This window comes from Physcomitrium patens, chromosome 1 (assembly GCF_059467195.1).
Source record: "Physcomitrium patens ecotype Gransden chromosome 1, ASM5946719v1, whole genome shotgun sequence".
Lineage (NCBI taxonomy): Eukaryota > Viridiplantae > Streptophyta > Bryopsida > Funariales > Funariaceae > Physcomitrium > Physcomitrium patens.
Window position 1 is genome coordinate 583,276 of NC_143410.1, and position 144,179 is coordinate 727,454.

General features: G+C 34.3%; 5 protein-coding genes, 3 long non-coding RNA genes and 1 pseudogene across 11 annotated transcripts; all 9 read right to left on the reverse strand.

Moving 5' to 3' along the window:
* Positions 1–30,585: 30,585 nt before the first annotated feature.
* On the reverse strand, positions 30,586–50,003 carry LOC112285931 (uncharacterized). Of its 3 annotated transcripts, none has more exons than XM_090251584.1 (15): positions 49,635–50,003; positions 46,650–47,217; positions 46,105–46,210; positions 45,164–45,818; positions 44,119–44,947; positions 42,208–43,648; positions 41,375–41,709; positions 40,246–41,118; positions 39,373–39,711; positions 38,719–39,033; positions 38,437–38,535; positions 37,074–37,712; positions 35,590–36,910; positions 31,382–34,980; positions 30,586–31,153 (listed from the first exon to the last, which is right to left on the reverse strand). In XM_090251584.1, the coding sequence occupies exons 2-15, from the start codon at positions 47,076–47,078 to the stop codon at positions 30,851–30,853; spliced, it is 11,283 nt and encodes a 3,760-aa protein (XP_090107710.1). In that variant the 5' UTR covers positions 47,079–47,217; positions 49,635–50,003; the 3' UTR covers positions 30,586–30,850. The 3 variants fall into 3 exon arrangements, with proteins under 3 accessions (XP_090107710.1, XP_024383114.1, XP_090107711.1); XM_024527346.3 differs by lacking the exon at positions 49,635–50,003 and adding an exon at positions 48,511–49,201; XM_090251585.1 differs by lacking the exon at positions 49,635–50,003 and adding an exon at positions 48,033–48,444.
* Positions 48,645–49,200, reverse strand: LOC149989812 (uncharacterized). The gene is made up of 2 exons (XR_016503914.1): positions 49,027–49,200; positions 48,645–48,730 (listed from the first exon to the last, which is right to left on the reverse strand). It is a non-coding gene; the product is annotated as an uncharacterized LOC149989812 (long non-coding RNA).
* Positions 50,004–58,127: 8,124 nt separating the features above from the next.
* Positions 58,128–59,094, reverse strand: LOC149989813 (uncharacterized). Its single transcript, XR_016504050.1, has 2 exons — positions 58,897–59,094; positions 58,128–58,726 (listed from the first exon to the last, which is right to left on the reverse strand). It is a non-coding gene; the product is annotated as an uncharacterized LOC149989813 (long non-coding RNA).
* A 602-nt stretch (positions 59,095–59,696) lies between these two features.
* LOC112285436 (uncharacterized) lies at positions 59,697–62,427 on the reverse strand. Its single transcript, XM_024526269.3, has 4 exons — positions 61,581–62,427; positions 60,920–61,329; positions 60,607–60,798; positions 59,697–60,164 (listed from the first exon to the last, which is right to left on the reverse strand). The coding sequence occupies exons 1-4, from the start codon at positions 61,979–61,981 to the stop codon at positions 59,908–59,910; spliced, it is 1,260 nt and encodes a 419-aa protein (XP_024382037.1). The 5' UTR covers positions 61,982–62,427; the 3' UTR covers positions 59,697–59,907.
* A 562-nt stretch (positions 62,428–62,989) lies between these two features.
* Positions 62,990–69,047, reverse strand: LOC112285429 (T-complex protein 1 subunit alpha). The gene is made up of 17 exons (XM_024526259.3): positions 68,805–69,047; positions 68,506–68,570; positions 68,129–68,218; positions 67,623–67,709; positions 67,332–67,391; positions 67,080–67,130; positions 66,784–66,879; positions 66,486–66,551; positions 66,102–66,319; positions 65,784–65,880; positions 65,511–65,597; positions 64,986–65,120; positions 64,712–64,816; positions 64,397–64,525; positions 63,994–64,097; positions 63,647–63,737; positions 62,990–63,480 (listed from the first exon to the last, which is right to left on the reverse strand). Exons 1-17 carry the CDS (start codon positions 68,866–68,868, stop codon positions 63,400–63,402), a joined length of 1,626 nt encoding a protein of 541 aa, XP_024382027.1. The 5' UTR covers positions 68,869–69,047; the 3' UTR covers positions 62,990–63,399.
* A 32,886-nt stretch (positions 69,048–101,933) lies between these two features.
* On the reverse strand, positions 101,934–105,279 carry LOC112290217 (zinc finger protein CONSTANS-LIKE 16). 2 transcript variants are annotated; one of them, XR_002972078.3, is made up of 4 exons: positions 103,577–104,650; positions 103,128–103,414; positions 102,674–102,969; positions 101,934–102,575 (listed from the first exon to the last, which is right to left on the reverse strand). XR_002972078.3 is itself a non-coding variant. In XM_024536301.3 (4 exons), exons 1-4 carry the CDS (start codon positions 104,511–104,513, stop codon positions 102,543–102,545), a joined length of 1,425 nt encoding a protein of 474 aa, XP_024392069.1. In that variant the 5' UTR covers positions 104,514–105,279; the 3' UTR covers positions 101,934–102,542. The 2 variants fall into 2 exon arrangements, 1 of the variants encoding a protein (XP_024392069.1); XM_024536301.3 differs by having other exon boundaries at positions 102,802–102,969; positions 103,577–105,279.
* An 11,129-nt stretch (positions 105,280–116,408) lies between these two features.
* On the reverse strand, positions 116,409–119,565 carry LOC112292107 (PLASTID TRANSCRIPTIONALLY ACTIVE protein 6, chloroplastic). Its single transcript, XM_024540264.3, has 7 exons — positions 119,047–119,565; positions 118,073–118,462; positions 117,852–117,920; positions 117,648–117,752; positions 117,327–117,446; positions 116,956–117,045; positions 116,409–116,755 (listed from the first exon to the last, which is right to left on the reverse strand). The coding sequence occupies exons 1-7, from the start codon at positions 119,317–119,319 to the stop codon at positions 116,639–116,641; spliced, it is 1,164 nt and encodes a 387-aa protein (XP_024396032.1). The 5' UTR covers positions 119,320–119,565; the 3' UTR covers positions 116,409–116,638.
* A 5,867-nt stretch (positions 119,566–125,432) lies between these two features.
* LOC112286492 (L-gulonolactone oxidase 3-like) lies at positions 125,433–127,877 on the reverse strand (annotated as a pseudogene).
* A 1,809-nt stretch (positions 127,878–129,686) lies between these two features.
* LOC149989814 (uncharacterized) lies at positions 129,687–130,656 on the reverse strand. The gene is made up of 2 exons (XR_016504117.1): positions 130,357–130,656; positions 129,687–130,210 (listed from the first exon to the last, which is right to left on the reverse strand). It is a non-coding gene; the product is annotated as an uncharacterized LOC149989814 (long non-coding RNA).
* Positions 130,657–144,179: the final 13,523 nt, after the last annotated feature.

Below are 144,179 nucleotides of genomic sequence, written 5' to 3' on the forward strand. Positions count from 1 at the left end.
AAATACAGACTTGAAATCTAACAAGAAATTCAAGAAGAAGTGGCAAAACTAGATTAAACAGATGAGTATAAGAACAACACCAGAAAGGTGAGCTAGAACTCCAAGAGATGTGTTGTCGAGACTGAAGAACTCTTCAGCCTCGATCTCTATATATACTCCTACTTAGGAAGCTTCTCGAGCTACTTCTATTAACTAGGAAGCTTCTAGAAGGATCCAGAGGCTTCCTTTTTAGAAGGTTCTAGAAACTTCTCGAGCTACTTCTATTAACTAGGAAGCTTCTAAAAAATTCCAGGGGATTCCTTTCTAGAAGCTTCTAGAAACTTCTCTTTTAGAAGGTTCCAGAGACTTCTTTTCTAGAAGCTTCTAGAAACTTCTCTCAAAAAGGTTCCAGAGGCTTCTCTTCTAGAAGGTTCCAGAGGCTTGTTTTCTAGAAGGTTCTAGAAACTTCTCTCTAGAAAGTTCTAAGGAATATGTTCCTAACATCACCCCCTCCTTTAGCTTCAAGGTCTCTGAGAAGCAATGTTGTTAATCAGTACCAATGCAAAAAAATGAAGATCTGTCGCATAACTTCTGCTATGAACTCCAACTGTTGTTCATAAGGCAAGTGGTTCATCGACCCTTGAAGCCAACGGTAGTAGCCCATGCCTTCGACTTCTGACCAAGTATGAACTTCTGTGTCCTCATTGTAAAATTGTCTTGCAAACACGCCTTCTGGTTGACCATCGTAAGCAGGCTCGATCTCAAATACGATCACCAGTGATCGGTTACTCGGTATCCTCCATCGTCGTCGTGGTACATGTAGTTCTTCATCTTGGGATCGCCTTCGTGAGCTACTCGGTTGCGATACTCTGACTGGCATAGTATCTATCTCTTGACTATCCATATCAAAAGACCAAACTACGATCTATCTTGGAGAAAATAACTACATCAACTATGAATTTTGCTGGCGCTCTCCCCTTTTCTTATATTGTTGGAAGAACAAGCTTCAGAAAGAAGCTATCATCGAATTGATTTAGGTTTATCGAGATGTCGTTGATGAAACTCCTGTACCTTTTGTAGCGCATTCGCAAGATTTTCACCTGGCTCCGACGTTCGCTCATTAATGTCATAGCCGCACCAATGAACAAGATATTCTAACTTTTCCCACCTTCACCGTGAATCCAATACCTTTTCAACCTCGTATTCTTTGTGGTTCTCGATTTTAATACTAGGTGGCGGACATTGCACTCTTCCAGGAAAAGATGACTCTCGATAAGGTTCCAACAGAGAAACATGAAAGACTAGATGTACCTTCATAGAAGCCGGTAACTCCAGCCGGTATGCCACTGGATTAATTTGCTTCTGGATGATAAATGGTCCCAATCTTTGATAGTCCAACTTATCACATGGTCGCTTGGTCTTGATATTTCATCGAAAAAGCCAGGCTTTGTCTCCAACTTTGAAAGTAGGTGCTGGATTCCGAAATCTATCTGCAGACATCTTATAGGATTCTTGAGCGGATTGTAATTGAAGCTTCAACATAGTTTGAAGCTGTGATAGTTGCTTCGCAAATCTTTCAGCTGCTAGATTGTTATTTGTTGACAGACTCAATAAATCAAGCTTCGGATGATACCCATAGTTGGAAAAGAATGGTGTTTGTTGAGTCAACGCATGGAGGGTGTTGTTATATGTAAACTCGGCTAGCGGTAGATATGCAGTCCAATCGTCTTGCTGATAGTTGATGCTGCATCGTAAGTATTGCTCCAAGACTTGGTTCATCCGTTCCGTTTGGCCATCAGTTTGAAGATGAAAAGCTGAAGAAAGCTTGATATCCACCTTCAATATCCCAAAGAGAGATCTCCAAAACTTTGACACGAACTGGGTACCTCGATCTGATATGATATCATCTGGTAGTCCATGATATCGATACACATTATCGAGAAAGAGTCTTGCTAAGACTTCATTGGACGATGCCTTCTTACAAGGAACAAAGTGTGCCATCTTCGTAAGCCGATCTACCACGACAAAGATGCTGTCAAATGAGTTTGATGATGGCAAGTCCGTGATGAAGTCCATAGAAATTGAAGACCATGGTCGACGTGGAATTGGGAATGGCTGTAGAAGTCCATAAGGGCAATGCCGAGGATTCTTAGATCTTGAACAGATGTCACAAGAGAAGACAAAATCTTTCACATCCTTCCACATTTGGGGCCACCAAAAATCTCGGGAAATAAGCTCCAAGGTCTTGTTGAATCCAAAATATCCCACAGCTGGAAAATCATGGCGAGATTGAAGAACTCAGAGTCGTGCTAGTCCTTTTGGAATGTACAATCGCTCTTCAAAGTATAAAAGATTTCCCTCCACCTTGAACTTGTCGTCATTGGTACATTGCTTGATATCAATGGCTACTGAATCTTTAATGGTCATAGCACGTACCTGGTTTAGGAAGACAGCATCAAATGATACAATAGTAGCACAAAGTTGAAATCTCTCTAGCTTCAATAACGTTGTACATTGTTGATCAAACGCTGCTTCTCCAGCCTTTGGTGCAAGATATCTCCTTGATAAAGCATCGGATAGTCCTTGTTGTCTTCCAGGTCGATAAGTGATAACAAAATTGAATCTAGATAGCGACATATTCCACCGAGATTGACGCCGATTTAAAACTCGAGTCGTCATGAAATACTCGAAATTCTTGTGATCCGTATATACGGTTACTAGATGTGCAGCTCTTTCAAGAAAGTGATGCCATTCTTTGAAAGAATCCACTATAGCAAGAAGTTCCTTATCGTGGATCTCATAATTGATTTCAGCAACAGAGAACTTCCGAGAATAGAATGCAACTGGATGGAGCTTCTTATCTTCACTCATTTAAGAAAGCACAGCTTCCAAAACAAAATCTGAAGCATCAGTTTCTAAATAGAAGGCCTTTATAAAGTCTGGATGTACCAAAATTGGAGCTGTAGTAAATGCTGTCTTCAAATCTTGAAACGCCTTCTCCGCCAAAGGTCCCTATTCCAACTTATCATTGCATGTTAATCGAGTGAGAGGAGCAGCAACTTCAGAATAATTCTTGATGAAGATCCGATAGAAGTTAGCAAAACCAAGAAAGCATTCTATATCTCTAACCGTCTTCGAAACCTCCCAAGACATGATTGCTTCTACTTTCTTGGGGTCCATCTTTAAACCTTCTGTAGTCGCAATGAACTCCAAAAATTCCATCTCCGTCTGGTGAAATAAACACTTTTCTAATTTGGCATATAGTCCTCGCTTGCGTAGTTTCTCCAAGACCAAACGAACATGCTCCTTATGCTCTTCCTCGTTTTTAGAGAATATTAGAATATCGTCCAAGTAGATGACAACAAAATTGTCGAGGTGTTCTTGAAAGATGTCATTCATCATATGTTGAAAAACTGCTAGAGCATTGGTAAGACCAAAAGGCATGACATTATATTTGAAATGACCATACCTTGTACGGAATGCTGTCTTCCACTCATCTCTTTCCTTGATTCGTACGAGATTATAAGCTCTCCTTAGATCAATTTTTGTAAAGATCTTGGCACGTCCAAGTTGTTCTAAGAAACTAGAAATCAAAGGTAATGGGTAACGATTTTTCTTTGTTACCTTGTTGAGGCTTCGATAGTCCACACACATCCGTAATGATCCATCTTTCTTCTTCACAAATAAGATGGGTGCTCCAGCTGATGATTTTGAATGACAAATGAAGTTCTTGGCTAGATTCTCGTCAATGTACTTTCGTAACTCTACCAACTCCGTTTGTGATAGATTGTAGATTGGGCCAAAAGGTGGTTGTGCTCCTCTTGCAAGTCTATGGCACAATCATATGGTCGGTGTTCTGGTAGTATATCGGCGTTCTTCTTTTGAAACACGTCTTCAAAATCTTTATATTGCTCCGGTATACTTGCTGTTGAGATCTTCTCCTCAGTAGTTGGAGCCGCATAAATGACAAATGGAGTGCCTTCCTTAGATGATCTTATAAATGCTCTTGCTCCAATGAATAAGGATTTCTTTTTTCGAGTTTTTTTACTAGGTTTTTTTTTGGGTGGTTTTGTGGGAAAAGTCATCTTCCGCAACCTCCAATCTATCAATGGATTATGTTTTTCCAACCAAGAAAGACCAAGAATAATAGGATTTGATGGGGTTCTAATAATATTAAAAATAATATGACTACTATGGTCTTTAAACGTTACTTCTATAGGTTTTGATTCATGGGTGATGCTACCAGATAATAAAGGTCGTCCATCTATGACCTCAACATGAACAGGTTTTGATTTTTGTACTAAAGGGATCTTATGACGCTTTGCAAATTCTTCGTCTAAAAAACAAGCAGATGCTCCTGAGTCTAGTAGTGCTAAGGTTCTCAGTTTTTGAGGGCCGATAAACAGAAGGATTGTAAAACAAAGTGTAGGTTGGGCAGAAAGAAAGGAACCTGATTGTTGTTGGGATATTTCATTGTCCAGCCGCACGGTTCCTACTGTGGCTGGGCATCCTCGTTTTCCTGAATAAATACTCCCTTAGTCTTGACTATGCCTCGATTTTGCTTTTTGGGGCAGTTTCTGACTTTGTGGCCTTCTCCACCGCAATACAAGCATAAATTTTCCTCCATACGTCACTTTTTTTCTTCTATAGTAAGAGATTTGATACGTACCGCATCAATTTGCATGTCTTCCACCTCTGAATGCAAATTCACACCGCTTGCCGACATAGTTGGAGCATGGCGAATTGTATGTTGTCTTGAGCGTTACTCTTGGCGACGTTGGAATAGGCGATTATCGCACTTCACAGCTTGGCTAATGGCTTCATTGAGCGTTCGTGGATCAGGAAGAGTTAACAGCAAATCCTTCACATCATCTCTTAAACCCCAATAGAATTGACTCATCAACGCTTCTTCATCCCAATTGATGTCGCATACTAATTGCCTGAAATCCGAAGCATAGACTGATGTAGAACGCATCCCTTGTCGTAGCGACCGGATCTTTGTTGTAGCCCATCGAACCTTATCGTGTTCACCAAATGCTTCCGTAAATGCTTCCAAAAAGGTTTCGAAGTTGTTTATTATGGATGATCGTTTCTCAAACAAAGGAGCAAACCATGATAGAGCTTATCCCATAAGTAAGGTTCCAACAAGCCCAACACGTGACTCCTCCGTTGGATATCGTTCGGGCTGTAATACTGTTATCAACTTGATTTGATTGACGAATCCTCGAAACTTAGAATGTGTTCCATCAAACTTATCTAGAAGGCTAACTCGAGGCTCCTTATGTTGTAGAACTAGTGGTTTTTGTCGAACCTAAGATAAAGTTGTTTCTCCAAGTGCCAAAATTTGAGGCTGGTATCATTTAGATTGTGCTATCCCAGATACTCCATCATTATGAAGCCTTGCCACCACTCTTTCAATCTCTGCAGTTCTTTGTGATAACGTAGCAAGGGCATTCATAATAGCATCTAACTTAGACTCTGAACTTTCTGTCATACTAATGACTTGACCTCCGGCCATTCTAAAAGAAGGACAAAAATGACCCTATAAGAGGCAATATTGGTTTATAGGAGGGTAATCCACAACCTATAAAATGCCTTAAGAATTTCAAGAAGAGGGGTAATCCTTTCTCTCCAAGAAGAATAAGACTCCAATATTGTAACAGAAGAAGTATCAGTTTAGAGGAGGGTAATCCGCAACCTCTAAAAAATGCTAGTATACCTTCAAGTAGAGGGGTAATCCACACTCTACTAAGAAAGAACTAGCTCTGATATCTCAAGTTAGTGCAGTCTCGACAAATTGTCACGGACACAAAATACAGACTTGAAATCTAACAAGAAGTTCAAGAAGAAGTGGCAGAACTAGATAAAACAGATGAGTATAAGAACAACATCAGAAAGGTGAGCTAGAACTCCAAGAGATGTATTGTCGAGACTGAAGAACTCTTCAGCCTCGATCCCTATATATACTCCTACTTAGGAAGCTTCTCGAGCTACTTCTATTAACTAGGAAGCTTCTAGAAGGTTCCAGAGGCTTTCTTTCTAGAAGGTTTTAGAAACTTCTCGAGCTACTTCTATTAACTAGGAAGCTTCTAGAAAGTTCCAGGGGATTCCTTTCTAGAAGCTTCTAGAAACTTCTCTCTAAAAGGTTTTAGAGGCTTCTCTTCTAGAAGGTTCCAAAGGCTTGTTTTCTAGAAGGTTCTAGAAACTTCTCTCTAGAAAGTTCTAAGGAATATGTCCCTAACAGATATTCTAGCTTCAAAAAAATTATTCATTATTAATCAAAAGAAGCATTTCCTTCTTTTGATGCAAGATAAGATTATCTAAAAATTATATTTGACAAATAATATTATTTTTTTAATCAATAAGTTATTTTGAATTTGAATCTTGACAAAGACATGCTCTAGCAAGCTTGGTGACAATTCAAAATGCATATTGACATAAAAAAATTCAATATTCTTGTGATTCATATACATAATAACTAAATTAGTAACACCTTTTAGATAATGATGTCATTTTTTTAAACAAATCTATAATTGCAAGAAGTTCTTTGTTGTAGATCTTATAATTAATCTCTACTACTAAAATTTTTTTGGAATAAAAAGCTAATTAGTGAAGTTTATTGTATATTCTCATTTTTAACAATATGACATCTAAAGCAAATTTTTATGCATCTCTTTCTATAAAAAATGGCTTAGAAAAGTTGATTCTATACAATATTGGTACAAAAAAAAAAACTATCTTCAAAGCTTCAAATGTTATTTTTGCTTCTTGATTCTATTGAAGTTTTCTTTTATAAATCAAATATGTAAATAGAGTTGCAAATTAAAAGAATTCTTTGATGAAGATCTAATAGTAGTTGGCAAATCTCAAAAAATATTAGACATCTCTTATTATTTTTGATATCTTCCAATATATAATAGTTTAAACTTTTTTAAGATCTATTATAAGTCCATCATTTGAAATGATATATTCTTAAAAATTGACTTGAATAGTATGAAATATACACTTTTTTATCTTGATACAGAATCTTACATCTCTTAATTTTGTAATACACAACTTACATAAAGTTCATGTTCTTATGTATTTTTAAAATAGATTAAGATGTCATTTAGATAACACACAATAAAATCATCTACAAACTTCCAAAAGATATCATTCATAAGATGTTGAAAATCTACTAGTATATTTGTAAGTCCAAAAAGCAAGACATTATATTCAAAATGTTTGTATTTGATTCAAAATAAAGTCTTTTACTCATTTTCTTATTTGATACATATCAAATTATATGTTCCTTGTAGATCTATTTCTGTATAGATCTTAACTTCATTCAACTAATTAAAAAGTCTAAATATGAAAGATAGTGAATACTTATTCTTGATGGTTATCTTATTGAGTCTTTAATGATTGACACACATTTATAATGACCCATCTTTTTCTTCACAAATAAAATTGGAGCTCTTTTTAGAGATTTGGAATTATGTATGAAGTTCTTAACTAGATTCTCTTCAATATAGTCTTTAAATTTAGCTAATTTATTTTGTAATAAATTATAGATTGGCCAAATGGTAGTTGAGTTCTTTCTTGAAGGTCAATTGAGAAGTCATAGGAATGTTGTTATGGAAGAATATCTACATTCTTCTTTTCAAATACATCTTAAAAATCTTGATATTGGCTAGGAATGTTATTTGAAGACTTTCTACTATTAAAAATATATATGAAATAAATGACACAAGATGATCTTTTTTTTTGTGGCCTACAAAAAAGTTTTTACACCTATAAATATAGATTTGATTTTACTAGACTTATGACTTTCTACTTGATCAATTATACTCTTAGTCATATTTTCAAAAAAATCAAGATTATAAGAAATCCAATCTATTCAAAGATTATATTTTTTTAACCATAATAAACCTAAAATGATTGAATTAGTATTAAATCTAATGATGTGAAATACCACAAAGCTCCTATGACCATTATTTATTATTTATAAAAGAAATATTTCATAAATAATATCTTTAGGGAATAATGAACAATCATTTATAATTTCTACATGAACAGGTTTTATTTTCTTTAATAAAGGTATGTTATGTCTTTTAATAAATTCTTCATTTAAAAAGTAATTTGAGGCTCTTGAATCTAATAAGACAAAGGCTTTGTAATGTTTAGGATTTAAACTAAAGTCTATTATAAAACAAGGAGAAGACTCTAAGATAAGAATAGAATCTTCATTAGATGTTGTATAAGTTTCTAATTGCATAGTTTCTATTGTAGCTAGACAAATAACTTTTCTAACATATTATCTTCTTTGACAATTGTACTTCTTATTTTATGATTTTTTTTTTGAATAATATTAAGTAGAGTACTTTGATTTTCTATAATATAAACATAATATTTTTTGATAATGATGAGTCTTTTCTTGCATAGTAAGAGGTTTGAAATATGCTATACCAATTTTTATATCTTCTAATTTCAAAGATGTGTGTTGAGAAGACATTGGTATTGCCATTGAGTTCTAATAAAAAAATTGTGACAATTAATTTTTGTTCAAAATCAATTTTGTTCAAAATCAATTTTTTGACTCAATGTTAAAAGATCACATAAAATAAGCATCAATTTCTTTATATTGTATTGTAATCTATAAAAAAATTGACTAATGAGTACAACATCATCCCACTTAATATCAATGAAAAGTTGTCTAAATTGTGAAGCATATAATATTATATGTTGATTTTTTTGTCACAAAATATAGATCTTGTTTATTACAATATGAACTACATCATTTTTTCTATACATAGATTAAAAATCCATCAAAAAAGCTTCTATATTATCCAATATTAAGTCATGTCATTCAAAAAAAGATGAAAACCATGATAATCCAAAATTAGAAAGTAGAGTTCTAATAAAATTCACTTGTGATCCTAGAATTGGATAGCTTCAGAAATGAAGTTCAATTATCAATTGTACTTTATTGATGAATTTTTGAAACTTTGATCTTATACCATCAAACTTCTCAAGTAAGGCAATTCTTGATTTTCTAACACTTGAATAGTGGTCTATCATAAGAAAAGAGACATGATTTGGTGCAAATATTGAAGCAACTTCAATCATCTATACATCTCCATTTTTTTGTCATTTTTGTTCTTCCTTACAATGGTAAATTGAATTGATACATTGCAAGTATTAACTCTCTTAACTATTCTTGCATTTGTGCCATTGCACTTATCATTTTGACAAGCTTTGCCATGATAATACTTAGAAGAAAAAAGATCTTCAGTATTGCTTAAGACAAGTAAAAGAAAGAACTTGAAATATATATTGATATCAATTTAAAAGAGGGTAATCCACAACTTCTAATATATTTATGTCTTATTAAGAAAAAGAGATAATCCACTCCAAATAAAAAAAAAAGACAAAACTTTGATATTATAAATGTATCTTTCTTAATCTATCAAAGATAATAACTAAATAAAAATAAATAAATTAGTGAAACCTTCTTAAAAAAATAAAAAAAATAAAAAAATAATAATAATAATAATAATAATAATAATAATAATGTTTACTAAAAAAGGACTGAAATGGCTATTATCAAAAGATAAGAAAATTAGAATCTTCTTGAAACTACATAAGAAGAAAGAAAGAAATTGATAAGAATGAAGAAGGCTTCATTCTTGCCTCTATATATACTATCTAGCTAGATACTATGTAGTGTAAAGTACACAAATTAGAAGAAGATACATAAACTCGTGGAATCTATGTCAAAAGAAAAGTAACAAAATAGAAGAAAATATGTATATTCAAGGAAGAATTCGAATGGCTATTGCCAAAGACTAGAAAACATAAGGTTCTTGAAACTAGAATAAAAACAAGAAAAGAATTGACAAAAGTGAAGAAGGCCTCATTTTTGCCTCTATATATACTACTTAATTAAGAATTATGTAGCAACATGCTATAGGACCTCCAATACATTTTCAACTTGCAGGATACATGTCTAATTTATAAGGCAAGTTTCCTAGGTGTGTGCCATATGTCCAACTTGTACTACAAGTATTCAACATGTCAATACATGGCCTCCTTGTTGGCCAAGTTTTCAACCTACTAATCACCTATAGACATGTATAAAGGTAAAGCAGCATCGATAAAGCTTCTAAGAAGCTTTCTACAAGATATTATTATATTTATCTATTTTGACTTACTTCTACTTATTCTCATTATCTAGTTAATTATCAAGATAAATATGTATGTCTGTAATATTATCTCCCCTTCTAGAGACGAGTTCTACAAGGAGCGATGATTACATGTTGATGAAGTCTAAGATGGGCCAAACTATATTATCTACATACTCTAATCTTTATTTCTTTTGAAGGTAGTTGATAGGTCCTTTCAACCATTGATAATGTCTCATACCATGATAGGAAGACTGTCCTGATATTTGATCATTATTGAGGCCTTCATAACTTCCTTGAAATAAAACATTAGTAATACCATCAAAAGTGGTCCTAGCTCCAAAAGTATCACTAAACACCAGAATTCTCTTCTAAGATCATAGTCCCAAAAATATTGTATCTTGCCATCTATTTGAAGAAGAACATGTCATTCTTGAAGATCTTCATTTCAATTTTGGCATTTCAAAGGTTGTGATAGTCACAATGTTTTGTTTGGTAGCTCAACAAATGATAGTTCTTGAATCGAATCTATTGGTTGTTGATTCTTCATCTCCAAAGCATTAAAGAATCCAAAGAAATAATGATACAAGATAGAATGAAATTTCAATTAGTCTTATTTTGCTTTACAACAAAGAATTTTTTAACTCTTCATCTTAGTTTTGATGGATGTCATTGATGAAAAGCTTTAACTTTGGCTGATGCATTTATTAGATTTCTAGATGGCTCCCATGTACATTCATTAATATCATATCCATACCAATATACTAGATATTCTAACTTATTTTGGTACCATCTTGAATCTAAAACTTCTTCCACCTTAAATTCTTCATTATTGTCTACTTCTATAGGATGTAGTGGCATTTGTCTCCTTCCTTGTATATCCATTATCTTGTATGGCTCAAGTAAAAATACATGGAACACAAGATGGATTTTCATAGACTCTAGCAGGTATAATCAATAAGTAATTAGATTGTTCTATTTATAAATAGAAAAGAGTTTAAGCCTACGATAATCCAACTTATCTTAAGGACAAAGAGTTTTAATATTATGACAAAGTAACCATACCTTATCTCTCACATAGAATTGAGGTTGTTCTTTCCAATAGACATCTACATTGGCTTTTTGTGATTCTTGAGCTTCTTTTAATTGTACCTTCATTATTGCATGTAACTGTGACAAATAATTTGCCACATTTTTTGCCGTAGGATTATCAACTTTTGAAAAGTCAAAAGTGTCAAATTGTGGATGATAACCGTAATTGGCAAAGATAGGTGTTTGTTGAATAGAAGAATGTATGGAATTATTATAAGCAAACTCTACCAATGTCAAAAGTATTGTATTATGTGCTAACTTGCTTGAGAATACACCGCGCATCTGGCTGTGAAAGATAAAACAATGTTTTGCAAGTATCCAAGTAGTCTAGTGGGTTTCAACCATCTAAATACAAACTATTTTGGATTTCAATGTAAAAGCTTAATTCCAATATAAAGTGCTTAGAAACACTATTTTTAATAACTTCAAGCTATTATAAGCACAAATTCTTTTGTTACTTTGTTAATTTTATTTTATATTTTTTATTAGTATTATTTTTATTTTTTTTTAATTTTTAATTTTTTTAATTTTTAAACTCTAACCCTAGACAATGAGCTTCAATAAGCTGCAATTCTCAATCTGATCATTGTTGTAATATGTGAAGTCTTGCTTGAGAATGCTCCAAGCACTTGGCTGTGGAAAGAAGAATGGAAATTGTAATAACAAAATCCTAATTCTAATAGAATACTAACAATGCTCTAATTAGACCATAATAATGGTAAGCAAGCTTAATCAAATTCAAAGAAACCTCAGAGAAATTTCAAACAAATAATAAGAATTCTTAAAGAAATATTAGAAGTATCACAAATATCACTCAAATATATCTCAATTCAATCATAATTTAATTCTAATTAAAATCCTATTGAACTTCATTCAAACTTTAGGCCACATTAATTGAATCTTAAATCCTAATAGAATCCTAAATCCTAAATCAAATCCTAAAAAAACCTTAAACCAAATCCCAACCAAATCCTAACCAAATCCTAAACCAAATCCTAAACCAAATCCTAAACCAAACTCTAAACCCTAAATCAAATCCTAGCCAAACTTTAATCCAAATTCTAAATTCTAAACCAAATCTTAATCCAAATTCTAAACCCTAAACTAAATCCTAACTAAATCCTAAACCCTAGATCAAATCTTAATCAAACCTTAATCCAAACCCTAAATCCTAAACCAAATCCTAACTAAATCCTAAATCCTAACCAAATCCTAAATCTTAAATAAATCCTAATTAAATCTTAACTAAATCTTAATCCAAATCTTAAATCAAATCTTAAACTAAACCTAACCAAACTCTAAATCCTAAATCAAATCCTAAATCAGATCCTAAATCAAATCCTAAATCCTAAATCAAACCCTAAATCAAATCCTAAATCCTAAACCAATCCCTAATCAAATCCTAATAATTCCTACAACAGATTTAAATCTCAATAATTAATGAATGAATTATTGATCTTAACTCAAATTTTGCATACTTCTTAAAAACTAAATTGAAAACAATCACAAAATTTTTGAAAAGGATCGAAATTACCAAATAGATAATAATCTCAAAAACGTGCTTGTATATTGGTTGGCCTCCTTCTCCAACCTTGATGCTAATCTTCTAGAGCCAATATCTCTCCTTTGCATTGTTTGATTGATCTCAAAAATCTCATATACATTGAAAAACAAGTCTAATATCCTCTCACACAAGTTTCACTCCAATCCAACTAGTAGATTGCACGAAATCTTAAAAACCCTCACTGGACCTAAAATTCTACTTTCTGAGATCATGACCCACTTAAACCTCAATATCTCTCAATTCAACCATTATATCGAGCTCAAATTCATGAAATTTCATCCGTAGATCTATTACAAAACTCTTGAAATCATCCAAAATATAAACCCTATTTTATTTCATAAAATCCAAGTTATCCGAAACAAACCTTGACTTTGCAAAGCTCTTACAAAGTCATATCAACTCCAAATCATCCAAAATCAATGCCTATAGAAACCTTATCCAATCTTCTATCAAACCCCACTCTTTGATTTGCCAAAGAGTCCCGAAGTCATTGTCTAGACTCGGTTTTGTGCCCCAGGGTCTGATTTCGACCATGGTTCATAACCGGCCCTCTCCGGGTATCAATATCTAGTTTTTCTAAGTAATTTTTACTAAAATTTACTCTTAACTTCTTCTTAAAAATGTCTATATTATTTATTTTTTCAATCTACCTTGTTTTGCCTTATTTATGGCCCTACAAAGTCAGTAGAAGTCACCTATCTAAAAAGGCATCATTGCTACTAAAAGTTTTACTACCTTCCTATCTTTTATCCATATTTTTCTACTTTTTCTTTTAATTTGGCTCTTCTATAATAAGATCTATGTTATCATCTTTTACTATATAGGCGTGATACAACATGACACTGTCCGATTGTTGTAAAACTTCTACCACTAGTGTCTTTGTAAATCTTCTAAATGCTCAAGAAGTTTCAATCCAATTCAACTTACAGATTGCAAGAAAATGCCGTAAATCCACATTGATGTCCCTTGACTACCGCTTAGAAAGTTGGTGACAAACTTTGAATTATAATTTCTCCTTCTCCAATCATTAATTCTCATTCAAACTTTGTGTGCAGCTCCACCTTTAAGTCCTCGATTTACCACACTAAAATTCACCTTATTCCAACTGATAGATCTCCAGATATTACAGAAATCTTTTAGAAGGAGCTTGAAGCTAGCTCTCCGACCCCAAATCCCGATCTCTGAATGCCTCTCTACTTTGTCCTAAGTGGCTATTTTAGTAGCTAGAGGACTGGTTTCAACTCCGACCTACAAACGGTCATCTCTCGGATATCAATCCTACTTATCCTAGAGGTTTTTTAGCACTTCCTTATCCTTAACTTTACTTTATTATCTACCATATCATTTTTTTACTTCATCTACCTTATTTTTACTAATTTATGGCCTTTTTAAAGTTATAAAATAGTTTTTACAATCTAGAAAGAAAATTTAATGACAAGCTTTTATCTACTAACTATCAAAACAAGAAAATACTCTAAAAGCTTTTATAAAGCCTTCTTAAATTGTCTTGAGCTCTTATCAACCAAGATGACTAAATATTAATAAAATCTTTTTCATTTATATTTTCACCATATAGTTGTGTTACAACACAATATCCACCCCTTCTGAACAAGTGCATTCTTTGGTATGCATTAAATAACTCAGTTGTTGTTTGATTCATAATATGTTCTCGAAGTCTTCATCCAAATCCTCATCATTTTTGCCATCTAAGTCAAATTCATCTTCCTGTTGAAGAATAACTATGTCTTCATCAAGGTCTTCTATGTTTATTTCTATGTATCTTTGTTTAAATATTTTTACTCGCTTCTCTATAATTGGTATTTTTAACCTTGTTCCATCTAACTCTCGCAATGAGTAAGTTACATTATCATGAACAATTGTTATCACATACGGTCCAAACCATCATTTAGAAAACTTCCTTAAAGTACTATGTTGATTGTCCAAGCTACTATCATAGACCAAAATCCAATCACCTTCTTCAATTGCTTTAGGCCTCAATCAATGTTGCTTATCAAATTGTGTCTTGTTTTGTACGCTCGCTCTTTTTAACCTTTCTAATGCTATTTGCACATCTTCCGATCTTTGCTCTAATTGTTGAATTCTAATAGTTAGAAGTTCTTTTCTTATCAATCCATCTTTCCAAGGTAGCATACTCCAAGTAGGTACTTTTTCTTCAATTGGCATAGTTGATTTTTGACCTGTCATAAGCTCAATAGGCATATATCCCATTACTAAGCTATGAGTTGATCGATCAGCTTATAATGCAAATACCAAAAGTCGTGGCCATTCTCTAACCTTCCCATTACGAGCTTTAATTAATACTTTCACAATCGGTGGGTGAGCACGTTCACTTTTTACATTTCCTTCAGGATTATAAGCAATAGTCAATGATAGTTTAATTCGACATCTTTCAAAGAATTCACGAGCTTCTTATGCATTTAATTCTCCATGATCTGCAATGATTTTTCCTACACATTCGTAAAGATAAATAACATCTTTAAGCAAAAATCTACAAATTTCTTCTGTAGATTTTATTCTCAATGCTTTTCCTTCTACTTGATTTGATAAATCTTTACGAGCTAAGACCAAATATCACAATTACCATAATCCGATTGGCATAATAACCAAATCAACAATCCATTTAAAATAAATAGCTAGATGATATGTAGGATGAAGACCATCTCAATGTCGTATATTAGAATACGCTTAATAAATTTTACATGACTCTATAAATAAGAGCACATCTTGATACATATTTCTCCACCAATATCATTCCTTAAGTTTAGCAAAAGTAGCCCAAATTCCTCTATGTCCTACTGATAAACTATCATGAAACTCTTTTAATAATTTTTGTTTCTCTTCCTTATTGCCTATCACTCTATGTGCCATTCCAATTCCTTTCTTTGGTCTCTTCCATAAGAATCCTTCTTGAAGTAAAAATCCATATGTCTTTCTTTTATTTGTTTAAATTTTTCTGTAGACCAATTTTCTTGTTTAGTCAAGGTATTCAAGTAATGACCAATATCCAATAATTCTCCTTCATAAAATTCTTCAAGAAATAGCTTGTCTTTTTTGTTAAGATTTGATACTAAATAGAATTTTGATCCAACATCATCAATGTCTTCAACCATTTCGTCTTTTCTTTCATATCTTCTTCGAGATAGCATATCTGCTACTAAATTGCCTTTTTTAGTAATATGCTTAAATTTCGGATTTAATGACTTAATATAAGCAATCCATCTTAACATTGCAATATCCGATGTTGAACAATTAGTAATCATTCCAAGCAATGGCAAGCAATCTATTTCAATTACTACTACTGTACCAATCAAATAATCCCTTTCAGCTTTCATAGCCGAAACAACTCCCCAAATTTCTCTTTTGACTTAAGAATATACACGTTGACGAGTACTCAAAACTTTAGCTCCAAATTGAATTACAAATCTATTTCCACTTGAATCTTCTTGATCCACAATCCATCCAATAGCAATAGGATTAGTATCCACAGTAAAAATTACTTGTCTATTACAGTCATAATCAATTCTTCTTAAAATTGGAGGAGTCATCAATAACACCTTAGCTTCTACATTGCTTCAGTATGCTTTCTTTTCCATTTAAATCGATAATCCTTACATAATAATTCATACAATAGATCTGCTATATGAGCATAATAAAGAATCCATATATGATAAAATACACAAGTCCCTAAAAACTTGCATACTTTTGTTAAAGAGTTTTTATGAATCTTTCATCCTTCCAATTGCATCAACTTTCCTTGGATCTGGCTTTCTCTCATAAAATCCACACAAATGCCCAAAAATAAGAACTTCTTACATTCCAAATTTAGATTTTGCTCCTGAAAGTATAAAATGAACCTCTTCAAGTCGAGTTAAAATCTTTTCACAATATTTTATATGATCAACAATATATTTGTGACACCCTCTCTCATCTAAAGTTTCATCTTTTTTTCCTTCTTTACATCCTTTGATAGGAATATCATCTAAAAAAGGTATAGTTTTTTCAAGAATGAAGTTTCTTAATACCTTGTTCATCCCATTCATCATATGTGCAACTGAGTTAGTAACACCTTGTAGGAGAGTATACAATTTAAATAATCCAAGTAGAGTTCTCATTGTTGTTAGATCTCTACTTCCATGTGCAAGTTGAAATTGATCATAATCCGAATATAAATCACCTATTGAATAAATTGCCCTTCCCGCAAATGCTTTTGTAAACTCATCTACTAAAGGTCCTATACATGCATTTCTTATAGTTACTGCATTTATTAGCTGCATATCTTGAATAAAACATAACGATCCATTTTTCTTAGGCACTGTTAACCAACAACTAGAATATAGAGCAAAAAAAGGCTCCAAAATTTTCATTCGCATCTTTTCTTTCAATAATTCCATCAATTTAGATAAATGTGCCCTCGGCACAGGAATTGGCCTTAAGTTCCAAGGTATATGAGGTACTATAAAGATAACCATAGGAGCAACAATATTAGGATCTACACATCCTATTTCACAAGATCCAAAAGTAAATGGTTTACCTCGTTTAGCAAGTATTTTTTTAAAATATTCAATTTCTATTGGAAATAAAGAACCATCACATCCAATCTTCAATTCTTCAAAAGTCTCCTTTGTGAACTGATATCCAATATTCTTTGGATCTCTTAAACTCTCTTCTTTTGATGCTTCTTCCATTCGTTCCTTAGAATCTTTTGGTAAAGGTCCGGCAACAGGTTTTACCTTTTTATCTACTGTTTTATTTTTGTCTCTACAATAACTTCTAGTGCTTGAAAATATTCAAGTATAATATAAATCTCCCTCGAATGAATTTCCACAATCTTATCATTATCCCTTAATCCAATAGTTGCAATTAATTCCAAATAATCCTCTAATCTATTTTCTTCATAAATACCTAAAATCCTCTCATCATCTCCTAATGTTCCTAACTTGCGTAATTCCCTTTCAATACTATATAAACTTTTTTTTTTACTTTTAAAATCATCAACTTTCTTATACATAATATTTCTATTTTCAAAAATATCAATAAAACTTTCATCAAAAGTATCTACATCTCGCAAGAGTACCTCCTCTTTTGTACATCCATAATCTTGCTTTATAATAGTACTTCTCCAAAATCCTTAAATTCTTCAACAATCCTTGGCAATGGTTTCCCCTTCAATCTATTTCGATTTTGTTCATGATTAGGAAGTACTATTAGAAATTATATAGCTTTCCTTCCATCTTCACTACGTATCCTTGCATAAGCAGAACCATCGTCAAGTACTTTTGTTTCCATCTGTGTTGCCGTAATATAAGGTTGTCCTAAAATCAATGGATGAGACGTTATATCTTGATCAATGAAATGTTGTTTTGTCGCAATATCTCCAATCCAAATTTTGACATCTGGACAAGTTCCATATACTTCACCTCGTGTGTTATTAGTTGCTCGTATGTAGAGCTTGTCTATAAAATTTGCCTCGTGTATTATTAACTGCTCATATTGCCCATCCATATTCCATATCAATTCGCCATTTTTGCTTCTTATAAAGATCCTTAGACATAAGATTTATTTCAGAACCATAGTCAACTAAAGCAACAATTGGTTCTTTTATATCTCCTACTTTCACCAATACTTCAATAGTTACCCTTGCCCAATGCTTTCAAGTATAATGGCTTAAAGCTTTCATTTCCTTATCACTATAATCTTTAAAACGTACTTCTTGATTATATCCATTTTTTTCATTTGTTGATTGCTTGTAACCATTATCAACCTCTTCTCCATCTTTATATAATCTTGCATCAATAGCATGAGTCATTCTAGCTTCGCCCATTAATTGCCGCTTTCGCTTAATGTTGTCAATGATAACATCATGAAACTCCTTCTTTGCAATTTCCAAAATTTCTTTTAATGTGAATTCTACCTTAGCATTTAATATACGTTCTTCCAACACCCCTTTTAAATTTGTTACTGCTTCAATATCAAAAAGTAGCTTATAAGTAATTGATTTACCCTTATCTTTTGTCTCTTTTGTTTTTTCTTCCAATGATGTTGAAATATCCTTTATAGGCAATTCTTGTGAAGCCGCCTCACGAGCCTTGTCTCCTCGAGTTTACCTCTTAGAAGAATTTCCTTCTCTTGTACCATCAAAATTTCCTCGTCTCTTTTCTTCCATCAAAGCTTCATGTTGGCTCTTAACAATATATAAATGAATTGAAAGAGACTCAATAGGATCTTTCCAACTTGTTGTACTTCATATTGTAGCTACAATCCTCAATAACGCTTCCCGAGACATTTTTCTTTTTGTATTATAGAAATGGCAGAAGCCCAAAATTCACTAGTTTCTATACTTCCACCAAAGTCATCATCTACTTTAGCACCATAACTTGCACTCTCTCATGTTACTATTCTATGTTCTATTAAATAATCTTGAATTAATGCTCTCATACCTCCCTTGTCAAAATTGATTTGAAGGAGATCCTCTCTATCCTTCAATGCAATCTTTCCATCTTTCTAATAAATAATTCATTGTTGTACCATATTATTAAATTCATTGCAATCTTTCCTATTATATAAAGTATCATCACACCAAATACATCTTTATACATATCCTTGTTTTGAAACATTCTTCAAATTATTTATAGAAGTATTTACTTCAAGTCTTGCCAATTTGATTTGAAGATCTTGCATTCCACATATAATTTCTTCAATTTCCATATCTCTTTTTTTTGATAAAGATGTTGAAGGTTGAACAGTAGGCATTGTTGGTCGTATTGTATGTACTGAAACTTTAGGTGCTTGTACTACTTTTGGAATATTACTCCTATCCTTCTTCCTTTCTCTTTTTGCAAGCAAACCCACTACATTTTCAACATTTTTTCACTTTGTTGTCAATCCTTCATCTTCTTCTTTATCTTCAAGAAGCAACTCCAATTTCCCTTGTAATTCTCCATCAGCAGCTTGAAGAAATAATTCAACCTTGTTCGGCTCTAATGTCAATTTTTCTACCTTCAATAATTGAGAATATTGCCTCTTGAATTTCCTTAGTAGGGCTGTTACTTGTAAATTCTTATTAGGCTCTTCAATCCATTCTAGAAATAATTTCTTAATAACACGATTAGTGTCATTGAAGAAATATTCGTCTTTTAATGGATGTAAAAAAATCTCCCATGAATTTCTATAATGCTCCATAATTGATGTAATATACTCTCTTATCTTTGGTATCATGGCAAGTCCAAATAATTCAACCATCTTCTTCTCAAAAAACTATTTTAATTCTATTTTCTGAACATAACATCTTAAATACTTTGAAATATTCTTTCCATCAAATTGATCAATTTTATTGACCTCTGCTTGCAATGCTTTGGTTGCCAAAGCTTCTTTGCGATTATTGCTTTGATGTTGCTGCATAGATAATAATAACGCTTGAAACATATTAGCAATGGATGGATCCATGTACATACCTTATCATTTAGAAGAAATGCCACCAGAAGCTCCACTTAATGCTCCTCTCAAAGCTCCTTCAAAAATTTTATTCTCGTTCTCCATAAAATAAAAATAAAAATAAATCAATTCCAATACCTCTCACCTCAAGCTTTCACGTCGGATTCACCACTTATATTGTATTACGTGCTATCTTGTTTGAGAATGTACCGGGCATCTAGCTGTAGAAGATAAAATAATATTTTGCAAGTATTGAAGTAGTTTAGTGGATTTCAACCATCTAAATATAAACTATTTCAGATTTCAATGTAAAGCTTAATCTCAATACAAAGTACTTAGAAATACTATTTTTAATAACTTCAAGCTATTATAAGTACAAATTCTTTTGTTACTTTGTTAGTTTTATTTTTTATTTTTATTAGAATTTTTTTTTTTTTCTTTTTAATTTTTAATTTTTAATTTTTTTTAATTTTTAAACCCTAACTCTAAACAATGAGCTTTGGCAAGTTGTAATTCTCAATCTGACCATCCGATTGTTGTAAAACTTCTACCACTAGTATCTTTGCAAGTCTTCCAAATGCTCAAGAAGTTTCAATCAAATTCAACTTACAGATTGCAAGAAAATGCCATAAATCCACATTGATGTCCCTTGACTGCCGCCTAGAAAGTTGATGACGAACTTTGAATTGTAATTTCTCCTTCTCCAACTATTAATTCTCATTCAAACTTTGTATGCAGCTCCACCTTTAAGTCATCGATTTACCACGCCAAAATTCACCTTATTTTAGCTGGTAGATCTTCAGATATTATAAAAATCCATTGAAAGGAGCTTGAAGCTAGCTCTCCGACTCCAAATCCCGATCTCCAAATGCTCCCCTACTTTATCTTAAGCGGCCGTTTTAGTAGCAAGAGGAGTGGTTTCAACCCTGATCCACAAACGGTCGTCTCGTGGATATCAATCCTACTTATCCTAGAGGTTTTTCAGCACTTCCCTATCTTCAACTTCACTTTATTATCTACCATATCATTTTTTTACTTCATCTACCTTGTTTTTACTAATTTATGGCCTTTCTAAAGTGATAAATTAGTTTCTACAATCTAGAAAGAAAATTTAATGACAAGCTTTTATCTACTAGCTATCAAGATAAGAAAATACTCTAAAAGCTTTTATAAAGCCTTCTTAAATTGTCTTGAGCTCTTATCAATCAATATGACTAAATATTAATAAAATCTTTTTTATTTATATTTTCACCATATAGTCATGTTACAATACGACAGTGTTCTCCAATCATCTTATTGGTAGTTGATGGTACACTTCAAATACTGTTGTAAAACTTGATTTATATGTTCTGTTTGTCCATCAGTTTGAAGGTAGAAAGCCAAATATAGTTTTATATCCACCTTCAATATCTTGAAAAGAGTTCTCCAAAATCTTGATAAAAATTATGTTTCTTTATTTGATATAATATCCCTTGGTAATCCATGATAGTGATAGATGTTGTAAAGAAAGAGTTTAGCTATTCTTTCACTTGTGATAGATTTTGTACATAGTACAAAATAAACCATCTTGGTGAAACAGTCTACAATCACAAATATGGAATTATATGAACTTGAAATTAAAAGATCCATGATAAAATCTATAGAGATAAAAGACCATGGTTGTTCTCGTATTGGATAATGGTTGAAGAGATCCATAAGGTCAATGACAAACATCACATGTCTGTACAAATTCTTTAACAGCCTTCCACATTTGAGGCTATCAAAAATCTTTAGATATAAGCTCCAAAATCTTATTATATCCAAAATGTCCTACTGCAGGGAAATTATGATGAGCTTCAAGAATATGTAATCATGCTTCTTCTTCTACAATACATAAGCATCCTTTGAAATAGAGTAGGTTCTCCTTAAAGTCAAACTTAGAAGTATCTTGAGACTTAGAAGAATTGTTTTTAATATCATGAACAAAAAGGTCTGAGGACATACTTGCTTGGATCTGCTTGTAAAAAGTAAAATCAATAATCAATGTTGATTTTATTGCTTAGAGATGAAATAATTCTGGCTTCAAGTAAAATTATCTTTTGTTAGTCAAAATCTACTTTTCTTTCTTTTGGTGTAAGATAAGAATATTTAGAAAGGACATTAAATAAATCCTATTGTTTTCCTAGCCAATAAGTAATATTGAACTCAAATCTTAATAAAGACATGCTTTAACAAGCCAGGCAATGATTCAAAATATGTGCTAATACGAAATACTCGAGATTCTTATGATCTGTATATATGGTGACTCGACTTGAAGCACCTTCTAAATAATGATGTCATTCTTAAAAAGAATCCATGATTGTAAGAAGTTCCTTGTCATGGATTTCATAATTAATCTTGATTATTGAAAATTTTCTTGAATGAAAAGCTATTGCATGAAGTTTGTCATCTGCTCCTATTTGTCAGAAGACTACACTTAAGGCAAAGTCACATGCATCTATCTCCATAAAAAATACTTTAGAGAAGTCGACACGATGTAGGATTGATGCAAAAGTAAAAGCTTTCTTTAAAGCTTCAAATGATGCTTCTGCTTCTTTACTCCACTCAAACTTATATTTAAAAGTTAAGCATGTAAGTGGCGCTACAAATTGAGAAAATTTCTTAATAAAGATCTGATAATAATTAGCAAATTTTAAAAAGTATTATACATCTTTTACTATTTTTAGAATCTTCTAGTCCATGATTGTATAAATTTTTTTAGAATCCATCATTAAACCATTGTTTGAAATGATGTATTCTAAGAAGTCAATTTGGATAGTGTAGAATACACACTTTTCCATCTTGGCATACAATTCCACATCTCTAAGTTTTTGTAACTTACAAAAAATATAAATTTCATATTCTTCTGCATTCTTAGAGTAGATTAAAATGCCGTCTAAGTAAAAAACAACAAAATCATCTAGAAACTCAAGAAAAATATCATTCATAAGATATTGAAAAGCAATTGATATATTCATGAATCCAAAAAGCATGATATTATATTCAAAGTATCTATACCTTGTTTAAAATGCAGTCTTCTATTCATCTCCTTCTTAAATGCGATCCACATTGTATGATCCTTGTAGATCTATTTTTGTATAGATCTTAGCTTGATTTAATTGATCAAAAAGTCCAAATATCAAAGGCAGAGGATATCTATTCTTGATGGTAATCTTGTTGAGTCCTCGATAATCCACACAGATTTACAAAGATCCATCTTTTTTCTTCACAAATAAGATAAGAGCTCTTGCAAGAGATTTTGAATGGCGTATGAAATTCTTGGCCTACTTCTCATCAATGTACTTCTTGAATTCAGCCAATTCATTTTGTGATAAACTATAGATTGAATCAAATGGCAATTGAGTATCTTCTTTAAGATTGATTGAGAAATCATATAGATGATGCTTCGAGAGGATATTTGCATTCTTGTTTTCAAAAACATCTTAAAAATCTTGATATTAACTTAGAATTTCACTTGAAATCTTTCGTTCATTTAAAATGGGTGTGGCATAAATAACAAAAGATGATCCTTCTTTTGTAGTATGCAAAAAAGCTTTTGCACCTAGTAGTATAGGTTTGGCTATATTAAATTCATGGCTTTCTATTGGATTAGAAAAACGCTTAATGATATTTGAAGAAAAATCAAGTTTACAAGAAATCCAATCTATCACAAGATTGTACTTTTTTAGCCACGATAAACCTAAAATGATTGGATCAGAGAGAAATTTAATTATATTAAAAATTATGTAACTATTATGACCATTTATTCCTACATCTATAGGAAGTGTTTCAAGAGTAACATCTCTAGAAGATAATAGATGATTATCTATGACTTCTACGTATACGGGTTTAGTTTTTTGTCCTAAATATATATTATGAATTTTAATAAATTCTTCATTTTAAAAAAAAAACTCAAGCTCTTAAATCTATTAAGGCAAAGGCTTTGTGATCATTAGATTCTAAACGAAAAATTATTCTAAAATAAAAAGAAAGTTCTAAACAGAAAATAGGACCTTCATTAGGAATTGTATAAGATTCGAGTTGTACGGTGTTGTGATGTAACATGACTAATAGGTGAAAGAGTGTAGAAATTATTGTAATGTAGGAGATCTTAGTTCAAAGTATTAGAACAAATTATCTTAAAAATATAATTAATAATCAAAGGGGTATTAAAATTAAAAGATACCAATGCTGCCTTTTAGAAAGGTGACTTCTACTTATTTTGTAGGACCATTAATAAGGCAAAAAAAAGTAGGTTGGAAAAATAAATAATATAGGCATCTTAAGAAGGAAGTTAAGAGTAAATTCTAACAAAATTTACTTAGAAAAACTAGATATTGATATCCGGAGAGGGCCGGTTATGAACCAGGATCAAATTCAGATCCTAAGGCACAAAACCGAGTCTCAATGATGATTCCGAGGTTCTTTTGCAAATCGGATAGTGGAATTTGATAGAAAATTTGATAGGGTTTCTATGAGCATTGATTTTGAGTAATTTGAAGTTTTTATGACTTTGTAAGAGCTTTGCAAAGTCAAGGTTTGTTTTGGATGACTTGGATTTTATGAAATAAAATAGGATTTACATTTTGGATGATTTCAAGAGTTTTGTAATAGATCTATGGATGAAATTTTGTAGGTTCATGGTTGTAGTTGTGTTTAATATGTGTTGTGAATTTGAACTCGATCTAATGGTTGAATTGAAGAATATTGAGGTTTAAAAGGATCAAGGTCTCAGAAAGTAGAACTTTAGGTCTAGTGAGGATTTTTAAGATTTCTTGCAATCTACTAGTTGAATTGGAGTGAAACTTATATGAGAGAATATTAGACTTGTTTTCCTATGTATATGAGAATTTTGAGATCAATCAAATAATGAAAAGTAGAGATATTGGCTTTGAAAGATAAGCATCAAGGTTGGAGAAGGAGGCCGACCAATACCCGAGCACGTTTTTGAGGTTATCGCCTATTTGGTAATTTCGATCCTTTTCAAAAAAATTGTGATTGTTTTCAACTTAGTTTTTAAGAAGTGTGAAAAAATTGAGTTAAGATCAATGGTTTATTTATTAGTTATTGAGGTTTAAATCTGTTGTAGGAATTACTAGGGTTTGGTTAGGGATTGGTTTAGGATTAGGGATTGGTTTAGGATTAGGATTTGGTTTAGGATTTGGTTTAGGATTTGATTTAGGATTTAGGATTTGATTTAGGATTTGATTTAGGGTTTAAGATTTGAATTAGGATTTGGTTAGGATTTAATGAGGGTTTAATTTAGGATTTAGGATTTGGTTAGGATTTGGTTTAGGATTTGGTTAGGATTTAATTAGGGTTTGATTTAGGATTTAGGGTTTGATTTAGGATTTGATTAGGGTTTGGTTTAAGGTTTAGGATTTGGTTAGGGTTTGATTTAGGATTTAGTTGGGATTTGGTTTAAGGTTTGTTTAGGATTTGGTTTAAGATTTAGGGTTTGATTTAGGGTTTAGGATTTTATTAGGGTTTAAGATTTAATTAATTTTGGCCTAAAATTTTAATGAAGTTCAATAGGATTTTAACTAGAATTAAATTAAGATTAAATTGAGATGTATTTGAATGATATTTGTGATCATTTTAATATTTCTTTAGGAATTCTTATTGTTTGTTTGAAATTTCTTTGACGTTTTTTTGAATTTGATTAAATCTTGCTTAACATTATGATGGTCTAATCAGAGTTTAGTTAATATTCTATTATCGTTAGGATTTTGTTGTTATAATTTCCATTCTACCTTACACAGCCAGGTGCCTGGAGCATTCTCAAGCAAGACTTCACGTATTACGACAACGGTCCCTATTATAGCTGGACAAATTTGTTTTCATCTTTGATAGGAATATTCTTTATTTTGTAATTACGTAATTTCTTTGGATAATATTAAGTAGTGTATTTAGCTTTTCCACAATATAAACATAGTCCTTCTTAACGACAATGAGTCTTTTCTTGTTTGGTAAGAGGTTTAAAACATACTACATCAATTTGCATGTCTTTTACTTTCAAATATTTAGATTAAGAAGTCGTTGGTGTCATCATTAAATTGTAATAACGTTGAGGTTTTGTTGTGCAATTTTCAGATCAAAACTCAAAAAGTTGATTATTATATTTCACAACAAAGTCAATTGCTTGATTCAATGTTTGAGGATCAGGTAAATTGAGCATCAATTTCTTTACTTCATATTGTAATCCATAGATAAATTTTCTGATGAGTGGTGCATCATTCCAATTGATATCTGTCATTAATTGTCAAAATTGTGAAGCATATAATATCACTAATTGATTGCCTTGTCGCAAGATATGAATTTTATTGGTTGCAACATGGATTCTATCATGTTCTCCATACATAAATCAAAATTCCACTAAAAATGCTTCATAATTATCCAATATTAGATCATATTGTTCAAGAAATGATGAAAGCCATGATAAAGCAGAACTCAAAGGTAGTGTTCCAATAAACTTGACTTATAATCCTTGAGTTGGATAACTTTGAGGTTGTAATTCAATCACCAATTATACCTGATTGATGAATCCTCAAAACTTAGAACTTCTCCCATCAAACTTTTCATGCAATTCAATTTGTGGTTCCTTGAAACTTGAACGATGTTTCATTGTAGGAATAGTAGTATGGCTTGATGTAGATATTAAAGTTACTCCAATCATCTTTATATCTTCATTGCCTGATAATCTTTTTGCTCCTTGTAGTGGAAGACTGAGTTAATGCATTGCAAGCATTAACTCTCTCATTTGTTCTTACATTTGAGCCATTGCATTCTTCATTTCAGCAAGTTCTTCCATGCTAGCACAATAAAAAGAAAGGTGTCCATTTTCACAGAATACAATACTCAAGAATCAAGAAAAATTTTCTAAAAATAATATCAGTTTACAAGAAGGTAATCCACAACTTCTAATACACTTATATCTTATCAAGAAAAAGAAGTAATCCACTCTTAATCAAGAAAAGATAAAACTCTGATATTATATGTATATTCTTGTCAATTTGTCAAGGACACAAACTAGAAGAAGATACATAAACTTATAGAATCTATATCAAAAAGAAAGTAACAAAATAAAAATAAAATAAAATGTGTATATTGAAAGAAGAATTGGAATGATTATTGCCAAAGACTAAAAAACATAAGATTCTTAAAACCAGACTAAAAGCAAGAAAGGAGTTGCCAAGAGTGAGGAAGGCCTCACTCTTGCCTCTATATATACTACTTAACTAAGAATTATGTCGTGACATGCTATAGGACCTCTAATACGAGTCCAATTTATAGGACACATGTCTAATTTCCAAGGCAAGTTTCCTAGGTGTATGCCATATGTCCAACTTGTATTATAAGTGGTCAATATATTAACATGTGGCCTACTTGTTGGCCAAGTTTTCAACCTACCAATCATCTATAGACATGTATAAAGGCAAAGCAGTATCTATGAAGCTTCTAGGAAGCTTTCCATAAGATATTATCATATTTATCTACTTTGATTTACTTCTATCTATTCTTATTATCTAGATAATTATCATGGTAAATATGTATGTCCATGACCCGTAGCAATGTCCTATAAGACTTCCAAAACTTATTGATTTTGCACAACACTTATCTTAACTTACAAGGTAAGTTTTCTATATGTGAGCTACATAGTTAGCTTGTTTTGTAATCTATCAATATATGTGGCAGATGATTAATTTGTTGACCAAGTTTCTAATCTATCAATCAACTACAAACACATATAAAGTCAAAACAACATCTATGAAGCTTTTAGGAAGCTTTTTTAAAAGATATTATGAAATTAATCTATTTTTACTTACTTCTATCTATTCATATTATTTAGAGAATAATTGTAATAAATATATTTCTGTAATATATAAAGAACTAAAGAAGATTAAAAAAAAAAAAAAAAAAACATTTACAACCACTAAAATCAACAATATAAAAAAAATTAAGATGTTGAAGATGATAAAGATGATAAATATCAATCTCTGAGTAAAAAGAAACAAATTTTAAGATAGAAGAAGCATAGAAGAAACAATAGAGTACTAATTTTTCTTCAAATGAAAAAAAATATCCTATAAAAAGATAAAATCATTTGGTGAATGGTGAAAGAACTATGTCTTTCTTGCAGTAAGTGGAGAAGATATCAAAATTCTACTTTTTGTTGATCTAATGAGTTTGCATAATACATCAAAATCTACAGATGCTATAAAATGGAAGAAGACTATGGAAGAATGGTACCAATTACTTATAGATAGTGGAACATAGAAATTGATTCAACTTCTACCAAATTGACCTTTAATTTTTTGTTAGTAGGTATTTAGAATCAAAAAGAATGCAATAAATATTATTTTAAGACACAAAAAAAGATTGGTTGCCAAAAACCACTTACAAGTTGGTATTGATTTCAATATGAAATTTGCTCTTTTAGCCATATTCACCACTATTAGAACCATTGTAGCAATTAAAGCATCAATGGACTTAAGGATACATTAAATAAATATAAAGAAGACTTTCTTAAATAAAAAATTTAAAGAACACATTTACATGGATCAACCTCAAATATTTATTTAAAAAGAGAAATAACATCTTATTTTTAAGTTAAAAAAATCCTTATATAACATCAAGCAATCACCAAAGGCATGGCACTAATGCAATAACACATTTTTTAGTAAATGAAGGATTTATAAAGAATGAGGCTAATTATCCCATATATATAATGCAATCAAAATAATTCTTTTTGATTTTCATCTTTTATGTTGATTTGATCAATTTAATTAATATTTGAGGATAATGAATTATTTAAAGATAATATTTAAAATATATATATGAGATGAAATCTCTATTATTGCTTAAGAGTGGAGTTTATGAGAGATTGTTGTAACAAGACTATTATAATGAACCAAAGCAAGTAAATTGAAGAAGTGTTGAAACAATTCAAAATAGAGGAGTGCAAGTCTATTGGAACACCTTTGAAGGCCACTTTGAAATTGATGAAGCTTATGAACAAGTAGTTTATTGAAGCTAAAGGTTAAATGAAAGGTATTCTATATAAGGCAATAATAGGCTCACTTAAATATGCAATGGTTGGCACAAAGATGGATCTTGCATATGTGGTGAGTGTTGTGAGTCAACACATGTCAAAGACTAGACCAATCTATTGGTCAACCATTAAGAGAATCATGAAGTATTTGAAAGGCACTATACACTTCAAATTGTGCCTTAGAAATGATAATATTGCATTACATGGTTATTATGATGTCAATTAGATAAGAAATGTAAATGATAGATGATCGACAATGAACTATATTTTCTCTACTGGAATATGAACAATCTCATGAAATTGAAAGAAACAACCAACAATTGCAAGATTCACAATAGAGGCAAAGTAAATGGTAGCAAGTTATGCTGCAATAGAGATAGTTTGGCAACCATCATTGTGCCAACTATTGCATACTTAAGTGAGACAAGTTTTTTTAAAAGATATTGAAATTGTGCAATTAGAAATAATTCTAATCAAATGTAACAATCAAACATGTCATGTTTTTGCATATCATGTTATAACAAGGAATATCTTTATGATAGGTGAAATGCCAAAAGATATTTTAAGCATGTCTAATAATGGATGGAAAAATAAAGTGATAGAAGTAATTCATGAGAACATTTACCACCACTCATAAGAGTGTCAAAAAAGAAAACTCTCATTCTATACTTCTCTTGTGTTTGTTATATTTCTTTAATATTAAACACTTAACATATTTTGCATGCTTAGAGAATAAATTATCTATTAAGTGATTTTCAAACTACCAACTTGCACAAAGCTACTAAAGAGTACATTAAAATAAATCTCAAATTAAAATTAATAACACTCGGAGTTTAATTGATTCTGGATATGAAGAAGTATAAATAATACTACAAATGGTAACAATTTTTTGGATCATGAATTTTCTTATTTTACAATGTTCTACAACTAATCATGTAGCAGCTTTTAACTAGTCCTTCACAAGATTACTTATAGAAAATTGAAGAAATATGATGGAGAATGATTAGAAATGATCTCTAGTAGATCAATTAAAATTAAAATATCTATCATTCAAACTACTAATGTAAACATTAAGATAATGAGAGAATTTGACTTTTTCTACCACAATGAAATTATCACTCATCATATTATCATATTGAAGGTATAACATTCTCAATAAAGTGTACATAAATAGGTACAAAAAAATTGTGAAGATTTAAATACTACAACCATAATAAACACGTTAGCAGCTTGAATTCTATGAAATGTGCTGGAGTGCGACAATGTTTGTCAGTGCAGAATGTTTGACCCAGGCGTGTTGAATATAAACAAAGTGAATATACACGACTGGCCAGCCCAAGGAGAGCCAGGTCTATGAAGCGCTGCTGATCCTCAATAAACTGTAAAGGGCTGGACAAAAAATCGCTGGTTGGAGTACCCATCAGCTGCAGGTGAGCTTTAAACTATCCGCCATGCTTGGAACTCACTATGAACAGAACAGGCAGACAGCATGAACATCTAAAATCATTGTTACTCTTTAACTTCAATTCTCTATTTCTTCTTCTTCTTTTTCTTCTGCTTAGGAGGTAGAGGTGGCGGTGGAGGCAAAGGCAAGTCTGACGGTTTCTTTTTCTTTGCCTTGGAACTCTTGCTGGGAAGAGTAGTCTCCTTCCCATCTTCTGCAGCCTTCACCCACTCATAAGCAATTGATGAATCCAAAGCAAAGAGCCTTAGAGCCAAAGAAGACAGGGAGGATGACCGGGCAGCTGCAGAAAATGAAGACCAATAACCCCAGCTTGGCTTCAAACAATCCGCCTTCACCATGAGTTCCAGGAGAATAATGGCTTTCGTCACCTGCCAATTGAATATGGGAATGAATCAAAATACCTTACACAAAGCAAAATACCAGCACACTCCATGCAAAAACAAGACAGAGCAAGACCGTAAAAATCTCTTCGTCAATAAAGACCCAGAATTAATCAATTGCTGTCAGCTTGCTGCTTCTAAAGAAAAAATCAAGAAATAAGCCTAAGATATGGCAGGGAATGTTGGAGCTTAAAAAGCATGAATGATGACGCCTACCTCATAGATGCAAGAGGATGACTTGACAAATGCCCGCCAAGCACGACGCCGTATTGGTGAAGCTCGGGCGGACTCCAGTATATCATTCACCATTGCAGCTTCCATATCCAACAAGCTAATCTGCAGTCCTTTCAGCAAGTATTTCTGTTCACCAACCAAAGGATGCACTGACGCATTCGCCACCGGAAATCTTTTTACTGGCTTCCTCGCACTTGACGCACCGGCAACAGGAACAGAAGGCGGCAACAATATTCTCTGTTCAGAACTTGTATTCCCCTCCCCTTGTTCGACCTCGACTCTATCTACTCCTGCTTCTCCCTGTCCTTCGACCTGGTCTTTACAAGCAAGTTTATCATTTCCAGGGGGGATAGCTGGCGCAGCAACTGCACATGATTCTTTGGGAGCGCCAGAGCAACCATCTGGAACATTACCACTACGGGTTTCTTTAGCAGCTTCAACGGGTTCAACCTGGACACCGTCAATACATCTTCCTTCGGCAATGTCCATAGTATCAGCCAGCGCGATTTCCATCTGTTCCTCTGGAACAGTCATCAAATCTATAGACAAAGCACCAAATTCACTGGAACCAGTCGTCCGACGAATAACACCATGCTCTTGCTCCTGTTTCTCGAGCATCAAATCTAAAGTAACGGAGCCCGCTCCCATAGAAACAGTATCACGACAGGAGTTATTGATTTGACTTTGAACTTGTTGCCCATCAAGCATACGGTCTAGAGTAAGAGTACCATAGACTTCGGGAACTGTACTTTCATTCAAATCTTCCCGCTTTGGCTTGTCAAACACCAGATCAAAAGGTAGTGATCCAACTTCAATGGGTGAAGGTGATGAGTGACGTCCAGAAGATTCATGATGCTTCTGAACTAGCCTCTCACTTCCTTGAGATGAGGACAAGGGGAGGTTTATCAGATAATCCCAAGTTGCACTTCGCCTTGCAGTAGGTTTAGTAGGGATAACTGGAGGGCGTTCTACAGTTAACGGCTTCGGAGTGCTTTGAGAATCAAACCACGAATTTGATTTGAACCTCCCCACTTCAAAGTTCTTAGTTTCTGAGTCCACAAGGTTGTTGCTAAGGGATAACTGACTACATAATGAGACAAGAGGGTTACTAATATTCAAGTCAGTGGTCAAAGAAGGATTAGGATTGATGCTCGAGTCTGTGTGGTGTGAGGCAGACGGGTGTGAATTGGTGCTAAAATTGGTGTACAAAGGACTAGAGTTCATATTCAAGCTGGCATGACGTGAAGTCGAAGGGTTGGAGTTTGGGTTCAAGTTAGCATACAACGCAGGATTAGAATGGATGTTCAAATCTCCGGGGCGTGACCCAGGCTGGTTAAAATTGGGGTTCAAATCAACGTAAGGTGCAGTAGACTGGTTTGTATATTTTAAATTGGGAAAAGGAAGAGCAGGGGATTTGCTGGTTGAATCGAAATTTAAATTCTCAGGTGGTAGGACGCCTTGGGAGTACAATACAGGTTGTGGGTTTCTACTGTCACGAGAATGAATAAGGTTGGAATGGGATAGAGGGGTGGTATTGGCATTTTCTGGACTGGGAAGGGAGTCAGGATAGGATGAAGGTGAGGTACTCAAAGAATCATTTGAGGACAACAATTGCTGAAAACTTAGTTGCTGAGAGTTTGCGTGATCTAAAGGGGTAAGGTACTGATTGTAAGAGACAGATTTAGGGTTCGTGCCATTTAAGGAGAGCAGGAAGTTACTGTTCGGGACAGGTGCTTGGCTCAGGGTGTTACGAGAGGACAAAAACTGTTGATACTGGGAAGCTACAGGGTTTGAAGTTTCTAAAGAATTAAAACTTTCCATAGATGGATAAGCAGGAGAAGATCCAACCATAAGTGAGGAATCAAAAGCAAGGTGGCTTTGAACAGGTGACGCAAAGGATGGACCTCGGTTTAAAAATTTAATCTGACTCGCTCGCTCTCTACCAGACCCAGGGGTAGAAATCAGTGCTGGAGCAGGAGGATGATACCCAAATAAAGAAGCGTCTTCTCTGAAGGCTTGCGTAGCAACGTTCAGATCATTCGCCCATCCGCCACTATTACCACGACCACCCTGTGAAGAGCTCGCGTACTTCAAGCTGTTGAAATCCATCACCTGGTCGCTAAAACTGTGGCTCGAGATATTTAAGTCATTCATCCATCCACCGTTATTACCTTGACGATTTCGTGAAATACTTGAGCAATTTGACTGAGAATGGAACAACTCCTGGTCTCTGACTTGTTTGTCAGAGATGTTCAAGTCATTCACCCAACCACCGCTGTTTCCTTGATTTCCATGAAGGTTATTTGAGCAATTGAACTGGTTAGCATTCAAGTCCGTTCCTCGGGCACCTGGATTAGAGATATTCAAGTCATCAACCCAAAGACCAGCATTGCCTTGACCGTTGTGCCGGTTATTTGAGCAATTCAAATTTAACTGATTGGTGTTTAGAACCTTCAGCTCGTGCAATTGATTGGAATCCGAAATCCGCTTCTCACTCCTGACACCAAATTGTGAAGGCGATGAATTGGCATCAAAATCATCCACAGTAAAAGTGACTTCAAAAGTGTCAGCTTCCACTCTTGGCTCCTGCGTAGGTTCCACGGGTTGGCCTGATGCATGAGGCAACACTGTCGAGGAAGAGGGATTTATAAACCCTTCCAATGCCTTCGAGAGACCAGTAGAGGTGTGCTCAATAGGATTCCCACCTCCAGTGCTTAAAATCTTCTGAGTTTGCAAGCTTTCAACGTTCTTGGGTAGAAACTCCATAGACTCAGCAGGGTCCATGTCTACATCATCATCGACAGTTGGTTGCAAACTTTCTCTCTTCAGAACTCTTCTTAACCTCTCACTTCTGGTTGTAATCCCAACTTTAGCAACAGATTGGGACAAGTCTGAAGCTTTATCGAAAGATGTTAGCTTTTTCATCTTCACAGCAAGTTTTCTGCTATCATGAGCAACTTTCTTAGCTTTAGCAGGTATAAGTGCAGGAGTGTCTTTGCATCCATTTTCAGTGCTGGGCTTACTTCCAGGAGGGCAGTCATTCGAATGAGTCTGGAACTCAGCTGATGATTCATATGTTTCATGGCACGACAGACAATGGTATCGGGAATCCCATAGCAGCTCTAGGCACTCACATCGCCTTAGCACACTGGATTTTTTATCCAGAATCTCCTTTGAATCGTGAGACTCTTTCTGATGTACCAAGTCACTACGACTGGAGGTGTTAAGTGCAGTGTGTCTTTTCAGCAGTAACTTTCTTGCATTTACGGCAGGAAAACTCCGAATGTGGCTGATTTCCTCCATCTCTGAGAAAGGCGTTTCCTTAATAGCCCTGGACTCATCAACGACCTTGCTTGGCTCCGTCGTGGTGACAGCAGTTTTCATATCAGGCATGTAAAGAAGATGTCTCGGGTACAATGATCTTCGCCAATGATAGATGGAAATCCTAAGTACTCGTTCATGCTGATCTCTAGGACTGAGCCACTTCACCAGCTCATCTAAAGCTTTATCACCTTTATAATGAACCCACTTGGTTCTTTCCTGCATCGTCTTCAAGTTTAAAACGTCTTTCTCTTTATCCTCTGGAGATGAGCACACAAAAATACTATATGAGATTAGTGAAACATCAAATGAATATAATAATGACTAGAATAAGACAGAAAAGAAACAGTAACATCAACATACGAACAGGAAAAAAATCATTCACCACAGGCAAAAGGCTGAATTAAAGAAATAGAATGGTTTCCGTATTGTACTATTGTGTAGTCTCAGAAAGACATAAATTCCAATTACTTCATTAAAAAAGGTAATTTTTAATACATATAAGAAAATCAAATAAGAAACACAGAAAAAGTAGTAAACTATTATTTACAAGAGAGTCAGCTTGGTAGTAGAGAAGTAGAACACATCAGACCAAGTGCGATAGCATACTTGTAAATCAAAGAGATCACTTAACCACATGTTTCAGGAGAAATAAACCAAGGTATTCAAGGAGAAATAAGCACAATGACGAGTAAGGACACCATTGGGAGCAAAGAGAAATCCAGGAAATTGTGAACAACCTAGACCATATGAAAGTTGTAAGGCCAAATGCATAACATAGCTTTAACATGTCTAAGATCAATGTCTGATAACCGAGGAGTGCCACTCTTGGGCAAAGTTGGAAACATCACTAAAACTGCACAACGTACCAGATGAGCCTTTGGATACCGACGGAACTATTGGAGAAGTAGTACGGTCTTCAATGCCCTGAAATTCTACCGTTTGACTACAAGAACCAGAATTAGTGCCTTGGCCAGCTCGCTCCTGAGGAGCAGACGTATCAGCAACAACTAAACAGGGTCTCCCATCAATCCCAGTCAATGCCCAATACTCCCTTCCAAGATGATCTGTGCCTATGTGCTCTCTTCTCAAAGTGAGATTGAAAAGTTTAGACCCCAATTTGGTGATTTTCATATCTAGTTCTCTTGCAGTCTGTAATGCCTTAGTTCTGGCATCTTTATCTTCCAGGATCTTTGATGCAGTTGCCTGAGCATCTGACGGCTCCTTGATTGGATCATTAGTCTCCGTACCATGAATACCAGACGGAGTGCTTTGGATAGCATTCTCCTCTTTCTTAGCCTTTTTCACATTCTCGGGCCCATTCATACTTGTGCTTGGAAGATTGGACTCCCCTATCACAAGACTCCTTTTCAAAGGATTCAATGGCCTAGAAGCTGCGTCAGGCTGAATAGTAACAACATCCTCTACACCCTCAGTAACGCTAGCCACATGGATACGGCCACTATCACTTTCACGTGCCCTACCATGATGTTCTGACGCTCTTTGTTCAGAGTCCTGCAGTAACCCAGGCTTTTGGTCAGGTGATAGTTGATTCAGAATTACTTTAACAGTATTCTCGGTTTGAGAGGCCGTAACGGCATCGAGTTCGACTGGCTTAGTATTCTCGAAACCTTTCACCAGCAGCCGCTCCTTGTTCAACTCTACTGGGCTGGTGCCAAATGATGCATTGTGATCTGATCGCAAATGATCAGGTTCAGGTTCCTTTCCAGCTTCAACATTAAGGTCCAGATCATGCACTACCTTTCCAACTCCCGCATTGTTTTCTTGTGTTATCGTTTTTGAACTGAATTTTCCGATCACTAGAACATCATCATCACTATTTGACGTTGGAAATGAGACTGTAGTCAGTTTTGGGGTTTCTGCAACTCCTAATGACTCCAGTTCAAGCCCCGAAGCTCGTACAGCTGTCCCTACTCCATCTTTGAGCTCCGTTGTATCTAAACTTGGCCCTGGCAAGGAGTTTGTTTGAGGCTTCTGTAAATTATCTTTATCAATAGGTTTTGTATGGCCTATAACGTCCATGGGCACCACTATTTTCAAGCGCTCTGCAACCAGATCTCGGAGCTGCTGCTGCAACTCCAGGGTAACCTCTACGCTTTTTTCAAGATGAGCACGAGCTTGAGGAGTCTTCAATGCTTCATCACATAGAAACTTCAACACGAATAATTTCTGGAATGTCACAAAAAATATAGTAAGGGCATCAGCATACATATTCAGTTTAAATATATGCAGTTTCAGCTTTATATGGGCTCGTCGGGGCTTTAACTTAAGTTAGAGCATCATGTTTAGTGCTAGAACAAAAAGATCAAAATCAAGGCAAGCGTTTTCTTACATCTGGCAAACTTAATTGCCAATAATCTTTTTCTTCCAATTTCTTAAGCAAGGCCTCCACGGAGATTTCCACAGCAGGAAAATGAGCATCAGGTTCTTCACAAAGAGCCTCATCCTCCACAGCTAATCCCGCCACAATCCCCGATCTAAGCTCCCTTCCGATCTTTTCCGCCTCAGGCTTCTTTTCTAGAACAATAGAAGGCACTTTCTCATCCTCGTACTCCAATTTCAATATGCTACCTGCCACAGGCCGTTCCTTTTCTTCCTGCATTTCCCGTAATTCAGCCTCCCCAAGAGAGGGTGCCTCTGGGTAGCCTTCTTCCACAGCCACACAAGATGGGCAAAACCAGTTACCTTTAGGTACTTTCTCAAGTGGAGGAACCAAACAATATATATGATACTCTGCATCACAACCATCACAGAGGAGTATACTATCATAGTCCTCATCTACGCCACACACCCGGCAAGTAGTATCATCCTCCCAGGGTGCTTTGCCAAGCTTGTCGTCAGCGGCATTTCCTGAACCTTTTGTTCCCGCTTTACTATTAGACCTCACAGAGCCATCCACCTTTGTATCCACATCACTAACCTTCTCTTTGTCATCTTTGGTATCTGGCATACCCTTGATTAGGCTCACCACCTGCCATGGTGTTCTCATAACCAATCAGTAATTGAAACAAGTATAGAAAACAGTAAAAACACCCACAAATATATCTGGTAACCGCAGTCTGATTAAGAGACGTGAAAAAGAGGAAGGAGAAAGGAAAGGAAAAAAAAAAAAAAAAAAAAAAAAAAAAAAAAAAAAGAGAGAGAGAGAGAGAGAGAGAGAGAGAGAGAGAGAGAGAAGAAGAAGAAGAAGAAGCAGGAGAGAGGGAGAGGGAGAGGGAGAAGAGTTCGTTTTCACAGTGTAATTTATGAAACACAACAATGCATAAAGCATCAATAAAAATTTAAAATTTAAAAAAAAAAAAAAAAAAAAAAAAAAAAACACACGTCAATCGAGAAGCAATATCATAATAATACAAGAAGCCAAAGCAAATTCTCCAAGGGAGAGTATCAGAAGAAATTAAAAATTTGCATTTTAATAGCAATTTCCAGTGACTTGCAGATAGTAATAAGAGAAACACGTAACGCTCAGCCATGATTAAAGAAGAACATTAATCGACAAATTCGTCTACCTTAGACAAGACAACTCTTGCCAATAATAGATGAGAAGATAGCAGCCCATCAACGATTAAATCTACCCCAATCAAGCATACATACATTATATTGCCAAGCATACAAACGTACGAGTAGCAATCACAAAAAAACTAGGTGATTGCGGAGGTGCAGCATTCGAAGACCAGAAATTGATGCGAGCATACCTGCTTTAGATACAGCTTTTCAAATAATTGAGACAAGGTGTTGGCAAGTTCCAATATTGCGCTGCCACTTTTGTGCACTGATTCTACATTCTTCCAAATCTGCACCAATTTGTCAAAATAACTAGTGAGAAACAGTATTACAAAAGCACTTTACAAGCCGATCGAAATTGGACACAAATGAGGCAGAACAGTAACCAAGAAATGTGATACAAGGTTCCTACACGTAAATAAAAACAGAAACGACTTGTATATCGACTAATGAAACCAGAGGCATGAGTGAACCTGTCTCATATCAGCAGCAAATGCATCCGTTGACCCTCCATACGCTCCCGCAGCAAGGCGCGCATCAATGGTTCGAAAGTCTAAAGGTCGTGCCAATGTTCCTACATCTTTACTAGACTTGACAGCAGAAGCACCACCCATCAAATTACCAAAGACCTGCTTGCTGTCAGCTTTTGCCACTTCACGTAAGACAATTCTACAACGTTGCATGAGATGCTCCGCAGATGGAGCAGCTTTCACCTTTCTAATACGTGGAGCGTTTATAGCCTTCAACTCCTCACCATGATACTGGGCCAAGACCTCCAGAACAGCTCTCTGCAAGGAGTTATGATAAATATTATTAGAGTGTATAACGAGGCATTCACAACATGTTGCATATACTGCGAGGGTATTACTAATACTCAGGGACCACACACTGCTCTATACAGGTCTTCTTTTGGTAAGACACTTTGATAGATAGGTGATAATTGAAATGCAACTTATCACAAAGTGGGACTTCAATACAAGCGATATTATATGCGGTAGTGAGGAAAAGGGCAAACAAAAGTGGGACACAAAGATAAATGTTCCATGTGGTACACGCATCTCTGTCTGTCGTAGTTGGTTGCATGACCTAAGTTCTAGGCTCATAGAATAAAAGAAAATTGTGTGTACCTTTGTAGTGCCAGCAGCATTGCTTTTGAAGGTGCCTTTACTAAGTGACCACTCTAAAGTGCCTTTAGCCCAGTCAGGAGGATCATAATCCAACGCTTCCTGAACTTGAAGTTTAAGTTTTGTACCCAAATTAGTTGGCATTTTGCGTACGGGTTCCAATGCCTCAACCCACTTTGGTAAAGGGTCCAGGTCCCCAGTCTTTCTGTTCTTGGCTTTCTTTGGAGCCGGATTAATTGGCGTTAATGCAACATCCCATTCTTGAGGAACAAAAATTACTATGTCCTTCTCGACTGTTTTTGGCATTCTTACTGTCAACTCTTTCTCTGCTTCTGCTAATACCTGCAATGGTAACACATCCTTAGTCTAGTTGAACACAAACAATCAAACCTTCTGCTACTTCATCTTGGAATCCCACTTGCAGGCATCATTTACATAACCACGAAAATCCACTTCGCCCAAGGAAACCTAGAGAAAACATACATTTAACCCATGTAGCACTAAGCAGTAACAGCAAGTTACTACAAATGAAACCCATGAAAGCACACAGGCATTCTCATTCCGTTAGCTCTAAAAGATCTGAAATCAGCATTGACTCAAGTCGAAATTAAGAAGCTTAAGTGGGCAAGGTGAAAAAATAAGCAATCCTTCATAGGTTTTACTCGCATTCAAGTGTTAATTTATAAGACATTTACCTTCCAAGAGTAATGTTGAGTATCTAACACAAACACAGCATTGGTTAAGTTCTGAAAATGAGTAATCGCAACAGATCATACCTTGTCGATGATGAAGATTGCAACCACGACCATATCAACTCGATAAGTAAATATAAACCATTACAATAACACAAGGAATAAAATGTTGATCCAATCTGACCTGAGCATCACTTTCAACTCCCACGACGCCCTCAACAGCACCACCCATCACACCGCCATCTCCTTCGAAGTACCTCATAAGCTTTTTGCGCTCATCCGGAGCTAGCTCTGTTATATCACCATGCTTTTTCACGTCTAAAATGGCAACAAGATATCTATGAGCAACTTCTGGCCATGTAACTGCGTTCATGGGAAGATCATCACCAAACTCAGGAGGGAGAGGTCCTACATCACAAATACGCTTCCTTCCTCTCTTTTTTGGCTCCTCTACTTCGTCTTCATTTAAACCCCTCGATATTCGAAACTTCAGATCAGATACAAGAAATTTTAATAAGGGAATGTGTGCTTCTGCCAAAAATGCAATTCCCTTGCTAACTGTTCCTTTAAATACTTCAACTGCATTTTTCGTTCCACTTTGTTCTTCCTCCAATGCATGCAAGTTCGACTCCTTCCCCTCAAGTTTCAAATCCTCGCAACATTCCTCTTTCATTTCAGCATCTTCCACAATCCCCATTACGGCATTAAATCCTTGCCCAAGGTCAGGGACTTCTGCACTCTCATGACTTCTGTCTGCTGTGCCAATGAATTTGTTCAAGACTTTGTCGCCCTTCATTGGATCTCTTTCCGATGATTCGGAGAGATCAACCACATATTCAACTCCTTCCCGCCCAGTTCTCACACTTGGCTCAGAAAAATCCACCACAGTGCTCACCCTTCCCTTCCTACCAGAAAGTTCAGAGCAGTCCTTGGCTTCTGTCGTAACTTCAACTTCTCTGACAGGTCCGACATCCAGTAGACCTGCTTCCAGATCCTCAAGCGTGAAGCGCACGTCTTGCCCAAACAAGTCTGAGAATCGACACAAGAACTCCCACACCTGTCACCATAAATCACACAAATGCGATGTATAAAAAGTACTCTACCAGAGTCGGCTTCAAACTTCAAAACCAAACCCGCAAGTTCTGCATAAATGCTAGCATATAATATTAAACTAAGCAGTTCTGAAGTAAGGAGTGAACTCAAACATGAAATGAACAGATTGAATAAATGATCTGTCAAAGACGACAACAGTGTCTCGACAATTTATGGTGCATGCATTGAAGAAACGTTCATTCACTAGGGTATAAAATCACCTGAAGTAAATCTCCGACCAACTCAGAAGGAAGCCTCTTCAAAATAGGCTCGCCAGCTGGAGGTGGCTGACGAGGCTCTTCAATTATAACTACAGGAGGCGGGGGTGCTGCTGCTGCTGCTGCTGCTGCTGCTGCCACTGCTGTCGTTATGGGTCCAGTTGCTTGTCCTAACCCAATAGCCGAAGCGAGTAGAGGTGTAGGTGTGGACGAAACAGGTGGCAAGTTTCGGAAAACAACTTTTTCGATTCCGAATTGCTCCCCTGCTCTCAAGTCTAATGGATGAAGAGCAGCCGGTTCCGCAGATGATGGTTTCCCCTTTTTCACATTTCCTTCAGCTGTATTACAACACAAAACCAAAAGCTGAGAAGATTTTCGACTGGAAATTTCAGGGTTTTGATGAGGTCATCATTACTATCGAAACTTCCACATAGATATTATTGCTCTACGGTTTCGGAGAGGCCGAAGGCAATCTCAGAAGATTGTTCTGTTGAAAAAATTGTTCGTTAACTTAGGAACCCATCACCAGCAGACAGCATATACTAAAATGAAGATCATGCTCTCACACGATTTTTAAAAACTGTTGCAGGCGAGCACCTGCACGTGTTTTAGGCAAATACCAGACGAGGTCATCGATCAAAATCTAATATGAACACTCAAGTCAGTGATACATGAAAACGTTTAAGAAGAAGACTCTATTGTATCCTCCTTTATCATACCGACACAGCAAGATCCTACAGGGCCGCAGTTACCACATCCATGTTAGCAAAGAACGTGATTAGTTTTCAGATCTTTTCAAATTAGCGAAAAAATGATTATTTAAAGCTCAAACGCACCTAATAAATCAAGATTTTTCTTTCTCTTCTTCCTTTTCCAAGGATCAGACGGGGTCACAGCAGTTTCTTTGATCTGAGATGGTAAAGACAAGGATGCGGTATGTGCAGCTTCATCAATCTGATCAACTCCCTTCACCCATGCTTCATCATAACCTGCTGGCTTCCCAATTCGGAGAGCCTTAATCATGTTCTGGACTACTGGTAAATTCAGCCCAAAACGATCCTCCCCTAACCTCTTCTCCAGCCTATCATAAAACAGAGCCTTTGTTGTCTCACTTCCATCAACACTCTTCTGATTTAACAAGGCTGCATTTGCAATGTCAGTGCTTCCATCCCAAAGAGTAGAAGTGCCTGAATTGTAAATCACGTAGTCATTGGTGGCGTCCAGAATGGGAACAGCACAATTAAGACCGGACCCCAAGGATTTCTTGCACTGCTCTACAAATTTCTTACCGAACACTTTCCAGGCTTCACCGGGCCTTCGAGCTTCCACAGTGAGCTCTTCCATCAAGTTATTTGGGAGAGGTTTGATGTGCGGTAGTGAAAACCCCGAAGCTTTTCCAGGGCCTTCTCTAGCAGCAGCTGACGCTTTGTCTGAAAATACTAAAGATGAAGGTTTCTCATCCTCTTCATCAGATAGTTCAATCACCACAGGTGGAGTCTCGGAATGGTGAAGGTTCACTTTCACGTTTTCCGAGGCACATGCATCTTTCGTCACATCTATGGTACTGAGATCACCCTTGACATCTGAAGCGGACACCTTGATATCTAATACAGTCTCCGAATGAGGCTTTAGGGGGAGTTCTTTCTCTTCTGTGAGGTCAATAATAGATTGACCGATAGAGTGACTAGCTAAAATCTGCTTAGTAGATGAAGCACTTGAAGGGTCACCGTTCATAATGCTAGTTTTACCTTCACGAGCTTCTTCAAATTGGGAAACCCCCTCTTTCTCACTACCTGCCTCAATGTTCACTCCAAACTTGGAAGCGTGCTTGTTAAATACCTCTGTGTGCTGTTTCTGAGCATCTATTTGATTGCCTTCTGTGGGCACTTTGAATATGCTACTATCTCCTATCTTAGCACTGACTACTTCCGATGTGACCTCATGTGAACTAGATATATCCTCCCAAATCTTTACTTTCTTGGGTTCGACAGGAATACCACTTATATCCAATGCAGCTTCCCCTAAGCTCGAAGTTGCCAAAAGATCATTTTTGCCGTTTGCAGGAACTATCACGAGCTTTCTTGTGACACGAAAAATTGGTCCTAATTCTCCACCATCCTCTACTTCACTTATACAATATGATCTGGTCTCAGGATCATGCCAAGAAGACCGAAAACCAACAGGCCAAATGTGATGCTCATCAGAATATGTCGGCCGAGAGTCGATTACCCCAAGCTTCTCAATCATCACATCTCCACAGAACATGGGCAAATTTGTCTGCAGGCGAAAAAAAATTATCCACCAATTTACATTTTTCTTTAACTGAAGCAATAAAAATTGAAACAGAACCACCTAAACCCTTAGCTAAGACATACTTATGTAGCAAACCATTTCTGTGTTCATGAACTTTCTTCCTGGTGATGAAAATTGGTGCACAAGTGTATCAGAAGGCCTAGACACGAGCAGACGAAAATACAATACAAACCAAACTGAAGGATGGTACCAGCATAATAAAGAAGGGCAACAAAGTAATCAGATGACGTTCCTATTCCATAGAAAACTACAGCTCTTAAACAAAGTAGATAGTCGTTTCAGAACTTGAAAACGGTAAACATATGGTGCAAGGCAACAAGGCTTGAAACAGCAGTTTAGAACGATTAATCACAAATAGAAGCAGACCACGTTAACAAAGCGTATTGCATGACGCAAAGATAATGAAAAGAAACTTCAAAAGCATGTGCACACACCACTGCATTGGCTTGACTTGCTGGTGGGTGGGAGTTGTTTTTGTCCAATGGCTTATCTAATGAAGTCCCGAGATTGCAAGGTTTTGTTCTCTGACATTTGGGATCATCCACAAGGCCAAGGAACCGAGCCACGTCTTGTCTAGACCTGTACTTCCGTTTAGCTGGAGAGAGATAAAACTTCTCTTGAGCACCCGTAGGTCTCTTCCTTAAAATAACACGCCAGTCTTCTGCAAGGTTTCCCTTAAGAGCAGTTATGAACGTTCGCAACTGATTCAGAGAATCTTTTGCTTCTTTCAGAAGTTCCTCCCTCTCTGTTAAGCGTTCTCCAACTGCAAAAGGCCTGAGTCTCTCCGTAGATGAAACCTCTATGCTAACAGCTCCACTTGCTAGAGCTGTTTTCTGCTGGACACTCATTTGGTTCGGGGTGGAAGACAAATGCGAAAAGCCTAATAAATTTGGCTTAGGTGAGGCAGCATACTGATCCATAACTGAGGTTTTCTGATGCTGAGAGCGAACTGAAGCAATTTCAATTTTCGAGCTTAAAGCTGTTGGACCTGTTGAGTCTTTACTCGTCGTGTACAGAACTTTAGGTTCCGCCACATGTGAGGATATGGACCCTGTGTGAGAAAAACCTGGTGTGCTACTCACAGTGAATTCATTAAACAGCAAGATATTCCTTGATTGATGACTGGGCGGAATGGGAACATTTGGAGATGTCAACGTCTTGACAGCATTTGCTTCAGGAGGGACCATGAAATTCACAATCGGAGCAATAGAGCTCAACGAAGATTTGGGCTGTATAGGTACAAACCCAGAGTAACTAAGCGGCCTGCAAACAACATCGTGAATTGAACATCTTAGTCTGCCGATGATGCTTGAGTAATTACTGACAACGTTTACTCACCATGTAAACTCCATAACAAGAAAGAGCAGTTCATGACAATTAAAATATCTACACTGGTACAAACAATGCGGTACGCATCCTTAAAAACATGGAAAAGCACATTCAGAAACTAAAGAAAACGACTGAACTGCTACTACTTACTTTGGTTGTTGTACGGATTCTCCTGACGCTTCGATATCAGTCACTGACCCAAATTCCTTAACATGCAAGGGCATCCCAGGACCTGCCTTTGAAACAACTGATACACTGGAGGTAACGGCCTTGCTTACTTTAGAGTTTCCCTTTCTCGCTTCTTTCTTAAAATCTCTTATAACTTTAACTTTTGCAACACCTTCAAGTCCGTCAGACTTCTCATGTGTCGTTTGACCCATGCCTTGTGAAAAGGTACCAAAGCTCGATTCTTCCTTCCTCTGCAAAGTCGTCAAGAAACTTGAAGAATATTTTTTGTACTCCGCAACTGCATTATCATAAATTATTAAAACCCTGCCCAAGGGCCAGTAGTGACCAGGCTGTAGACCACAAGGTCCACAGTGCCATACATCAAGTTCTTGAGCCGGTTTTGGCCAATGTTTCACACAATCCACATGAAAGCCCCTTTCACACTTGTCACAAAATATAGTGGACTTGGAACTTTCTGGCCGACTACAACAATGACATAATCTCCCACTTTCAGGCCCCGCTACTCCAGGGAAGGAAACTGCATGCCCGGTAACTTGTTTCCTCACACCATGAATTTCCATAACAGCATCTACTGCCTCCTTCCTATCTTGCTCTTCTCGTTCTTTCTTCAGTATCCCTGTCAACTCACCACCACGACACAACATCTAAGAAAACGCACTTAGTGGAACGTTAACAACAGTGTACCTATCGTTTGTGCCTCAGAAACGATTCACATCCACCTCAGTTTAAACAATGACAAGTCATACGTCATGCATCTACACGTTTTTAAAAGGTCTAGTGCAAATGATGAAAGAAGTGTGCCTATAACAAAATTGAGGCAACGGACAAAAACACGTATACCATCAAGTAAGTGCAAAACAATCACAAGCCTCCAAACATCCAAAGATTCTAAGTAGAATTACCTTCCTTCACCGCATCAGCAACAGATAACTCAGTTTTCGGCGCAGGGATTGTTTCTGATTTCAACAACCCACTCTTCCTTGCCAATTTCCGCATTGGAACTTGCGACTAATGATATACACCAAGTACTTAGTTAGTCACGGGATTCATCGGTATGAACATTGCTATAATAGAATATAGCACTGCTGGTATTGGCATATCTCTGTGGTTTTCAGCGACAACACTTTCTAAATAAAGCGTGGAACAAGTAAGATCCTAACAATGAAAACCCAGCAATTTGATAATCTTACTAGATTGCCTTAGCTAATTTCCATGTAACAATCCTTCGCACATTCATCTTGCACTGCTAAATTTATTATAAGATCACCTCATTCACCTCAAAAGCAAGGAAAGCAAAGTACTCTGCTTCTTTCTTCTATAAATTGAACTTCACGACAATAGGTGCTAATCGAGAACTTATGTTCGCCAACTTGTCCTGGAAAGTTCGACAACAAAACAGCTAGACACAAAGCTGATATCCACAAAGCACTTTCCATAATAATATCACCTTTGGCGGGATGTCTTTGAGAACACCCTTGGACCCATTACTTAATTCGCTCTCCCTTTTTGCTCCATTCTCTATTGAACTCTTTTTCAAACTCAGCACATGCTCTTTCTTCAATGTTTCAACATTCCCGTTGTCAGAATTTTGGAGAGTAGGCATAACAAGATTCTCAGCTGTACTGGAGCCAAAAACCCTAAAATTTTCATTAGTGCCCCCTTTCGACACGTGAACTGGCATTTTTGAGCTGCCATCTAAAGGTGAAGCCTCCGCATTTTGCATCGGCTCAACACTTGATACTCCAGTTGGTTGCGCTTCTAAAACGCCCGAGGTGCCTTGCTTCCCAATATTGTAACCAGCTTCTGTGCCGCCAGAGGCCTCGACTTGCAGAGGAACTTCTGGAGCTGAACACTCCCTTCGCAGTGAGGCATCCATCTCAATTTCACCATCGACAAACAGACTGATCTTCACTCTGCTCGCATTTTAATCCAGTACGAGAAGGTAACCATTACAGGTCCACCTTCCATCGATTGAAGTGAGCAAACCGTGTCATAAATCTCGCGACACAGCGTAACTGCAAATCAGTTAACATAAAATGATTTGAGAGATGATCGACATTCGGATTAACCAGAAACAACATAGAAATTGGTGATGACACAATATAACCTCGGATTTGAATGTATAATCGTCCACGTGACCATAACCTAATCCAACAACTCAAGCGTCGGGCACAATTCTCGAATGAAACCACCACCAAACCAATATCACGTCAGAAGTTCGCAGACACATAACTTAATTTCGAAGCAACACATCTGCAGCAGTGGAATCCAGCGTAACGCAGCAGCTTACTCGCTTTCGAGCTGTCAACCTAAGCTGAAGAAATCGAAGAGGATCCTCACGTCACTACAGACTACCACTGCGAGGTGACTTAAGCTCGAAACACTGCATGCTGCATACGGAATCTTAGGCAAGGACCTTAATTCTAAGAATACTCGGATAAATTTTAACTGTATTCGCTGCTTAGAGACCTGAACCAAAACCTGTGAAATATTGGAATAATGGTGCGAATGATCAGACTCGTTTGCGAAGAGCAGGTATCCATGCAGAGTTTAACCGAAGAGCTTGGCAGTGCTCCAAGTTCAACATGACGAGTCCCAAGGAAATCCGTATCCATTGTTGAAAGCAGTTGCTTAATTGAATATCCTTAAGTACACTGACATTAAAGCGCGACTTCACAATGTTAAAGATCAGACTCTAACTAAATTAAAAAACAGAGAAGTAACAAAACAAATCATTCTGCTTCACAAGACCTAGCATGCAGTTTGCTCAAACCTGAATTTCTCAATGATATCGTACGACACTATTCATGAGGTGGCTACGAAATCACACCTTATCGAGAAGCACCCCATAAGAATAGATAGTACAGTAACACTCATTATATTCTCGTCCTTCAGGTAGTCAACTCGATTTCTCAGATTCATATGATGAGCTGAATCCAAATATGTGTCACACTCAATACACCTAAATTCCGGCTCAAAAGTTCCTGAAATTTTCCTTGAAAAATAGGAATGAAAAACGATTAATTGCACCGTGCGGCCCTTTTTCCTGACGCAGAGACTCAAGAAGGCGAGTGCGATCAGCCTCTTGTTTCACAGATATCTAGAAAGCATCACCTTCCGCTTCGTCGACGCTGCACGACTAAACCATCGCTTTCTGAACTACACTACAGTAGCGCACTTATGGAGCGAATAAAATTTAAAATCTGCGGTTCCATCGATCATATGTACACTGCCTCGCGTACCAAATTGCTGAATAAACCGAAATCTAAGCAGAAACAGAAACGCTGGGGGGGGGGGGGGGGGGGTACCAAATCAAAGGCGAAATCTTCATGCAAGAATCAACCTCGGAGCTATTGCTCAGTCTGAACCATCACCCCATATCTTCATCACAATACTCCATTGTCCCGTCCGCGACCAAAAAGAAACTACGCTCCAAAATCACACTCACCCATTCCAAGAAATCCTAACCCATCAACCATGTGTGCCATCTCCCCCATCCATCACTCCAGACTTGCGGCACTCGCAACACTGGCAATGCAACACCATCCACAATTCACCTTGACTTCCAACTTGAATACACACATTCCAATCCACTCACTACTCCCATTCCCTCACTAATTCCCTTACCCCTGCTCAACCTCTGTCCACCTCACCCTCGCTCCCAAACCCCAATTCCATCAACATTCGGTAACTAATGTTCTCACGCCACGCCAGCAACTATCAACGAAACTCGCCAGCCCCCCTTGCAAACTTCAAAACTCGCCAAACCCTAAGCACCATCACCGCAGTTGCGTAAAAAGGTAATAAGCACGATCATCACTCACCTTTAGGTCAAGCGCTTTCTCTCTCTCTCTCTCTCTCTCTCTCTCTCTCTTTCTCTCTCTCAAACCTCCCCTAACATCCTCTCGGTGCAATGTAAAAGCGCAGCCAGTGCACAACCAGTTCCGAATTACGCCATCAGAATCTTCGAGGCAGTCCAGTGAAGCGCCACGGTACATGCGTCGATGAAACAACTGTTAAGCAGCCCCGGTTCCGACTCCCTATGCTGACTGCGAAGGTGTAATGGAGGACATAAGTGAAGCGATGATGATGCATGCCCCAGGGCCCATTCGAAATGGCCTAGTCCCAGCAGCTAGAGCAGGACGCCTTGCAAGCGTTGAATGGGGAGAGATGCTCGAGGCTCCAAGGTTCACTCGCATCAACATCATCACCAACATCATCGCACAAGCTCTCCTTTCGCATTCGGCTCACCTCCGTTCCACTCCTTCCAAGTAGAGAGAAAAAACAAACAGATTTTTCTGACTAGACCATCCCCTCACCTCGGCCAGACCCTAACCCTGCATTTGCTATCTTTTGCGTGAATTCAAATCCACCCCTTGATAAAAAAACCATAAATAATAAATTCAAATAAAAACAGAAAGAAATTACTCACCGAAACAAAATAAAAGTATGTGCTCTGGTGCCATATTCTACAGCACCCATATTATCTACAGATCCCTATTCATCTGTCACGACATGGATTGTTACTGTGCAAATCTTCGGCTACTTGCTAACACTGGCTAGCTCTGGCTCGGCACATGAAACCATGACATGCGTCTCTCACAGCTCCTCCATCTGTTGGATGGAGCCAACACTTCTTCACCGTCTCAACGCCAATGGCCTGCCGGCCTTCCACAAACCATAATTCACCCCGGAAACTTTGTTGCAATGCTGAAATACAGCTTTTTAGTATTAGTAACCTTGCTCCATTTTTTGGTACTATTTACTGTTGCCGATGTTGTTATCTCACAACATGGCGTGTACTACGTCGGCAACTTGCTGATGAGAACTGACCCCTCCTGTTGGGTTTCACCTAAATGAAACCGGCAAAGTTTTTGAGGCAAAGTTTGATGAAAAAACACCTGATGCTTTATTTTACTCTTTTTACTTTCTTTTTTCTTTTTTCTTTTGAATTCTTTTACTCTGATAGTGATATGGCATCGCCAACTCAGTCAGCCCTAAGCATTATTGTTCACCACTCAAAAAGCTTGAATCATACAAGATATCTCATGTGCCTCTCTTTCTCTCCAACTAGAGATGAGATGAGATGAGAGAGCACAAGACTAGTCAAAACGCCAGGCACTGTGCTCCCAGTGACAGAGGCGCACAGACTAAGCTCTGCACCTACATTGCTTATTCTTTCCATCCTCCTCTCTGCTTCTTGTTTTCTTTTTCTCGGAATATTTCCTAACTGTGGTGTGTTTGGCACACTTCGGTGAGCACCCATGTCTTCAATGAAGGGCATCTGAAATCAGCATATATATATATATATATATATATAAATATAGGTGTGTGTGTGTGTGTGTGTGAGTGTGTGAGGGGGTGGTAATGGTAAAAAGGCATGGCTGTCACATGAGCATTCCACTGGTTAACAAGGTTTGTAGAACAGTCAAACTACATCTGCAGTGATGAATTGGTGAAATCTCCAACACCAAATTAAATGGAAATTAGAATGATTAAGGAACAGTGAGATATTTGTTTCACTTTTTTACTTTCTTACTCTTTCACCTTGCTGAGCTTTTTGTTCCATTTTTGGCAAGTTTGTTTTAAGAACTCTCATGTCCACCCCCACCCTTGCCCCCACCTTCCTTATTGTCTGCCTCTCTCTATGCAACCTTTTTTTCCTTTATGATTTTTGAGGTTTTCCTCATTTTTTTGTTTTCTTTTTTCTTTTTTCTTTCTCTCTTTCTATCTTCCTTTTCTATCTTCTTTTCTTTTTCTTTTTTTTTTTTTTTTTAATGCAGCAATTAAAGGAAGAAACAAAATAGTATTTTTCCAGTGTGAAAATGGAGTCAGTTCAAGTGTCAATGGTATTCGAGAAAGCCTCCATCCACTTCTTTGATCTTGTGAGCTTTTAAGTTTTATTCATTTGTTTATTCAACCAACCATAAATGAAGCCAGGTAGCAAGCAGTTCAAATGAAGAACCTCAGGTGCAAATTATCATGTGTTTTGTGTGAACACATGATTCCTAGCTTTCAATGCAATCCAACAACATTCATCTTCTTTAGCGTAAATCATGATTTGGCAAGTGCCCAAGATAATAACACTTGAAATTTGATATATTTGGAAGGAGGTAAGTCGTACTAATCTGAAGGATTCAAAATACTCAAGACAGGTAATATTGGAATATACTATGAAAAAATCATCAAAGAGTTTCCTGTAGGACAAAAACTACCCAGTAGTCCACAACAGCTTGAAATGATTCTTAGCTTTGCATACTTGGAGTAGACTTTTATAGTTTGATATTACTCACAAATACCGTAACTATGTATTTAACGAGAAGTGCATACATTACACAAGCGCTTGATCAGAATCTGTAGTAAATGACATACTTTAAAAAAATATCTATTTGATTACTAGGATTTCCTTTAATCTATTTGATTTAATTTGATTCTTTTCTTTCTTGTCCAAAAAATTTGAAACCATGCTGTAAAACCATCAATTTTACTGGAAAAGGTTTTAATGATTTGAATATTTCTTACATGAAATAGTGCAACATATTCATTGCTAAAATACTACATTTAAATTACATATCTTAAGACGTTTCATTTTTTATTTGTTTCCGATAGCACGATTTTTAAATATGATAAATAAAAAACTGAACAAAAAGCTGTTTAAAAGTATATGCATGTTTCCTGTAATATTTACAAATGTTTTATTTTAACCTGCATCAATACCTATATTGATGTATCAATCCTACATGGTGAATGTATACAAATTTTTTTATATACAAAATATATATTATATATATCATACCATGATATATATAATATATGAAGATAATAAAAAAATAACAAATATAAGGATTCAAGTCACATTGTAGTAGAATTTTTTTATTGATACATCTATGAATTAGTTTATATATATATATATATATATATACTTCTACTATTAGATAATATCAAATTAAAATCTATAATATAATAATTCTTCTAATTTTCTTGAGTTTTAAAATACATCATCTAAATTAAATTTAAATTGTGCATCAATAGCAAAAGCTTTGCTGCTTTGCTCATTAATATAAGTAAATACTTTGCTCTACCTAAATCCACTACAATGCATCTATAAGTTAAAATAATAATTTATTATTATTAAACATTTGATCAATATCATATTAAGGTTTCTTTTTACTTCTTTACGGTATTCATTTTAAAAGACCCTAATAAATATATATATATATATATATATATATATATGAAAAAAATGCACCAATTTTTAATTGATTCTTAACTTTTTAAATTATGAAATTTTTAAATGTTTTTCTTCTAAGACTACCATATTTTTATTTATTTGTATATAATTATTTCAAGACATTTTGCCATTACATCTTCCACATTTTTTTGAAAAATAATTAAAATTAATAATATCAAATTATATTCCTATTACTATTTTGTGTATTTAATTTTTATTAAAGTTGAATTTTAGTGATTCTTTTAATGATATCATAAGATTTCTTCATAACTTTTTAAAAAAATGAATAGTTAACTTATTCTTTTTTTTAATGATAGGAGGTCAAATAATTAATTTTTAAATAAAATTTAACATATGTAGTTCTTTAATATATTATATGATATTTTAGTATAAAAATTAGAAATAATAAAGATAAAAAGAAACTATAATATTTTAATATTTTAATATATTTCTATTTTAAATAATTAAATACCATAATTATGACTTATAATTAATATTTTATATAATATTTTCGAAATTTCTATTTTAAAATATGTTATTTTTATTTTAAACTAATTAATTTTATACAATAATTACTTATTAAAATCAATACTAGAATATTTTTTATATATATTTTTTTATATAAATATAATTTTATTATATATACATATATATATATATATATATATATGTATTTACTCATGATTATTTTTATTTTTCCTATTCAATAATTTAAAATTATACTTTAATAAGATAACCACTCTAATATTTGTAATAAGAGGATTCAAACTTATTATTTTTAGGCAACCAAATATCATGAATCATTCAAAATTTCATCTAATCAAATATCACCATTCAAACTTAAATATTATTTTTAAGTTTCTAAAGTATGACTTAATAATTAAATGACATATCAAGTGAAATCTAGTTAATCTAATATGTCAACTTAACATTTAATAACAAACCTTTTCATTTTTTTTAATTATTCATTATGTCTCCAAAAAAAATCCTAAATCCTACAAAGAATGGCAATGGATGTCATTTCAATGTAAATGAATATATCACAATTGTTAGCTAGCTAGAAGATTCAATAAATTTCAAAAAATTATACGCTTCTAATAAGATAGAGGTATGCAAGAAGCAAATGAGCAAGAATGGAGCTTTGGTGCAACACGCTGCCTAAGCAAATAAGGCATTGAAAGGCAAGTTCAATTTTTTTGCAACAAATATGCAAAGTCAATTGTGTACTTTTAAAGCCAAATTTGTGGTTACATATGATTGGTCACTAGATACGTTGTCATGATATAACATGACTAATAGGTGAAAGAGTGTAGAAATTATTATAATGTAGGAGATCTTAATTCAAAGTACTAGAGCAAATTATCTTAGAAATATAGTTAATAGTAAAAAGGGTTGTAAAACTAAAAGGTTTCAATGTTGCTTTTTTAGAAAGGTGACTTCTACTTACTTTGTAGGACCATAAATAAGATAAAATAAAGTAGATTAGAAAAATAAATGATATAGGCATCTTTAAAAGGAAGTTAAGAGTAAATTCTAGCAAAATTTACTTAAAAAAACTTGATATTGATACCCGGAGAGGGCCAGTTATGAACCAGAGTCAAAATCAGACCCTAAGGCACATAACCAAGTCTCGACGACAATTTTGGGATTCTTTTACAAATCTAAGAATGGGATTTGATAGCAAACTAGATATTTTTTTTATGAGCATTGGTTTTGGATGATTTGAATTTGTTATGACTTTGTAAGAGCTTTACAAAGTCAAGTTTGTTTTTGGATGACTTGAATTTTGTGAAATAAAATAGGATTGATGTTTCTAGTGATTTCAAGAGTTTTGTAATAGATCTATTAGTGAAATTTTGTGGGTTAATGTTCATAGTTGTGCTTAATATGTGTTGTGAATCTTAGCTCAATCTAATAGTTTAATTGAGGATTATTGGGGTTTAAGTGGGTCTAGGTCTCAAAAAGTAGAATTTTAGGTCCGGTGAGGGTTTTTAAGATTTTTTGCAATCTACTAGTTGGATTGGAATGAAATTTGTGTATAAGTATATTAGACTTGTTTTCCTATGTGTTTGAGAATTTTGAGATCAACCAAATGGTGATAAAGAGAGATATTGACTCTCGAAGATTGGCATCAAGGTCGGAGAAGGAGGCCAGCTAATATCCAGACACGTTTTTGAGGCTATCATCTATTTGGTAATTCCGATCCTTTTTAAAAAAAAATTGTGCTTGTTGCCAACTTAATTGTTAAAAAGCATGCAAATTTTGAGTTAAGATCAATAATTCATTTATTAGTAATTGAGATTTAAATCTGTTATAGGAATTACTAGGATTTGATTTAGGATTTGGTTAGGGTTTGATTTAAGATTAGGGTTTGGTTTAGGATTTAGGATTTGGTTAGGATTTGATTAGGATTTGATTTAGGATTAGGGTTTGATTTAGGATTTAGGATTTGAAGTTGACTCCTGCATCTTTGATTTATTTTTTACTTTTTTATATATCTTATTTAAGTTCTTCTCTTTAATAAAGTTTTACTTATAATAGTTCTTTTATAATTCCTCAAAGGTGCTCTATAAATCCATGTTTGCTAATCAATACTAAACTTAGATATAATATGCAATACTTGATAATTCAAAGAGGTATTGAGTCTAGGAGGGAAAAGGGAGGAGAAAAGTGTATTGATAGAATCCACCAAACAACTCATGAATCATAAATCCCACTATATTACATCCCAAAATTTTGGTCCTCTATCGGCACTTCTCTTGTATTAAAATCACTAATTATCAATAAATCACTTCTTCCAACATCCTAAATCTTTGTTCTTACACATATTAATTTCAATTTAGATTATTATTATATATAGATATAATACACAAGGCATACTAGCTATATGTGAAAAACTAAACTTTAGTTGCTCATTTTCTTGGTTTTTCATGTATTCTATTTTTTATAATTTTAGAAACCTTGGGATAATACAATTCATTATATAACATTGTAAAGGCAAGTAAAACTATATTAAGAACCAAAATATTTTTTTAAAATTTTTATTTGCACAATATATAAAAAAATACTATGTATTTAAAATATTGATTGCCAAATATGCTAAATCCTAAACTGCCTCAGAATAAACTAGTCTAAATTATGCATTTGTAAAACATCAAATGCATAATTGTATATCATTGTTTTATTCATTTTTTTTTTTAAAGGAGAATTACCACTCTCAATGTAACATCAAAATTTTCTTATGGCTCTTTCTCAATCTCCATAAATTTAGTTATCTACATGTCATCTAAATTGACCAATATAGTATGTAAAACTAAAAATATAAAAAATTTAGTCTACAAAAAACTTCATATTTATATCATAAATGAGCTGGATATGGACTTTTCTAAGCAAAGTCCAACTGCTTTTTAAAATCCCAATACAATATTTATTTGTAACTTGGGCTTTTGCCAAACAATAATTAAACTTCTTATTTATTAACTAACTAGCATTTGGAATCTTATCGCTACAAATTTCCATTTGACTTATATTATATACTGAGTCTATAAAGAAATAATGTCCATCATCAAAGTATTTTTTGGAGTTTTTGAATATCCTCATCTTCTTCAATATTGTTAAGTTTGGACACAATCTAAGCCAACCTATGATTAGCTCAATAATATAGCAATCAAGGTCACACACAACCTAGGTATTCATAACATACTTCTTCTTTAAGTCAAAAAATACATTGTCGTCATTCTTTAGGTAATGGCTCAAAAAAAATTTATTTCATTGATAAGTCTGATATAATTGTTAAATCCTAGAAGACTAAATGACTAACTAATCTAAAGCCTTTGGATAGTATTTGGCTATTGCATATATTAATATTTGAGTGGAAAAATTGCTTGAATCACTTGATTTACAAATATATATACTATGTTGTTGCCAATACCCTAGGCCCTTCGTAATTCACCAATGTTGGCTCTATTATTGTATGATTGAAGGCACCTTAGTACTATAGCCAATTATCATGCAATTTTATTTTGAGAGCAATGGCTCTTATTTTTGAAAATACGGTGGTCTTTTATGGTTGAAAATACTATCTAAAAGCCTTCTCTTGATGTTTTTGTAGTTTGTCAAAATTGAGCATTAAGCTTGGATATAAAATGATTCATAACTTAATCAATCAATTTAGATATAATATTTTGAGTGAACATGTATTAAGTACTATTGATTGTGCCATGAACCACCGCAAGTTTATTTACATTATCAAACTCAAAGAAGTTGTCTTCAAACATGTTTTCAACTTCTTTGTATTGTTCTTCATTAGTTAAGAAAGTAAATAATATTTCTTTGTCATAAAGGATCTAATGCTTTTTGGAGCGCCAATACATTATAAGGTAGCAGTATTATATGCAATCCAAAAGTTTTAGGATTTGTTTTTTTCAAAGCATAGAAGAAGGACAAGATTGCAGTGTGCTATGGAATCAAAGAGATTTAGGATTTCAATTTTTTTGGAGTGCAAAGGCTTGGTAAGTCAGCAATGTGGTATAGATTCAAAGAGGGTAGAGAACTGACACAAGCTACATGGTTTAAGATATTTCATGCATCTTTTTTGTGATACTTTGATTTCAAAATCATCTTTTTTACAAGATAAGTAAGTCTAAATCCCCTTAATGATTGTATTTGATATTGCTATTTTATTTATATATATACAGACATATATAATATCATTTTTATTTCTTGGTAATGTATTTTTGAATTTAAAGGGTTATAAATTTGCCAAAGAAGAGTCAAGAGAACATAGAAGCAATGTTTCAGTCCTATGGACTTGTGGATTGTACATTAAATTGGAGCTTTAACTCCAAAACAACCACATGGACACCTGGTCTTGAATATGATCAAAAACTCTAATCAAAAGCAACTCATTCTTTGCATGGAAGTGTCATGGTATTTGACCAATATCATCTACAACTATTATTATTTTATTTTTTTTCTTAATTTTCATCATGTATATTTATATTTAAAAAGAAAAATTATAAATTATCTATTAGAATTAGTAAATATTTTTAAAATAATAATACTACAATCATCTCATTTATTTGTGAATATTTCAAGGGTTGATTTTGTGTGGGTTGAGTTGGAAAATGAGTGAAGTAAAGCTAAAGGATTGGATTTTTAATGTGCTGATTTAGTCATTTTCCCATCATAATGTTTGCATTTCTAGAGGTAAATATTTGAACGCCTATAAATAGGATCTCACATATTTCATACAATGAAGAAAAAAATTATGCAACTTTTTTCTTATTATTATTACCAGTTAAAGTAGCAACTCTAAGAAAATTACACTTATTTAAAACATTGCTTGATTGCAAACATATACTTATTAGCACCATTTAATAGATGTAAAGGCCAGATTATTGTGACAAAAAATGTGACAAATTGCATTTTAAAAGCATGTAAAACTGAAACCTTGAAATACATTTACTAAACTTCTTTAAATAAACCTGTGAGTGGTATTAATTACATATATATTTCATTAAGATTAGAAATTTCATAGCAATTGGTGCATATTACACAATAATCCACAAAACTAATCGTCATTAGAAAACAATCAATATTGACATCATCCATCTATACCAAGTGCACATCTTCTAGATTCTATTCTATTTTTGTTCTGAAATTTTAGATATTAAAAACAAAAATGCAATTGGATGAAACAAATATTAGGTTACAAGTACACGCCAGTACTAATCAGTTTTTTGATAAAGTAATAAGATAACAATGGTAATAAATCTACCAGCTGTTGCTCTGACATATGCAACAAACCATCAATTATAGGTTGATGGTCAAGCACGTGGAATAACAACGACCACAAAACCTTCATCGGTATGAGATGAGGCATAGGCATAACCTCCTTTAGACTAACACTAGAGGAACCTCAAGCTTCGATCGCCGAAACGGCGAGTACGCAAGTCATCGGTTGATAGCAATCAGGCATCACACCCAAACTACGAACTCACAGCAAGGACACAGCAGATTGAGATTCCAAGTTTCCAGAGCCACAAGGAAGCACTCATGGTTCAATTGATTGCAGGAATCAGCAATTGGTACCAGCAGAGCAGAATGATGCCCACAAAACCAAATGGGTCTTTCGACAAGAGCAATGATTTGCTGCAATCACCTTCGGGAAGGACACTAGGAGCTGGGTTGAATGCAAATGGGTAATACGCTGCGAGAGATGGCATTCCGTAACCGCGGTGGCTTGCAATGAAATCTCCCATGGGACACCCTCACGTGCCATGCAGCAGCCTCTGCACCCAACAGTCTGTTGGTTTTGGTGACTTTACATCCTAGCTTAAGGTGCTTCAAAACTCTTGAGATTCAATGCTGGATACTGCTTAATATATATATATATATATATATATTCACATGCACCGGAAACTGCAGAAACCACTCGCATTCGAGTCCAGGATTGTCTCACAATTTTCTAATGTTGTCGTTCCAGTCCATTGCCGTAATCTTTGGGTTGTTCATCGGAACCTCCATAACATGTCCAAATCTTCAGGCCCCCTGCACATATCGACTTAGTGTTCGAGCTCGAGCTTTGTTTACGGGGTTCATTGATATAGCCTTCGTGTTCATTCTCGAAGGCAATCAGAACCGACATTCACAAATCTCTGCAACCGTGAACTTGAGAATCAGATTGGTTGGTTGAGTAACAACGGTAAAGGAGAATCCTGTGAATCATCATTAAAATCAAGCAACTCGTTTCCCAACGAGTGCTAAGTTTTCTCCTCGTAGCACTGCTGGAATCCTCGCACCACGCTCCTCTAACTTGTAACTTAGGTCGAACAAGGTATGCAGGTAGGCGGGAGTTACTGAATAGATTGTACTGACCAAATCACGGGTCATTGAAATGGCAACATTCGGAGGAATAAAAGGCCTCCACCGAGGACCACTTGCCGCAAAGAGCTTAAGAATAAGAGTGTGGGTCCGACGTGGGAAACGAGAGTCAAAAGATAAAAGGGTCTTTCCGCATTGGAAGGCTCCAGAGAGAGACCAGCACATGATTTCTTTTTATTCGAAGAGCTACTTGTCGCATAACTTTATTACAACCGACACTTTCCTCTCTGAATACTCCAGTTCAGTTCGTGGAGCTTGAGATAAGAGCAAATTACAAATATCATGAGCGAGATAACTGTAGTTCCAACCATGAAGTTGAGAAGTGGTAGTTCACCCATTTGTTTTCTACATAAATATTCCTGAAGAAACAAGCCCACATGACAACATAGCTACCTCATATTTCTCATGGTCAAAAAAATTGAACATTTGTGTTGTAGCTAAGTTAGGCAACCTTGCCCCTCAAGAGGACGTTAGCATAGCATTCGATGTTGTGGGTTGGGTCCGACATGGATTTGTGCGGCTACGAAAAAAGATAAAAATACCGAACACATCAAATTTTCAAGGACGACGTACAATGCGAGACGAAGGCTCAGTAGATTGGCAACCAACCGTACACGGTGTCCCTCAATGTTATGGGCAGGGCTTGCTCCCAAGCTTGGCAGTCAGGGGAGGGACCTGTCAGAGCTACAGAGTTATTCGATTTTCCAGGAAATTCGAATCGGAGGACCTCGTTAAGGAAAATCTTGGCTAATGCGTGGATTGTTTCCTCCATTGTCGTATTACCATCCTTAGCATGCTTCCCATCTGCTTCCACACAAGAACCTCCACAATTGACCATGATGCGACCTGTAAAATCGTAACTTTTGTTATTCTCATTAGCAATTTATAAGAGCTAAGCACAAGTTTCACGTTCGTTATAAACTAGTCAATATCATCTCCTATGATCAGCCGCCAAGAGACGTTAAATAATCGAACCGGAGACCATTACATCTCCCGGAAGCCATCTAAGAAGCCTTCTGCATACCGCAGCTAAACTGCAGCTATTATCTACGATGCAGTTACACGTTTTAGAGTTTAGAAATGGTGATCGGGAATGAAAAGGTTATCGCCTGGAAGCTCATAACGAATAATATCCATTTGAGAGCAATTAGATCTACAGTTCACTGGAATTCACTTCATTGTCCCGAGTCCCGTACTATTTAATGGGGATCCTGTAGCAAACTACTAAAAAGACATCACAGACCACCATCCTGAAGAAATGCTGGCTATGATTGATTTTGCTACTTACCTCCTGGCTTCAGTTGTTCACGAAGGTGCTGCCAAGTTTGAGGCTGCTGAAGGGCAGGTATCACCGCTCCATCGCTAAACAAGTCAACAATGAGGCCTGCAAAACCTTCCTCCGTTGGTGCTTTACAGCTAAGGGCATCGCCTATATGCACTACTAACCTCCCAATGTCATTTGAGTTAGTTCCTGGACTGCCTGCAAGACACAAAACTACAAAGTATAAGCCAGTATTAACTTACAAATTATTCAAAGAATCTCGAACATATATCGGTTGTGATTGAAACTACTGTTCAGATTTAAAAAATCCTCAAAGTACCTGTAATTATGGATCCTTCATCTGCCAATTGTGATGCATCTTCTTCCAATTCAAACGCAGATCTTCCATTGACGGGCGGTTTTCCTTCTTCTAGCTCTTTCATGTCAAAAAATTGTCGGGCAACCATGACGACGGAAGCGTCAAGTTCCCAGCCATGTAAGTTGATATGGGGCCAAAATTGGTGGATCATCCGCGCAGCAGTGCCAGCTCCAAGACCAAGAATCCCCACAGGGCCATCAGGAATAATAGGGGGTAGCGAGGCGAAGATATCATAGTAAGAGCTTGTGATCAATTTGTAAGGGTGGTACACACTCTGTATATTACCAGACCTGTCAAGGAGAAGGAGCTTACAGCCGGCCAATGGATGTTCAGATCTTCTTGAAACCTCCAAGACCTGTACAAAGTTATACCTGAGCAAATTGGAATCGGGATCCGCGTTAAATTGATAACTAGAACCATAACTATTTGATTGATATAAACTATGCGTAAAAACACACAGCAGCATTTGGCGAAGATGAGCGATTCTTCGAGCAAATTTGAGCCAATCCAACTGTCAAGAAACTTCAACCCAACAATCAAGAATCTTCAGCGCCCTTAGCGAAATTCACCCAAAATGGCTCTATTATACAGGCCCCGCAAATACGCAAGTATGCGAACTTACACGGATTGGAATTTTGCAAGCACCCGTACGTCTTCGTCAGATAAGTCACTCTCCCACGCGTCTTTCTCGACTCCAGCAGAGGTTTTATCCTCGATGAGCTCGTCCTCAGTGGGTGCCCAAACTCTCTCGTCATCTGCGCACTGAACTCCAAAACATCTAGGTTTCCTCTTCCATCCACCTCCCTCGACCACAACTGCTCTCCCTAAAGTTCGTTCCGTTGGTAAACCACTGCCGCGAAAATAAAGTGACAGCCCACCAGCAAGACTTCTCCTAGACCATGGCAAACAAGTAGAAAGAAGCCTCAGAGACGGCTGAGTGACAAATGAAACACACTGAAGTGCAGGCCTGCCGCCTGAATCGCTGAAATGCGGCGCATGCCGACGTGGGGAGAGCTGATGCATAGCGAATGGTGATCACAGGGCCATAGCCACGATTGCTGCCGCGGTTTTCAGTATCCGCTACGCTTGAGTGAACATACCAGCAAAGCACACGTAGAACTCCAAAACTTCTTATCCTGGAGCGAAAAGAACTTGAGCACTTAGATTCTCAGCCACTTAAAGGGGCGAACATTCACGCCCACCTTACAGTAGATGCAGGAGTCCCGCCATATCCACTACGTAAATCCGATTTGAAAGTTTGAAAACGAGGAGCTCATATACAACGTGGGTTTTCTACAATGAAATTCTAGGTCTAAAAGATTGTGGCATATCCGTCAGTATGTGCGCAGATCAGGTAGTTGCACATCTCTCACGAGCTCGACTTTCCATAACGTTAACAGACTTGACACTGTATTTACTGATTCGAAGACGAAACATATTCTTGTAGACACATTCACTGAAACAATTGTATACAATTCTGCAAATAGGCTGGTTGGGAAACCTGTATATATCTAAAATTGCACTCCAGAAGATCTTCAGACAAAGTTAATATGAGTAGTAAAGTCTGTTAAGGGTTCAACTCATGGGCACAAGTGTGCCGTAAGCGAAGAATTGAATTCGACTTCAATGTGAGAAGTTTCGACAACTTCCAATTTAGCTGAGGTACAGTTGGGAAATATTGCCTTTGGGCAAATTGCAGCGGTTAACCATTTGTGCATGAAGCATAAGCATATACCGATGTTTAGGTGCAAATCTCTTCAAAGAACTCCACTTTCCGACAAACTGTTGATTAAACATAGCGAGAAAACAGAGACATCAAAACGACACAAGAAGTGTACTGAAATTAAGGTTGTGCTTATTGGAGACAAGAAGTCTAATCGTTAAGTAGAAACATGCAAACTGTGGAAATATGGAATGTCACTTAACAATCCCAAACAAATGAACAAGCATAGGAAACAAGGACTTAACAATCCTAAACAAATGAACACGCAATTTTGGAGAATTCCTAAAATGATGAAAAAAACGTTATAATTTTATGCGAGTCAAAACTTCACTTTCTTCGATACCGAATTGCTTTTCTACATCAATAAAGTCATAAATAATTTATATCATGGCACTTTCCAAAGGAAAAGAAAAACTAAATCAGGATGTGCAACATCTGACTATCATTCGATGTAATTGTAACTGTGCACCCATGATGTGATGCCAACTTTAATATCTCAGCAGACTACCCATCACCTTGAAAACCCGTCCGGGTAAGGTAAAATTGGAGTATGAAGAAAAGTTAATGAACACAGGTACTCTGCGTGGGTTGTAGAACATCGAAATCCCACATGGTGAAAAAAGTAGGATGAAAGTTAAATTGCCGAACTTGAAGATTCGTCAGTGAGCTGTCCCGTTTGATAATAGAATTGATTCAGTGTCCTTCTGCGAAAGTGATGTCACCGATCACCATCTTCCTCCTTGAACAGTTTGATCATGTCATCAATTCGTAGGATTGTAATTGCAGCTTCAGTTGCAAACTGCAAAAAATACCGATGTCACATCAGGCATGATCTTACACCCCCACACACCAGAGCAATTAACCTCAACATACAAAGAACAATGATCCAGAAACGAGACAGTACATATCTGTCAAAAAATCTTCATATATTAAAAGGGAATCTTTCAAAAGCACATGTTTCTTACCTGAATGATTTTAATTTTACTCATAGCTGGCTCAAGCACACCAGCTTCGATGTTGTTCCTAACAACTCCTTTGACCAAGTCCAAACCAGTCCTGTCAAATCAACAAAAAATTTAGAGAACGCAGCATGCGTGGAAATACTTCAAAAGTAGCCCATGCTGAGAATGCCAACTCCAAATTTCAGGACAGAACTTCCTACATACAACTAAGGCAACACCGAACACTTAGACCCAAGTCGCAATGACTTTCGTAAAATACACGAGCAGAACAAACTGCCAACTGGAGCAGCATAATATAAGAACCTTCAAAAAACTAACTGACAATCAAATTATTTCATTCGAGGGCATACCCTGCAAGGTGTTGCTTTTCAGACTTTGTTTGGGCGCTGTGGTGATATGCCCGAAGTTTGGCGACCAATTCTGTCGAATCCTTTGCTGCATTTACTGCCAGAACCTGTGTTTCCAACATTCGTTAAAAGTACACTCCAACTGTGCTGACGATGTTAACGATAAAACACAGTGTGGTCCTCGATTTTATGACAGTTTTTTTAATTTTTGAAAATAAATACTTAGACGAACTCATTTTAATATACATATATATACACACACACACACTAAACAACAAAGGTTGAAATATTTACTCGGCAGGATTGAAAACACGGCTACTTCATCAAACGAGAAGACGTGGGCATCGAAACTACCTCCCTCAAAACACCACAAAGGTCCAACAATGTATCCAAGGTAATTGCATACCTTGGGGATGATGAGAAGGGCCTCAGCGAATTCGGCTATGGCAAGTTGCTCCCGTGACCCCAGGGTGGTTGCCAGATTCTCCAAGTACACTGATAGAGCAGCCTCCACAGCTCCCCCTCCCGCCACCAACTGCCACAACAAACTAAATATATTAATATTCCTCTCCAATTAGAATTAGTTAGGTGTCATCAACAAAAAAGAATCAGATACAGATTCTCTGGCTGAAGTAGTTCAGACAATTATCCTAAATTGTAGAGTTGCGACCAAAAGCGCAGTTGGTACAAGATTTAGAAGCAGAGCGAGACATCCACTCACAGTGTTTGATTCCAGTGCACGTTTCACAATGCTCAATGAGTCATGAATAGAGCGTTCCATCTCATCTAACATGTAGTCATTGGCTCCTCTCAACACGATCGAAACCTGCCAAGTAACATAATGTGATACTATGCATATTCACTTTTATGCATATTTTCAGACACGTTACAATGTGAGAGAATACGGATAGAAATCTAAGATGAAAATCCAAGTTCCAGCACAATAGAAGCTGCTAAGGGAGGTAACGGTCGCAACAGTGTAAATGTTCACTCACCACTCTTGAGCTCTTCGCACCCTTGATAAGAATGACATCGTCATCAGACACCCGCTCCTCCACGACTTCCTCAGCATTTCCTAGTAGAGAAGAGTCGAAAGTCTCACCCCCTTCCATGTCAGCAAAGGTCAGAACCTGCAATAGAATGAACATATGCAGGATGTAGAATCCATTATAGGACAACACATGCAGGTAAGAGTCGTTGTAATTATTGGTGATACTATTTGAGGAAAAAAGTACTGAAAGGTGACCACTGCAATGGCACCCAAAAGTCTACTGTCAACGATAAAAACTCCCATTATGTGATGAGTAACCTATGAACTCAAAGACTATTTCACATAGCGAATTTAGAAACATTTTGGTGAAACACAATCAAAGGATAAAAAAGACGAAACGAGCAACGGCTACCTGCAAAGCTAACCAGCCAAGAAATAATCGAGATAACAGCTGCTCTAATGCTGGAAAAAGCATCACTTTGCAAGAAATGATAAAGCATAACATAGTTCAGCCTCAACTAATATGTACCTGAGTGGCACCAGTGGCCTTGGCTATGTGACGCATAGCTTCCTTGCTCACGCGCCGCAATGCTATGGCATTGGCTTCCACGAAATACTGCATCCACCATAGACTGTTCATCAAAACATTGTTTCCACCCCAATACATACAGTATAATATCAACCACACATAATAAAATAAATAAATCACAAAGTATGTACTCCTCGATAAAGCTGAATATTTGAATTAGGTGTTGGTGTGCCCAGCCTTTGCGAAATAAGCATGTTTCACCAGTGTACCTACCTTTAAAGACATATCATCAATGCCCTTCGTAGTAAGAATCACATTAGCCCCTGCCTTGAGAATTTTCTCAATTCGCTCTTTAGTAATGTCTGCTTCCCTGCAAAATTATTAGTTATGAACAATAAGACGAAAAATACTTGGTTTTCTGAATAAAAAAAATGAGAAGAAAAAAATCCCGTGACAAACTCCCCAATATAAAACAGAATGCTTATAAGATATTCTGCAACCCGTCAAAAGTTCTGCTTCTGAGGACATGGACGTATTTGCGATTTTGAAGTATACATTCATACCTCGGAAATGCTCCGTAAAGAAACTCACCTTTGACGGATCTTTTCAAGCTCCCTCGGATCTGTAACAAGAACCTGTACCCCCATCTGCATTTTAGTCTTCTGCAAGTTGACATCTAAGCATGCAATCCGAGCTGGTGCCACTCGCCTAGGCATACCCTGAGCAGCTCTTCCTATCGGCAAAGCATAACCATTGAGAAGATAACTCTCTCTGGCACTCTGTCCATGAGCCTTTAGAATGTTGATAGACTGTCCAATTGACCACCCCCAATCTGCATGTCAGTACAGGCGCTTAAACGAATATAGTCAACACCAAAACTTAAGCACACAAAAACAATAAGCAGCTTTCTTCCAACGGGCAGAAAACATAAATAACAGTTACAAACTGCACTTCTATAAAGATTAATGTGGAGACCTTAATGGGGTATCTAACGTCGCCCCTGTCAGAAACAGTCTTCACAGCTTGTACTGCATCAACCACCTGGCGGTTCACAACACGATAGTGTTCCATCATTGCAACATGGTTGTAAAATCAGCAAACTTGAAATAAAATCCATGATAAATATGTAGATGTGCATTGCATGTGCTTGGATATGGACCCACTTCTAAACAGTGTTACGAAGTACTTGGTACTGTGTTTCCTGGGCATAAATTCAGCTAATACACATCCTACAGAAGCATGTAACGTTCGCATCCACCCCTATAAAACATACCATTTTGGCAAAGAAGTCAGATTCAGGACCAATGATCTTAGAGGACATGCTCGTCTTTGCGCAGTTGATCAAAGTATCATTTCCCAGTTTTTCAACCTACATTTAGCTGAGATTGATTAGCACTATGTCGCACAACGGTGAAGCTCTGAAGGCCCAAATAATGATTTTCAAAACCTTCATATACAATCTCCAAGAATAAACTACTACCAACACTATCCTTGAAGAACAGCCATATACAACCATAAACCAATCGAGGCAATAACCTCGACCATGAATAGTAATTGTAAAGATAATACCTTAGTAGCAAGCTTCTCCTCAATATACTTGCAAGCCTCACGCATGGCGAGCTGGCAAAACATGTGAACTCAATTGCTCAGAACGTTGTCAGCATTAGTTCCAAATCTGACACAGAACATGAGTAAAATCGAGATAGATATATAGCCAGATAGATATGCTGGCTAAGAAAATAGCTCCGCATCGACTTCGACTACTAATATTATAAAATCATAATGTAACGGGATAAACTGTACAGGGTAGAGAAAACATACTCGATAACCACTGATAATAGAAGTCGGATGAATCTTTATCCTAACCAAATCATTTGCTCTCTGTTTAACCAAAAACTGGCAGAATAAGCCCTTTTCTCATGAACAACACAGTAATGTTACAGAGAAATAAGCAGTAAAAGCCATCGAGATTTTAAAACCCAACTGTTATGTCTCCATAAATATCAACTCGTCTGTAATTGAAACAAACACAGGTTTATATCCTCCAATAAAACAGAAAAATCTATAAAACATCAACGACGAGCTCATGAGAAGATCGGGTAAGGCAGTGACCTTAAGAAGCTCCGAAGCAATAATAACAACAGATGTTGTACCATCTCCGACTTCTCGATCCTGCAGCTCGGCTAATTCTACCAGCACCTGATTGAAATCATCCGAGAATAAATCTTGATGTAACTTAGCATCGAACCGATACTTTTCACTGCAAAATCTATTCATATTTGTAGCTTGATTAGGCCAATCATACATACAGACATTTCCAACATACACACCGCTAAAAACGTTCGAAATCCTACTGTGCGTACGACAGAATAGGAGGTGAATGAAAAACCAAAACCTCTTATAACATAAGAATATCCTACCGCAAATGGTTGTAAGTGTAGGCTTACCATGGGCTACCACAATAAGACCACTACCAGATAGTTCTCCTTTACAATATAAACCTCCGCCATGTAACCAGCTAAATATTGTCACGAAAAGTTCCAAAACAAGCAGTTGACGATATCATTATATACAATGATACAACCATGAAAAAATAAATAAATAAATAAATAAATAACCTTCGAGGCAGGATGCTCCACTTCAAGCATTTTTAAAATGGTGGCTCCGTCATTTGTTATAGTCACATCACCTATATCATCCACTAACATCTGCAAGATCCACAGGGCAGAAAAAGAATCGAGCACAGATTCAGAACACATTATCAATCAAAATAACAATCTTTGGGTTGACAAGCTAAACTAAGCTGACCAGTATGACCAAGTCCAACTCTTCAAGACAAGCTTCACATCAAATTATGTCCGCAACATTTTCATCCTAATTCACGCTGCACGTGCAAAACCTTTTGCTAATGAAGTGCCGACTCCAAGATGAGGTTCACACCCATGCAACCAAAATACCAAATTCGCAACACCGCAAGAAACGAGCCCAAACGCACCTTGTCCAAACCAACAGGTCCCAATGAGGTTTTAACAATGTTGGCAATGGCTTGACAAGCCATAACTGCATTCCATCCACCATGACAACAACAAACACTGAATCAGATCCCCCACATTCAACCCAAGCCCAAATCATAGGACCCCAACCACCAACCCCTCGCAATCAACCCTGCCCCGCGCTCCAAAACCTCAAAAACCCTTCTCAAAAATCCATTGAAACCGAACGAGAATCCACGCGCGACCGCAGAAACCAAAATAACAATGCCCAAAAACCTAATCCAGAATGCAAGTTAGCAACCATTCTGCGTGCGGACATCTTGGCCTGTCTGCCGATCTCCGAGAATACTCAGGTTCTGTGACATGGTGCTTCAGTGCTAGCGTTAGCGATCAAATCGGGGAAACGGCAGCTTTAAAGAATGGTGGAAGGAATGGAGCATGAGAAGCGTGGGAGGCAGAGCGGAAGTTGGGATTCCCTTGGCACAGGCATTCAGAGTCGGGTCGGGGACACAACACGAAACGCTCTATCTCTCTCCGCCGCCACCCCTGCAACCACGATGCCCAGACTTGCCAGGGCCCGGAGTGTTCCCGTGGACGGGTGCTCTTCGTTCGCTCGTACTACGTTCGCTATCGATTTATCATCAGTTTTCCATCCAAGGGTGGGGCGAGGGACGGTCGCGATGTTGTTTCATGAGTGGTGTTCAGTAAATGTGTTTGTTTACAAAAATTGTATCCAATGTTTAGTTAATCTTTTGTTTGATGTATCTAAAATGGAAGATAGTGATTTTTAAATCACCTCATTTTTTTCCTATTCTGTAGCCAATTTTTTTTTGTTCAAATACCATCTATCTCTTTTTTGCCTTTCCTTCATTTTGAGCTCTTTTTATAAATTGATCTTAGGTCTTTTATTTTTTTTTGTTTTGGTAGAACCAAGCATTTTGTCATTATGGCAAATTTTTTATAGTGATGACTATGCAAATGCATTGGCCATAGAATGGTATTACTTTATACATTTTTTTAAAAAAAATTTAAAACTTATAATACATAACTTTTCTTTTTTGGATTGACGATGGTAGTATTGCCAAGCAATATATGTCGTATAAAAAAAAAAGTTAATAAAATAAATAGAAACATGAGAGAAATACACGAGAGCAAAAAAATATGTTCGTTCTTACTCATTTATTTTAATTCATTGAATTTTTTTTATAGTAAAGCCTCCTAAATATCTTTAGAGAATAATTCCATAGAGAATAGATTTAAATTAAGCAATTCACTTAATAAATTGGTTATAGATACTACAGTGGTGTCTCGTGACAACATTATATCTATTATTGTGGTAGAGTCTTTTTTACACAACAAGGTCACATTATCGTATTAAATGTCTTCTTATTTAGAAATACATCAAGTAATTGGTTGTAGAAGATGAAGTCATATATTACAATTATCTAAGAAACTTTAATAGATTTCAACCATTAAAAAAGAAGCAATTTGAATTCCGATACGAAAGAATTTAAAGCAAATGCATAGTACTCAAAAACACTCTTCTTAATTACTTCAAGAAAATACAAATTCTAATTGTCTTATATTTGTCTTTTTTTAAAATTTCTAATTTTCTCTTCAAATCCTAATTTTAGGTAGTAAGCTTCAACTACCTATAATTCATGATTTAATTATTTAGTTGGTATAAAATTTTATATACTAATAAAATGATTAATCTTCTATATATTAAAAAAAAAAAATCAATCCAACTTATAAATTATGAAAAAAGTGCAAACAAATTGTACCAGTATTCCTTGGCTATAAACTTAAAGATTGATGATGAAGCTTAAGCAACAATTTATTAGTCTTCAACCATTATCTTTAGCTCCAAATTGGTGTATACCTTGATATGTCAGTCTATTAAAACCACACCAAAATTTTTCTTGTTTCTATAAGTAGATTTTTAGATATTAAAAAAATCTTGTTCAATCCTAAATTACCAACTTTTAATACTTTCTTAAACTAATAATTAAATATCTTCCAATCACATCATTAGAATAATAATAAAAAAAATTATACATAATTAACACATCCATTCAACTACGTATTGACAAAATTTGAATTATAGATGTCATATGCATCTCATAAACCATCTAATAGTACTAGCCATAACTTTATTGCATAAATCTAAAGTTATTGATACAAACCTTGATTTTACACAATAATTGCAAAGTCATCTCAAAACCTATAAAAATAAGCTTAATAATTTAAAAATAAACTTACAAACAATTCTTCAATCCAACTCTTTGATTTCTAAAATCTCCCCTACTTATTCCAAAGTATCTAATTTAGTAGCTAGAGATCTGATTTCAATCCTAATCTTCAAATAATCATCCTCTAAATATCAATTCAATCTTTCCTAAGAAGATTTTAGCACGATCCTATCTTTAAGTTCATTTTAGAGTTGATCATACTGGATATCTATATAATCTATTTTATTTTTATCAATTTATGGCCTTTTTAAGATACTAAAAGAATTTTTTTAAATCTAGAAGGTAAATTTTCTAATCAATCTTTAATCTATTAACTATTAAAATAAAAAAATAAACTAATTTATGATTTTTTATATTTCTTTTATAGTTTTTTTTAAAAATAGATTAATTGATATTTAATTAGAATTATTGAAGGTTAATTAGAATTTACTTAGATCTTATATAATCTTGTTGATTCATTTTCTATTCATCTTCTACAGCTAAGTAACTTTTATATTGTAAAGCAAGAATTTGTATTATTTGACAATATATATTTGACTTCATACATATTTATAATTGATTGATAGATTAGAAAATTAGCCATCAAAATAACCACATATTGTATATATAAGTAGCTTTTAGAACAAGTTAACTATTTAGTACACATATCAAAAACTTATTTTGTAAATTAGACATATATCTTATAAGTTAGACACATATTGGAGATCCTATGGAATGTTTTCACATAGTTCTTAGTTAAATAGTATATGTAGAAGCAAGAATAAAGCTATCTTCACTCTTGTAAATATCTTTCTAGTCTTTAATGTTACTTCACGGCTTAGTCTTCTTGTTATTGACAAAAACCATTCTAGATTAATATTATACCATCTTTGATTGATTTTTTAGTCTTTTTGAGTGATACAAGAGTGTAATAATTTTTTAATTTCTTCACATTTATGTTATTAAAAATTTGATAAGAATATTAATTCATTATGTTTGTTTTTTTTTTGAAATAGAGTGAATTACTTCCACTTAAATTGTTGTATTTTGAAGGTTGTTAACTATCTACTTTTAAATAAATATTCTGATTTCATAAGAATGATTTTTTTGTTAAAAAAAAGGAATATCTCTTTATATAAAAAAATCATTTTATATTAGAAGTTGGAGATTATCTTCCTCTAATTAAATTTGTAAACTTATTTAAATTTTCTATAAAAAAAAAATTATAGATGTTACTATCAACACAAGAGAAAATAGATTTATATTCATTATAGATCTTCACAAGCATATCAATACTTTTAAGATAGAAATCTCATGTATCTCTAATATTGACTATGGAAGTAATATTTCTACATCTATGGAAAAAATCAATAATGAAGTTCAAAGACTATGTTAATAAATTGAGCAATTAAGAGAAGAAAGTAAATTAAGTTTACAATTAAATCCAAGAATTCTTATTATTATAAGTATGAAGGATGCAAAGATGAACATGTTAGAGAAGTTTGATGGAATAAGATGAAAGTTATGAAGATTTCTACAATAAATAAAATTGTATCTAAGATTGAAACTTTTCATCACTTGGACAGATATATTAAAGTTAAATTCATAGGTACACTTTTCTTTAAAAGTGATTTTTCTTAATATACATCTTATATAGAAAAAATATTCATATCTCTTCTATGATCTAAATTTATTTTTAGAATATTTTATTATAAGTTTTTAAAAAATGATTAAAAAAAGATAGCAAAGACAAAACTTATATCTTTATGACAATTTTTTTTTAGCTACCATATATACTATTAAATTTCAAAACCTTACTTGTGAAATGGATTGAAATGATAAAGCTCTTATCAATTAATTTTTATATACATTGAAAGATAATGTCAAACATTTATAATTTTTAATGTTGACAATAGATGCATTAGAATAATTTATTGCTCAAATTATTGCATGCAACAATCATCTCTTTGAAAGATAACAAGAGCAAAGATTTGATTGAAAAGGTGCAAATCAAATCATAGCAACATCTCATAAGTTTTTGGAAGCTTATTCATCAAGACCAAAATCTATGCAAATTAATGTGGTATGTTTCAAATTTCTTATTCAAGATTCAATGATATCTAAAAGGTTTGTGCTTATATTATGGAAAATCTAAGGACATTGCTTAATATTGTCCAAAGAAATAATGCAACTAAAAAATAAGGAGCATGGTTGCTAAAGAAGAGAATGTGTTAGAAAATTAATTTCTCTAATTATAATAAAAACCATACAATTAGAATCTTGTGCAATACCTAATAAAGATCTTATTTTTTTTCACATTCTTCATGTTATTTTATAGTAAAAACTTATTTAAGATCAAAAAATCACATGACCTTTGCTTTATTAGATTTAAGAATCTTAGTCTATTTTATACATAAAGACTTTGTCAAAAAATAAGAAATATCTTTACTTAAGAAAATCAAACCTCTATATGTAGAAATAATAGATGGTCATTTGTTATTTTTTAGAGATATTATGTATAGAATAGGTAAATAAACTTTGTGGTAAGTTACTAGTTGGTTATTGATAACCTTGAGAATTAGACTGATGGTTAGGCAGTTTAGTTGGTAATAGTAGGTTGTTAGTGGAATAAATGGTTAAGAATTCAAAGGATCATAACCTTTGAAATCTACTGGTCGATGGTCCATCTTTTACTAAGATAAAGAGGTTGAAAAAAGAGAGATCGGTGCCAGATTGTGATAGTCGTAAGCTAGGGTAAGCTTGATGCTATCTCTTTTTTGTTTCTTTGTTGTTGACGAGCAATGGATAGTTTCTGAATACTGAAAAGTTAGTCTAGAATACCAGACTGTGAGAGTCGTAAGCCGAGATATTGAATTCTGTGTGATGAATTGAGAAACTAAATACAATAGGTAAGCTAGAGATCAGTAATTGAATATATATAAACCGTAAAGAGAGTAAGTGGGAGAGGAACGGATAAGAATATGGAAGTATTGTTGAATTGATTGTCATAGAATGGATTATGGGTTGAATTAAGATGGAAGTAGTAAGCCTTGCTATTTTGTAGTTGATAATTGATTTCAGATAACTAGAGTACAATCAATTGTGACACTAACAGACCCAATTCATATAACCAATCTTTTCCCATGTTCGAACCCACCTCTATTAGTTCAATTGCTTTGGTATATTGAAGCTTGAACATAACAAGAACAACATTTTGGCGTCGCTACTGGAGAAATGATAACAATATAAAATGTTAGAAATTGATTATATGGAAGATGGAATTATATCTTGAATGAGAACGTGAGAAGAATTAGTTTTAGGATTACAAATATAAAAGTTATAATGCAAGGTAGTATTGATTTTGTAAAGAAAAATGAAAGATTATGAGTGATAATCATGAAGGGGAGGATTATCAAAGAATTAATTGATAAGCGAAAGAAAGACAGGAGTGATTACGCATAAGAAATCTCACACGGAAATGACAAAAAGGAATTGTAGGTCCAAGTAAAACCAAAGGAAGAAAAATTCAAATTCAAATAGTAAAGAGACCAGTAATAACACTAATCACCGCGGGAGTGCCAAAAGTACCAATTGCAGTACAAATAGGAGCAGTAAGAGACCAAACTACAAGTATGGCACCATTACCTACTTTTAGTGGTTGGTCGGGCTCTGATCCCGATCACCATATATGCCAATTCTTGACAGCTTGCATGGCTAATAATGGTAGAATTGAAGACATTTGGTTGAGATGGTTGCTTACAACTTTAAAAGATACAACTTTTGAATGGTATATTCGGCAACCAGTGAGTAGATTTTTCAATTGGGAGGCCTTGAAGAATGCCTTCCTAATCCATTTTAGACCAATAGGATTTGAAGATCGGCTTAGAGAAAGTTTTATGAATAGCAAGATGTTTGTGGAGGAATCAATGGAGTCCTATTATGGCCAAGTCACGGATATACTTTGTAAATGGATAAATAATCAAATACCAGATGCGTTTATATTGTCGATATTAATCAATGGTTTGCATCCACCAGAATTAAAAATATTTGTAAAAGAGGCTTGATCAGCTATGGTAGAGGCATCATTGGTATGAGCAAAGGTATGGGAAGAATGTCATTATGACCAATTTTTAATAGTGGGGGCCATGATGATTCCAAGTTCAGAAAGCCAACAAATACAATCAAAAAATATATCAATGGGTAATTATCTACAAATGGTTGCATCTAACATGAAGAATGTTATGTTGCAAAAATCAATTAATGCTACACCACTCTAAGAAATAGCGCCAATAACAATGACACCTTATTGTACATCGCCAACCTATCAACAACCGGACTTGCTCACAAATGCGATTGTTAAAAATCCAAATGAAGCTTTGTTATTAAATCTAATAAAGAAGTTAGAAGAATTGGCCGTGAATTTGGCTAAAGACAAGGAGAAACGACATAAGCCTTCTAATATAAGACCTAATGTATGGTGTAATAATTGTAAGGGAGAAGGTCATTTTGATACGAAATGTCCATCATCCAAACAAACGGATATTCAATGTACATTTTGTGGAGGAAAGCACCCTACCCAAAACTGCTGACATTTACAAAGGCAACAACAGTTTAATAACCACACGATACAACCAACTCAATGGAATGTTAATTAAGTATAGACTAGAAATATGGATGGTTGAAATAGAAATCGCTCAAATCGACCTAATCATGGCTTTGGAAAATTTCAAAATACTAATTATAATTCAATTTATGGAACAAAGATATAGAACGGTAAAAATAATCAAGGCGGTAATCTCCAAACTATACTAATTCAACAATCTAATTCTCGACCACTAGCAACAGGTGAACCAAGATCATTTACTATGGCTACCTGGAATCAGCCTAGTAGATATATTCCAATGGAGATTCCAAGCATACCTGACGATATGGATCAAAAATCATTACGTTATTATCGGTGTTGACAAATTGGTCATTATACCAGTGAATGTCCTAATCTAAGATTTATAGAGGAATATGCTCTAATATGTCAAAATTACAAGCAATCGGGTCACTTTCATTATCAATGCAATATTCTATTTAATCCTAATAATCATGATCAAAAGATAAAATCGACTATGCAAATTGTAGAGGAAAAAAATAACGGGACACAAAAAACACCTGTTCATCAGATAGATGTAGTCCAAGCTCTTCTTACAAGAAGTCAGCAAAAGAGGAATGGACCAATTCAATATTATGGTGATCCTGAAGCAAAGGGCCAATTGGACCCAATTATGGGGCCATCCAATCCAGATCTTGACATGTACTCCTTACTCAGTATAAGACCTGAATCAGTTGTGCACTCCAATGAAGTACCAATTACGGAGGCTTTGATTCCGTGTCGAGTTGTTCCATTTTCTACACAATTTCAGAAAATGTCCTTTCCATTGAAAGATCCTCTAAGAGGCATGAATTCTAAGAAACTAATATCAGCCCAATTGGGAGAACAATCTTATCCATTCAAAGAACCAATTTTATAGGCTCCATCAAATTCAGTTCCAGTAGCTTTACCAATTTTCAATATAGAGAAAACCAATTTATCTACGTCGGTGTCTAGGACTGGGAAGAAGAAACAAACATTGGAAATTATTACTAATACAAAACCATTTGATATTCTAAAAGATTTGGATACCATACAGTCCACAATCTCTATGAAGTAACTATTGGCGATAGCACCTCAATGCCAAACTATCTTGAATTCTTCATTAATTCGTCGCAAATCTCAAAATAAAGAAATCTGAGAAGTAAGTTTGAATCCCAATCCGGATGCACCAATGATTGATGTCTCAATTGATGGTGTGTTATTATCGAGAGTGCAAGTAGATAGAGGATCTAGTGTAAATCTTATGAATGCCGCTATAATGGAGGAGATGGGTTTGGATCACTTATTGCCTACTAGAGTAGTTTTGAAAATGGCTGATTCTAGTTAAGTTAAACCTATGGATATTTTACGAAGTATTGATATAGTAATTGCGGAGATTATCTAGAAAATTGATTATATTATTTTTCGATTGCGAAGCTCTATATTATCACATCCAATTTTATAGGGGCGACCATGGTTATATCAAGCTAAAGTTCTAAATGATTAGGACCGTGGTACATTGACAATTAAGAAAGGTAATGATAAAATTGTGCTTCAAATGTACCCTATCCAATATCACAGAGTAACTCAAGTTGCCAGTTTAGAATTCACATCAGATTGTGAAGATGAGTCTACAAAAGAAGAAATTGGTGCACCTGATTCAATTTATGTTGATAAAAGGCAAGTTGTTAAGCATACTAGAATGAAATACTAGTGCAGAGGATCGAGAGAGTATTTAGTTCGTTCAGATGTTATTGACAATTCTAATCATATGATTGCATATTAGATGAATAGATAGGATGTTAATCACTTTAGTGCTATGGAACTAGAGTTGGAAAGTTCTAATTTGTCAGATTTTATGAAAGATTCTGGAATTGAGCAGAACATTATTCTAGAGACTCCTAAAATTCTACGATGTCAATCAATTAATTTAGGTACAAGGGAGGCTCTCCAAATCATTTAGATTTATGATGATATAAAAGGTAAGGAGAAAGAAATTTGGGTGGATTACTTTTTAATGCATAAAACTATTTTTGTATGGTCATATGCAGATTTGAAAGGAATTCGAACTGAAGTTTGTAAGCATCAAATTATATTGGAGGAGAACGCTATACCAGTATGCCAAAGATAACATCAACTTAATCCAAAATACTCACTTATGGTAAAAAAAGACCTAGATAAACTCTTAGAGGTTGGATTTATCTATCCGATTTCTTTTAATGAATGGGTTTCACCAATTTTTATAGTACCAAAAAGGAATGAAAAAGTTTGCATTTGTCAAGATTTCCATAAATTAAATATGGCTATCAAGAATGATTATTTTCTTTTACCATTCATGGATAGTATATTGGATGTTGTCGCTGGACATGAATGTTATTCATTTCTTGATGGATTCTCCGGTTATAATCAAGTTAAGATTGCAAAAGAAGACCAGTTAAAAACTACTTTTATTATAGATTGGGCGACCTTTGCCTATAAGATTATGCCATTTGGGCTTTGTAATACACCAGCTACATTTCAAAAGGTAATAATGCAAGCGTTTCAAGATTATCTACGAAATTTAATGAAAATATTTCTAAATGATTTTTGTACATTTAGTACGAGAGCCAAGCATTTAGAATATCTAGGTCAATGTTTGAATCAATGTATCAAATATGGAATTTCTTTAAATTCAAAAAAATACCAATTTGGTATACCTTCTGGTAAACTATTGGGTCATATAGTTTTGATGGCAGGCATTGCTACAGATCGAGATAAAATAAAGATTATAGTAGAATTAAAGCAACGAGACACTATTATGGGTGTTCGAGCATTTGTTGACCATGTCAGTTATTATTGGTGATTTATCTATCTATTTGTAGTTATATGCCTTTCCTTGATAAATCTCTTAAAAAAACCACTAACCGATGGAACGAGTCTATTTTGAACAAAAGAATGTACAATTACATTCGAAACATTGAGACAGAAATTAGTTTCACCACTAATATTGGTGACACCTTGCTGGACAAAACCATTCCAAGTTTATGTGGATGCATCTAATATCGCAATTGGTTTTGTGCTAAGCCAGAAAGATGATAGGGGTTTTGATCACCCTATTTACTATGCAAGTCGTCAATTGGTAGCAGCTGAAAGAAATTATACAACAACTGAAAGAGAAGCATTGAGAATGATTTATTCCGTACAAAAGTTTCGACACTATCTTCTTGGTTATAAATTTGTTTTCCATGTCGACCATGATGCTTTAAAATATATGATTAATAAGCCTCAATTGAGTGGTCGTATTGTACAATGGACTCTATTCTTGTAGAAATTTGACTTTACTATTCAGGTAAGATCAGAAAAATCAAATTCTAATGCAGACCATTTATCTTGGTTATCTAATATATTGGGTAATGAATCCATTAACAATGCACTACCTGATGTAGAATTGTTTGCAATAGATGTAATTACTCTGAAGTATAGTGAAATAATTCAATACTTGACATTTCAAACCATTCCACCCAATTTTAATGAAAAGCTTAAACGACACTTAATATTAAAATGTGCACCTTATATGATGATTGGTGAAGTTTTATATAAACAAGGTAAGGATGGAGTTTTGTGACTCTATATTTATCAGAATGAAATGCGTACTACATTGGAAGGCTGCCACTTGGACAGTTGTGGTGGATATTTTGCAGGAGACAACACGGTGTCGTGTTGTGGTTTAGCTATTATATGAAAATAATGTAATTATGTACTTAATATATAATTTACTAAGTAACATGGTGAGAGCCATATTAATATATTTTAGTTGGTTGTAGAATATAATTTGATTATTACCTTGAGAAGAGGTTGTTTAAAAAGATTACTATAGAATTTATATAACTTTAATTTCCTTTTGATAGTGGCTTTTAACATTGGTTTTAGTTGATAGTAACTTCTAAATATTTAGAGTCACCTTTGTTAGACATGGGTGATATTTGAAAACTTATTTTGGTTCTTTTATTTGGTGTTTAGAGCATACATTATGTAAATCTTTTAAGAAAAAGGATTGAAGAAAAATTTTGGTAGCAAAGGGAGTAATTAGGGCACCAATATAGATGAATGGAGATGAATGATGAAAATCTCCATTCCTATTGGTCAAAAATCATGACCAATGGGCTTTAAGGAGGCTGCCTGAGGCCATATTAGGGATTAGGGTTAGTTTCTCGAGCCCATTCGAACTTTGAAGGCTAGGGTCAGAAGGTTTAGATTTTTGATTAAGGTTTTGGTGCAATTTTTGTGTCATTTGGGGTTTTTATGAAGAAGTTATAGGCACTCAAAGTTAAGGTGTTAGTTTTGGACCTACTGTCACTCTTTTGGGCATAACACACGCGTACGGATGGAAATTGAGGATCGGCGACCGCGACTGGAGAAAGCACTTTTGCGGCTATACTTTTCACATACTGCTTACTAGATTCTAAGTTGGGATGAAGGAGTTATTGGATTTTGAAGTCAGCACATGCAATCTAAGGGTAGTAAGTAAACCGATTTACTAGTGTTTGTCTGTTGAGCTATATCTTGAGCAATTTGACAAAGTTTTGGCTCAAAATTTCAAGGGATGTGTAATTTCAAGCTAATAAACTTTTTGTTTAAGTTTTATGACATTTGGAGTTCGGGTTTTTGAGATATAAGGAAAATAGTTTTTCAGATGCTTATAAATTAGGGTTTGGAGTGTCTGCTAGGGTTTCTTAGATGCCAAAAGATCGGGAGTGAATTTGCGGTTGGTTTTTTTTGTGGAAAAAATTAAGGGTAAATTCTACCTACCTTATAAATTTGAAAAAAACTGAACGGTTAGATCAATAATTATGATTTTCTAAAGTTCAAGGCGAGAAAACCCTTCGCGGGAAAAATATGTTTTGAAGGGATTTCGTTATATTTGGAGTTTTATACAAAAATAAAGGAGTTTTGGAAGACAAGAAAAGAATCATATAAAGGTTTAAGGTACACTCTCTATAGCTAGATACCCAATGTATTCCCAGATAGCAAATCACACCATACGACAGACCTGGTAAACCCGACGTAAAAATATCTAAGGTAGAGAGTTTTGAAGAAATATTTTGGCTTTTATTATGGAAGGGGGGCAAAGAAGTGGTTGTAGGAATTGCATTGGGGAATCTCTATTGCAACTTGATCTTGCTACAATTCAAATGTTTCAAGCATTTGTATTTTTTATGCAACAACAGCAAGTTGTAGAACGCAAGGAGGTAATGGCTACTAAAGCCTGCAATTTGTTCTTGGTTTATTGGATCAATTTGATGGAAGAAATATTTCCAAGTATCTTAAGTATTATTCTCGGGAGATGAAGCTCAATAAAGTGTCGGAGAAAGATATGATCCTATTATTTGAGCTTGCAATTATACCAGAGTTTTGTGAGCATATAAAGGGGATTATTAAAACTTATGGAGAGAAATGGGAGGATTTTATCCTTCAGCTAAAAGAAGAGTATTCTTTGGAAGATGCAAAAAGGGTGATAAGAAAATCGTTTATGGAATGAGTCAATAAATCCAACAAGGAGTTGGTTGCAATAGAGTTATTTTGAGAGTTTGAAAGACAGTTTCTTCAATTGTCTCAAGAGGAAAAGCTTACACTTAAAAATGATAACGTAGAGTTATTTCTTCAATCAGGTGGCAATGATTTATAAAGAGAGTTGGAATTATTATTGGAGGATAATACAGAGAATAATGGACTTACTACTGATTGGAAGAAAGTCTCTGAAGTTGTGGACATACTTGCTAAAAGAGAGTATCGGAGGAGTAAGGTGGTAGTAAAGCAAAAGACTAGACCTCCACCAACTACAACATCTCGTAGACAACAGCCAGAACTTGCTATACCAGTAAGAACTATTCTAATTCCTATGTCTATAGTTGTACCACAGAAAGATGCAATTGATGAGTTGGGAAAAGGAATGAAAGACTTACAAATCAAACTGGCAAAGCTAGAGGAGAAAGAAAGATTACTTGAGAGCATATCTGTATCTAAGCCAGGATATATACAATGATGTATTTGGTGTGATAGTATAGAGCATCCTCGAAGGGAGTGTGGAGATTTTATTGATATTCTGCGACAAGGAGTAATTTTATGGAAAGATGGAAAAATTGCGTTGCGAGACACAGGTGAGTTTCTCAAAACCAATTTTGGAAAAGGAGGGATGAAAAAAGTTTTGGAAGAGCATTTATCTCAACAAGCTATGGCATCAAGACAAGCTATTACTTATGGCATTGAGGCTGTAAGGGAGAAGGAGGATGTTTTTGATAAGCATATAAATACAGGGGATCTATAGAATCATGCTATTATCAACATGAAAAAAAAAAACAACAAGGCAAGAATTACTTAATACAACCATAATAATTAGAAATGCTACAAGATGGGATGACCCTGTAGATACTATGTCTGTACATGCTTATTTGACAAAGTCTCAACATGAAGCCCTAATGAAAGTGAAAAGGAGAAGAAATGAAATAGAAGAAAATCTTGAAGAGCCAACAAACAAGAGGAGATCTCAAAGGCATGCAGAAACAGCACAAAATAAAGAAATACCTATACCACATGCTAATAGACCATCCAAGGCTGGCCCATCAATATTGCATCCTGAAAATGCTTCATTGCCAAAAGAAAAATGGGAAGAAAGGATAGAGGTTGATAAAGACAAACGGAATAATAAGCATGTTACTTATAAGCTTCAATGTGATATTGAGGCAGCCACAGATTTGAAAGGAGTCTTGGAAGAAAGAATATTAAATACCGAAATTGAATTTACTCTACGAAAAATTTTAGGCATTGCAAAGAGAGAGTTTCATGAAGTCATCATAGACACTATTAAGCGAAAGACGCAGTTGATAGGAGAATCTGCTGTATCTAATGCTTTGGATACAATCTTGACTAAAGAAGAAGAACATGAATTGGCAGAATGTTGTATCAATAAAAAAGGACAATTTGATTTGGATGAATACAAGGATGATGACAAGGGCCCTGGATACTATACCAAGGGACATTGGGCAAGAGCCACCACAGAGACTTTAGTAAAAATGGAAGACTTGGAAGAACCAGTAATTGCTCTCATTAACCATGGATCTGAAATTAATATTATGTTGAAAGAAGTCTATAAACGTGGAAGGTGGCCCATTGATATTAACCATGGATAGGTGATTTGGGCAGCAAATAATACACGAAGAGATCTTTATGGTGCTTGCCCCAATGTGAAGGTAAAAGTTGGAGATGTGACCACAGAAAAAAAAAAAAAAAAAAAAAAAAATATTCAAGACACTACTTCATACCTAGTGATTCTTGGTCAACCATATATTACAGCTGTGAGGATGGAGACCAAAGTTTTGGATGATGGATCAACATGTGCCCATATTAGAAGTCAAGATGGAAAAAAGGTAGTGCAATTTCTAACAGTACCTGCAAACCATGAGCGCAATCTGGATTATTTACGAAGTGATTTATTACCAAGGGTTAGTGAAGAGTTTACGGATTTTTGCAGGGTACCACTATAGAGCGGGAATGTAGTGCTACCTCAAAGAAGGTACTCTCGCATGAAAAAGAAAGTACCTTTTGTATAGGTGTTATAGAATTATCTAAGAATGGATTTGCTATCTATACACAACTTAATGATCTACCAAAGTGGGAGAAAAAAGTTGTGCAAAAATCTGAAAAAGACCTAAAAAGAGTGAATGTACTTGATGGAGATGATAAGATAATAGGTGTATATATGGAGACTGGTTTAGAAAATTTTATAGAAGAACTTTTAGAGGTTGAACAAGGAAATGAAGATCAAGTAATGCAAGTACATTCAAGAGAGCTCTACTCAGCTATACAAGCATTTCAAGATTATGAAGTCGAAGTTGAAACTAGGTACAAGACTGTGGAGAGAAAAATAAAACCTGTAACTATACCATTACCTAGTGATTCCAATCATCAAGTTCAACAAGCTTTGAAAGAGAAGGTCTTATGGGATCCTAAACAAATTGACCATAAGTTTACTAAGAACACACTCAAAGAGTTGAAAATAGGATTTACAAATTTTCTATTGCCTGTTGAAGAAATGGAATTTAGAAAAATGTTAAGTATGCATGGAAAGGCCTTTGCTTTTGAACCTTTAGAAATTGGATGTGTTGATCCAAGTGTTGTGGCACCAATGATTATATTTACAGTCTCACATGTTTCTTGGGATTTAAGACCAATTTCAATGCTTAAAGCACATCTACCTAAACTTATGGAGCTTTTAAAAGAAAAGATGCAAATGAAGATCTTCGAGCCATCATTTGCACCATATTCTAGCCGTTGGTTTATAGTACCAAAGAAAAATGGAATACTACGATTTATTCAAGATATGCAACTAGTGAATCAAGTAACTATTAGAAATACTGGAGTTGGACCAATTGTTGGAGAATTTGCTGAGGTATTTGCTGGTAGAGCTATTTACTCTGTTGGAGATCTTTATTCTGGATATGTTCAATTTCAACTAGCTGAAGGAAGCAAAGATGTTACTACTATGAGGACACCTTAAGGGTTGGTTAAAATGTGTACATTGCCGCAAGGAACAAAAAACTCAATAGCTCACATGATGAATGGGATGAATAAGGTTCTTCATGATTTCATTCCAGAAAAGACTATGCCCTTCTTAGATGATATTCTAATAAAAGGGTGTTTGGAAGAAAAAAAATGAAACAATGGATAGGAAGGGGTACCGTAAATTTGTATCTAATCATATTTTAGACTGTGACAAAATTTTATCTCGACTTGAGGAGGTTCACTTGACACTATCAGGAGCTAAATCTACCTTTGGAGTTTGAGAAGTTGTTATTGTAGGACATTTATGTGGATGGTTTGGTCGCAAACCTGATTCAATAAGGTGGATGTCATACAACAAATGAAAGATATTTGTAGCTCATAAACATATGTATAGAGGATTTTACGAGCTTGCATATTTTATTGTGTATGGATTCCTCATTATGCACATGTAGCTAATCCTCTTTATAGTTTGCTATGAAAAGGGAAGAGATTTAAATGGGAAAAAAAACTTACAGAAACAATTCAAAAGCTAAAGCAATTATTATCTTTTCCACCTGTATTATAAAGGATAAGTTATGAGGATGGCAAATCGGTGATACTTACAGTTGATACTAGTCCAATAGCTGTTGGTTGGGCTTTAGGACAAAATGATGAAGAAGGTAACAGGTTTGCTATTAGATTTGGAGTTAAAGTATTAAGTGAACGACAAAGAAACTATCCACACGTGAAACGAGAGCTATGAAGAATAGTTACAGCTATGAAAAGTGAAAGAATTATTTAATTGGAGCACCAGTGATAGTGGAAACAAATTGCTTGCCACTATTGGGAATGATTACCAACTATAACACCCCTGATATTACTATGCTAAGATGGATTGCATATATTAAATCTTTGAATCTTGAATTTAGGCATATAGCAGGCAAAGATAATCTTGTAACAGATATGCTATCCCGAGCCAGATATGAACAAGAAGAAGATTTGATTGAAGATACTGAAGATATAGGTACTACCTTTCATTCTAGGGCACAACAAGGGGAAGATGAATATCCAAGACCATTTACAGAAGAATTGTATGAAGATGAATGGATTGATATTGGACGCTATTTAAGCACATTATCAAGACAATCAGGATGGAGTGATATTCATTTCAAACAGATTAGACGGAAGGCTTATAACTACCTCTTACAAAGTGGTTACCTATGGAAGGGATGCAAATGGGATAGTGGAATGGCACAATGAGTAGTTTGCAAGAAAGAGATGCAAGGACAATTAATCTATGAATTTCATGATAGTTTGTGGGCTAGACATAGAGATATTTATGCCACCTTTAACAAGCTCAAAGAAAAATATTGGTGGCGTAATATGTATAGAGATGTGATGAAGTTTGTAGAATCATGCCAAACCTATCAGATATACTCGGAGATTCGACATAGAGATGGATTGCATCCTACATATCCACTTGCAATACATTATAAATGGGTTGTGGACCTAGTTACTATGCCTATGGGGATATAGCAAATGCGATACTTGGCTCTGGTACGAGAAGATTTATCTAACCAAGTAGAAGGAAGAGCTCTATGAAAAAAATCCACTCAAGGGTTTGTAGATTTTTATTGGAAGACGTGATTTGTAGATATGGATGTATTGGAAAAATTACTGCTGATCGTGGAGAATTGGATGTATATGAGGCTAGACAATTCTTTGAGAGATGTGGAGTCAAGCTAGCACTTACTACATCTTATAATCCAGAAGGTAATACTAAGAGTGAGAGAGGTCATCCTCCTATTGTAAAGGCCATTGTTAAAGCTTGCAAAGGAAGAGCAAGAAAATGGCTAAGATTATTACCATTTGCTCTTTGGACTGATCGTACTATTCACAGTTCAGTGACAAGATATATGCCAATAGAGTTAATGCAAGGACAGAAGCTCATTATGCCCATTGAAGAGCAAGTACCTACTTGGAGTATGTTGCCTTGGCAAGACAATATATCTAAACAAGAACTTCTTGTACTTTGAATTCATCAACTAGAAAGAAGACCTGAAGATGTAGAAAAAGTAATTATAAGGCTAAGAGAGTCGTGCTTGAAGAATAAAGATAGGTTTGATAAGCGACACAGGTTGAGGCCAAAAGATATTCAAGAAGGTGATTGGGTTCTAGTATATGACAACAGCTTGGATAATCAACATAGTGTTCTTAAAAAGTTATCTAAGCGTTGGTTTGGGCCTTATGTGGTTGTACATGTTTTGGATAATGTTACATATGCATTAAGGGAATTAGATGGAACAAGACTTAAAATTCCAATTGCAAGAAAATGTATAAAACTTTTCAAACAACGAAATCAAGAACTAGTCCTCGAAGATGTTGAAGAAGAATTTGATCTATCTAGTTATGAAGAAGAAGAATTGGATTTTGAAGAAGACATTGCTAACGAGGTAATATGATGCCGACCACAATTTTTGCTCTTCTTGGTGCATACCAGAAGATACACACATTTAGAAGGATGGATGTCGTGTTGTGGTTCGGCTACTGTATGAAAATAATGTAATTATGTACTTAATATATAATTTATTAAGTAATATGGTGAGAGCCATGTTAATAGATTTTAATTGGTTGTAGAATATAATTTGATTATTACTTTGAGAAGAGGTTGTTTAAAAAGATTACTATAGAATTTATATAACTTTAATTTCCTTTTGATAGTGGCTTTTAACATTGCTTTTAGTTGATAGTAACTTCTAAATATTAAGAGTCAACTTTGTTAGACATGGGTGATATTTGAAAACTTATTTTGGTTCTTTTATTTGGTGTTTAGAGCATACATTATGTAAATCTTTTAAGAAAAAGGATTGAAGAAAAATTTTGGTAGCAAAGGGAGTAATTAGGGCACCAATATAGATGAATGGAGATGAATGATGAAAATCTCCATTCCTATTGGTCAAAAATCATGACCAATGGGCTTTAAGGAGGCTGCCTGAGGCCATATTAGGGATTAGGGTTAGTTTCTCGAGCCCATTCGAACTTTGAAGGCTAGGGTCAGAAGGTTTAGATTTTTGATTAAGGTTTTGGTGCAAGTTTTGTGTCATTTGGGGTTTTTATGAAGAAGTTATAGGCACTCAAAGTTAAGGTGTTAGTTTTGGACCTACTGTCACTCTTATGGGCATAACACATGCGTACGGATGGAAATTGAGGATCGGCGACCGCAACTGGAGAAAGCACTTTTGCGGCTATACTTTTCACATACTGCTTACTAGATTCTAAGTTGGGATGAAGGAGTTATTGGATTTTGAAGTCAGCACATGCAATCTAAGGGTAGTAAGTAAACCGATTTACTAGTGTTTGTCTGTTGAGCTATATCTTGAGCAATTTGACAAAGTTTTGGCTCAAAATTTCAAGGGATGTGTAATTTCAAGCTAATAAACTTTTTGTTTAAGTTTTATGACATTTGGAGTTCGGGTTTTTGAGATATAAGGAAAATAGTTTTTCAGATGCTTATAAATTAGGGTTTGGAGTGTCTGCTAGGGTTTCTTAGATGCCAAAAGATCGGGAGTGAATTTGCGGTTGGTTTTTTTTGTGGTAAAAGTTAAGGGTAAATTCTACCTACCTTATAAATTTGAAAAAAACTGAACGGTTAGATCAATAATTATGATTTTCTAAAGTTCAAAGCGAGAAAACCCTTCGCGGGAAAAATATGTTTTGAAGGGATTTCGTTATATTTGGAGTTTTATACAAAAATAAAGGAGTTTTGGAAGACAAGAAAAGAATCATATAAAGGTTTAAGGTACACTCTCTACAGCTAGATATCCAGTGTATTCCCAGATAGCAAATCTCGCCATATGACAATATAACAAAATGGACTGAAGCCATAGCTACGAACCAATAGTGCAAGTAGAGTAGCAACCTTTTTATATGAAAATATTATTACATGGTTTGGTTGTCCACAAGAATTGATTAGTGATTGAAGAACTCATTTAATAAATAGTACAATCATAGCACTCACGGCTAAATACGCGATAAAACATCGGAAGACTACTCCATATCACCCTAGAGGCAATGGACAAACGGAAAAGTCTAATGGAATTTTATGTAAAATCTTAACAAAAACAGTTTCAAGAGCGGGAACAGATTGGGACACTAAGTTCTTTGCAGCTTTATGGGTATACCGTATTGCGTATATAATTACTACCAATACTATCCCTTTCCAATTGGTTTATGGCTAGAAAGCAATATTACCTATTGAATTGGAAGTGCAAAGTTTACAAATTGCTATAGATACTAGATTGGGAGATCAGGATTCATTACGGCACTGTTTAGAAGAATTGGAAAAATTAGATGAAAGTAAAGCCAATTCATTAATGATCATGGAAACTACACAAAAACGAAAGAAGACTTATTATGATAGTAAGCTTAAACTAAAGGCTTTTATGCCAAATGATTTGGTACTTCTTTATAATAAATGATTTTAAAAATTTCCAAAAATATTTCAAGTTTGATGGCATGGGCCATATCGAGTTATTGACGGATTTCCAAATGGTTCCGTACAATTGGAAGATTTTATGGGTACTAAATTTACAACACAGATCAATGGCAATCAGCTTAAACTTTACTATGTATAAACCCGGGACGGGTTTTCTATTCCAAAAAAGGGGGGGATAAATAATGATGATGATAGGATATTTCATCATGACGAATCGTGGAAAATAAGAGAGGGTCGACTCAATTGATTGGACCATAGTAAGAAGTAGGAGGGAGGCTCTTAATAAGCATTGTATTTTCTTTTGTGGTTAAGGAGAAGATGGCAAATATGATATCTGAGAAAGCAAGGTTGGAGACCGATTGGTAGGAACGGAAAGAACGGCTGCAGGTAGAGGTTGTGATATTGTAGACTAAACTAGCTGCATTAGTAAAGGAGGCCAATAATTTAGTGGAGACCAATATGCTTGATTCAACGACAACACCTTCGGAGATACCTTTGAAACTGACAGAAGAATGGTAGAAGATGTTGGAGGAGCGTGACAACCAAATTACTCGATGTGAGTCTCAGGTATGAGAATTGGATTTGTTGAATGAAGATCTGATGGTGTGTTTGGATGGAGAACCCTCGAATACCAAGGTAGACGATAAAGATGTAGCAGAGGAGAAGGTCACCAATGCAAAGGGTGATAAGCCAACACCATTGACTGAAGAAGCCAACGTTGCTATGTCTTTATAAGTTGAAGCTAAATAATGTTTGCGAGGATGCTGTACAATTAGGAAGGGGCTATGTAAAATAGATAAATAAACTTTGTGATAAGTTACTGGTTGGTTATTGACAACCTTGAAAATTAGACTGATTGCTAGGTAGTTTAGTTGATAACAATAGGTTGTTAGTGGAATAAATGGTTAAGAATTCAAAGGATCATAACCTTTGAAATCTGCTCGCCAACGATCCATCTTTTGGTAAGTTAAAGAGGTTGAGAAAAGAGAGATCGATGCCAGACTGTAATAGTTGTAAGCCAGGGTAAGCTTGATGCTACGTCTTTTTTGTTTCTTTGTTGTTGACAAGTAATGGATAGTTTTTGAATACTGAAAAGTTAATCTAGAGTGTCAAACTGTGAGAGTCGTAAGCCGAGATATTGAATTCTATGTAATGAACTGAGAAACTAAATATAATAGGTAAGCTAGAGATGAGTAATTGAATATATATAAACTGCAAAGAGAGTAAGTGGGAGAGGAACCGATAAGAATATGGAAGTATTGTTGAATTGATAGTCGTAGAATGGATTATGGATTGAATTAAGATGGAAGTAGTAAGCCTTGGTGTTTTGTAGTTGATAATTGATTTCATATAGCTAGAGTACAATCAATTGTGACACTAACAGATCCATTTCATATAACCAGTCTTTCCCCGTATTCGAACCCACCTCTATTAGTTCAATTGCTTTGGTATATTAAAGCTTGAACACAATGAGAACAACATTATGCATAAAAATATTTTTTTAGATATAACAACTAATGATCATAAGAGAATTTATATACAATTTCTATTCTTAATAGTAATCTTATATAAAATTCTTATCTAAGTTTTTATTAATGTATTCCTTGAGTTTAATCAAATTATTTTGTGATAAGCTGTAGATTGGTCCAAATGGCAATTGAACTCTTTCTTGAAAATCAATTAAACAATCATATAGACAGTTCTTTGAAAGGATATATACATTTTTTTTTTCAAAAAAATCTTGATAATCTTGATATCAACTTAAAATACCAATTTTAGTCTTTTACTATTATAAATAGATAAGATATATATAACAAAAGTTGATCATTATTTTTCAAGATGCATGAAAGCTTTTGTACCTACTAATAAGGATTTGATTGTATTAGACTTGTGGATTTTTACTTCATTAATAAAATTTTAGATTAAACTATATAAAAACAAATTGCAAAAAATCAAACTATTTAAGAATTATATCAATCATATTAAGAAAAAGTACTTCTAAAGAAAAGTGCACCTATGAATCTAACTTGAGTATATCTATCAAGATATTGTGTGTTAAAACAAACTTCTACTACTTGGATAATTATCCTAATTTATAAGAAGTGAATTAAATATACAAATTCATAAGTTATAGCTTGTGTTTAAATCTTAATTAAATCACTTTTTAATCTTTTTAAATATACAAGTAATTAAGTCCTAACTTCTATCTTTAATTCATATTTATAATAATAATTCTCTCATACAATGCACATCCAAAAATTCTTCCTCTTATTTTTATTTTATTTATTTATTTATTTTTATTTTTTAGAAAAAAATAAATAATTCAAATATAAAAAATCATCTTTAAATAATTTTTTATCTATAAATAAATTTTTATCCATAAATAACTTATAATCTACTTTTAAGATTCATTCATGCTTTAGTTTCCACTATGTTTAAATAATTCATCTTTTATTTAATTTTTTATCTAATAAAAATCAACTACTTCTAATCTAATCTTAAATTTATTTTTGTCCAACAAAAGCTATTCTAGTCATATCACATCCCAAGGTTTTTTTATCCAGTTAGAAGAATTCGTATTAATTATAATTGGTATAAGAAATTAATGTCTGCCACAAACAAGTACCACTTTTGGAACTATTGATTGCTTTTTTTATTTACAATTGGCAGTAATAGCATCCAAATTCATTGTCTTACTTTGGTTAAAGCTATTTCATCAAAATCTTTATCGATGGATTAGCTTGTGAGGCTATCAATTAAATGAAGCTATAGTAGCACCTTGATTATACCTAAGAAGGTCAAAGCCTTACAATTTTTAGTATATATATTGAAGTAGGAAAATAATTAAGATACTTAGAAAAAGAATATACTAGTCTATCAACAAAAGTTCAAATTGGTCACATTGATGTATAAAATAAATTTGAGTTAACTGCTTTACTACTATTGCATCCAATTTGTCTTTCTATTATTTGAACCATATTATATCAACTGAATTATACTATCTTCAATACTACTTGTAGCCAAACTATGTTAGAGCTTCTATAGCATGGAAGCAAAAAAATCAACACAAAAATCACTCTAATCATGACATCTAAGTTATAGAAATAACTCATGAGGTGTTTTAATATAAAAATTATACTTATTATACTTAAAATTACCATTTTAATTAATTAATAGAAGAGATTTGAGGTAAACAATAAAATAATATAATAATAAATGTAAGAAGAGGTTCTTCTAGAATTTTTGAGAAGAAATTCTAAAACAAATAATTTTTTATTAAATTAGCTTATATAAATTATTATATTTAATAAAAAAATTATTATCATAAATTATTTAATTAGACTTAAAGCTAAAAAAAGATCTTTAATCTAAATAAATCTATAAAAATTATAAATATAAATATAAATAAATAAATAAATAAAATAAAAAAATAAAAAAAAGAAAGAAGATAAAGAAAAGATATAGAATACCTTACTTAAAAGATTTCTTGGAATAAAGATGGAATCCAAAAATTTAAGAAAGAACTACTAGGATCTAGGAAAATATACCATGGGCTACATTCTTTACTCTCTTCTTTATTTAACAAAGAATAAAGCTTGAGGAAGTTAAAAGCATTAGATCGTTTAAGTAGTATTGCTTTCTATTCTTTTGTGTGAAAGTGATGTAGTATAATGGCTTATTGGCTAGTAAAGAAGCTTAAACTGCAAAAAAAAAATTCTTTACAAGTCGTGGTTTTTTTTTCCACTAATTTTGCGATAGTTTTGGCCTAAAGTTTTCATTTTTTCTTACAATGATTGAGGTCTAATAGCAACTATTATATATTATTATAGTGTTATTTTTCTTCATTTCTATTAAGGTATTGCAGTATAGCATCATCTTCTGTTATTATGGTATATGTGAAATACAAGTAGCATTAAATATTGGTAGTAATATGGAGTAGGAATTGGAAGCAATTCTATTGTAGTGTACTAGGTGGTTGGTTTAATATTTGGACAAAGGCAATTTACATTGCAATTTGTGATTTCATTGAATTTTTTTATTTTTTATTTTATTTTTGTTTTATAATGATCTTTTGCAGGCTTGTATTATTCAAGCGCTAGGACTAGATTTGTGATTTCTTAGTAATTGTGGTGGTAATATCGATACTAGTATTAATTCTTTCTTTAATTTTTGTGTAGTAGTTGGAAGAGCCATTGTGATTGGATAGAGCTATTATAGTTGCAATGGTAGATCATATGAGTTAAATTTTGTCTTCAAATAAGGTTTAAAAGTAGTAGGTTGGATCAAGGCTAGACTTAAGTTAAGAGGTTGTTGCTGTTATTGAGCACAAAAATTCTTCTATAAGTCAAAAAAAGACTTAAAATTGTACATGAGCTAACAAAAATTCTTGGATTTTATAATTGACATCTATAAAGTCAATGTATTCTTCTATGTTCATCTTTGGATCTTTTTTGACTTTAGTTACAGTCCTTGTTGAAAAGAGTAATACCGTGGTAGTTGTTTGGATTTATATTTTGATGAGGGTGATAGTATTATCTATATTAAAGATAAAAAAGATCTTATATAGTTACAATTATATAGAATTAAATCATAATAAGTTGTTAATAGTCAAAAGATAACAAAGAATAAAAATAAGTTATTATGATAGCGACTAGGATTTTAAATAGTAGCTATGTTAAGAAGAATCTAAGATTTAGTTAGATGTACCAAAGAAAGATGAATATGATTGTAGATGAAGACTCTAACTATAAGTAAGGAGTGTTGGAAGTAAGATTCATCTTATTCCACACTTCTTTTGAATGTAACCTTGTTGATACAAGTATTGTGGCTTCAATCTTTTTTTTTTTTAATAAATTATGGATCTACTCATATTTCTTTGTGAGTTTTTTGAATTTATAAAGAATAATTTTTGTTATGTAGAATAGATCATATTATTTTTACTAATATTAGGATTTTAATACTTCTAACTTTTAAATTTAAATCTAGATCTACATCATTGTTTGTTCTTACTTATTGTTAAGTACATCTCTAATTTAAGGTTTTATTTACATCTTATTGCAAATACTAGTATTGTGTTTTCTTAGTGAGTTAATTCTTCAATAGATTAATTTTGTAGTTTCATGTGTTAAAGAGTTTAAGGTACTTAAAAGACCTCTTATAGTACTTAGAGATAATTTGTGAACATAAAAGTAATAGAAGAGTAGAAAATTTAGTTTGAAACATTTATATAGTTCCTTAGACTTATGAGAGATTCTAAAAATGAATTTAAAAGTGTTTTGAGAGTGAAAACATTAGTTTATTTTTTAATACATCTATCTCTTAGACATGGCTTCAAGTGATAGTGAAGGCTTGAGAGTAATTGAAAAATTTAGAAGTGAAAATTTCTACCCTTAGAAGGTCAAAATGGAGCTTTTGTTGGTTTCTTTGGACCTTTGGAATATTTTAGATAAAAGTGAAGAGCCTCCAAGCATGCATATTGAAATAAAAGAAAAAAAAATACTATAAAAATTGTGAAAAAAAGGCTTTTGGATTGATTACAAATAATATTAATGGAGCCAACTTCTCCCACATTACCTCTTACAAAGGACCAACAAAAGTATGGAAGACTCTTTGCAACATCTATAAGAGGAAGAACTTATCCAATGTCATTTATACAAAGAGGAAGTTTTTTACTTATAAAATGGAAGAGGATGAAGACCTCATGGCATATATCAATAAGATAAAGGTACTTGCAAACTACCTTGCAATTATAAAAAAATCCTTAGAAGATATAGATGTTATCATAATCCTACTTATGAGCTTGCCAAATTCTTACAACTACCTCTTTGTGGCTTTGGAATCCATTAAGATAAAAGAACTCATAATATGCTATATGACATCAAGACTTAGCTATGAAGTGACTAAGAAGAAAGAAAAAAAGCCTCAAAATAAAGATTTAGTATTCTATTCACAAAAAGACAAGGAAAACTATTCAAAATAATAAGTTAATATCAAAACTTGCTTAATTTGTAGCAAAGTAGGATATATTGCTTAAAAAGACTATAAAGGCAAAAATATGGAAAGAAAGAATGTAAATAATATGGAAGATGAATTTGGAGGACAAGATTATGTATTTACAACAAAAAATAGAACCTCTTTGGCTACCATGTTAAGATGGATTGTGGACGCATATTGTTTAAAGCATATCACATCTTATAAGTATTTATTTGATACTTATAAAGCTATTTTAACATCAAATGTGATTTTGGTGGATAATAAAACATATGAAGCCATTGAAATTGCTTCTATTGTAGTAGAGGTGGTTGTAAATGGATAAATTAATAAGATCAGATTCACAAACGTCTTCTATGTGTACAAGATGAAGCAAAACCTACTTTTAGTGAGTAAACTTATAATGAAAGGTTTTAGGATTCGAGTCAATAAGAATGGATGTTTTATAAGAACATTGTTTGGAAACATGGTTGCATAGTACTCTAGAGAGGAAAATTTATACTATTCCAAGTGTAAGAAGTTCAATGAATTAGATGTAGCTATATTTGCTGAATTTACATCAAACCAAGATAAGTTGAATATATGGCATTGTCATGCTAGCCATTTGAATGTATAGAATATGGCAAAACTTAAGTCTATGGTAAAGAGCTTAGATCTTGGCAAATAAGAAAAAAATATGATAAAAATTATATATTAAGGATGCATATAAGGCAAACAACAAAGGGTCTCATTTTCAAGTGGTGTAGTAATATGTACTACAAAGTTGTTGGATATTATCTATTTCAATGTAGACCTATAAAGACCACAAGTATTGGAGGAGCAAGGTACTCCCTCACTTTTATTGAAGATTATACAAGAAAGATTTGGATCTACATTCTTAAAGCCAAGAATAAATATTTTTAAAATTTTAAGGAATTTAAAGCACTTATTGAGAAACAAAGTGAGCGTAAGATTAAGGTACTATGTACAAACAATGAAAGTAATTACATGTCTAAGAAAATTGATGTTTATTTGAAGAATGAAGGAATTTTTAAACAAATAACAATTCTATACATTCCACAATGAAATAGTATTGTTGAAAGGATAAATCAAACTATTGTAAAGATAGCAAAGAGAATGCTTCATGCTCAAAATCTTAGTTATGAATTTTAGGCAAAAGTTGTGGTGAATGCAATATATATGAGAAATAGGTGGCCAACAAATGTTCTTGCATCAATGATATTACAAGAAGCTTAGAGTAGGAGACAACCTTGTATTTCACATATGAAAAACTTTGGATGCATTACATATGTTAAGACACTAAATTGTGTGAGGTCCAAATTTTATACAAAAGGTATAAAGTGTGTTTACTTGGGATATTGTGAAGGTACCAAAGCATATAGGCTTATTTATTTGGATACCAAAAAGATCATCAAAAGTTGTGATGTTGAATTTTTAGAACTTAAGAGTTTTTATGAGTACATGGAAATGTATCTAGGTGGAAGTAATGGCGTATTTGTGAAAACTTCTTTAATTCCACTAAAAAAAAAAAAGATGAAAAAAATAAAGATGGTAATGAAGATAAAGAGAAAAAAAAGATGAAGAAGAATGCCTTACAAATTCTTATGACCAGCAATAAAGATGTCAAAGTTTATGATGATGATGATGATGATGATGAGTAGTAATTCTTGAGTGAAAAAAAATAAGCTTTAAAGGAAAAGAAGCTTAGAAGAGAGCATAGAATACAATAAGATGAATCTTCTTTAAATGAAAGGAGATATTCTTTGAGAAAAAAAAAGACCATGTAGCAAATGATGGAAAAACCACATCTTTCTTTAAGTAAGTGATGAACATATAAATATTACTCTTCGTACTGATCTATTGTCTTTGTATGATGCTATAAACAATGGTATATGAGAATTGGCATCTCTTCCAGCAAATTGATCTAATATTGATTGTAAATGGGTATTTATGACTAAAAGAGATGTAATGGGTGTGATAGTGAGGCATAAATCAAGATTAGTTTCCAAAAGATATTTAAAAGTTGTTGATATTGACATTAATGAGATTTATATATCCATTACCAAATTTACTATTATTAAGACTATTATAGCAATTAGAACAGTAATGGACTTAAAAATACACCAAATAGATGTGAAGATAGCCTTTTTGAATGGAAAAGTGTAAGAAGATATTTATGTAAATCAATCTCAAGGATTTATACAATATGGCAAAGAGCACCTTGTATGCAAGTTGAAGAAATCCTTGTATAGATTGAAACAATCACCAAAAACATGGTACTAATGTATTGACATATTTTTTGTCAATATGGGATTTGCAAAGAATGATGTTGATTATTGATTACATGTGATGCAATCTAAAGAATTCTTGCTGATTGTAATCTTCTATATTAATGATTTGATCATCTTGGCTAATAATATGAAAAAGATGGATTGAATGAAGGTCATATTAGAAAAGGAGTATGAGATGAGTAATTTGAGAGAGCTCTACTATTATTTAGAAGTGGAGTTTTTAAGAGATTATGATAATAAGACTATTACAATGAGTCAAAGCAAGTACATTAAAGAATTGTAATCTACTACAATAATACATACTATTATAAATACAAAAAAAAATTATATTGTCAGGGGCAAGTTCCTTTGGCATAAATTAAAAAATGAGGTAGAACCATAATAAGTACTATAGAACATTCAACTAGATGCCATTGCAACTTGAAGTTGCCATCAATAGAAAAAAAAAAAAAAAAAAAAAAAAAAAAAAATGATTTAGTCCTTGCACCTTCTTTGTATCAACTCCAAGATCAAGTCACATTGATAACAAGGCTTCTTTGGCAACTTTAGATCAGACTTCTACATAATTTGGAAGCAAAAACTCATATGCCAATATCAAATATAGAACAATACTCTTCAATAGAACTCTGTTACAAATAACAACAAGAAAAAAATTAATTTTGCCTACTACATTGGCACAATAATATTCCATTGACTGATCATAGAAAAAAAATTAGGAGCAAAGCGAAGCCTCTATCGCTTACTTTAAAAAAAACAATGGCTTTTCGTAGAGCAATGTAAAAAAAGCAGCAACGTTGAATTAAAAATAACAAAAAAAAATAACAAAAAATAACAAAACAAAACAAAACAAAAAAACAAAAAAACAAAAGAACCACCTAATATTGACGATGAACAAAATTGACCAAAACAAAAATCATTAGTCAAGAAGAGGAACATCTATGGCCATGTCTTATATTATCACATCTATGAAGGTAAAAACAATCATTGTAGATCATAATTACAAAAAAATGGAAATACAAGGATAAGATGATATTGGAGACATTATGTGAGTTACCAAAATATCTCACTTGTTGTGTTAGAACAAAAAGAATGTAATTAAAATGCCAAGTGCAATTATTAGATGAAAGATTAAATAAAAAATGTTACATACAAGCAAATTAAAGTTAAGAAAAAAAATATGACTAATATAGAAATTCTAATAAGAAAGTCCAATTGTAGAAGGTATTTTGGAAGGAATTTAAGTGGCATAATTTTAATATCTTAAGAGCATCTAGAAGGAATCCAAAATCTTCACAATTCTAGTATATATGGTAAAACATGACAATATTCAATCTGAAATCTATACCATATATCATAGAATATGGGATATTAGATATAGTATTAGATTTTATATAAAATACAAACTTCATACAATATAATATGTGGTACAATACCACGAACAATTGCTGGATGATATATAGAAGAATATGATTCTGAATACATACCAAATACAATATTGATATTATATTAGATGGTACTGAAGATGGTGTATAGATAATATTAATATGAAATATTATATGGATCCAGAATATTGCAAGGTATAAGATATATGGCATACAAATATGGCATGTGTATTAGTACATGCATCAACATGGTATCAACAAACTTAGATATGAATATCCAAGAATCAAGCTAATTATTGCAAGCCTTTGGATTGTCGATAGGAATTCAGCTTAGATCTAGGATTCTCTATTCTTCTTTTTTTTTCTTTCTATTTCTCTATCTTTCCAAAAAATAATTCTTTGTTGCACCATGTCATTAAATTTATTGAAATATTTTCTAGTATGAGAAGAATTGTCATATCAAATGCATATTTGTACATAATTTTATTTTAAAATAACCTTCAAATTATTTATAGAATCTTTTCTTTAATTTTTGTTAATTTAATTTGAAGATCTTTTATTCCTATGTATAATCTCTTCAACCTCCATATCTTCTTTTGTTGATATAGACATTGGAAATTGAATAATAGACATTGTCAATTATGTCATATGCACATAAAATTACTTATATTATTCTTTGAATGTTGATTCTATCTTTCTTCATTTTTCTTTTTGCAAGTAAACCTATAGCATCTTCAATATTTCTTCACTTTGTTGTTAATCCTTCATCTTCTTCTTTGTCTTTAAAATGTAATTCCAATTTTTTGTATAATTCTTCATTGATACCTTAAAAAAATGATTCAACCTTGTTTGGCTCCAAATTTAACTTTTCTACCTTCAATAATTAAAAATATTATCTTTCAAACTCCTTTAATAGCTCTATTGCTTGTAATTTTTTATTATGCTACTTAATCTAGTCTAGAAATAATTTCTTAGTAATACAATCAATGACTTTTAAGAAATATTTGTCTTTTAATGCATGTAAAAATATCTCCCATGAACTCCCATAATGCTTCATAATTAATGTAACTTGTTCTTTTATCTCCATTATAGTGGTAAGTCCATATAGTTCAATCATCTTCTTCTTAGAAATTTTATTTAATTCCATTTTCCATATGCAACTTCTTAAATAATTTAAAATATTTCTTCTACCAAATTTGTCAATTTTGTAAACTATTGCTTTTAATGTTATAGTTGTTAAAGCTTCCTTACAATTATTGCTTTGCTATTACTATATAGACAATATAAAAACTTGAAACATATTTACAATTGTTAAATCCATATATATACTTTTTCCTTCAATCAAAGCTCTATTAGAAGCTCTACTTGCAATTCTATTTGAAGTTCCTTCCATAGCTGCTTCAAATCTCTTATTATCTTTTTTCATTAAATCAAAATAAAAATAAACAAACTTTAAGATATTCTACCTAAAGCTTTCACATTAAATTCACCATTTATGTCATATTATGTATATTCTTGCTTAAGAATGTATTGAGTATTTAATTGTAGAAAATAAATAGAAATACAACAAAAAAAATCCTTTCAAATTTAATAATATCTTAAATAAATTCTAAATAATCTTTAATAACCATAATAAAAATTTAATAAGTCTAAAAGGAATTTAAAAGAAATTAAAAAAGAAACATAAAGAAATAATAAATTATTCTCAAAAATAAAATAAAATAAAATAAAATCCTAAAGAAATAAAAATAATCTTTATTAGAAATATAAAATTTTAAATAAATAATAAAAAATCCTTCAAATACTAAAAATAAGCATATTAAATAAATTCTAAATAAATCTTAGATAAATATTAATCAAATTCTAATTAAATTCTAATTAAATCCCAATCAAATCCTAAATTAATTCTAATAAAAATTTAATGAATTTTAATCAAATCCTAATCAAATCTTAAATCTTAATTGAATTCTTAATAAATCCAACAACACATTTAAATCTCAATAATTTATAATTGAATCATTAACTTCAACTCAAAATTAGCACACTTCTCAATAACCAAGTTGCCAATAAGTATAATAAAAATTTGAAGAAGATCAAATATATCATATAGAAAATAACTCCTAAAATTTGCTTACATAAAGCTAGCCTCTTTCTCCAACCTGGATGTCAATATTTTAGAGCCAAAATTTCTAAATAACATTGTTCAATAGATTTCAAACTATGTTTAATTTTTAAAATCAAGTTTACTACTTTTATACAAAATTTTATTTCAATCTAACTAACAAATCGTCAAATATTTGAGAAATCTACATTGGTCTTCTAAATCCTAATTTCTAAGGCTTCAATATGTTTGAGCTTTAATAAACTTTAAACAAACCAAAAGATCAAGCTCAAACTTATAACACAAATTACACAATATAATTATCACTTAATTACAAAATTTTACTTACAAATCATTTATAAATTTCACACAATTATCCAAATTGCAAACTCTTTGAATTTATCAAAATCCAAAGTCACTCAAAAACAACCCTAACTTTATAAAGTCTTTATAAAGTTGTTACATACTTAAATTACTTCAAGCCACTGTTTAAAGAACTTTTCTCCTATATGCTCTCAAATCTCACTCTCTAATCAACCAAAGAATCCTAAAGTTACTATAGGTGTGTAGTTTTGTGCCTTGTGATTTGGTTTTGACCTTGGTTCACAACTAATCCTCTCTAGGTATCAATACTTCATATTTTGAGGTAATTTTTACTAAAACATATTCTTAACCTTCTCTTAAATATGCCTATATCAATTATTCATTTTATTTACTTCGATTTAGCTCATTTATATCCCTACAAAGTAAATAGAAATCTCTTCTATAAAATGTAGCATTAAGTCTAAAAATTTTACTACCTTCCTATTATCTATTCTTATTTTTCTATTATATCTTTCTATGAGACTCTTCTATAATAATATCCATATTTTTATTTTTCACCATATAGTTGTATTACCACACAACAACATTACTAGAGCTCTTTCCTTCCTTTACTTTCTTTTATATCATTAAGATGCAAACACATAATGCTATTTATGGCTAATTTGTTGATGCAAAGATTTGTCCAAAGGGCATAAGGTAGCACAAAGCAAAAGATTAAAAGTAATTAAGACACCATCTATGTTATGTATTTGAATACAATCTTTTGTTAATCCAATTTTAACAAGTTTAGATGCATGCATCTGTAATCATCCCATGGTGTTGCAATCTAATGTAGAGCCTTTGTCAATCTTTTTTCTTCTCTACCATATAAATTAATGTTGATGGATTTTGGTGATGTAGCTAGATATGGTGTGACAACCATATCAATTAATCAAGAGAACCCAAGTGGGGAGTAGCCTCAACAACATGGGTCTGTTGCTTTAGCCACTCCCTAATAACAGTAATAATAGCCAAGTTTTCCAAAAGAAAGAAAGAAATAATGGTTCATTGTGAAATCTGCAAAAATTACTTCCTGTAAGGGCGTGAATGATGGATGAAACAGCTCATCGCCTAGTACCAAGAGACAATTTTATGCAGAATGGCTACAAGGGCACCTTCCGATACATATCTCTACGACCTGGGCCATGCAGGATTTCACCTTTGTTGTCAAGAATTAGGGCTATCTATGTCACTAGACGGACAAAATCCATAAATGAGAACAGCAATTGGGCGTGAAGTGGGCATGAAACGGGTATAAGACGGGCATGAAACAACGAAGCTTTACAAACAAATGTGCTTAGTTTCGAGATCCGAGCAAGTTTGTAACATTGAGAAATAAGACGTCTTCAGTAGATTGGCAATTTCTGCAACGACAGTTTCAAGTTGAAGAGGAACGACAAGAGCGATGGCTGGGTAGGAACCCTGTGAAACGGGGAAATAAAAACGAAAAGATTTGTACTGAGCATCAAATTAGATGTTCAAGTGTTGCAGAGCTACATTGATAGGTGAGAGCCTTCAGCTCTTGTTCCTCCACTTCCTTCTCCTCGCCGCAGGATCACGGCGAGGGCTACACGACTGCCAATGAATCCAATCCATTTTCCCTGCTGCAATCAAAGTTTCTTCGTCTTCTTGAGAAGATCATCACCACCTCCATTCACGTAAGTCCTACGTATGTATCACCGCGTTGCTTACTTCGCAGAAATCGGCTTCTACTAAACTCAACGTCATCGCAATGACGGCAGAACACACAAGATGCTGCAATTAGTTCAGCTGTCATCGTCATCGCAGTCATAGTCGCCGCTGTCCGTCCATTGCTACCTTGGGAGTGTCTACACGTGATTTGAAATCATCACAAACTTACACCAAACCATGGTTTATGCTCACCCTCTCTACCTCTAAGGTTCCCGTCACACTCCTCCCTTATATGGGTCTAAGCATGTTCTTTCTTTTGATGTGTGAGGGTTAATAAACTACAAGAAATGCGAGCTCCGAGGCTGTACTGAAATCTCCATTGCAGAGCTCGCTGTTGGGCGGGACTGGAGCCTAATCAAGAACTCTTTGTCCTCTTCACAAACCGGCCCTGCAGTTCAGAGCGGGAAACCACTCGTGAGACTTTGAGTCATTTTCAATATCACGATCGATTTCCCAGCAGAGTTTATGACGTTGATGAAGACACACCTGCAGAGATCTTCTTCCTGACGTACAGCTTCAACCGATTTCGCTAGCGATGAAGGAGGTGTAAACCTAAACAGTCGCTCCATACCTCTAAAACGCTATTGAGCAGTAACTACTAAAGGGAAACTAACCTTCATACGAGGCCGCTTCTCTGCATTGAGCTTCCTAACTTCGTATCTAATCTTCTTCGAAAAAAGTCGACTCCGCCTTTTCGCTTTGTATCTCATCACTCTAGCCTCCCGGCCTCCATGTCCATCATCGGCACCTCCCTGCCCCATGTCAGGCACTAGACCCACGTCCTGGAAGCACCAAGGAACAGAGAGGAGCTCAATACTTTTATTCTTTCGTTTGTTTGTGTGTGTGCGTGTGTTTGTTTGGCCCAAAATAGCTACTGCTCTTAACAAACTGCGACTACCTGCTGAAGATTTGCGTGACTAGATTCCCGAGCAACACCTACCGTGGCCTCAGAAGGGAAATTTTCGGGATTGACCCAGGGCTCGCCTCTGTCAGACCAGGCAGTGATGACGTCTTCATAGTTTAATCTTAGGGAGGGAACTGTACGCATATCTTCTTCAGTAAGACCTTCTAGGCAGCACCGCAAAATCTCCTTGGCTTCATTCTTAATGTTCTCAGGGCTTGAATGCACTGTTTCGCTCTTTCGATTCTTCGCAAAAAAATTGGCGAAAGGACCAGTGGAAAATTGATCATTCTCTACTCCAACTACATTCTGCTTGAGGGAAGTGCCTGTGGAAATGGAAAGACAAAACAGGAAGAGTTCATCAGCATTACTGCACTGCGATGAGTTAAAATATCTAAACACCACATAGAAAAACTGGAACGCAGAAGGAGGACTGAAATAGCAAACAATGAGTGAAGGTCGTGAGCGTGTGCTCCCAAGTAAAATACCTCTCGCGTCAGACGTAGCCGCGCCATCTCCCTCAAAAGCCCCCGGTAAGCTATCACGAAGAGCAAGGTCAAAACTGTACGTGTTATTACTCAATTCTCGGGACCCAAAATCCTCAAACCCGTCAAGTCCCGGAATATCACCAGAGATGAAACACGCATCTCCAGCAAGACTAATGTTGCCATCCATGTCGCAGCAGATATTGATCCCGTCATCGAATGCATCGGGAACCAGGAACTGGTCCGACATGACGTCGTCGGAGAAGCAGTCATCTTGAGCCGCTTTTCCTTTGAAATAGGCAACAAATGAGTCTGAAGATGGAGAGCTGCTACCTCCCTGAGCGTCGCTGTTCAATTCAGGAGAGAAATCGGACGACAAATCCAACTCGGAGCTCGACGGCGAGGAGTCCTGGGCCACCGTGATGAGCGACGGCACCTCTTGGGTATCGTCCACGAGGAAATCCTCAGTATCAAAAGCGTCTGTGACCGTCAAGAACTCGTCCTCCACCTCCACATCCTTCGCATTGTGCAGCTTCGAAGCAGGTGTGGCTTCAGTAATGTGCTGAGCTTGACGATGAGGATGAGGTCTACTGGTCCTAGATCGCTTTCTGGGTGGCAGGACCTGCACTGGAGATGCGTGCGTCTTCTTAGATATGGTATGTTTTCGCTGTGAAAATGTTTTATCTTTCATCAAGTCAGCGGCGGGTTTTCGAGCTGGTTGCATTGCGACTCCGCTTGGGGTGAGGCGATGTCGCTCATGACGTCGCGCGAGAGCATTGGCGGAATGCACTTGCGTGTCACACTTGTCGCAGAGATACGCTCGATCGGCACCGCAGTACCAACGTGCGCTCTTGCTGGCGCAGACGTCGCATGCTCGCGACGCTCGTCCTGCTATTGCCATTGCCGTAGCCGCCGACCTGCTAGCTCCCTTGGTCGTCATCTCAGCGATATTATTGAATCCCTCCACCACTCCTCTTCTACAAAACGCTTCGCTGCAGTCAGTCACCACGCCCACCGATGCCTCTTATTTCTTTTAGTACTCAGGAAGTTCACAAAAACTGGTACACAAGTACAAACTACCAGTTGAAGGGATTCCGAAGAAAGCCTCTTAAGACAGCCATTATCAAAACCGACGAGCAATCGTGCTCCTCCTCGCACCAGCTCTCGGTCACTTCAGAGCTACTGATTCTCAGTTTCAACTCACCGAGGCTGACTACTCAACAAGTTTCATGTAATTCTCTACAACTTAATTGATATATATTATTTCGTCCACGATCCTTGCGCAGATGAATGTCGGAAAAATATTACTAGTGAGACAAATCATGTGTTGCATTCGGGTCCCTTCAGATAAAGAAGCAGGGACACACAACGCATACTACAACTCCTTCACTCCACGCCAATTGAGATAAACTGCATTACTGAACCCCAGTAATCCTTCCACTGCTCGACCTTGTGTACTAAGCGTCCCACCCCGTCGCTCTACAAACTATCGCAATCTCAATGCCTCGCCATCACCTCAATCTCCCCTTCACAAGATGAACGATACCTGGACTTAACCTGAAGCTAAAGAACAAACACGCACGCACGGACAACTTTACGGATGCTGAAGCTTGCATACCGAATTCCGACCGATTCGACAAACGTGGGATCAATGGCATCAGCCTGGGTACACCCTACCTTGACGAGCCCTATCACCTTGACCTGCGAGGAGACAGGCTCACAACTGCAATCTACCCTATTTCTTTATGAAGAGAAAAAATGTGCAGGGGCCCTCCTATAAGAAATCTCTGCGTCTGGGAGAAGGGACAGAGGGTGGCACTGGCACAAGCCACAAGCCATCCGCCACGAGCCTAGCCTAGCGGCTACACTATAGCAACATTCCAGTAGCTGCTCATTCTGCGACCAACTCGGTGAAAATTTCTGCCCCCTTCTCTGTGGCCAATGGAGAGAAGATGCTGCCAGGTTGCTTCAGAGGGAATTACTGTCCCTGGCCTGCTCTTTTCTCAACCCAACCCCCGCGGACGGTGATCTCCCCTCTCGCCATTATTGACGGTGTAGAATTCCAGACTACCTCGTCTCCAGCGGAAGCTGTGCATTCCCCCAACCTCCGTCGCCGCTCCACGAAGAAACAGCGCGTCGATTTGTGAGGACATTTTGTGAGAATTGAATCGGAACAAACTCAACTAAGGAACAACATCCAAGACGCCACTTTTGTTACAAAAATCATACTATTTATTTGTGTTCTAGCAAACCCACACCCTCATTCTGAGATTAGGCTGCGCTGAAGATGATCACTGCAGACGTTAGAATATATCACCACCCTTTGGGCACTATTACGTTTTATTTATTTCTTTCTCTCCACCAATTCTAACATGGCATGTCATGAAATGTGAAAATTTTAAACCTCAAAAGAATAGCGTATCAAATTGGCGTTCAACTAAGTAATTGGTGTGTGTGTGAGAGAGAGTGTGCATAAATCTGAATGAAATGGGGGTTCTAAATTGGTTCCCAATTTTGATTTAAGTTAGCAGTGGAGCATCCACCAGTGGTTAAAGTCGCCAGTCTCAGTAGATATTACAAGAAGTCCACATCGTAAAGCCGTGTGAGATGTAGGTTACGTGCTTAGATATTCATAACTCTGGTGGCAGGCTTAAAACAGGTAGGTCTGACCCCCAAGCCTGCGTACAGATCAGAGTGCTTTTGCATCAGCATGGTCATAAAGTCAACTTCTGTTCGTTTAATCCTTTTACTTATATATATATATATATATATATTATTTCCCTGTTGCCCACGGAATGCAGAGAAAATTTACGAATTCAATGCCCAGAGCACCTGACTGAAAAAGGAACGGCGAACCGACCCTTCAGCCAACGATGGATGAAACCAGGTCACTGACGTTGAACTTCGTCAGATATTCATTCATCCATTTGTACTCCTTCACGGGAATGGGGTCCCGAATCCGATGTACAATTGGGATGTGGCGTATTTAGAGAAAGCACATGGTTTGAAAAAGGTGGATGTCAACCATCTACTTTCATTCATCATGGTCAAAGGATTTGCCAGACCCCAGCTCAAATCCCAAGCCCGATTTCCTTTTATTGGGGGCCTCCCAATGAGCGGCTCAGAGTGGGCAACGTGTCATGATCCACCGGCTATAAGACGCCAAAATGACCTGTAGAGTTAACTAATGGGCATTTTGAAACTTAGAGGTTCTTTTAATTAAATTTCCAATCTGGAATAAATCAGGGTAAATGAGAAAGTGGTGCAACTATTGCACTAGAGACAAATTCTGCTATAGTTTGAAAAACTTGGGTAATATAGAAGGTAATTTTATGAAAAATGGAAAGTAATATGCACTGGTAACATCAACTTGTCCCCTGCTTGCAAGCCCCTGTCCTGCCAGATTACCTGTTGAAGAAATTGAGTGATTGGAATGTCTAGAAGACAGTCCACAACTATGCATGTATTGAACAAGACTTTGATTTCAAGTACCATGATATCTTCACTTTTGTTCATGTATAAAAATAGATACTGGATGATGTACAACTATTGACAACATTTCAATTATTTGTTTGAATCTGTGACCATACAGGTGTATGTATGGCCATGACACACAAATAGATCATGTTTCTGTTATAATACTTGTAAAGCTAGGTGGCAACATAAACAATCAAAACTGGGTGTAATGTGCAAATGTGTTTGTTGCTCTAACCATCAATTAATTATATTGAACTTTTATTGAAACATCTTTGTGTCTTCTACCACAGAGTTAAATTACAGACATTGTTTTACATTCATATCATGTGTGGTTACATTAACACACATTTTAACGCATGGTTTAGATGATATTTTTAGAATGTAACATATTGTATGTTGAAATTGATGTCATTGACAGATATTCTATTAAAATTCTACATTCCATCCTATATTATTACTTTGGACCAAGGTGTATTTAGATACGTTGATTCACGAGCATGTATGTAGAATTTTATTGTGTTACTCTTTAGACTTTTTATTCATTCATTTAAATATATTTGAATAGTTAAGAAGTTATTAAAAAAATACCTATACACACACAAATAAGAAGTAAATTCAAAGGACCCAGTTGGATTTAGGGCAAAGCCACACAGTTGTCCAATTGAGATGGTGAGAACTAGAGAGCCAATAGACTTCCACAATTGATCCCATTGAAGGCGAGAAGAGATTCCTCTTTGCAATGATACTCGTCAAAAGCTTTGGTTCTACATAATGACGGGGTTCCAGCCTGCTCGTCAGAGACCTGCAGGTACCTACAAGCCCAAGGGAGGTACTGATCCAAGACGGGGGGAGGTACAAACCCACCTGTGACAAGGCGAGAGCCAAAGGCGATAGGACAAAAGGGAGAGGCCCTGTGACGTATTCCCACTCGCCCATGCTACCTGGAGCACCGAGGCTGTGGAACCGTGCAGTACCGCACGGTTCCCAGAAGGGGCCAATGCAAGATTCTGTGGCAGGGTTCTGTCCACACGGGCGGTGATCAATGGGGTGGGAGGGAGTTTGTTGGATGCAAGTGGCTACCCTTTCATTGGATGCATTTCTCATTCGTTGTTATCAACGTAATCATTAGAGAGTCCCTTTCATTATATAAGTTAGTTATTCTCTTACACACATGCATTGTTAGATTACATTCCTTTTTCTTTTTCTTTTCGGTTTCTTTCACGTTTACACAGCCACAGGCGTGCACATAAAGATACAACAATAAAGAAATTGAAACAACTTTGTGCATGGTATTGTACATTCAATTTTTGAAATGTTGCGACTGAATTCTGACCATAGACTTGTGTTTTTCTTGCTGTTTTAATTGGATATTTTTATATATTTATTAATTATAATTTGTTAAATGTATTATTTAGTATCAAAATATTTTTTATTTTATTTAGGAGGCATATTTTAACTTGTCTCAAATGTTTCACATGATCACTATTTAAATAAAAACATGCTATTGTTACACAACTTCTATTTAATATTTAATCATTTAGATTTTTGTGAATTATTGTACTAATAGAATGTGACATTAGCAGTGACTTCCGTTCGTAATTTTACCTATTTCAATAACAACAAATGAAAAAACAATATATATATATATATATATATATATCAGTAGTTGCCCAATTTTTTTTTTAAGACAGAGAGTGAAAAAAAATGGAAAAATGGAAAAATGAAAAAGAAGATAGAAACAAACCATCATGCTTGTCAACAGTTGTCAACGTTGTACTCTTATTCTAACTTATAGCAACTCAATTAAGATTTCATATTTACAAGAGTTCTTTAACACATGGAAATAAAAACTACATTTTTGTATGCAACTATTATGCGATGTTTCTTGATTCAAAAGTAAAATGTTGATCCAGAGTAAAAACACAATCTCTATTTTCTATCCAAATTAGAAAGAACAGATTTATTGTTTTTGTTTGTTTGTGTACATACACTCGCTCTCATACACACATATTCATGGTACAGTTAACACTGTTCACTAAGATTATAATTCCATGTATCCACACGAGAAGTCAGATTAGCATGTGCAACTCCAACGAAACTATTGTGAAACCGAAAGAGGAACACGCTTGCTGTGAACTACGTTTTCAGATCCAAACCCCAAAACCCTGTATGTATCGGAGCTGAGAGGTGCGATGCGTTCCGGAATTCCTAGCCAGAGGCGTGTGCCTGCGCAGGTGCATCTCCGATCTAATAATGGACGAGATCCAATTCCTCCATCACGTGATGCAATTTTCCAAATGTGATCAGGGAGACGGAGATCGGAGAGTTCAATGTCCCGGCAATCGCTCAGGGGAGGATGGGCGATGGGCTCAGCGTGAGAGAGCGAGGCTTCAAGTTGGGCTTGAAGTTAGTTTGCGACTTGTTGCGCTTCACCCAGTGCACCGAAAGAGGGCGGAGAACATGTCCGGATGTGGGGCCCGCATCCTTGACGCCTGCGAGCCAGCCAGGCAGCCCTGCAGCGCTTGCTTGCCTGGTCTCTGTCGATCGCTCTCCATGTCTGTCAAAATGGAGGAAGGGGGGGGGTGTTATTATGGGTCTGAGCACCGCACGCTCATGCAGATGAGAGAGGAGCCTCGTCGTGGCAGAGCCCAAATCATCACCCACCCCCACGGTATGCCGTCCCCCCCGCAGGGCCAACGCCCGTGCCCCTATCACGGGACCATGCGGGAACCTGTTCCCTTCGTATTTGTACTCTATCTCTCTCTGTCCCTCCCTCCCTCCCTCCCTCCCTCCCTTGGGAACGCTTCAGAAGAATGGCTTTGTACCCTCCTCCTCCCCTCCCCCCCCCCCCCAAACGCGTTTAAGGAGGGAGCAACTTTTAGGGGAGGGGGTACTTCAGATGTCTGCACCAGTGATGAGAATGATGGAAATTTTTTAGGCCTCGTTGTGAAGTACTTGCCTCTGTTTTATTTGATGTGGGTTTTAATCAAGACACTTGAAGCCCATTTAGACACTACCTTTGAGAATTTCCACAGTTAGTTATGTGACGAAAAAGAGAACTCATACAATACGTACCAATTAAATTATATGTATATGTATGTGTAGATGTATATATGTATGTATCACATGGTTGAAACCTTCCTAGATCATCTCTCCTCTAATTTCCACTGACTTTTAATGAAACATGAATCAAGAATATATAATTAAAGTTTGTATTCCAAAATATATGGAATTTTATCAAATACACACACACACATATATATATATATATATATATATGTATTTGTCTTGGTAACTAGGCATACTTTTCTACATAAATCTGCACACAAAAACCAACACATAAGTCTGCCAACTTGGCACTTTCATTGCATTACAGCTCTCAAAATTATCGAATGAGAAATTGCAGCTAACTATTATGTATATAAACACTGGATTAAATTTTTTTTGTGTTATCAAATTTTGTTACACTCTAAATATTATTTCGAGTAATAATTTTATTCGTGGTAATAATCACAGTAGTGATTTTATTGGAATAAATTTATAACATTAGAAATTTATATTAAGATCCATAAAAATTATCAAGATTCTTGATCTTAAATTACAGTTTTAAAATATGTCCCCCCTACACATATCCATCAAAGGATTTGTAAAATCAAACACATAAAAAGGAACATCACATGTTTACAAATAAAGTTTAAATTATATTTAGTTCTTGATCAATATTGCGTGTAAAGCCAGCTCATAAGAAATGTAAGTTTCAAATATGAACTGTCAAAGCATGAATTTCTAATTTTTCAGTTTCAACTAAACTACTTATGTTAAAAATCAATAAAAAAAGTAAGAAGAACTGTCAAGACACGGAGCTGTTAACGACATGTTTTCAGCACTTAATGATGGTGTAGTTTAAAAACACAAAGGTGTTTTAATTCTGTACAGAATTCAAATATATGAACGCAACTACATTTCAAATTTACTTTGTCAAATCAGAATCTTGTTGGACTCTTTGCAAAGTTCAGACAATGATAAATTGATTTTCTGCATTTTTTGGATATCATAATATGTTAATGACTACATGTAGTTGTACAAATAAAACTGTATGACACATTTCTGGGTCAGTACAATTCAGACTTTCACATTGAATTCTACTATTTCTTGAAATATCTTAATAGTAAGTACCATGTATTAATATAAATAATTATAAATAATTATAGTTATTGGTAATGAAGTTTCTAATACGTGTATTTGTAATGAAGAATTTTTGTTTTTACTACACGTGGCAATCCTAATGGAAGGGAAGGGATTTTAGGTTTTCGCAAAGATGAATTGAATCTAAAACCAGCCATAAAAAACAAACGAAAAACGAAAAAGAAAAAAGTGATGAATAATCGTAAAAGTAAGTGAGAGAAAAAAGAAGAAGTGATGTGGCAGCTTTACAACAAGGGGGGGGGACTTTTGCAAGAGCAGGTGAATGCTCCAATTTGATTACAGATCCATATTCCTTTCCCACCACAATAATTATATATATAGTATGGCTATCTTTAGAGTATCCATCACTTTGACACTCGTCCCCATGCACCATGAGAACCACATTTTCTGTGCTGGATGGATGCTGGGCTGAATGTGAAAAAGTAGATGATTCCCCTCCTTCTCGACCAAAGTTGCCAGTTCACATCACTCTCTTTTTATCCCTTCTTTCCTCTTTTGTTTTACGTTGCATTAATGTCTTGCTGAATTTTTGTGCTTGTGTTTCAGAAGTTAAAATTCATGATTTCTTTTCGCATTGTATTATTATCTAACTGATTTGCTAAAGTATGTGTCTCCTATTCCAAATTTTACTTTTGGTCTACGTTCTCCCCTACATGAGTTTCAGCCTGTGGGTTTGGAAACAATGAGAAGTTTTTACAACATATATTTTTTGTAATAGCACTTTTTATGACATCTAAGATTTTAAAATATTTTTTCACATCATATGCAATTTTTCCTCTGTAACTATCATCTTGCTTGAGAGAAGTTTTTAAAATTCACTTGATATTAAATTAATACTTCAAGATTACTGTGATCAATGTGGTTGAGACTGGGACTTGGCTTTTTTTCAACACCGGGCACCTTTTTGACCAGAATAGTTAACTTCCTGAATTTCTGCCCAATCCTGATAGAATGAATCCTATTCCACCAGTAGCAACCTCAAGCCTTCCTCAGTCCCCCCAGAATATATTGAAAAGTACCCCTCCTATTTGGGTACATTGCACAATCATTAGCTCCTCTCATTTTTCTATTTGTAGCTTCCAATGATCTGCCAGCTAGACCTAATTCACTACTCTTAGGGCTGATCTGGCACTCCAGGATTCCCAGACGGACACTACCTTTCAGGCTCTCAATCTAAGTCGAATTTACAGTGGTTTTGGGGTCGGAGCCTTGAGCTGCTTCTTCAATAGCACATGCCCTCCCTCTGCTTTTGCTGCCCCTATCACGGAGATGGGCGCTGTTTTGGGCTTGGGCTCCTGACACACCGCTTCCCCTGGCGCACAACTGCTGCACCCATAGACAAAACTTTGAGTTTTAATGTTAAAAGTATGAGTCTTAATGTTAAAGTTATGAGTTTTGATGTCAAAATTCTGAGTTTTAACGTCCTTGGAAGCTACTTGATCAGATTTTCTCTTCCCCGCAATGACCCCTCTTGTGGCGCATTCGCACGAAGACGTGAGAGATCCCATCATATCGCTCAAACAGTAAAGGCTCTTACCTCGAATGGCCTTCATGTTATCAGCAAAAGGGCTGTTCGCAACGGTTCTCGTGGATAACTCATAAAATATACTGCCCAGTTGAATGTGAAAATAAAGGAGGGGGAGATAAGGTGGTACCACCACTACTACTCCACTACTCCAATCTGGGCAGTGTCCTTGTATATTTGGGTGATGCGTTTATCCATGCTTTTAAACTGCAGAGGTGGCATCTTGGCTTCATGTAATAACTGCTCACCTGGGCCGCTTTTGCACCCACTAGATCGTACAGACGACGTCTGGGCAGGGGATGTTTTTCTAAAAACTAAGTTTTGTGCAAATTCGGGCTGCTTTGAAGGCTGATTCCCCCCCTCACACCACACCCACACGTCATTATTTGTCAGAATTTTAGCTTTCTGTTTTTTTGGAAATCGAAGATTTGTATGATTCTGGTGCGGAAATTTATCACAGCATCTTGCCTAACGATGGCCATTAAAAATAGGAAAAAGTTTTGGTTAACTTTCAGTACACAGAATGAATGGGGACCAACTTAACTGGCTCAACCTCTAATTAACCAGTGAAGCTAAATGACACAAAACTCCAATCACAACTGACATCCATCCAAAATCAATGTTGCCACTCATATGATCATTCACCAACACTGGAAAGAAAAAGCTCTTCATCGCAGGATTCATTTTTTCTATTCGTCCATTAACTATGTGTCCATCTTTGTGAGTCTTCCAAGGTGATTTGCTTTGTTTGGCTGGGCTGCCCCTTTCGCAACTGAGGACAATTGCCCAATCTGGTTTGGATAAACACGAGTTCAAAAGCTCCACTGTTATTCCAAATTTGAAGACAAAAAACTTCTTGCTGCAACAGCATAGGCTCACCACGCTCGTCGTCTCACGAGATAAAAGGATGCTTCATCAGCACCACTCGTATTTCTCCACACGGCGGTCATTAAGAGCTCCACACTGCTGCCCCAGTTGAGAGTGCAGGGCTTCCCGGTTGTGCAAAGATATAATATTCAATTTCACACCGCGACTTCGACATGCATTCAGGTTTCCGAACTTGGCAGCCTCCCTGAGGATTATGAGAATCCTCCACTTTAGGGCAGATTGAGTTCTCCGTTCCTACTTGACGATACTGGAGGCTGCAGGAGTTCGATTCCATGCTTGCTTTTTGTGGCTCATCACCTTCTTCAGCGACATTCGTTCCTCGGATTTTACTGCGGTATTTTAGCAGGTCATTAACCTTTTCGGGCGCGGTTTATCCCTTTGTTATTGCTTTTCGCTTTCAACCGGAGGATCCACTTCTGCAGCCACTGACAAGGAAAAGACGGGAAAAAGCAACGTAAAAAGAGTCACAAGGGGAGCCGCAAGCTCACAACCGCTGACTCGTGCCACATATTTGATTAGTGCTTCCTGTGCAAACGCTAATTAGTGGCTCTACAAATTTCTTGGAGTATCAGTTCAACAGGCTTTGCTGCTTTAGAGGAAGCGAGGCCGAGCTGGATAGCGAGCGAGCGATCCAGAAATGGAGAGTTGTTGACTGCGGTCGTAATTCGCGGTGAATCAAGACCTACGTGAACCCACAAGTGTCCGGATGATCTTTGAGCATTCCGGGGAGCCATTTGTGGAAGAGAGACCTCCCTGGATTTTTTCAGTTTGTGGGCTTTACTTCTTGCAATTTTCGTCTGGTATTAGGATTCGTTTTGGGTTAGGTTTGTGTTTTGACGAGAATAACTGAATCTACCACCACTTGCGGACTCAGCAGTTTGCATTTCTTCCGAATGAAAATAAGAATCCTGTATACTGGTTATCACAGACTGGCATTTTCAAACTTTCAATACGAAACTTTAATTCTACTAGTCCTGAATAGAATTTTTTGATGATGCCTGCTCCTCCTGTGGTGGCCCTCCACCGCTCCCACAGCTTTACCTATCCCCACCCCTCCCCCCACTCCCCGGGCGAAATACTTAATTATAAGGATGGATGCACTCATTCTGGATGAAAGGGCGTGTGCTGGGCAAAGCTACTTTGATTTCGTTATGTAGGTAAATTGGCAGTTAATTTTGCTGAGATGCTCTTATCTATGACCGGATTTAGCTGTTGATTTCCCCTTTCTAAAATAGCACAAAGGATTGAATTCATATATATATATATATGTATATATATATATATATATACACATATTTATTTATTTACCTAGAGCCGTGTACACATGCTTTGAATTAATTGTGCAAGCCTGTTGAGGTCATTGTTCGATTGTTGGCGTTGACGGATGACTCTTCCAAGCATCTCAAGGTGGGTTCCAACTATCTGAGCTTCCACTGACAATGAAATGATAATCAGAAAAGTTATACTTAAGTTGTAATTGTTGTTGTACATGCACATGTATATCCACACACTCGTGCGCACACAATTGGCAATTGTGTACTCTGTGTCCTGTTTCATCCAGGGAACATTTGGAAACGGCTGTTGCTTGATAGAGAACCCATGCAGAATCATTAAAAGGACCCAGCAACTTTGCACTCTTAGTGATGCTCCACATCCTCAGTTGCTACTGAACACCATCTACCCGGTTTTTACTCCTTTTTCAGTTTAGTAGAAATCCTTGGGCTCCCTATCCATTTCCTTTTCTCACAGTGGTTGAAGAACCTAACCCACCCTGGACGTTGCAGAAACTTCTTGAGACTAATATGAAAGCTCTGAAAGCCCTAACGTGGGCCCCCTGCTGAAGAAAAAACAAATGAAATCGAACTAGAATTCCAATGAAGGGAGGGCTAATGACAGTTTGTGGAAATGTTCCCAGTTTGAACTATTATTTGTGAGTTAATATTCTGGCTTGTAGTGGATTTGATGAAAAATGAGCATGAAGTAAAATCCACTTTTGAGAGCTGGTCATAAGTATCCATTTTATAATGTTAGTGTGGGTAGTCTTCTTACCCAGTTCTACATGTGGAATTTTAACGCAGATTTAGACTATCTAGGTATTAAGATTATTCGACCGATAGTTGTTGGTTCGAGAGCTGCTTTCTCCTCTTCCTACAAGTACATATTCACCTAAGTTCATGCAACATCAATCCTGGGCAGAAACCTTTTCTCCGATCTATCTTCTCGGTAGGTTTACCCGTTCGTTGGCAGGCTCTGGGCTGCACTTTATACATCTCACTTGAGTAATCACCATCAGATGTAAGATGTCGCAGGTGCAGAGCAGAGCTACACGGCAAACCAGAAACCTACCTTATGTGCAGGTGTATCCTGATGGGAGGTGGGTCAGCAGAACATGACGTGATGTGGTTTCTGATAATAGAACTAACCGATTCTGTGTGGAGACTCTCAATTTTGAGACGGGCTCAATTACAACTCTAGGAAGAATTGAGTTCAGTTTTCTTTTTCTCAGGGCATAATCCGTCCCAATTCGGACATAAGTGGAACACACTGATGTCAAGAACCTGTGCATGAACAACCCCTTCTGAAACAGCAGGCGACTAGCTTATGAAAGACCCACATCGTGATCATTTGTGGAGTTCCTAGGGCCTGTGTCGAGGCATATGAATATGCGTATGTGCAATTTGCAACATTCAGGGGCCTCTTGACCTCTATATCTCGAAGTAAGACCATGACAGAACTCTCTCCTCTTACTGAAGAGCAAATGCTCTTCCCAGGTTGTATTCAATTTGCAAGCCGTCAGAGGCTGCAAGAGGAAGGTGCTTTCAGTAAATCACGTGACTTGTGAGTCCAGCTAAACATGTTTGGATTCAAAATATATAGGTGGTTATCCCAAAGAGGTCACTGATCGTCTACAGTCATCTATGGGGATTCAGGGAACTCTCATGAGCAAAAGTACGACATCGCTGAGAACATTAGAACCATTTCGATTTGTCGTAATCACGGAAACCTCGGAGATAGTTGTCCATGCTCTCCTTTGTAGTATCCCACTGCTGCGCCTGGATGACCTCATCCGGGGTGTGAGCTTCCTCCTGAACATCAGCGCCTTGATTAACGAAATACACATATTTTCAAGTTTGAACATCCTTACACAGCAAACCCCATCAATCTAATCTCTGAATAGAAATAGAGAAATCCCCCTCCTCCGCAAGATCCAAGTAACAAATGTGAATGAGCATATGAATTAAGACATGCACGAAGATACACAAGGCAAATGAGAGCTTTATCTAACCGTTGGGATAATCTTGAATGAAGTTCCGTCATCTCGAACAATCAAGGTCTCTTCGGTGCGATCCCGATATTTACCTCTTCTAACCTCCACCTGACAATCACCCGAACACTTAATATATCAGCAGGAGTGTAACATTGACCTTCAAAAAATATACAGGAGCTGGATCTAGAATACACAGAACATTTACAAAAGGATTGCGTTCTCCTTACTGTCAGAACCAAGATGTCGCCCTCACTAATTCGACTGCATATTCTAAGGGCAATATAAGATAAATATCAGGTGGGGGTTGCATTTCGAATCTAGATAATAGCATTGCAAGTAGAACTACGTCAATTTGAACAATGATTTAGGATACTGTCGATCCAGTATACCTTGACATCAGCTTTTGTGATTGATTTCGTAGTAGAATCGATGACATAAATATTTTCGAGATCCAAAACAAAGTCCTCATGGTCTTCCCGAAGATTTCGATAGTGCTTTATCAAGAAGACCTATGGAAAACGAAATCATGTCATCATTTGTTTGTGCATGAGTATATACGAGTGGTGCTAGACACGCAGAAATTGTTAATGCCCCAAGTATACAAAACAATGTCAGGATGCGAGAGGAGCAATGAGGAGTAACGTAAACAGCAATTTGAAACGATTATTTTAGGTACACTAGTGCATATTATAGAGACAGTGTAGAAGAACCTTCATAGCCTGATACTCAGTTTTTGAAAACGGCGCACGCGGTGTGTCGATTGGGGGTTCTGTCACGGAAATATATTCGTAATTGCTCTTCATGCATCGAAGAGGCTGCACACATGTACCAAAGCGTAAGGTTATCTTCTATAAATCCAGTCCAGCTTTAAGGGCTTCAAAATTTCGAAAAGGTGAACAATGAGATTCTCTCACCTTCTTTGGCATTTCCCCGATAACCTTTGGAATTGCGTACGTGTCCGTATCTGGGGCAGTGACATACATCTGTACATTTACCAGACATGTTTTAAAAAGGTGAAACACTTCGAATGTCAAATGCTAAGTCTGCGACTCTGAACATGGCTAACGCTACAACACAATGGTTCTCTCCAAAACATGGCAGCCCTTGAAAGCCTCAAAATTCGGCGTGTAAATACCTCTCTAAAATCAAAAACGTCGTTATCTTGATCTGGTACTTTCCTGATGAAGAAATCACAGTCATACAAGCTGAGTTTATGGAATTCGTCTTCATCAATTTTGTAATCTACTACTCTCTCCTCCTCCACACCTTCAGTAGACATAAACGTTTCACTTTCTTGTACGACGTAGTCTCCCATAGGCATGTCATACTCGGTGTCAAAGTCCCTTGAATCACCGTCATCCTCATCGTCCTCACCCGTGCCGTCCATTTCGTAGTCCACCGCATCTTCAACCTCAAAGTCATCCTCCGACCCGCGAATTCGTGTGTCTCGTCTTAGCTGCCGAGAATGACGAGTTGGCCTCGAAATCCGCATTCCGCTGGTTGTTGTACTTGAATAAACATTGACCTATTAGGAACCCACAAGTAAGCGCAAACCCAACAAATATCAGCTTTGAATTAAAAAAAAAACACAGGTTCTCAAAAATCTCCTTAGGCATTTGACTACCGTCAAGACTTTGGCCAACCGTCGGCCAGGGTGCATCAGAAATTATCAGCGCAAAAACCCTAATAAACCACTCTGTCAAGGCAAGTCACCCTTCGAATAACCCTTTCCGTCTGATCGTACCATTCAAGAGACAAATTAGACCATAATAACCAACACTAGATGCCATGCTTCAGCGTTCACTAGAACCTGATTATTAGATCTTCCAATTATCACAAAAGAAAATCCTGAAGATGAGGATAATTTTCTGCAAAAAATGAATACGGTGCTCCGCATATTTGAAATCAAGTTGACCAGTGAGTTAAGAAATCACAAGAACTATGGCGTCGCTGCAATTGCATGGTATCTTGGCTGCACGACTAAAAATGCGCGGAAACAAGGATAACACCTAGCTCTCTAGAAATGACATCGGGTGTATCGTATTATATAATTAGGTTTTGCGGCTCAGAGCTTAGAAACCAGAAATTGACTTAATGTTGAAACCTTACCGGATAGAACTTGGAAACAGTCGCAGTCCTAGCTGGTACTCGGCGCCTACACCGGGCACCGCTTTCATCGCTGCTAACAAAGCGTGGAGACGGTCTGCTACCATCTATGGAGTAGCCTCTCGACAAATTACGAGGAACTACCCATGGCTTCGAAGCGGAAGTTGCCTTGGGAGTAGGAGTCGTAGAAACGGTTCGACTTTTAGCAAAGCTCTGGTCGAGTTTGGCTGTCCACCTCAAGCATTGCATACCGCTAGCTGAATGAAGAGCCGACATTTCGAACGCTGCTCACTTAAGCAGAATCCTGTGATGCAGTCGCAGGGTAGAACAAACTTCAAAACATGATCTCAACTAATGAGCATGCTCAATCTCTTAACAGGATCGACAACACAAAGTAAATTCAATGTCAAGCCCTGAAACCCATGTCCTGGACTCGTGAAATATGCTTCAAAAATGAGATGACACTGGGCTAAGGTTGCCCACTACAGCAGTTGCTAGCCTCCTCGTCTCGGATGAGCAACAAAAAAATTGAATGGAGATTGAGGGGGAGAGATAAACCCCGCTAAAACCCTGCACTGAAAAACGAACCCTATCCAAACCACGGCGAGACGGAAGGTAGATGATGAACTAGAGTACTGTCCGGATGAAACCCTCCCCAAACGTATCCTCTCCACTTTTTAAGCTCATCCAAGGCGATGCTCGTGCTTGTGGACTTTGCGTCACTTCTGATGTGGCGGGGCAGGTGATGTTTCGTCTCGAGTCCGGTTGCATGGGAACTTGATTGCAGATAACATAACAGTCTGTTCTGCTCACCTTCTCACGTCATGACGATTCGACAAACCTTCAGAAGGTTTGTCGAATCGTCATATGGGTAGTAGCAGGTTTCTCTTGCTTTGCAATAGCTCTGCAACTGGCTTGCAACGACTGGCAAGTGCAAGCCTGCAAGCGCCATTTCCTAAGTTTGCATTCCTTATCGGGCATAATTGATATGCAAATTTTGGTACGAATAGCAAATGGTTGATGGTTTTGCGACACTTTCAGATTGTGTGAGGTAGGTGCCAGCACGCCTGATTTCAACTGCTCTGCTTTGAAGTTGAAGACGGCGATGAAGTCATTCCTGACGTTTTCCAGGTTCATTGGTGCCAAACACTTGTGGCTAAGACTTGATTCCAGCTGAATTCAGTGTCATTCACAGCATTAAAACACCGGAAAACCGCTACAGCACTTTATGCCCTCTCTGTAATTGACGACTGAGCTGCCTGAAATCTCCACTATGTCCACACCGTGGCTACGAATCATGGCTGATAATCGTGATTACTCTTCGTTTGAAGCACATGGGATTGAAGTGTGAAACATGTTTTTTTTGCACAATAACTTCACTAAAAAATAAAAACAAAAAATAACACTTTGACATGACATTTGCTTGCCTTTCAGGTTGTCTTCTTCTCTCCTTTGCCTTCTTGGAATTCATGGCTTGCTTTGGTTTGTTTACACTTCATTTTTCTTTGTGTTCTCTGTTTTAGTTGTTTTTTTTATTGAGACGAGCTGTGCTGATGCTTTATGCTTCACATTCAATATATTTGGGTTTGAAGGTGTTGGGATGAAATAAAAAACTCATCCTTTAGATTAAATAGGCTTACCTTTCATGTGTAGAAGGACACAAGTGATGTGTCGTATCTCGTAGGTTCATAGTGGATAAGTATTTAGGAATTCGTCTTATGATTAATAAATATAATATTCTCTTTCTTGACATGATATCAAAATGGCCAAGGAGAAAGAGGCCTTGGTACAATTATAAAATTAGAAAATAAAATGGATGTTAATCAAACAGAAATAGAAGAAACAACTAATAGAAATAGAAATATCTTTTTTGAAATTTATTTGTAGATGAAAAACTCTTGTATTTTATAATTTTCTCATATTTAAAACTAAAGAATAAAAAGGATTAATTGATAAATTATAAATTATCAATGAATTAAATAAAAATTAATATATATTTAATTAAAAATATAAGATGTCTTAGTTCAATATAATTTTTTTTAATTTAAAAAAAATATAATAGAAGTTATTTTTATATATAAAAATTTAATATAATTATTTTTTAAAATCTCAAAAATTATTAAAAATAGTTGATGGTTTTGAAACCAAATTAAAGATTCTACCAACTAATCTAAGAGATAAAGTAATTTATACTCTTCTTACAAGTGCATGTAATAAAAAAATTTAAGATGAGAAAGGTATGCAAGAATGAATATTTACATGCAGTTATCTAGAATTAAATCAAATTTTGCACAAATCAACAACACAATAAATTAAAAGAATCGTTAGCTAAATTATGTTATGTATAAGAAGCTCGAGACTCTATAGCAAAAATATATTTGACGAAAAGACTAACCACACTAAAGATAAAAAATGAAAGCATAAGCAAAGATATTTAAATATTAATATTTCTTCTTAATTAATTATTTATAACTAAATCTCTTTTAAATAACAAAAGTGTTGTTATAGCTTTGATGTATCACATGCATTTAAGTTTTTGTATTTTCTTAGTGTTTATACAAGATCAAAATCTAAACTTGCAAAATTTAGTTACACACTTCATCTAAGAAAATAATAATAAAAGTTGTCATTACAACTATCCATCTAATTCAAATTTAGTATTTAGATGCAAGCATTAGATAAATAATTTTAATAAAATCTCTTATTCTTTATAAGTAGTATTTTTTTCAAAGAAATAAACCATGCTATAACTCCAATATAAGATTTTTCTAAGATGTTTTTAAAAATTTAATAAATCTCATTTTAGAAATACAAATAATTCTAATAATATTCCTAATAAATTCTAATTTAATGATAGTAAATTCAATCATAGAGCCAAAGTTTGTTACAAATTTATTAATCATAAAAAAATAAAAATAAAAATCTAAGAAGCTAGAAACTACTTTATATGCAACATTGCTAAATGATCAAGTAAAATCTTCCAAATAATTAAATTTTAGGGTTAAGAGCTGTTAGTTGTATAATTTATGACAAAAAATATTTTAAAATTATTATCCCATTTTTATATAACAACATACTTATATTTACAAAGGCTTTAGATATGGAACAAAAATATTGGTGAAGTTAATGTGATACATCAAAATGACAATAAATAAGTGTATTTCTTGTTGTTTATTATATATCTAGTATCCAATATAATTTATTTCTAATCAAAAAATTGGTTAAGCAAGTTATAAATTTCTATTACATGCTTTTTTTCAAACCTTTAAAACTTTAAGCATAAATTAATTGCATATTATTCAATAAATTAAGATTTACATGTTCTTTATTATTCTATGCTGATACAATAACTGAATTATAAACAATCAACTTCAATGGCATTAAGTACTATAAAAATTGAAAACTTAATATTCAAATAGAATAATAGTTATAGATATATATTTCTTAAAAGATTATAAAATTTAACAAAGAATAAGCTGGTTATCAATCTAAAAAGTATTAAAGATATCATTTTTAAAATTTATGTATTATCAGTAAATAACACCATTTTTAATTCTTTGGATGCAAAATTTTATTGATCTAAGTTGCTTAAGTTAATAAAAAATCTTCTTAAATATAAAATGATTCTTATGAAGAAGTCATAGCAAGTATAGATGCCACAAATTGAAAATATATAATAACTACTCAATTTTTGTTAGAAGCTAAAAATGATATATAATTTTTATTAGAATTATCACCTAATAAGTATTTAATGAAATATAAAAGAGTATTTAAAATCAAGCATGTAATCAATATATATATATATATATATATATATATCAATAGTTTTGTAGCTAAAGAATGCTCTTAGATAATAAGCTTTAACAATAGGTTTTTTTTTTTTTTTTTTTTTTTTTTCCTCAAATTATCTTCAATAAATAGCATATTAGTATTTTTAACTAATTAATTTCTACACATCCATTGAAAATATGTCACAATTACTTATTCAAATTATAAATCATAAGAAGAAATCAAATTAAAATTATTCACTCCTAGTCCATTTATCTGTTTTACTAAATATATTACTTGTAAGCTACAGAAAGCTCTTTATGGACTTGAGCGATTTAAATGTATCTCATACTAAGCACTTTCTGATTTTATTTTGTTTTATTTTTGGTTTACTTTAAAGTATTACAGATACTAATTTATACTTATAATGAAATAAGAATAATATTTTGATGTTGGGATTTTTTTTAGATTATATCATATTAACTACTATTAATATAATTTTATTATAAAAGATATAATATCAAATTTCTACTTAGATTGAAATAATTGATTTGGACTAATTAAAAAGTCTTATACATTGGGCTTATAAATCTTTTGTAATGAACAAAAAAATTGTCTTAAAAGAAATCAATTTAATTTCATCAAATCTTTATTGCATAAATTTAGAAAAAAATCATTTTTCATAGTAACTATATCTATGGAGCATAGTAACAAATTAACTAAAGTTTTATTTATTTATTTATTTTAATATTAAACAAGAAATTAATTAAACAAAGAATTTTTCTTATGATGCACTAATTAGTAGTGAACTTCACATATCACTCAAGAAAAGATTAGATATGTTTAAATCTATCAATATTATATCTTAATATTTGAAAAAAATTTATTAAAAATTAAGCAAATAAAGTTTGTGATAACTCAAATTTATCTTATATTTAGGTATTTTATAACAATTGTCAACACAATTGCTAATTTCAAGTGGATTTTTAGATATCAACGAGGCAAGTAATTTGGATGATTGTTGTTTAATATTCATATATAATATTAAGTTAAAAATTTAATTTATTATTTGGACTAACAAAAAACGAAGAACAATCATACTATGCTCAACTAATTGCAAATATATGTCATTTTAAAAAACCTACATAGAAGCTATTTGACTATAAAGATTGCTTAATAATATTGGTTATAAATAAGCTTAATTCACTAATATTTATATTGGCAACTTAGTTGTAATACAACTTAATAAAAATCTAAGTTTTTCATTATAGAAGCAAGCACCTTGATAATCAAGTCTATTACATCTATAAACAAGTACAAAGCAAAAAATAAATTAACATATTGTTGTATCCATTACATAGCAACCAATATTTTTGTAAAAAGTCTCTTAAGAGACAATTGTCACAATTGTCCTATACTTATGGCTTGAAAATCTAATGTTTGAAAATAATTTAATTAAGAAAGATGCTAAGTTGAAACAACAGATTCATTCTTTATATTGCATTGTAATAGATGCCTATATTACTTAAGCAAATAGAAATAAATAGAAATAATTAGAAGTATGTAGAATATGTCAAATAAATAAAATTTTACTTAAGAAACATTAAAGAAGTTTTCTAGATGCACATTAGAACTCTAGATTTCTATAGATATGCCATGTGGCTATTAAAATTTATTCCAAAATTTTCTTATTTAGAAAAAAGAGTGCATTTGAAGCATCCTCTAATTAGATGCTTGGATAAAAAGTCTCATGGTTTTTGAAAGCTTCTACAAGATCTTCTTGGTATATATATATATATATATATATCGAAATAAGGCCAGTTTCATTCTTATAAATGCACTTTTTATTCCAATTCTAATTAAAGTCCTTTACATAAATAATTGTATTTTTTGTAATTAAAAAGAGATAAGTTATGCTCTTACATCTAAAGACTATAAATACTTAGAAATATGTAAAATGATTTAAGTACCACCTGTTTTAAGAATTAAAACAAAATAATTTAATTAATATCATCTTGATTTAATAAATTTATATCATCCTGAATTAAACAAAATAATTTAATAAATTTAAATACATATTTTTCATTTTTTTTGCAAAAAAATCAAAATTACTCAAGTAGTTTATTTATTTATTAAAATGAACTAGTAAAAAAATTCAACATTAAACATCCTATTATCATAAATTTGGTTTTCTAATTTATCCAAAACATCATGTAGATATGTATCTGTTAATATATCTATGAAAGCTAAACTTACAAGAATATATATATATATATATATATATATATATATATAGAAAAGGTTCAAATTATGAAACAAAATAATTTATACATTTTTCTTTCAATTGTGTGTTATTTATTTATGTTTTACAGTTACAGAAGTTGTTAGAAATTAATTAATTTATATAAGTGAAATTGTATATTTTTTTAAACAAAAATCAAGAAATTCATCGTAACATTTGATGAAAAAATCAATTTTTTGACTTAGTATCTTAATATTAGGAAATTTTAATAGTACTACATAATATTGTTGTAAAATTTTAAGGCATCTTGTTATTGAGTGCACTATTATTTCTTAAAATATATTTTTGAAATATTTTTTGATGAGAACTTGATCTGATCACAGGAGATCGAAACGGAGCAACAACGTGATTAGGACAGGTTTTTTCTGTTTACTCCGAAAGACAGACTCTTGCTGCAGGGAAGATTCAGCCTGGGTGGCAGAAACTGTTCTACTCTGGTGCACAATGCTCGTCCGTCTGGCATCTTCAAAGTCCTTCGATGGCACAGAATGGAGCATACGTTTCTATTCTTGGCGCGCCAGGCTTGTTTATTCCTAGAAGAGCATCGGACCATTCGCTGGAGAAGGAGCCTTGAGGATCGAAACGGTTCTTTGTATCAAGGAACTTGCCCACGTTCCCATATTTCTCTCCAACACCCTGAAACACGTAGTTGCGGTTCTTTCCTCAGTGTGGCCGTGCGCTGTGTTTGTCGAATGCAAGCTGCTCAAATTCCTGAAATATGTCCATATCCAGCCTTTGTGTTGTTGCATCGTTGCCACGGGACCACGTAAAGTCAATCATGGCCTTGTCCTCCTGAGCAGAGCCGAGATAGGCATCAGTCTTACGGACGAATCTAATCAATATACCACTGTACAGATCAAGATCGCAGAGGCTCATTGGAACTGTTGCTTGCAGGTCTCTGATGTCGCGGAGAAAAGACTTTAAGTTGCTCTGCTGGTGGAAGAGCAGCGGAAGCTGCATAGATATTGAGGCCTCCTATTCGCTGGTCCCATGGGCAGTAGAAGCCCGGTAAATCACTACTTCAACATCCGCCAGCAGTCTGAAAAAGGTGTTGTCTACCAATGACTGAGAAGCCAGAAAATATCAACCCGTTCTTATTATACCCATAGCCGAGTTCTTGCTGTGCAGTTACAGTTGTAAACGCAAGATCACACTTGAGCTGCCGGTTTCGGGCTGATTCGGCCGCTTCTTCTGCTTGACATCGGCCATCAATTCAGACGAGTCTAATATTTCCAAAATTTGTAGCTACATTGGAACTTATCAGCTTGTTCACCTCACATTGCAGACACTTTTATCTTAAAATTTCTAATTTTAACTCATTCGTTTACCTCAGAAGGCTGCATACCAGCAACCCTTGTGCCCGTTATTACAGCCTGTGGTTGGGGCTGAAATCCAATGAAGTTGTCGATGCCTTCTTCTGGTGGTCCTCTCTGTAAACAACTTGACCCAGCGAGGGGTATCATGTGACATCTCCAAACTCTACTTTATTAGCGATCCGAAGTGTTTCGTCCTCAAACCCAACGTCTCCTTTCACAAATCGTAATGTCAAATTTCTTTTGAACGTGGGTTGCCTCTCACGGCAGCAGCAACAGCACTGAGAATCTCTTGCTCAGTTGATGGGTAAACCACAGAACTTGCCTGATAGAAAAATTACTCAAGCGTGTTAAAAGCACACTGCAAAGATTCACCGATGAGATTTCATTCCAATTTTTCTAAAGCTTGTAGATTTCTCATGCAAAGTGTGTATCGAATCTCGTTGAAGCATACTATGTCTCCCTGGCAAAGTATGCTTTTCTCAAAACAAATTCATTGTCTTTGAATAGTTGAAGATTACTAGTAAGGTGATACACGTGATCATACCTTGCAAGGAGATCTATCATTCCAAACCTTGTAAGCGTACTCGAGTTAGCACTGTCCAGTTTCGTCGCATTTCTCCACTAGCCCAGGTCTAGTAGAGCTCACCAGGGTTACCGTGCAGCTCCAAAATAGCATTATTGCCAGCAGAATCCAGCAGGCTCCCGAAATTTTTTTCGATCCATGAATGAAAGCTAGCCGCATCCTTGTTACGAGTTGGGCTAGAGTTCAGATACCTAAAAAACTCTCCATCAATTCATAAATCTACGTAACAAAGAAGCAGGGGCTTTCTTGGGGGACAAACACGGACATAAGGAAGTCAAAATTGTAATTGCAGTTTTACTTTTTTTCTAAATCAACTAGAGTATCAACTTGGGTTCACATGAAGTGTCAGAAAACCACGAAAGTAACCAGAAGAGTTCCGTGCTAATCTCCTCAAGTTTCCTCTAGTCATTCACAAGACATAATCTGAAACAATTACTGTAGAATGTGGGAAACATTTTGGGGCTACCCGTCATGGGTAGTCACCTCTGAAATCCAATGAGAATCAACTCGGCGTGAATGTTATCTGCCGAACTCGAGGAACACCAATCTTGTTGTGCTGGATTCGGATCTGTTTGCGAACATCCGTGTAGTCTCGACATGCATACGTTGCAAAAGCACTAGACTGACTCAATGAGAACCAAAATCGAACACCGGAAATTGAAAGACAAAACATAAATGGTTAAGTCTTCCTCAAGCAGGCATACAGGACCTCACAAAGCGCCTGCGCGGAATAACCGCCCTACACCGGAAGTTTGCCAAGCGCTTTCGACAGGAGCTCTAAATGCGTTCCAACACGTCCACTTCCCAAAGAACCGTACGTGACACTCGCGTCATACGGCTCCGTTCTGGAAATCTTGAGTCTCATCCCCTCTAACCAGAACTACGCCTAGGTTACCGAATCACGAAGGCCTGGCATCGAATCTGATTTGCGTTGTAACATTGAGTAAAAACCATCATGATGAATCAACATAGAGAAATTCCATTTTCGTTTTCCTCCAAAATGAAGATTCAAAAGAGGAATGCTGTTTTATTGCATCAACTGTGCTCTTCGGAGAATTAACACCGCACTAGACTGCAAGCTTGATTGTCTCGGACTCTTACCACAAGGGAGTCAGTCTTGTGCGATTGGGCAGCCATGGTTGCTGATGATGAATCTTCACAAGCAATCTGGATTACACAAATGCTGATGCAAGAGTGTCCCGGGGAATGGCGCAGAGCTGCTTGGTCTTGCTGCAACGGAGGAGGGAGCTCTACCACAAGCCCAATCATAAGTTTTGAAAGGATTACAACAGAAATGTATAATGCTAAGATATTTTTTTGTTGATAATTATGCTATAAGGGAGGATGTTAGAGATACACGACGTCAAGGTCAACTATAACAATTATTGTACTACATTAATAGTCCATTGTAGAAATATCAAAATAATAAAAAGTAATTCAATAGTTGGTATTTATCTCTCTACTTTTTATACTCTTGTTTTTTTTTTTGTGCATTAACACACTGTGAAAATACCACATTGTGTAGTCAAGTGAGAATTGATAATTTAAAGATAAATTAAAACAAATATATTATATTTACCATGTGCATTTCCATGCAATTTGCATGGTTGATAACAACTAACAATGGACTTGTATATTCTACCTTAAGCAAGTTGTGGTAATTATCACATTGCCATCACATATACATGGCTTATTGCAACAAGCTACAACCACTTTAAACACCACTTGGCTTGAGTAGCATGTCACACACACTCACAACATGTAGTTAGAATATGATTCACAATTTCAGTATGTAATGACTAAATGTATAAGATGTTGTCATCATACAAATGCCTAAACAAAAAAGATGCATTGAAAAGAATGAAATATCCAAAACTTGAACTACATTTTAAAACTTTATACAGAGTTTACTGTTCATGCTTTCTGAACAGTGAGTCTATTGCAAAATATACTTGGTTCAGTAAATATATACATTCACAAGACCATGCACACACACACCACCCTCACCATGGATGTTGTTAACAAAACTTCAGTCAATAGTTTCACACATTGGCATCCCAGTTTGGCAGCAATGAACATGATCATCTCAGCAGTTCTCTACTTGAAGCTTATGTTTGACATTGGCTGCTAAGGTTGAAAAATGATTCTATTCTAAAGTAATCACATGACTGCCATCCAGAAAACATGAACTCTGCAAAGAAAACTACACAATGCACTCAATGCTCAGACTAACATGAAGTTTTTTCCAAAACTTACATGTGTTAATGAAAAAAAGTAAGTGATATTCATGTATTATACATATCTAGCTTCACAGGAGTAATTGCAAAAAAGAACGTGCACTTATTCCATTGACCAGTGCCAACTCTGAAGTCCAAAGGGATCAAACTTAAACAGAACTAGGGAATGAGGAATGAACTGAACATTGTGATACAGGGTTCGAGGGAAGTTGAGCCTCGTATCCATCAGCAACTTGTAGAACCGTTTGCAGGGCTCTGTCAATGTCCTTGTTTGTTTTCACAAAACTATCTGTAAATGAAAACTTCCGTGAACACAGGATTCCAAGATTCACCCTAATTCCTTGCAAAGATTGAAAAGCCGTCATGACATAAGCACGAGACGAGCCCATACTCTTCACATGCAGATATCAACTTATTTCTGTCAGCGGCTATGAACGGACAGCTCAAGTTACAAATTTATTTCCAATATGTTTCAAATAGCATATGGATGTTCTTGTCAATACGATCCGTAATAAAATCAAGCCAGGAACACACAAGTTCCGCTACTAGTAAGCTCTCATGGCTTTCTCCTTGACTGAAAACCCCGCTGACATGATTCCAAAAATTTGTCCAATTTCACTGTACCCATAACACAGTACAGTGTCGTAATTGAACATCTTCATACCAGATTGACTTACGAAAGAGTATTCGGTTATGAGCTAATTCCGGATTGCTGTCTCTCTTACCCCGAAGCAATCTATCAGCGCCCACAACAAACGGAACTTGAATTGTACCTATTCCCCTGCCTTGTGTATTAACGTCCTCTCATTCCAATAAATAACCGAAGGGCCGTGCCAAAGCAACGCGATCTAGACTGATCATCGAGTGGTCTAAAACCTGGCGCGAAAACGACCGAAGACACCCATTTGGCCAGCAAACTACGCAACCGGGTAGGATTCATTTGAAGCTCCAACCTTCGCGCCTGCACAAAGCCACTCAGCAACAATTAGTATCCAACACTCGAAATTGATGATCGAAACGGAAGTCACGGCATGGAGAAGTAGAAAGAAAAAACTGAGAGAAAATAACAGAAATTGAGTGCTGAGACAAAAACCAGGAGTGAAGTACCGCAACATTCTAAAATCGGCGTAATGTCCACTGGCGGGTCGATAGTGATAGGCTCTCCCAAGCCTCCATGAATATCCCATTCAAGCCGGCAGCAGCAGGCTGCAAGCACAACAATGATGTTCGTCATTGCACTGGTGGGTGAGGTCGAAACTTACGATACAAAATGTGGCACTGCTGCTTGGAGCCACCAGCTCAGACCTTTATGTAGCCACGAGGGAAATCCGATAGCATAGACATGGGACACTATGTCAGAGACACAATCAAGCCACGGTATCGGAATTATAGACGGCAGTCAGATGCATGCCAACATACTGATCCTTGTATTAATCGGGTAGCAATACGTAAGACGACGTTGATTCGGCACCTGCGCTACGAAGGTCCGGTAGCCTCAGAAGTCGAAAAATCGGCTGCGCTATCGGAGCTGGGAGCTGCGTTTTCCTGGTAGAAGCATTGTAGAACAATTCCTTGATTCAACTCACGGATGACTACATTTCAACAAATCCTCATCTGGGATTTGTGGGGTTCAAATTGGGTGGCGGGAGGGGGCAAAAACATTCCTCTGATAATTTGTTGTAACTTGGAAAAAAAGAATATGCGGTAGAGAGGCTCTTTTGCAAGTTGAGGGCGGTCTTGTACATACAGATAGTACTTGGTTTGGACCTTTGTTGCGCTATTGATTCAGTCATACTGATGTAAGATATTATACTTTTCCATAGGTTGTGTTTTGGGCATCTCTCATCACCCTTGGATTACAAGATATCAAACTAAATAGACATATTAAAAACCATACCTAAATTCTTACATAGATTCTCTATTTGCATGAATATTAAATTCAAATATTCATCCTTCCTAGTGCTTAGTCTGGGGTGGATTCTTTGTGTCTGAACAAAAATGTTGCTACATGGGGAATCTAAGTTAGGCAATCTTGGATGGAACCAAAGTGTTGCTATGTGGGAAATCCAAGGTGGGCAACCTAAGTGGAGGACTATCTTTACAACATGATAAACTTGTGGTAGACAACCTTGGATGAAATATAAGTATTGCAATGTGGGAAACTCAAGGATGGCAATCATAAGTGGAGAACCAATGTTACAATATTGTAAATTCAAAGTAGACAACCTTAAGTAGACAGTAATAGAGGATGGTATTCAATCTAAAATACATTGCATAAATTGTAGATTATTATATTAATAATTAAAAATACTATTTTTATAATTTATATTTTTTAAAAATTTTTAGTCAATATTATTTTTTACATGTTCTTAAGCTTTTTTATAATATTTTAAATTTAGATAATATTTTTTGCTATTTTTTTTATTTTTTATAATATATTTGATCTAAATTGTGTGGATTTGAGTGTGTTTTATTTATCTTGATCCTATTTTTACATTTCAATAAAGATATATACAAATATATATATAAATATATAATATAATTTTATTTTTTTAAGAATTAATTAATATTTAGTTTTATTTAAACTTTAATATATTTTTTATTTTAAAAATTAAAAATTAAAATAGAAAGATAATTTTTTTGTAATTTTTAATATTATTTATATTTTAATATAAATTTAATATTATAATTATTTTTATAAAATAATTAAAAAAATGTTTATCACCATTTTTGATTAAAAATTTAAACTATTAAATTTATAAAAACTTTTGATATATATATATATATATATATATATATATATATATAAAATAAAATTTTAATATTTTTTAGAATAATTAGGAATTTTATTTTTTAAATACCTTATATATAGGCAAAGTTTTAGAGCATCATCCCTTATAAAACATGATCTTGGTTGATTGCTACATAAGATGGTTCCCTTCAATGCATGCACCAAGCTTAGTTATACATAATTATTCATTTTTCTCTTAAATGATATTACCAATCAATGTTGTTTTTATCCAAATCATAAAGTGTTCCAAACATACTTTATATTATCACCCCTTTCATTCCCTTTACTTGTCTTTGTCTTTGCTATTATATTACTTGTCTTTATATTAGATTTTACTTGTCCCTTTACTTGTCTTTATATTAGATTTTACAAAGATCATAACAAAATCCTAATCAAATTCTAACCTAATTCTACTAAAATCTTAAATGAACCTTAATCAAATTATAACCAAATCTTAATAAAATCCTAATCAAATCTTAATTTAATTCTAATAAAATAATTATGAAATTCTAAAAGAATTATATTCAAATTCTAATAAAATCCTAATAAAATCTAAATAAAATCTTAAAAAAATCTTAACAAAATTCTATAGCAAATTCAAAATATTAATAACTAACAATGTAAATATTGATCTAAACTTAATATTTTTATACATCTTAATTTTTTATTTGATTACAAGCATAAAAAATTTGAAGAAGAATAAACTTATCAAATGGGAGAAAAACCTAAAAATCTACTAAGATGTCAATTGACCTCCTTCTCAAATCATGATTTCAATCTTTTCTCATCAATATCTCTATTTTTTATTGAATAATTATCTCTTTAATTTCTATAGTTTTTGGTAATCAAGTCTACTATTGGTGTGTCAAATTCTATCTCAATAAAATGGGCGGATGATTATAAATCTTAGAAATCTTTAATATCCCTCTAATCTCCAAAACTTGAGATTTCAAACCACATGAATTTCAATAAACATTAATAGAATTTTTTTTATCAAGCTTAAACTTACAACACATATTTAACTTAAGTACAATCACAAATTTATAAATTTTTATTTAAAGATCTATTACAAATCTCACAAAATGCTCCAAAGTATAAATCTGTTTTATTTCATAAAAATCAAAATCATTCTAAAACATCCATGATTTTACAAAGCCTTCACAAAGTTATTATAAACTCATATTTCTCAAAATTAATGCCAAAAGAACCTTTTTCTTGTTTGCTCTTATATTTTGCTCTCCAATCAATAAAAGAACTTTAGATTTGCTACAAGGATGCAAATTTATACTTTGGAGTCTAATTTCAAACCAATTTTATAATTGGTCATCTATAGGTATTAATATTTAGTTTTTCTAAGTAATTTTTCTTAGGAGCTACTATTTAATTTGATCTTAAGATGCTTATGATACTCACCTTGCTATCCTATCTTATTTTGTCTTATTTATGGCCCTACAAAGTGAGTTGAAGTCCATTTTATAAAAAAGAAATTTTATCACTTGTTAATTTTACTACCTTCTTGATTTATATTTATATTTCTAAAATAATTTGGTACTATATTCTGAAATATGGTCTTCCATAATTTAATAATTTCTTCTACAATCTATCTATTAGTTGTATTACAACACAACATTATCATGAAATCCTTAAAGTTGTATACTCCCTTTTTGCTTCATATTGCTTAAGTTTGTACTTACATGCATGCTATGATACCAATGTACTATATGCAAGCAATATAAGATCAAAAAAATAATGATAGTAGATGATTTTGTAGTTTTTTTTTTTATTTTTATCTTATTTTAAAATTATTATGATAACTTTTTGTATTTCAAATGTAAAGAAAAAGGTGATATTCAAAAGTTAAAGAATAAGCTTAATTGGCACAATCAAATTATATGAGCTCATACTTACAATTTTATATACAAGCACGTAAACAATCAAATGTGATTAATTCAATGCAGTAGTATTTTGAGCTTTTATTTAATCTATTTAATAAGTCATGCTTGCAATATTAATGTAAATATTACAAATAATTTGTATATCCTTTGGATGAGAGCCATGCAATTAATGGTATTATTATTTGTCAATTAGGTATTTTGTAGACTAATAACTAAAGACAATAAAATTATTATTAGAGGAATAAATATTATTTAAGATGGATGAAAAATCTAAATAAGATAAAAGTTAAGATTATGTTGGAAGCTAAGATTTGAAGGGGTATTGAAGGCTTTTTGTCTTCTTTTTTTACACTTTTTGTAAAATATTGTTGTTATAGAGGACTGATAGGAAGATATTAGATAATAGAAGTAGTACTAAAAGGATTAAGATGAGGATTTAAAAAGCCATTTTAGAGCAATTATATAGAATTTTATAATACTATGTGATTAATATAAAGGCCTTTGATGTAAAGTGGCTAAAACTAGTTTTATTAGAACTTATATTATATGGACAGTTTTGGGCCAAATTAATAGATGGATCTTGTAGATCAAATGATTGTATGTATGAATTTATCTTAGATATTGACATTGAAAGAACTTTGCTAAGTCAAGGTTATTTTAAGTGATTTGGAATCCTATGAAATAAAAAAGAATTACATTTTAAAGGACTTTATAAGCAGTATAATAGATCAATTAGTAAAAAAATATAGAATTATGAAATTATTTTTTTAAAAATATATTATATGAATTTAACTTAATTAAATAATAAAAAAATATTATTAAAATTTAATTGGATTAAGGTCTTAAAAATTAAATTTTAAAGATTAGTGAAGATTTCTAAGATCTTGAGTAATTTTCTAGTTGGATTGAAGAGATTTATTGTAAGATTATAGTAAACTTAGTTTGAAACATTCTTTAAATTTTTGAAGATAAAGAAGCAATGCAAAGAAAAAACTATTGTTGTTGGTAGTTTCACATCAAGGTTGAAAAAAAAAAATGGCCAATAGTTAAGAAAATTAAGAACTTTTTATTCCAATTTATAAATTTTGTATTCTTTAATTTTTGTATAGTTATCAGCTAGTAGATTGAAACATGTACAAATTTTGAAGCAAGGCCTATAGTTTAATTTATAATTATTGAGGTTTTAAAATTGCTATAGAATTTAATTATAATTTATTAAGATTAATTAGATTATCATGAGGATTTCATTAAAATTTTATTATGAATTAGTTAGGATTAAATTATAACTTCAATAGAAATTATTATAATTTATTTAAGATTATTTTAGAGTTTTTTTTTTTTTTTTTTTTTTTTTTTATGATTCCTTTAGGATTATTATTTTTTTTTAAAGATTTTTTAAAGATTCTATATAATTTTTTTATGAACATTCTTTAGCTAAATCTTTGATGCATTTTAGAATAAGACAACATAAAATACAATATAAGTAGTGAATCCAATGTGAAAGTTTAAAATAAAAGGTATTAAATGTTATTTATTATTACTTGGATTTATTAAATAAAAAAATTAAAAGTATTGAAATTTAAAATTCAATAGATATCATGGACATACATATTTATCTAGATAAGAAGTGCTAGATAGAAAGTAAATGTGAGTAGATTTGATATTATCTTATGACAAAGCTTCTTAGAAGCTTTATAGATGCGTATTTGACTTTATGCATGTTTATAGTTGATTGGTAGATTAAAAAATTAGCTAAAAAATTAGTCATTTAATGCACATATAGATAGCTTGTAGTAGAGGATAATAATGTAACATATTGTCATATAGTGTAATTTATAATTTAGGAATATATGAAATATCTAGCTATAGAGAGTTTAGCTTTAACTTATCTGCTAATCTTCAATAAGTGATTTATTCTACTTTTAACTTATATACAAAGTCTTGGCTCTAAAAACTTCTTTACTTTGTATAATATGTCCAAATTGTAACAAAATTCTTCAAAACATATTTTTCTTCCAAATGATTTCTTCTTCTTGAATTTTAGAAATTCATATCTCTTGATTCAACTTCTAAGTTTCTTTCAAATTTTTATATAACATAGCTATTATCCTTAAGCTTTATTACAAAAATGAACTATAAATTTGCTACCAATCTTTTGACACTTTAGAAATCATAGTAAGTGCTCTAAATTCTAACTTATAAGCACCCAAGCATTATTTTCTTTATATCTCAAAAATCCAAAACTTAAATGCCACAAAATTTATGAAAATATTTTACTATCATAATTATGCACATTCTTAAAAAGTTTTAGCCAAAATTTTCTCAAATTACTCAAGATATGGCTCAAAATACAACCACTAGTAAATTGGGTCACTTGCTACTCTTAGATTGCAAGCATTGACTTCAACTTCTAATATTTCCTTTATTCTAAGTTAAAATTTATGAAGCAATATACAAAAATATAGCCAAGAAAGTGCTCTCTTCAATTCCAATTGCCAATCCTTCATTGCTTTTTATACACATCTGTTATGTTCAAAAGAGTGACAATAGGTGTAAAATCATTACGTTAACTTTGAGTGTCCATATCTCTTTCATATTAACTCCAAATCACACAAAATTTGTACCAAAATCATAGAAACAAACCTAAACTTACTGATTTTAGCGTCCAAAGATCGAATGACTTCAAAAAAATAATCCTAATCTCTAATAAGATTTCGGGCAGCTTCCTTGAAGCCCATTGGGCATGATTTTTGGCCAATAGGAATAGAGATTTTTATCATCCATCTCCATTCATTCATATAGATGCCCTAATTTCTCTTTTTTTCTACCTAGACCCTTCTCCAATCCTTTTTCTATTAAAATTTATATAAAATATACCTATGTTACTTAATGAATTGTATATCAAACAAACAAACACAATATTTTTATATGGTAGTCAAATCACAACATAATAATGCACATAAAAAATTTGCCTTATAAGTTAAGACATGTGTCTTTCAAATTAGACACATATTACAAATTTTATAGAATGTCACGATATAGCTCCTAGTTAGATAGTATATATAGAGGTAAGAGTGAAGCCTTCTTTATTCTTGTCAATTTCTTTTGAGTCCTAGGTCTTATTTTAAGACTTTCTAATTTTCTTGTCTTTGACAATAGCCATTCTAATTTTACATTATAATATCTTTGAGTGATTTTTTAGTCTTTTTGAATGAAACAAGATATTATTGGTATTTAATTTTTTGACATTCATATCTTTGACAGTTTAAGAAGAATAATAATTTATTATTCTTATTTTATTTTTAAAAATAAATAAATTATCCTAATTTTATTTTTATATTTTAAAAATTAAAAATTATTCATCTTTAAATTAATATTTAATTTATTATTATTATTATTATTATTATTTTTTTTTTAAAAAAAAGAGATTATTATTATTTTTTTTTTATAGAAATATGATTTATTATTAGAAGTTACAAATTATTCTCTTCTAATTTGACTTATGAATTTTTTTGAATTATCTATAGAAAGTAAAATTATAGATACTATTCTTAATGGAAGTGAAAATAGATTTGCAACTATTGCAAATCTTCACAAGATTATCAATCTTTTTAAGATAAAAATATCACGTATTTCTAATATATATCATAGAGGTACTATTTCTATATTCATAGAAGAAATCAAAAATGAAGTCTAAAGACTATGCCCAAAAATTGTGTGATTAAAAGAAGCAAGTAGATCAAATTCACAATCAAATCAATTTTTTTTATTTTATTTTTTATTTTTTTTATTATAACAAGTATAAGGGAGGCAAAGATAAGTATGTCAAAGAAGTTTGATGGAATAAGATCAAAGTTTTTAGGATTTCCATAATAAGTAAAGTTCTATCTAAGGTTGCATTCTTCTTAATATCCTCATAGATTTACTCAAGTCAAATTCATATGTGCTCTTATATTTAAGAGTATTATTTTTTAATTTGCACCTTTAATGAAAAAGAATTTATAACTATTATATGTTTTAAATTCATTTCTAGAAGTATTTATGGCCACATTTGCAAAAAGTGATTGAAAAAAGATAATAAAGATAAAATTTGTATATAGAAAATATGAGTTTTAGTGGATTTAAATTAATTTTATTACTATAAAAATCACCAAGATAAAAATACAGCCTTATATGGTTATTAATATTATATAAATATTATAGGATTTTTTTATAATTTATTTAATATTTATTTAGGATTTTTTTTGAATTTTTAGAGAAATTTTCAAGACCTTGGTAAAATTGAGTTTTACCACCTTGAGAGCCACTATGAAGAAATAAAGCAAGATTTGATGATTATGCAAGGTTTTTAGGCTAATTTGATATTTTTGAATACCATGGTGAAGTCAAAAATGCAAAAAAAATAGTTTTATTAGTAGAAAATAGGAGGACTAGCAACTAGTATAGTCCTTACAGGAAGAGAGTTGTACAATTTCCATATGGGTTGTAGCACCTTGGGTATAGGTAGGAAGATAAGACTAAGACCTCAAGGCCTCTTTGGACAACCAATATACAGTACTTGTGAGCCTTGGTGAGGCTCAAACTCCTGATTTCTTAAGCAAGTTATCCTTGAGGTAAAAATTATTTACTTAACTTTTCTATTATTTATATTCTATCTTTAATCTATCATAACTTACTCATAGTAACTTGAAATTACATGATTTTTATGTCATTGGAAAGAAAAAAAATTATATATTTAAAATGTATTTTTTATTTTTTACTTTTATTTTTTATTGAAAGAAAATATAGTAAATAGACTGTGACTTAATTTTGGGTGTTGTGATTACTTGATTTCATTTCTTTCACTTGTATTGTAGTTGTTCTTCTTGATTTTTGCCAATTACTTACTTCACTTCATACCACCAATTACAACAATTCTTAATTGAGGCCATCTTATAATTGGAATTGAGGAATGAAATTTACACTCATAACTAATTTACTATTTCTATCTTATTTTAGAAATGAATAGATTATCCCATTTTTATTGTTATGTTTTGAAGGTCAGAGACTATCTACCTTTAAACAAATAATTTTTTTATGTAATAATGATCTTTTCATTAAAAAAGTGAATTATCCCTCTTTATAGAAAGTTTCATATGATATTGGAGGTTGTGGATTACTTCCTTGTAATTTAACTTTTTAAACTTGATTGAATTGTTAATAGAAAGAAAGATTATAGATGCTACTTTCATTAGAAGTGAGAATAGATTTGCAGCTATTATATGAGCTTGTCAATACTTTAAGAGTAAAAATCTAATATAATTTCAACTTGAATCATGAAGGTATTATTCCTATACCTATCAAAGAAGTTCAGAGTTTCCAATAAGAAATTGAGCAATTGAAGGAAGCAAGTAGATTGACCTCTCAAATAAATTTAGGGAGTTTTGCTTCAATAAATATGGCAGAGACAAGGATTAGTATGCCTAAGAAGTTTGATGGAACAAGATCAAAATTTTGAAGATTTCTACAACAAGTTAAGTTCTATCTAAGATTGTATCTCTTCCAATACCTCGATGGATTTACTCAAGTTGGATTCATAAGTGCACTTTTATTAGGAAGTGCTCTCTCTTGATTTATACCTTTAAAAAAAAGATTCGCAATCCTTTTATGATTTGAATTCATTCTTAGAAGTATTTACAGTCATATTTGGAGAAAGTCGTTAAGGAAGAGTAGTAGAAACTGAGTTCTTATCTTTGTGGCAAAGATCATAATAAGCTACCATATATATTGTTGAATTCTAAAACCTAGCTTACAAGATGGACTAGAATGAAAAAGTCCTTATCAAACAATTTTAATGTAGATTGAAGGATAATATCAAAGATTTGTTATTGACAATACTAATGGCAAAATCTTCAGAACAATTTATTGCTCAAGCCATTGCATGCAACAATTGATTATTTAAAAGATGTCAAGAACAAAGAATTAGTTAGAAAGAAACTAATCAAATAATAACAACAGCTCCTAGGTTTTCAAAAATACATTCATCAAGGTCTAAACCAATGCAAATTGATATGGTACGTTTTAAATCCTTCATTGAGTAGAAAAAGACTTGACAATATAAGCAGGGCTTATGCTTATATTGTAGAGAAGCTAAATTCACTGTTCAACATTATCCAAAGAAACAATGCAACAACAAAATAAGAAGCATGGTTGCCAAATAAGACAATGTATCAAAAAACAAGTTTCTTCAGCTACAATAAGGACCAAGCAGCTAGAATCTTATGTAATTCTTACTAAAGGTCCTATTCTCTCCTCAAATCCCTCACTTTATTTTATAATTGAAGATTATTTAGAATCAAAAAATCACAAAGTCTTAGCTTTGTTAATTTTAGGAGCCTTAGCCTATTTTATAACAAAGATTTTTTCAAAAAAAAGAAATATTGTTAGTTAAAAAAATTAATCTTATACATATAAAAGTAATAGATGGTCATTTGCCATTTTCTAGAGATGTTATATATATATGACTATTTCTTTAGATGTAGCAATTAAAGATTATAAAAGCATAGAAATATTTTATATAATAAGATCTTTATTTAATCTTACTATTTTAAGATTATCTTCATTAAAAAAGTATAATTTCTAAATAGATTGGATTTCTTGTAACCTTGATTTTTCTAATAATTTAATCTAAAATTCTATTAGTGAAGTAGAAATACATAAGTCTATTGCATCTAAATCCTTATTGATAGATATAAGTACTTTTATGTATGCTGCAAAAAAAGGTTATTTTTTAATTTATATGCCATGCCAATTTTTGATCTTGAAAAGACATCAATTGTTATTCCTAATCAGTATCAAGATTTTTAGGAAATTTTTGAAAAAAATAATGTAGATATTCTTTTAAAGCATCATCTTTATGATTTTTCCATCAATCTTTATGAAGGAGCTCAACTACTATTTGGACCAATCTATAGCCTATCACAAAATGAGTTGGTTGCATTCATAGAATATATTGATGAAAACTTGGCTAAGAATTTCATACGTAATTTTAAATCTCTAGCTGAGACTCCTATCTTATTTGTGAAGAAAAAAGATGCATCTCTGTAGATGTGTGTAGACTATCAAGGACTCAATAAGATCACTATCAAAGATAGGTATTCTCTATCTTTGATTTCAGGACTTCTTGATCAACTAAATCGAGCAAAGATTTATACAAAAATAGATCTATAAGGAGCATATAATTTGATATGTATTAAAAAAAGAGATGAATAGAAAATTGTGTTTTAAATCAGATATGAGCATTCTTAATATATTGTCATCGCTTTTAGGCTCACAAATATACCAGTTTCTTTTTAACATCTAATGAATGATGTCTTTTGTGAATTTTTTGATGATTTTATTATCTATTATTTAGATGATATCTTAATCTACTCTAAAAACATAAAATAGCATGAAATTCATATTTGTTGTATTTTACAAAAACTAAATAGATGCAAGATTATATACTAAATTAAAAAAGTGTATATTCTATACTACTTAAGTTGACTTTTTAGAATATATTATTTTTTAAAAAGGCTAATAATAGATCTAAAAAAGATCTAGACTATCATAGATTAGAAGATTCCAAAAATAATAAGAAACGTCCAATATTTTTTGAGCTTTGTCAATTACTATCAGATCTTCATCAAGAATGTTTTTCAAGTTGCACCTCTATTTATATGTTTAACTTATAAAGACAAATTTGAGTGGAGTTAAGAAACCAAAGCATTGTTTGATGCTTCAACAAAAGAATTTACTATTGCATTAAACTTATATTGAGTTGTCATATTATGTGTTATTTTGCTCAGGAATGTACGGGACACTTAGCTATGGAAGGTCAGATTATGTTTCACAAGTAGCCAAAAAACCCTAGTAGGTTTCATCCATGTAAGAAGAATATAATTTGAATTTCAATTCAAAAGTGCTTGAAACAATCTTCTTAGTAGTCTTAACCATACATAAAGCCCAATTACTTTGTTACTTTCATATTTAAGCAATTTAGATTTTTCTTGTAAACTCCAATCCTAATCAATGAGCTTTAACAAGCTGTAACATCCAATCTGACCATCCACTTGATGTGGAATTGTGCATACAATTATCAATGCAAGTCTTCTAAATTCTCAAGAAATTTTAGCCCAATTCAACTTACAAATTGTGAGAAAACCTCCAAAAATTTCACCAATGTCACTCGGCCGCCAACTTGAAAAGTGAAGCAAAAATCCTAGCAATGTTTTCTCCTTTTCCAATTATTAACTTTGTTTCAAAATTGGTGTGTAGCTTGATCTTTAAGTCTTCCAGCACCATGCCAATTTTCACCTTAATCCAATTGATAGATCTTTAGATATCATAGAAACCCTACCTAACCTCAATTTGCCACCTTCTAAAATCCTCTTGTACTAAAACCTAGATATCTCTAAACCACGCCGTTAGATTATCACAAAATTTTGTATACACTTAGTAAACCTAATAATCAAAATAATATCAAATTTTCAACCGTAGATGTCATGCCAATTGCACGAACTAGCCAAAATTGCTAGCCCTAATTATATTATATAAAACCCAAATCACTGATACAAACCTTGACTTTGAATGACTATTGCTAAGTCTTCCAAAACCCTCTCAAAACAATTTTTACTTCTTTGGAAAGAACTTCAAGCTAGCTCTCAAATCCTAACCTTCGAACTTCAAATAAAATCCTATTTTTCCCTAGGCCATCATTTTAGTGGCCAAAGGTCTGATTTCGATCCTATCTCACAAACAGTCGACCCCTGGATATCAATCTATCCTATCCTAAGGATATTTTAGCCCAATCCTACTCTCAACTTAATCCTAGTACCAACTATACTAATTATTTATCTCTTCTAATCTGATTTCATCAATTTATGGTCTTTCTAAGGTAGTAGAAGAGTCTCTATAACCTAGAAGGTAAAATTATTAACTAACCTTCAACCTACTAATTATTAAGATAAGAAAATAACCTAAGAGGCTTTTATAAAAGCCATTTTTAGTTACCTCAAATTATAATTAAACTAAGATAATTAGATATTAATCAGAAATTTAATTTTGATTATAATTTCACTATATAGTCATATTACATCACGAGATCCACTTCCTCTTAATCTGAGCATCCTCCGACATGTGCCAAATGAACCATATGTCATAATTGGCATTACACCAACTTTTCATTTTCTTCATCAAATCCTTCATTTCTATTTTTACCATCCTCTTCAAAACAATTATCTTCTTCAAAAATGCCAATATCTTCAGCATGATCCTCCATATTGATTTCTCTATCTTGTCTTTTAAAAATCTTCTCTCGTTTTTCGGCAATAGGTATTTTCAACCTCGTACCATCTAACTCTCCTAATGAATATGTGGCATTATTATGAACTATTACTACCATAAACTAGTGCTATCATAAACAAGTACCCAATCACCTTCTTCAATAGCTCTAAGTCTCAATCGATGTTGCTTGTCAAATTGAGTCTTATTTCCTAACCTTGCCTTTTGTAACCTTTTTAATGCTAATTCTACATCTTTTGATCTTTGTTCAAGTTATCGGATTTTAATGGCTAATAATTCCTCTCTTGTCAACCCATCTTCCTATGGTAGCATACTCCAAGTTGGCACATTTTCTTCAATCAGCATAATTGGTTTTTGACTTGTCATAAGTTCTACTGGCATATATCCTATCACCGAACTATGTGTTGTTTGATGAGCCCATAATGCATAAGGTAGAAGTTGAGGCCATTCTCTCACTCTTCCATTGTAAGCTTTAACTAAGGCTTTTACAATTGGTGGATGCCTATGTTCACTCTTTGCATTCTCCTCTAGATTATAAGCAGTAGTCAATGATAATTTGATCCCACATCTCTTAAAAAAATCACGAGCTTCATGTGCATGTAATTCTCCTCGATCTGCAGTGATCTTTCCCACACATCCATAGCGACAAATAACTTCTTCAAGTAAAAACCTACAAATTCTCTCTGTAGACTTTGTTCTTAGTACCTTGCCTTCTACTTGGTTTGATAAATCTTCACGAGCCAAAACTAAATATCTCATTTGCCCTAGTCCCATCGGCATAATAATCAAATCCACAATCCATTTAAAATGAATATCCAAAGAATTTGTTGGATATAACCCATCTCGATGTCATATATTTGAATACATCTGATAAGTTACATAAGACTCTATAAACAAAGTTACATCTCGATACATATTCTTCT

What these genes read in the sequence shown, in the direction of transcription:
- LOC112285931 (XM_090251584.1), bottom strand. Translation starts at nt 47,078, where the DNA reads ATGGATGCCTCACTGCGAAGGGAGTGTTCAGCTCCAGAAGTTCCTCTG. An exon ending in GAGTTGAAAGTGATGCTCAG is followed by an intron (nt 39,712 to 40,245) that starts GTCAGATTGGAT and finishes TTACCATTGCAG; the next exon opens with GTATTAGCAGAAGCAGAGAA. An exon ending in ATGCTGCTGGCACTACAAAG is followed by an intron (nt 39,034 to 39,372) that starts GTACACACAATT and finishes AACTCCTTGCAG; the next exon opens with AGAGCTGTTCTGGAGGTCTT.
- LOC112285436 (XM_024526269.3), bottom strand. Translation starts at nt 61,981, where the DNA reads ATGCATCAGCTCTCCCCACGTCGGCATGCGCCGCATTTCAGCGATTCA. An exon ending in CTTGCAAAATTCCAATCCGT is followed by an intron (nt 61,330 to 61,580) that starts GTAAGTTCGCAT and finishes CAATTTGCTCAG; the next exon opens with GTATAACTTTGTACAGGTCT. An exon ending in TGAAGGATCCATAATTACAG is followed by an intron (nt 60,799 to 60,919) that starts GTACTTTGAGGA and finishes TGTGTCTTGCAG; the next exon opens with GCAGTCCAGGAACTAACTCA.
- LOC112285429 (XM_024526259.3), bottom strand. Translation starts at nt 68,868, where the DNA reads ATGTCACAGAACCTGAGTATTCTCGGAGATCGGCAGACAGGCCAAGAT. An exon ending in TTGCTTCGGAGCTTCTTAAG is followed by an intron (nt 67,392 to 67,622) that starts GTCACTGCCTTA and finishes TTGGTTAAACAG; the next exon opens with AGAGCAAATGATTTGGTTAG. An exon ending in AGGCCACTGGTGCCACTCAG is followed by an intron (nt 65,121 to 65,510) that starts GTACATATTAGT and finishes ATTCTATTGCAG; the next exon opens with GTTCTGACCTTTGCTGACAT.
- LOC112290217 (XM_024536301.3), bottom strand. Translation starts at nt 104,513, where the DNA reads ATGACGACCAAGGGAGCTAGCAGGTCGGCGGCTACGGCAATGGCAATA. An exon ending in GGCTACGTCTGACGCGAGAG is followed by an intron (nt 103,415 to 103,576) that starts GTATTTTACTTG and finishes CCATTTCCACAG; the next exon opens with GCACTTCCCTCAAGCAGAAT. An exon ending in AGAAGCGGCCTCGTATGAAG is followed by an intron (nt 102,576 to 102,801) that starts GTTAGTTTCCCT and finishes TCTGAACTGCAG; the next exon opens with GGCCGGTTTGTGAAGAGGAC.
- LOC112292107 (XM_024540264.3), bottom strand. Translation starts at nt 119,319, where the DNA reads ATGTCGGCTCTTCATTCAGCTAGCGGTATGCAATGCTTGAGGTGGACA. An exon ending in TCGGGGAAATGCCAAAGAAG is followed by an intron (nt 117,753 to 117,851) that starts GTGAGAGAATCT and finishes ACATGTGTGCAG; the next exon opens with CCTCTTCGATGCATGAAGAG. An exon ending in TCACAAAAGCTGATGTCAAG is followed by an intron (nt 117,046 to 117,326) that starts GTATACTGGATC and finishes GGTGATTGTCAG; the next exon opens with GTGGAGGTTAGAAGAGGTAA.